Below are 136386 nucleotides of genomic sequence, written 5' to 3'. Positions count from 1 at the left end.
CAATGTTGTTTTCCAGTTATTTTGAATTTTATTAGTATTTTTGTTTTGATATATTTTTTAATTAAATACGCGGCATGTTACATGTTTAGAAGCTCGATACCTGTTATTAATTTATTAATTTATTAAACTAAAGTTACATATTAAAAACATGGAGCGCCCTTCTGTGGTGGGAGATAATAAAAGAGTGTTTTAGTGACCCCTGTTGGCCGATGGATGAATTACATCCACGTCACGCCGCAGCCTGACGTATGTTCCTGTGACGCGCAGAAATTTTAAACTATCGTCCTTCTCAGTGATGGCGGCTTCGTTTCGTTCTCTCCCTGCAAGCTGTAACAACAAATGGTACTACACCCGACAACAGATCGACAACAGCCCATCCAGGAGAGCTGGACTAGACCCGGACAAAGAGCTGTCCTACAGACAACAGGCGGCGAACCTGCTGCAGGACATGGGACAGCGGCTCAATGTGTATCTTTGTCGAGGCCCATGTTAACGTGCTAGCTGGTTCGGGTTAGCTTCTTGTGGAGCCGGTTCGCTCCAGAGGGCGACTAGTGTCTGTTTTTGTGTTCAGTAGGAAGCTATTCTGTCTTCATTTATACTCTCAGTAGGTTTTTAAGCGGCTGTGTGCGATTTAATTTAGTATAAAGAGCGAGCTAACGCTACTTCCACGGCTAACCCTTGAAGGCCTGTGTGGTCGGCGGGCCTTCAGGACGTTAGCATTAGCATCAACTGTTATTAAAACTGTCTTCATACCACAGTTTAACGCATAAACATCCCTTAAAATCACATATAAATGGTGTTTCTAATTAAGTCTCATAATAATATGATCTTTAGAGCACACAAATCATTTGTGTTAGTTTGATAAACAACAGCTCCAGGCTAACCTCTGGCTGGTGTGTGAAGCTAACTTCTTTAGTGCTTTGTTTTTCTGCCTCTCCTGTAAAGTAAAGCTGATGTTATGTTCAGTTTTATGAGTCTAAATCAATTTTGAACACCTTCTTAGCACGTTAGGTGATATTTTGGCCCTTAAATTCAAGAAACACTGCTTTGTTTTGATGTGTTGTGCCTGTTTGCTGCATTACACTCCTTAACTTCCTTGTATCAGGTCCCAACTTACTATTAATACAGCCATTGTGTACATGCACCGGTTCTACATGGTCCAGTCCTTCACCAAATTTCACAGAAATGTAAGCATAAAACAACATCACTTTTCCCTCCATCTCTTTGATTCTGGTATATCAGTGATCTTATAAATACATTGTACCCTCTCAGGTTATATCTCCCGCTGCACTCTTCCTGGCTGCAAAGGTGGAGGAGCAGCCCAGGAAGCTGGAACATGTGATCAAAGTGGCACACGCATGTCTGAATCCTCAGGATCCTCCACCAGATGTACGCAGCGATGTAAGTGACAAATCCGACAATGTTTCTCCTTTAAATGTTTTGAGAAGCCATGCTCTTCTTAACATAAAAGTGAAATTTGTGTGGCATCACTGGTTGGCCAATATCTTTAGTCTTGGTTTATACTTCTGCATTGACCCTGTCAGCTTAGTGGTTGATTCAGTTGCAGCATGACATTCTTGTGCGTTGACTCGTCTGCTCTGTGGACATTGTGGTCTCTGTGCTAGTCAGAGCAGCTGTTTCCTGACCCGCTGCATTTGCTGGTTGCCTTTTCACATTACGCGCAAACTGTGGGAAATGTTGTCGTTGGTAATGAAGCAATTATTACAAAGACTAATAGAGAGGAGGTGTCAGAGGAGCTGTTTGGGTTTGCAGTCAGACCTTGTTGGTCTGTTTATCAATTCTCAGAGTCAGATTTCAGATCAAAAACACAACCTCATGTGTAGGCCTGTCACGATAATCAATAAATCAATTAACCAAACGATAAATAAAAACGTCCTCGGTAAGTTTGCCAGCCTCGATAAACTGACACGTGCATGCATGTTTGCTTTCTTCCCATCTTTCGACCAAAGAGGCTGAATGAGAAGATGGCTCACTACGTCTATCTTTCCAAACATCGGGGTGCATAGGTTTTATAGCGGATTTAGCAGATTTATAGCAGAGTGAGCATCTGTCAAAAAAGCGATCTTTGGGGTGAAGACGGGGCTGCTCGCACGTACACACGGAGAGAGCTGAAGCGAGCGTCCTGAGGGGTAAGGAGGAAACACACGCTAATATGAGTGATGGCACGAAAGACGGTTCTTAAGCCGCCTGCCACAGTCCCAGTGTGGGAATATTTTGTTTTTTTATCAGAATGAACAAAGTGTGAGCTCATGAACACCAACGACCTAATATGTCGCATTTGTTTGAAAATAGTGGCGACGAAGAAGAAGAAGGGGAGGTGCAGCGGAGCCTTGTTCTTTGACAATCTGCTCTTACTGAGGCTTTTGGTCTGCAAAGTAAATAGAAATAAAGGCGCCAAATGGTGGGCGCTCAAAGACAGCTACATTGCCAAAGAAATGCAGCCCTTCAATACGGTTGAAAACCAGAAATATTAAAAATGTTTGACAGACAGTACGGATTGACTGGGAAAAAGTACATGTTACAAACAATTCAGGAACTGTATAAACTCCCTTTTATTTAGGCTATAGTTTTTATTGTTGGGTTTTTTGGAGTTTCGTTTTTTCTTTAGAGACAGGGTCCATGTTTTATCGTTTTTGATTAGTTTTAATTATTTTCATTGACATGTATTTTTTCTAAAAGAGAGTCCATTTCATTTTCATTGTATTTTTTCTCTCTCTTGTTTGTTAAATTTATTATACTTTTTGTTTAATTTATTTTATTTACAAGATCCTGACCTTGTAATTACAGTTAAATACTCTTAAGAAATTAAAGTTTCTTGCTTTTGATATGGTGTACTCACTTTATTATCCCATTTATCATAATTACATCAATGAAAAAATGGAAAAAAATCAAAATTATTTTGACAATAATATTGTTTATAGGCAATAATGTTTTGGAAAATTATCGTCTAGCTAAATTTGTTATCGTGACAGGCCTAACCTCATGTCTCATAATTTCATCCAAACACTCGTGAAGATGACCTTGTATCATGGCAACAGTAGAGGTGGATTCCAAAGTGTCTTAAAGAGACAGTAGCTGTAGTGAAGTGTTTCAGAGAGAAGCTGAAATGAGCTTGAGATCAGTAATATTTCTTTGTAAATTGTAGTAAACTGATTCAAAGCTATCAGAAAGATTATTCATAGTCTGAAGAGGGAGCATAATATTCGCCTTCAATGGATTGGATCTTTTGATAGCATGGACTATGAAGATTTCAAGTGTTTGTTGATTGAAATAAGGCGTCTTGGATTGTTCAGACTCTACAAGGTCGTATAGTCTGGCTGATAAAGCTCATGTTTTTCCGTCACAGTGTGATTTTTCTAGGCGGAAACATTTCTTGCAGCAGCAAGTGCTGGCTGTGGGCTCACTGCAGCAGTTTGATGACGTCTGCTCGTAGTCATAGCTGACCTTTGTGCCAATTCAGGGGTCAAATGAGCAAAAGATAAAGGTTATTTAACGTTAGATGAAGTTTTCAGCCATCAAGGTTATGTGATGTTTTGTGGTTGCTGTGCACAAGTATTCACCTTCTTTGAAACTTTTCATGTGCGTCATTTCACAACTGCAAACTCAAGTTTTATAGTCTGGACCATCTTGAAATGATCATGTACGAGTAAAAAAGGGTTGAATACTTATGCATTTCACTGTAGCTTCATTTATCTTATCTGTGAGGCTTCGTGAGCTCCTCGTAAACGGCAGCTGTAACATGTTTGACAAAGGAAGGAGGCCTCGCAGTGAGTAACGTGCCTATCCTTTCAACCTCAGGCTTACCTGCAACAAGCCCAAGACCTGGTTATTCTTGAGAGCATAATACTGCAGACTTTGGGTAAGTTGGGAAAGAATGACTGGGTCTGATTATAAAGATCGTTCTGCTCTGTTTAACTTAAAGAAATCACATCATGCACTCTCTGATTTGGGGCACAGAAAAAGGGATGGGTACCTTAATATTTGGAACGATATGGTACCAGTATCCGGTTCCTGGCAGTCAATATAGGTACTAAATGGTACCAATTTTTGGTACTTTTATTTAGGGCTGAACAATTAATCGAATTTAAACCGACATCACAATGTAATAGGATGCAACTTTCAAATCACAAAGGCTGCAATTTAAAAAACAAAACAAAAAAAATTAAAGTGCATTTACTCTAGTTTGTGTTTTGTTACTGATGAGAGATCAGTATGATTTCTATGCAATTAATATTTAAATTTATGTTCACACAGTGTTTCTTTTTCATTTTATGAAAAAAGTGCACTCCACATGTTGACATATTTCAGTGGTTGAACCAGAGATTTGGTCTTGTTTACATTTCTGCATTTTATTTTATGTGAGATCCATAGATGAGAGGATTCATATTTATTTTTTAATTTTATTGTTCATAATAGGCCTGTTGTTCTGCAGTACTTTGTTCCTTTTTCTGATTTTGTTTAAGGTAATTAATGATAATTTTATTACAGGTCTGCAAGACCTGAAGTTAAATCAATCAGTCAATATTCTACTGTGATTGTAATAGTTAAATAAAGGTATATGTTATTTGTAAACATGACGTGTAGGTCTGGCAAACAGGAAAAGAATGTTTGTATGTTACACTATCCTTTGTTGTGTTGGTCACACTATAGAACGGTTTATTACTTGTGTTAAGTGAATAATGTAGAAGATAAATATAACCCCCCCCCCCCCCCCCCCCCAAAAAAAAAAAAAAAAAAAAAAAATTGCATGCTAAATCACAATATTAGTAAAAAAAAAAAATCGCAGTCAGATTATTTTCCAAATCGTTCAGCCCTACTTTTGTTTGTTAAAGTGGCAACAAATCTTAATTTGTTAAATGATAAAATCTTAAAACTTTTCAGTCTATTTCTCCATATATAAACATGCTACGTTGTGTTCATGACCAGCATGGAGAACTGCCTACTCTTCTACTCCCTCACAGTCATGCATGCATTCTGGTCCCTTAAAGTGATACTCTGGGATGGAACAAGTTGGGTCCTATTACAAGATTTAGGGCAGAAATTACCCCTACAGCAGTGTTTCTGTGCAGCAGAAGCCCAGAGCGCTCACACCAAACACCCCCTCCCTGCTCCTCTGCTGGTTTCCTCTGCACTCAGACGGGGCCATATTTTACTTGACCAAAAACACAAATAAACGGACTCCCACCAAAAAACTCTGATATGGGTCTGCATTCATGCTTTATTTAGAGAATTTTCAGCTCGTTACTTTCACACAAAAACACGGCTAAATAAGGCTCTAGTTCTCATTGTGGCGTAAAACGACGCTACCTCCGCTGCAGAGCCACAGCTGGCTACGCTTGCCGCTTAGTGTATCAGTCCGCGCGCGGCGTGCCAGATATAAACAAACGCAGGTAGACTGCCAGGACGAAGAGACAGCATGAGAACTAGAGCCTTATTTAGCGGTGTTTTTGTGCCTAAATGCATCCTTGTGACTGTGATGGAGTGGAAGAGTAGGAGATTTTCCATGCTGGACATGAACACGGCATTGAAAGGTTATATATTGAAGAATGAATATGCTAAATTGAAAAAAAAAAAGTATTTTATTCTTCAATAAATTGATATTTTTTTACCACTTTAACACAGAAAGTACCGAAAATTGGTACTGATTGACAGGTGCCAGGTATAGGTACCATATCGTTTCAAATGTGAGAGGTATCCATCCTTATCTGCGCTTCATCCTTTGATCTTTTTCTCACGGTTGCGCCGCTCTTTCTCTCTGAACTACCTTGTCACAAAACCTTAGATTGTTTTTGTTTTGTTTTGTTTTTACCAATATTGATATCGGTAAATGTCAGTTATCGACCATTACAGCAACGGATATTGGTATCGGGCAAAATTGCCATTTTGGCTAAAAAGTACCTAATTCAGTACCCATCCCTACACAGGAACTATAAACATTTCTGTTTTTCAGGGAGTTTTTCTGACGTTTCTTTACAGATTTTGTTGATTTTCCTCCAAAAATCTGAATCAGTGAAATCTAATCGACCCTCATCTGTCTCTTCTTTAAAACAGCTTTTGAGATCACCATCGATCATCCACACACTCATGTTGTCAAGTGCACTCAGCTGGTCAGAGGTGAGCATCGACTCTTTGAATCAGATGAAAGTCTGTGTTGGTAGTTTTGGCGTATTTGTAAGTTTTCTCGTTAGGTGATCCACTTTCAGGTTTTAAGTATGTTTTTTTGCTCTGTTGTTGTTCCAGCGAGTAAGGATTTGGCTCAAACATCATACTTTATGGCCACTAACAGGTATATCTACCGTTCACAGAAAAATCAGCCTCTGTTCCTGATAGAGAAGTTCATCAAGCTCTATATACTGAATGTCTGCTCTCTCTTCCCCTATTCCTGATTTTTCTTTTCCTTCCTGGACGTATCCTGCCACGTAGTCTGCACTTGACCACGTTCTGCCTGCAGTACAGTCCACCCGTCGTGGCCTGCGTGTGCATCCACCTCGCTTGCAAATGGTCGAACTGGAAGATCCCCGTGTCGGCGGACAACAAACACTGGTGGGAGTATGTGGATCCCACTGTGACACTCGAGCTGCTCGACGGTACGTGTTGTCCGTGTGTTTCCTCGCACTCCATTTGGTCAAGACGAGATGTTTCAAAAGAGCTTGGTTTCATTTTGTTTCAGAGCTCACACATGAGTTCCTGCAGATTCTGGAGAAAACACCCAGTAGGTTGAAACGGATCCGCAACTGGAAGGTACGACAGAGAAGACCCCTGGTTTAAGATCTAATTTACATGAAGCGAATGCTCGTGTAACCGTTGTTTCCTTGTTCCCAGGCCGGAGGTCAGACGCCGAAAGCCAAGCCCAAAGTCCAAGAAGAGGGGGACCAGAGAGACACCATGATGAACATGATCTCCATGGCCTCGTCAGAAAGCACCGTAGCGGGCCTCATGAGCCTCTCAGCTCCTCCCTCCGCCTCCTCCTCTTCAGCTGCCGGTGAGAAGGAGCGAGGAGCGTCCGGCAGCGCCCAGACGTGGAGCGGGAAAGGACAGCAAGCTGCACCCGAGTCCCAGCTGCCCAACAACGAGGTCCACGCTCCTGCCAAGGTGTCGCTGAGCGAGTACCGTGCCAAGAACGCAGATGTCCTCGCCGCCCAGAAGAGGAAGCTGGAGAACATGGAGGCCAGCGTGAAGAGGGACTACGCCAACGCTGCTCAGGCTCTCATTGGTCAGCAGCAGAGGAAGGACAAGCAGCAGCATCATCACCAGCAGTCGGGCTCCTCCTCTGCCGACGCCTCCAACCCCTCACCCATCATCCTGAAGATCCCGCTGGAGAAGGAGAGGCACGACAGGAGCTCTCTGAAAATGCGCCTCCCCCTCGGTGGCGGAGGAGGCGGCGGGCACGGCGCCAGCTCCAGGGGTCAGGACCAGGACATCAAGGTGAGGATACGAGTGCCTGAGAAGCAGAGAGGAGGCTCAGGAGAGGAGGGGAAGAGCAGGGACAAGCACAGAGAACGCTCCAACCATCATCACCACCATCATCATCACCACCACTCCTCCTCCTCCTCCTCCAGCAGTGCCTCCCTCTCCTCCTCACACAAACACTCATCCAGCTCCAGCGGGGCCACAGGGAGCAGCAAAAAGGTGGCGAGCGACTCCTCCAGAACTGGCTCGTCGTCCTCATCCGCCTCCCGAAAGAGGACGCACTCCCAGGACCCCACGGCGGGCTCCCACCCCGCTGCTAAAGTCAGCAAGTCCTCGAGGAACCCCTACCAGCTCCCGTCCCTGTCTTCCTCCTCGGGGCAGACTCTGGGGCACGGGGGCGACATCCTCCCTGCACTGAGCCTGCAGCACCACCAGGGGAGCTACTCACACTCCAAAAGCGACAAGACGGACACGAACGGGCACGGTGCGGCGGCGGGGGCTCAGTCGAACGAGTACCAGGATACTTTTGAAATGTTGAACTCGCTTCTGAGCGCGCAGGGGGTCCAACCGGCGCAGCCGTCCATGTTTGACTACAGATCCCAGTACGGGGACTACAGGTACTCTGGAGGCTCCAGAGGGGGGAACTCCAGACCTCCTCCCTTGCCTTCAGAACCGCCTCCTCCTCTGCCGCCGTTACCCAAATGATTTCCTGCGCAGGAGAAGAATTCTGTACATTGTACTTGACATCCATCGTGTTACATTAAGTATTGTATCATTTCTCACCCAGCGTTTTTTACAGCAGAGAAATGTACCCATGAGTTTCTCCCTGTCCCTGGGGCAATAATAAGCGGCTTTAAAAGCTCAAAAATGTGATTTTAAAAAAGAGAAGTGTAGATACTATTTTTTTCTTTCTGTTTAATGAAACCAGATGATGGGACCTGTGTTTTTTTTCCAACCAACGCTGTTTTAAAGGAAGTCATCCCCTCAAAATCATGAGAGAACTAAAGATTAAGGTCACAATCCTGTCGGCTCTTCTTAAGATTGTCTTTTTATAATGTTTTTATAGCATGTTATTTATTAATTGAATGCTTTTAACAAAAACATAGTCTCATTTTCTACCTTTTTAAGGTTCCCCCTTTGTTATTTTCAGACAGAGGGATATTTCTTCATCAGAACTGTACAGGCTAGTTTGAGAGTGCATGTCTCCAAAGCCATCTTTCTAATATTTTCTCCTTGTTTTTATACTTTCTTTTGTTTTTTTTTAACACCATAATCTCAAAAAAAGAGGTGACTGCCCTGGCCCTGGAGAGTAAAATATTTTATTTTATGCATTCTTGGGTGAAATTGTAAACAGATTGTAAGATGTTTAAAAACAAACATGAGATATTTTTTACATTTTGTTATGGGAAATTGCAAAAAAAAAGAAAGAGACAGAGATGTAAATTAAGGAAGTTTGTTCTATTTTTTTTTTTTTTTTTTAGATTTTGAGTGTTGCAGTCATTGTTTTAAATGGTTGTAAAATATTCATACTCAGCTATCTAATCAGTACACTAACAGTTAAAGTTCATACCAAGGATAAAAGGACCACGGTTTATCAAAGAGCTCAAACATATCCACTCAGTGTGGTCACAGTGAAGGAGGAGACGGGAAGGCAAAAGCAACAAGAGGAGAGTTAAATCCTCTATTTTAGCTTAATGAAGGAAGGTTTTTGGTGATAACTAAATTTAAAGATGAAACAGATTATTAAACACACCCTATACGACTGAAAATGGACGTCAAAGTGATGTTGCTATGAAAACTGCTCCCTCTGGTGGTTGGCTGCAGTATAGGCCAAAAATCCATCTCCCCGGTTATTCCAGATGGGCTGTGGTCAAACTTTAAAAAAATACACCTGGTAGAAATGTTTCTCATGTCCAATTGTTGTGGTGATGTAAAGATATCATTTGGCGGTGTTGTATTCAAGTCCTCTTTTTTTCTGAAAAGTTTAATTTTCATTAGTTAAAAGGGGTTAAAAACAAGGTTTTACGTCACGTTTAACGATGATTGACAGCTGACGTTGTTGTGGTTTTTTTTCAGGGATTGTAAAATATGTCAGGAGGTAGAGTCAGGAAGTGATTAGACTCTCGAAAGAAAAAAAAATATTATCTTGGTCTATGGTAGGGATACACCAATCCAACTTTTCTGGTTCTGGTATTGATACCGATACCTGGGCTTTGGGTATCAACCAATACTGATCCGATACCAGTGTTAAATCATAACCTGCACGCCTTATTGTGGGATAAGACTGGTAATGGTTTGGGTAAACGGCAAAAAATGAGTATTTGGAATTACCGAAGTCAATATTTATTCAAACTATAGAATATTTAAATGTTTATAAGAAAAATGAAGCGTCTGTTCAGTTGTTAACTTTTATACCCTGTAGACTGGTAATGCAGCAAAAAACAAAATGAGAGCATCAGAGGAAACATTTCAAATCAATTAATCAATTCCAGGATCGGTATCGGTGCATCCCTAGCATATAGCTCGAGCAGCAACATGCTAATATTTCTTTGTACCCTTTAGCATGTAGTCCCACCTTTGGCAGGTCTAACAGGCTGAGCACAAACCTGTAACCCCCACCTTCAAGGTAGACAAAATACACCCTGATTCATCCTAACCTGACATGCTTCTGCAGTTTCTAACCACCTTCTGTGGGTTTGCATGTTCCAACAATGCAAACACAGCTCCCTCCTCCTCTGACTTGCATCCATATTTTGTGTTTTTCATCAAGTTTTGTGCAAGTTTAGGAATTCTGCAACAAACTGTCCCTCTTCTTTTGTCTCCTTTCGTTTAATGGAAGTGCAAAGGGCTAAGCTGATCACAATAATAGCATTTACAGATAAATCACTGTCACCATGACTACCTGTTAGATTTTATTTCACATGTTGTTGGGTGTCAGTTTTCGTAGCGGCGTTCCCTGACTTTTTGCGTCGAGGAATCAGAAATATCACCTTGAAATTCTGCGTTTTCTGCTGGTTTTCCCTCTGCTGTGACCACACTGAGTAAAAATATACAGCTAAGTATTCAAAACACACAATATCAAAGAATAATGAAACATCTGTTGTATTTATGGCTGTCTTTCATTTGTGCATTTCCTTTTTTTGGGGGGTGTCTTAAATGTGTTGACCTCTGTGTACATCGTCTGTTCATACTGGTCTGCGATTTAATCATGTTTAAAGCTGTATTTTGAATCCATAACCTTTAATCTACATTGTGAGTTATTCAGCTTCAGATTAATTGTTTATAATCCATCAACAAGCCATCGAAAGTGTTTGTATGTGTTCTTTTGTTGTGTAAAAACACATGCAGCAAGCAGGCTTCTGACATACCTCCAGGACAAGGTTAATAGCATGGAGTACAGTACTGTCTGATAGTCCAGATCAGTTATAGATTTGTATTTGAGCAAGAGAATCAGGCCTCATCTGTACATTTAACACATCCTGATCTTTATATGGGTTTGATTGTATAGTATTACTGTTTTATCTCTGCTTTCTTTACGTTTGTAATCCAAAACTGGGGTATGAGGCAGTTCACAGTAATGCAGTACAACATACCAGCCACACAATTGTAAAATATTTGCTCCCTTGATTTTATGGACGATAAAAAGAGTACATCTCTTTGCTCAGGCAGCAGAGGTTTTATTAGTTATTCAACTATATGTTGTGACAGGGAATCAGTAAATGCACTGAATATTTATCTCAGTAGCTTCGCCTACGATGCAATTGACAAAGTGTTACATGTATAATGGTTAGGATATTAGAATAGATGTCCGATATATCATTATATTTTGGAAAATTGTTTTATATGATTTGGAAAAACAAAATCCAGTTTAAAGTATTAACTCGATGCTGTGAGAAACAAAAAGGATACATTTCAAAACAAACCCTTAAGTGAGAAAAAAAAAGGAAGACACTCATGCAACCTTACAATGCAAAATCACACACACACACATACCTACAATAAGTTTTCATGTCTTGGTGTTTTTAGTGACACTCAGGTCTGGAAATCAAATGTTTGGGGGTTTATTGTTTCTGTTTAAAGGTTATATGTGAACACTGTTCTTTTTGATATAATGTGGTTGCTTTATTCTCAATAAAAGTCAATAAATATTTTAAGAAAACGGTCTACTTTGAGTGATCTAACTGCTGCAATATTGTGCCCATAAGTTACATACCAAGCAGAATGTTTGTAGAGGTTTGATTAGCAGCTGGATTGACCAATGAAATGCCTGTACTTTCAACCAATCAGAGCTCTGAGTAGGCGGGTTCCGTTAGTCTCTGCATTGACTGTGGCAGCTAGGAATTCGACGCTGCGTTCCCTGGAAGCTAGAGTGAGCTGGACGGTTGAGCAGAAGGTAAGCTGTTCCGGGTGAAATATTAAGATATGCCAACTTTTTGGCAGCCCAGCTAATCGGTGATATTAAGAAAGAGAAAAAAAGACTCTTTTTGATAAGCTAATGTTGATTCACAGCCGTTAATCGTTAGATTTAGCGGTTAGCCACTGTTAGCATCTGCTAACAAAGATGGCGTCGCGGTGTACAGAGGAGTGACGCAGTAGGAGAGGCGGGATGAAGCACTGTGTGGCGCCCGGTTAGACTTCCAAAGAAGACGTTAATGCACTTCTGCTTGATTTAAATCATCAAATTAACCTTAACATGCAACACTTTTATCGCTCTAGCATTATAAATTGTTTAAAGAGCATGAAATTTGAAATGTAGGAAACTAATTTAGCTCATGGATTGATTCTGACAAGCCACCTGACATGCCAACGCCTGTCTAACCGCTGTTTGTTATGAAGGGTAGCATCAATTTTCACTCATATTTAATTAAAAACGACTGTTATAAACATGTATTCGCACAAATTAACATTAATTCGACGTAGAAATAAAAACACGTTTAATGTTTGAACTTTGAACCAAGTTGTAAATTATTTAAAAGGTCTAACGTCACGTTAAATAAGCCACGCGGTTCCCGAGTGTGTCCACAGATTGATATCTTCGATTTGGTAGTTTTATTCAGACCACAATTTAATACTTTAATTACCATTAACGTATCATTTCGACAGAAAAAAATCCTTTCAAATCAGACTAAGTATTTCTGATTAACTTTGTTTGCAGTGCATAGCCCTAGTAAAACCCAATTTGAAATTGTAGAGGTAAAATCTTGAGAGTATTTGCTGAAAAATGTACGTTTTTTTTTTAAATATGCAGAAATTTCTGTTTAAATAGTATCTCACATGAATTCTAGTAGTTTCTGCTGATTCAGGCTCAATATTTTTTTGTCATAATATATATGTTTGTTTGGTTAGAAAAGAAAAAAAGAGTATCTTGATCTATGACAAACTTAGTTTTTTAAAGCAGGGGTGTCAATTTGCAATTTTCTGCAGTGTTACATGCTGTGTTAACGTCAGATAACTTCTCTATCTCAAGGAAAACAATCTCCATTAGGGGGCGATGTGGGGAAAACATGACAGGATATTTTAATTTTAGGATCTGGATTTTATCACTATTGTTTTTCATGATGCTTTTGAGATTTTTTTGACCTGCAGGCAAAAATTTTAACCCCAAATATCTTCATACAGATTGACCAAAGGGAACAATACTGACTTTCTTCTCATGAACCACAATTTTACCATCCTAATATTGAAACTTTGTTCTCATAAATGTAAAACTTCACTCCTGCAAGTTGATATATTTTTCACTTTTAGGTCTGATTGAAGTCTGTGGCCTTATATTGGGTTGTGTAAAATGAGTTGATGAGACTCTTTTTATTTTGCAGACAGAGAATGAACAGGATAAGAATCCACGTTTTGCCTTCAAGTCGGAGCCGGGTGGCCCAGACACCTCGTCCCCAGGAGCCCCAGCTGTGCTCCTTCACGCAGCGGCCGTGCTCTCATCCTCGTCTGGAAGGCTTCGAGTTCTGCATCAAACACATCCTAGAGGACAAGAACGCCCCGTACAAGCAGTGCAGCTACGTCTCTGCCAAGAACGGCAAACGCTGCCCAAATGCTTCACCTAAGGTTGAGAGGAAAGATGGGTGGGTCAAAGTTTCTACCAAGTATTTCATGTTTAATCCTAAACATTTAACATTTATTTACACATTAAAGCTACTTTCCATTACTTGTCCTCACATGACTCTTGTCTCTGTTTTAGAGTGACGTTCTGTGCAGAGCATGCTCGCAGAAACGCCATGGCCCTCAGAGCTCAGATGAGAAAGTCGTCCTCCAATCCATCCCCTGAGGTACTTCTGTCCCAGCTAAGTGGTTACAACCGTGCAGAGACAAACAGCGCAGACGGAAGCCGCTCTGAAGCTAGCCGTATCCTCGGTAGGTTGTCAGACTGTGGATGGCTCATTTCCTCTGCTGAACTGAAGGAGGGGAATTGATTTGTTTTATTTTTATACTCCCTTTGTGCAGAAGATGAGAGTCTGAGTGAGGAGGAGCAGAGTCCGTTGGTACTAGACCAGACGTGGAGAGGAGACCCAGACAGTGATGGAGACAGTGTGGACAGTGATCACGAAGATCCTCTGAAGTAAGATGGATAATCTCATTTCTCTGCTACACTGTCGGCCCAAACTCATGCTTTAGTTTTACTGGATTACGACTGCAGGTTTATGTCTAGACCTTGATTTCTGTTCAATATAACTTAATGTAATAATTTAACTGAATTATAAACGGTTTGTGACAGGTTTTGAGGTTTTCTCAGTGATGGTTTCTCAGTAAAAGAGAAAAAATTGAGAACATTTTGAACATGTCAAATTAGTTACTCGACCAGTTTAGTCAATCATAGATGAGCTAACACAAGCTTGGTTTGTTTTAAAGAGGAGAGTTGCATATAGTTCTTCTCTTTGTGATTTTGCCTGGTAGTGTTGTTGTTTATTCATGATTTATTGTGAATTGCAGACATGCGGGAGTTTACACGGCAGAGGAGGTGGCGCTCATCACTCGAGAAAAGCTCATCAGGCTCCAGTCTCTCTACATCGACCAGTTCAAACGTCTGCAGCACCTGCTCAAAGAGAAGAAGCGTAGATACTTGCACAGCCGCAAAGTGGAGCACGAAACTCTGGGTAAACACACAACCAAATATCTGCAACATGTAAAAGAGAATCTAACTCAGGGATCTGCAACCTGCGGCTCTGACTCCTTTCCTGTGGCTCCCTGTAGATTTGAAAAAAAAAATAATGAATAAAAAAATTTTATTTATAATTTTATTATTAAGAAATTATTTTTCTCAATAATTATTTATTTTTTTAACTTTTTGCAATTTTTTAAAATTGTTTTTTCGTAAACATTTTCCAAGATTAGGAATAAAAATTCAAATTTTTTAAAGATTTGGCAAATTTTTAGATTTCCTTTTTTTTTTCATTTCTGCATTTTTCCCCAAAATTTTTTGAAATAATTAAAAATGGAGCAAGTTTGTGAAAAGACAGTTTTTTTATATGTTTTTGCAAATTTATGAAATTTTAAAACAGTTTTAAAATTTAAAATGTTTTGCATTTTCAGCCATTTTTTTGTATTTATTTTTTTGAAAAAATCACAAACTTACTGAAATATCTTATAATCTTTTTATGAACTTGATATTACATAGTTTTCTAAATTTTTAATATTTGCAAATTTATTGAAATTAAAAAACCGAGACAGAACATGTACAATTTTATAAACACAAAATCTTCTCGTTCAGCTAATTATTCACTAGATTTTTAATATGTTTCAAATTTATACACTTTTTGTCTTTATTGTGAAGATAAAGTAGATTTTGTGGCTCCTGAATAACTTTAATCCAGGTGAGCTAAGGAAAAATGGCTCCTATAAAGGTAATGGTTGCAGACCCCTGATCTAACTACTGCTGTGTTAACGTTGTTTTTGTTGATTTTAGGGAGCAGTCTGCTGACAGGGCCGGAAAGTTTGTCTGTGAAGGAACGTGAGAACCTGAAGAAGCTGAAAGCTCTGCGCCGGTACCGTCGGCGGTACGGCGTGGAAGCCCTGCTGCATCGACAGCTCAGGGAGAGGAGGCAAGCCGTGACAGAAGGAGCTCCACAGGTAGGATCCCGTCACAGGAAGTAGTTTCTCTAGACTGGAACAATCTTAGTCGAAGAAATGCTGTTTGTTTTGTTTTGTGTTTTGATTTTTCTAAACGCTCCTCTCTTCTCTTGCAGCCTCACACGAGAACAGTGTATGAAAAGTGTATCTCCTTTGTGGAGGGAACTCGTTGCACCAATCCCTGCCTGCCTATGACCCGACACTGCCTCACACGTATCCTCAACAAAGTTTTTAACACAAGTTTGATATTTTAACCTCACAAGCTGGTGCTGTGCATCGTCACTTTCTTTGTTTCCACTGGAAGAGCATTTTTAAAATGTTCTGTGCTGTGTTTTTCTCCTCCTCCAAACTCATCCACCTTCCTTCCTTTTCTGTTGGACTGCGGCCCCGATCAAGACCAGCAGCTTGCAGTAGCTGCTGGTTTCAAAGGGAGCCTACATGAACTCCTTCCTGTGGTCTGTTGATTTTTCCCAGAGTTACAAAGGGGCTAATCGGTTCAGTTGGAAGGTACATCACCTTTCTCATCCTTCCTTCCCTTCATTCTTTTAGTGAATCTCATCTCTGTCATTTTTCCATTCTAAAGGAAAAACAGCGTTTTATTAGTGTCCGCCGGTGAAAACATTTTTATTGCAAGTGCTGGACTTTATGTCCCTTTGAATGTTAAGATAAAATCAGTTTTCAGCTCATTGTTCTGAGAAAATTCATTGAAATGTCTGACAAAACCTCTCAGACACATCAGTAGCAAAATCCAGCTCCAAGATAAGTGCCGTCTCGAAGAACACTCAAACAATCACAGGAATGACTGTGGTGCTTGCAATAACACTGGTGTGAGTCAAACTTTCCCACTAACCTCTGCTCAGAGTTGGTTTCACTCAGTCGTCTTGTTTTCTGTGACCATCCTTGACAGCTTCACCATCAGATATCTACCAAGACAGCAATCAGGTACTTTTCAAAATGTGCCCAGGCCTTAAAGACGTCCCCTGTGACCGCACCGTGCACATGGGTCAGTCTGACGACCCTCGCTGCCCGCTCCACCTCACCCTGCCTCCGCCCATGTACCAGCCCGAGCAGGAGCCTCCTCCACAGGAGCCCGTCCCCACAGTCAGTGGAGACATGTATCTGAGTGCAGCAGAGCTCCAGCCCACAGAGAGTCTTCCTCTAGAGTTCAGCGACGTACGTACGAGTAATCGATTGTTTGAAAGCTTTCTGACTTACCGTATTGACCAGAATATAGGATTCCTCCTCTTTTTGAGACCAAGCTTCCATATTTTTTGACAACTGTTAAACGTCTCTGCTGCATCAACCATCCTTAGCTTAACATTAGCATCAGAGCTCTGCCTCAGTTGACTGCCTCCTTTTTTCACATCATCTTCGACTCAAAAAAAAGACCTTGTCTTATATTCGAGTCATTACGGTACTTCATGAAATTCAATAACTGCTAGATACTCATACATCTGGATTCTTCCAGATATCTATGAGGTGGTGAAATTTTTTTGCAAAATAAGGCCATCTCCACATGAAGCCGGTTATTTTCAAAAAAGAGTACCTCCCCCCCTTGTTCTTTTTAAAAAATACTTTCGTCCACACGCAGTGTTTTCCTGACGTAAATCCCATGCCAGCCAATCAGAATGAGCCCCCGTCACTCAGCTGTGATGTTTGAGAAATGAAAACTCCTTTTACTGGCTTCCTCACGAAACCATGAAACCGGAGTTTTCAGAAACATCGTTTTTCGTGACTTAGAGCTGCGGTTTCGTGTGGACGACAGGCGCAAACGTATAAATATATGTGGTTTCCCAAATACCCTTGACTCGTTTTCTGGCGATTTTTTCTTTTATTCATAACTTTTCTTGAACACATAGGGAACAACACCCCAATATGTACAAGCAACATCTTTGCACAAATACATGACTTAAAGTGATACTCCGGGATGGAACAAGTTGGGTCCTGTCACAAGGTTTAGGGCAGAAATTACCCCTACAGCAGTGGTTTTGTGCAGCAGAAGCCCAGGGCGCACACACCAAACACCCCCTCCCTGCTCGTCTGCAGGTTTCCTCTGCACTCAGACGGGGCCATATTTTACTTGACCAAAAACACAAATAAACGGACTCCCACCAAAAAAATCTGATATCAGTCTGCATTCACGCTTTATTTAGAGAATTTTCAGCACTTTACTTTCACACAAAAACACCGCTAAATAAGGCTCTAGTTCTCATCATGTCTCTTCGTCCTGGCAGACTACCTGTGTTTGTTAATATGTGGCACGCTGCGCGCGCGGACCGATACACTAAGCGGCGAGCGCCTCGTAGCCAGCTGTGACTCTGCAGCTGAGGTAGCGCTGTTTTACGACACAATGAGAACTAGAGCCTTATTTATTTTTGAAAATTCTCTAAACAAAGCGTGAATGCAGACTGATATCAGATTGTTTTGGTAGGAGTCCATTTATTTGTGTTTTTGGTCAAGTAAAATATGGCCCCGTCTGAGTGCAGAGGAAACCTGCAGAGGAGCAGGGAGGGGGTGTTTGGTGCGAGCGCTCTGGGCTTCTGCTGCACAAAATCACTGCTGTAGGGGTAATTTCTGCTCTAAACCTTGTGACAGGACCCAACTTGTTCCATCCCGGAGTATCACTTTAAAGTAAATTTGGTACAATAGTAGCCAAAAAAAAAAAATTATACTTATAAAAAAAGTAGCATACAATTGCACTTTCAAAGATTTTAAATAGACATTGCTCCAGGTATAAACTACTGTGTTAACAAGCTGTATTACAAGAAAACCTTAACTGCCTACGCTGACAGCAATCTGATTAATCAGAAGGTTAACGGTACATGGTGTTGAAATGAGATATAAAGCGTTGACATTTAAGAAAAAAGACAGTCCTGGAGCCCCTGATTGTATATTTTGTTTTCTCTAGTTGAAGAAAAAACATGGCCTCTCTTAGCCAAAAAAAAAGACAGACTCTTAGGAGAAGCAGTTTGGTTTATCGGGCTATCAGAGATGTAAATGCAGTTATCTGTTTCTGCTTAGCAGACAAAACATTTGAAAGTATTTCAGCGAGGACACAGACGATGTCTTCATGAGAACATGGTTTTAAATGAGGCTGCAGCGATGTTTAATTTGCAGATTATGTCGGCTAATTTAGGATCCCTTTCCCACATAAACAAGCTGCTCTGTTTGTTACTGTAGACCACTCCCTCTGAGCGGTCATGGCGTTTGGTTTACTTCACACATGAATCAAACAAAGGCAGAAAAACAAAACAGATTCTGAAATTAAAACAATGAATGAAGGAAGATTTTTCCAAACATTGCTAAGAAGGGTGATCTACAGGAGTGGTGATTACACATCAGCAGACTTGTTTTTGAGTTTGCTTGCAAGAAAAAGGTTGGAGGAAAACTTAATTTGGTTTGTTTGGATGAGATGAACCAGGCTACAGGTTAAAGGGACTTTGAAAATATCACAATGTTACATTTTGCAAGGTATTGCACTAATGCTTGTGCAGCTAAATCTTCAGATTATCTGTTTTCATATGAACTGTTGCAGCTCAACATTTCATCATGCCTTATTCTCTGAGACACACCTGAACACACCTGGGCATGGCTTCTTCTCTCACAGTGACACATTTCTATTTTTTTTTTTAGATTTTCTGTTATTGAAGTGTGTACAGAAAAGGAAAAGACATGATGCACAAAACGGAAAAATTTCGTAACAAACCATATTCATTCACGCTACAAGAATAAAAATGACAGGACTACACACTCAATCGACACGGGGTAGTGCAGAAATGAAGAGAAAAGGAAAGACAAGGGAACATGAAAGGAAGAGAGGAAAGGATAAATACACCTACATATATAATAATAATATTCAAATAATGAAAATAATTAAATAATAACTGTTCAGCTTCAGGTTTGGGTCTCATACATGTCCCCTCCACACAGGACCTGGACGTGGAAGGAGATGGCATGCAAGGTCCCCCGTCCCCCCTCCAGTTCGACACAGCGCTGGCCCTGGAGGACCAGACCATCAGAGCCATCGCAGAGGCCCCGATGGACATCCTGACCGGGGAGGACCCAGACCAGGTGGACCTGGACACCTCAGGACAGGAGCTCTCAGAGCGAGATGTGGATTCCATCATGGATGACCAGGTTAACTCTTGATAAGAGGCTTTGGCATCATGAGCATCTCCAACACTGGCGCCCATACAACAACAAACCAACACTTTGTTTGTACGTTAACCTGCAAGAGGGGTTTAATAAAATCTTGGTCTCAATCTGTGTCGGGGCTAAATGCATTTCAAATTGTTCCACGATGATAATTTATCCAACAACACTACAGCACAAATATGAAAACAGAGAAATGTCATTTTTTCTGGAGTGATTCTTTTAGCTAAACCAGGCGTTTACGTAGCTTTTCCTGACAATTTTTCCTTGTGAAATATTTATTTTTATTTAAAAACCTTGACTGGAGCTTGAAGAGTTAATAGATGCTGAGGTGGGTAAAAGGGATGTTCTTATTCCTCTAACTCAGGGGTCTGCAACCTGTGGCTCTGGAGCCTCATGTGGCTTTTTAACTTTTTTTGCAGTGGCTCCTTGTAGCTCTAAAAAATATTAAAATATAGAATATTTATTTTCCTTAACTGTCAACAGGCGGGCTTAATAAACATGCTTGATAGTTTGCAAGACATGAGTAAACCACTTAATGAGGTGTGTAATATCTACAAGTTATGAAATTCATTATTTCTTAAAAAAAAGGAATTATTGCAATATATATTTTTTTGTTTTAATTTTATTTTTCTATTTAGGTTTTGTTATTTTTTTTTTATTTTTTTTTTGGGGGGGGGGGGGGTGGAATTGTTTCAATTTCATTTTTGTTTTATTTGAATTTTTTTTGTCAGAATTCAAATTTCTTTTGTTGGCAATTTTTTTTAAATTAAAAAAAAAAAATAAGATTCTTAAACTAAGTGGCTTAATTCTTGGAAATTTTTTAAATTTCTTTTTTTTTTACTTTTGGCAATTTTTTGGAAATTCCAAATTTTGGGGAAAATTTTTGCAAGTTATTAAATACTAAAAAGTTTTTTTTTCTCAAATTTATTACATTTCCAATTTGAAAAAAAACTTAAAAATTCAAAAACTTGAACTTTTTACAAATTTTTAAACATTTGTTAATTTGTGCAAAATTTTGAAACTTCAAAATTTCTTGACATTTTTGCAAATTTATTTAAAAGAAAAAAAGAAATTACTTGTACAATTTCACTTATTAGAAAAAATCTTTTTGGGTAATTATTTACTTATTTTTAACTCTGTTTAGAATTTTATAGACTTTATAGTCATTGTACTTGAGATAAATTAGATTTTGTGGCTCGTGAATGACGTAAATCCAGGTGAGCTGAGGCAAAATGGCTCCTATGAAAATAAAGGTTGCAGACCCCTGCTCGAACTGTTACAGTAAGGTGTGCACTTTGACACCTCCTCATCTGTTTCTACCAATGAGGAAACTTTTGTTTCCTTTATAAGGGATGAAGAGTGTGAAAAACAGGATTAGATACCCCAGAGGTGATTTTTTGTTTGAGTTTACTCCTGAAATTGACATTTAATTAATTAACTACTCAACTGAACCCTTAATGAAGCTCCAGATAAACTTTTTTAATCTCCAACAAGGAATGTGGTGTGTTTTTGTTTTTTTTTATCTGAAGCATGTCAGGAAAGAATCCTGTGTCCTAAATTAAGAGGAAAATTAAAGCTAAGGCCTTCCCTGTGTTTATAAGGCTCATGAAAGCTGATGTAAGACGGACTGGGACCTTCACCTTCCTAAGATAATTCCCTCTGCTTGCATTAACTTCTGCAGCATCCTTAAGAGATGAGATGTTCTTACTCCTGTCACAGTCGTCAAACGATTTGCAAAATATTTTTAGCCCATTAAGTATTTTCAAAAACGGCATAAACAAAAGCTGAAAGCCCAAATCAGTCTTTACAGCTGCCAGTGAAATCAGAGTGATAAATGTGTTATTTAAAGAGCGGCCTCACTAAACTCCTCCAGAGGGGAATAAGGATTTCTCTTTAACGAGATAAACAAGTTAATAAACCTGCTGGAACATCGAGCATTGAATTAAATCAATAACAGAGGCAGCTAGGTCGACTCCTGGCTGTGTCGTCCTCACATTTCCTGTTTCTCTTCAGCTGTCCGATCAAATAAAGGTGAAAATGCACAGAAATATAACTGAAAAGAAAGTATTTTCTGGAGAATTTGTGTCCTTGGGTGAGTTTCACCTCTTTGCATCAGGATAAAACTTGTCTGGATGCACTGCTTTAGTTGAAAATGCTTCTTTTTGCTTCATACGGCTATTAGATATTTGCCTTTATTAGATAAGACAGCAGAAGAGTAAAGAAACATGGAGGGAGAGTCTGGGAGCTGCGTCTGTCATTGTCTTTGTCAGAAAATCCTAAATACTCATTCCAGCATCCATGAAGGATGACACAGGATCTCAGTCTGAGAGTTAAATACTTAACTCTTCATCCTCTGCTCTCATGCAGGTGGTGTCAGAGGTCATAGGAGCGGAAGACGACGCCAGCTCCCTCCAAGATGTCAACGCAGCTTCAACTGATGCTCCAAGATAAAAGTTGTGTTTCCACCAGAGGAAACCAAGAACTCTTGGTACCAGATGGTTCTTTTCATGGGACTCTACAGCTTGATGTCGTCTGTGTTTTTAACAAAGTTTACAAACTTGGATATTTGGTATTTACGGTTTCTATAGGGTGGAAATCTTTCTGTTTAATACTGGTTTATGTTTGTTTTATACACACAATGTAAATAAAAAATGTTTACAGCTGCTTTTCTTCTTTCTGGAACAGTGTTTAAAAGTAAGTGTCACTTTTTTAAGGTTTTAAAAATGCATTAGAAGTCAATAAATCAAAATGTGAAGTGACGGAATAAAAGAGGAGACATTTATCATGGGTCGTAATTTCTAGTCTAGATCAAAAGTTCCCAGTCAAACTTTTTTTTTTTCATTAATAAATTTGCAAAGAAGTAAAAAAAATTAAGTGTCAGACTGTGACTCTCGAAGTTACCTTTTTTTTTTAAAAAAACTTGATTTTATCTTATGAACGTGTTTAGAAGTAAAAAATAAATAATTGTAAGACTTTATGTCTCTAAAATACCTGTTTTTTAAAAGGCAGGACTCTGTCACAAAATATTTCTTATCTAGATCCTAATGCTTGCAGTTAAAGCTCGCCAATTTCCCTAAAAGGTTCATGGTCAAACTTTGTTCTTTTTCTGTGTTATGAATGTGTGAAGAAGTTAAATATATACACACATGTATATATATATATATATATATATATATATATATATATATACACACATGTATATATATATATATATATATATATATATATATATACACACACACATGTGTGTATATATATACATATGTGTGTATATATATATTACTTTCCTTTAAAAGTTCCTGGTCTTTGGGAAAGTTCCTGCTGTACAAAAATACTTTTACATAGCCATTAATTTATTGTGTATATAATTTATAATATTTTTGGCAGGTTTTTTAGAACTGTGTAACAGAATATTTTTTAAAAGGTTTATTTTTCTTATCTAGATCTTGATGCTTGCAGTTGAAACTCACCAATTTCCTTCCAAAGTTCCTGGTCAAACCTTCTTCCTTTTATCTAATGAATGGGTTTAGAAGTTAAAAAAATAATAATATTTATAATAAAAAGAAACATTAAGTGTGGGACTACAAGTCGCCAAAACCCTGATTTTAAGAAAGAAGGGACTTTTGGACAGTATTTTTATTTACCATCGGATACCTTCAAAAGTTCCTGGTCTTTGGGAAAACTACTGCAGTAAAAACATACTTTGACACAGCCATTAACTTGTGTACAAAATCTATAACATTTTTCGAAGGTTATTTAGAACTCTGTGACAGAATATTTTTTCAAAGGTTTACATTACATTTCTTATCCAGTTCCGGATGCTTGCAGTTGAAACTCACCAGTTTCCTTTCAAAGTTCCTGGTCAAGCTTTCTTCTTTTTTCATCTTATGATCTGTTAAGAAGTTTTTTGAAATTATATATTTATATATATATATATATATATATATATATATATATATATATATATATATATATATATATATATATATATATATATATATATATATAAAGATTTTGAGTGTGACACAACAAGTCTCCAAAAAACCTGATTTTATGAAAAAAGGAAGTTTTGACAGAATTTCTTTTTTCATTAGTTTCCTTCAAAAGTTCCTGGTCTATGGGAAAGTTTCTGCAGTAAAAATATACCTTTATACAGCCATTAACTTATTGTGTATATAATTTAAAATATTTTGGTGGGTTATTTAGAACTCGGAATATTTTTTTAAAGGTTTACATTTCTTATCTAGATCCAGACGCTTGCAGTTGAAACTCACCAGTTTTCTTCAAAAGTTCCTGGTCAAACATTCTTTTTTTTCCATCTTATGAATGTGTTCGGAAGTTTTGAAATGTTTATATATATCTAAAAAAAAAAAAAAAAAAAAAAAAAAAAAAAAACCTCACGTATGAGACTACAAATCTCCAATAACCTGATTTTAAGAAAAAAATATCTTTTGGACAGAATATTTTTTCCTCCTTAGTTTCCTTTCAAAGTTCCTGGTCTTTGGGAAAGTTCCTGTAGTAAAATCATTCTTTTACAAAGCCATAAACTTATTGTGTATGTAATTTATATTTTGGTAGGTTATTTAGAACTCTGTGACAGAGTATTTTTTAAGGTTTACCTTTCCTATCCAGAGATCCTGATGCTTGTAGTTGGAACTCACTAATTTCCTTCCAAAGTTCCTGGTCTTTTGGAAAATTCCTGCAGTAAAAACATACATTTACATAGCCATTAACTTATTGTGTATATAATTTATAATATTTTTGGTGGGTTATTATAATATTTCCTATTTGGTTTCACTCTCCTCCCAGAGTGAACAGTTTTTTTCATACTTTTGTTGAACTCTTTCATAATGATACTCGGATTTAGACCAGATTTACGATGGCTGCAGTATTTCAGGAACAGTGAGACCACTGTGCTATAGACTGTATGGAGGCAGCTTTTTTAAGTACATGGTAAAGTTATGTTTGGCAGCATGGGGACAGCCTCTGTTAGAAAAAAAAATGGGGCGGGTAATGCAATTTCATGCAATGACATCACTTTTCCTCAACCCAAAACAGTAAAAACGCCGAGGCAGAGGAAGAAAGCGGCTGCAGGCAGGGAGAGGACGACACCGCCGCAACAATGAGCACAAACCTTCATGTTTCACATCCTGTCGCTTTTCTTTTTTAACTATGCTACACCGACAGTTTCCAACCAAATGAGGTGAGTCTTTAAAACATGTAGTTTGAAGGCAGCTTGGAGGAGATTTGTGCTGGAAACATACCGACACTGAGGCTTTCTTTAGGCTCGGGTTTCATTGATTTAACATCCCCGGCGAAGTGCTCACGGAGCGGGTGGGAAGCTAAAGATGTAGCTAACATGTTTTAGCCTTTTATCAACGGTTAACGGTTCCAGGTTGTCCGTGTTTGAGGGTATGGGCGTAACAGCTCCAGCCGAGCCGGAGGGGACACATTTGGGTTTTTTAAGGGCCTGTCCCGAGATATAAATGACACTCATTTGAAGCCGCAGTGCGTTTTTATTTCAACGTTTTCCTGGTTGTTAACATGTCGCAGATTAAACCTGGTGTTAAGGATTGAAACACAGAGAAAGAGCTGTCATCCTACCAGGGGCGTGTCCAGGTTTTCTGACCGGGGTGGCCCACCTGGGGGACGAACTTCTGCAGGGGTGGGGGCTTATTATACACTCACACACACTTCCTGTTCCCACTAACTGTCATAGCCGACATGTTTTCTTAAAAAAAAAAAAGAGCTTAAAAAAAAGATTGTGGTCAAAAAGTTTAAAGTGTCGGTGGCTGCCATATTGGAAATGCTGACTCAACCTAACTTGCAGTCAACCTAGCATGGGCGGGCCTTTAGCTTTTCTTAGCTAAGTTAGCTAGACCCTTAATTAAGCAAAACTCTTTAAAAATAATGTGTTTTAATTGAATTCACTGTCATGAAACGTGTGCTAACGTAAAGAAAGGCTATTCATACCAAAACTTTTTACTTCGTTTTTAATTTAGTTATTTAATTTAGTTAAGGCAACTTAAACTAACTGTATTAGTAAATTTTACAAAGAATAATATGATACTAGTAAAATAAATAAACTAAAACATATATTAAAAAGACTAGCTTTTCATTAAAATGTGCTTCTATGGACAGCCTCAAGTGGACATTTGAGGAATTGCAGTTTTTGGCACTTCTGGATTACCTTCTTATGTTAAAACCACAGATTACTGCTTGTTTATTGAACAATACACAATATGGAATTTAGGGTCCAGGATAGCAAAAGTGGCATGATACAGGGATAATTAATAATTGCAAAAAATAGTTAAACATTACATCAGAGTATGCTAACCCTAACCCAACTTTCAAAACTACAAAAAGCCCCTAAAAAAGAAAAGTTCAGCGTTGATTATATTTTTACCACTTACATCTTAAAGAGTAAGTCACATCTCTAAATTGAATTTTAAGAATTGTAAAAACTTAAAGAATAGTAGGGATGTGTTCCTTTCACTTTTGAAATGATACGGTACAGATGCCCGGTGCCAGCTAATAGGTATCTGCACTCCATGGTACTAATTTTTGGTACTTTTTTGTGTTTATGTGGTAATAAATATTATTTTTTTCAAAATAGATTCCAAAAATTTTTCAATTAAACATATTTATTCTTCAATTTATGAACTTCTAATGCAGGGGTCACCAGTCTTTCTGAGACCGAGGGCTACCTCACGGGAAATGAGTGGCATGAAGGGCCACTTGTCTGAAACAGACGTCCTGAACAACATTACACAGATCACTTTTCAATAACACTAATCATAGTAGAAGTGGTAATACTATGTAAAGAGACTGCTCACAGGTCAACTATTTATTTCACAATTATTATTAATGAAATACACAGCAACGATGGTAGAAGTGCTCCATTCTGACCAGCGCTACTATTTGGAACATGTCTTGGGTATCTGATGTAGTTCTTGGGGGCGCCCAGGTGCCCACGGGCACTGCGTTGGTGACCCCTGTTCTAATGCTTTGTTCATGATGTGTTCAGGTACCGAAACACGGTACCGTTTGATTTTCCATGAATTGTTACTTTGTACGACAGTTTTTGGTTGGTATTTATAAAAGTACGTAATTTAGTGCCATTTCCTGAAGATTAGAGGGTTTATGTGATTTTAATAGCTCCTGCTTTCTGGAGGTTAGAAACTACCTTTCAGGTACACTCGAGCCACAGAGTAAGAGTTGTACTATATTACATGAATAATATGATTCAATGATGGAAAATAATTTTCTATTAGTAAAATAAATTCACTGTTGGGTTGTTCAAAAATGTTTCTTAACCCTAGTTTTTGCTCATATTAGAGGCAAATCTTCAATTGAAACTCTAAAGTAAACAGAGCATCACATTCACTAATGGATGGGGATGGGTATTGAATTAGGTACTTTTGTAGGTATCTGCTGAATTCTGGCAAAAGTACCGGGTACCGATTTACGTTGAATCAAAAGGTACCATGTTTAGGTACCTAAATGCATCCTTGTGACTGTGAGAAGGTGATTTTCTAGCTGGATGTGAAGACAACACATAACAAAGTTTTATACTGAAGAATAAATGTGTTAATTGAAAATAATTTACATTTATTATTAAACAAATTGATATTTTTCACCACATAAACACACAAAAGTACCAAAAATTGGTACCACTTAGTACCGGTACTGATTGCCAGGTACTGGGAATTGGTACCGTATTGTTTCAAACATGAAATGTACCTATCCCTACTAATGAAAGGATCAAGAAATCTGTTAAGCAACTTCTTTTCTATCCATCACCTTTTCTGATTTATAGCAGTAAGCTAGGTTAGCCCGTCGAACGCAGAGCTGCTCAGCTAAAGGTTAGCGCTGTCTTCTCTTTAGTTCTTTTGTCAGAAATATTCAAAACACTCCCTTCACAGGCTGTAACGTACAGTAGTTTGGTTTTGTATGAGAAGGAAATTTCTAAATTTGGATGAATGATTGCAATTATCTTACTGTCGTCAGTTCAACCATAAATTTCACGATTGATGGACTTTAAGACCAGATTTCTGCTTGTTTTCAGACTATTTTAAAATTCAACAGCCGTCATAACAGTTTCTGGATGTTTCTGTCAGTCTGTTCATCTCTTCATAGTTTCTGTTTTAAAGTGTATCTGCTGACTTGAGCTGTAAAGAAACTCGGAGCAGTGTTGGCAGATCGTCTGTTTTATTGGATCAAACTTAAACAATGCTGCTTTTTATTAGATGAGATACCCGCCACATTTTCTGAATGGCGTTCTGGTCACGAGGAGCGGATTGTTCCTTGTTTGTTTCCACATTGTGAAGGATTTTATAGGCAATAAAACGTGTGCCAGTATTCTAAGTTAGTTGTTTGTCTGTTTGGAGATGAAACAGGATCTGAAAGTTTAAAGACACGGCCGTGGAGTCGTTACAGAGTCGTTTTGTTGGGGAAAAACATCCAGCTTAATGATCTGTGTCTGTTGGTTTAAGGCCAGATCCACGCTCATGCTGCTTTCATTGTCTCATCGCGCTCTGAACAAAGACCAAACTCCGGGTCAGAGGAAACGAGGATGGAAGGATTGTTTGAAGCCTTTCTGGATTGTTGGCTCCCAGAGATGGCGACCGTTCAGGCTGTAAAATATTTAAGTTTCGCTGACGATGGTCTGTGAAGTGCTCGATGAATCTTTTAGTGTTTGCAGGCTGCTTTCTCCTGGTTCTGCTGTGGAGAAGAAATGACGTATCCCTCGCTTCACGTCCAAGTTGTCTGTTGAGGTAATGTTGCACCTCGTTGTTTTTGGCAGTTGTGGACAAATAGAGAGTATCATGTCAGACTTCGGAGACTTTACGGCTTAAAGACACCCACGGCTTCAGTGACCTCATGATGAGACAAAGCATAGTTTCAGACGAGGCGATCGTGAAGTCATTCAGATAAACTCTTGATTCATGAATCACGCCATAAATCACACGCAACGGCTTCACAACATCTCAAAACCGATGCAGCAGAATCAGGATTAAACTGCTGCCTACGTTACCCATAATGCAACATAAATGTACTAGTTATGGAGCAGGAGCATTCCTCTGAGGTCTTGAGAAGTCTCTGCTTCCTCCTCTTCATCCTCAGGTTTGGTCTGCAGACCCAGCTGACGTTAGTTACATCAACTCGCTGCAGTCTCTCCTGAAGCAAACGCTGGTGTTAGAAAACTAAAACTAATTCAGAAACAGAGAAAAACTACAATCCGCTTTCCTGCATATTACTTAAAACCATCTGTATGAGTGACCCAATGACTCATGGGAAAAATCCTGAATCCTGGCTCAGATTTGTAGATTGTAATAAATCCAGTCTCCTTCTGTAGCTGTGTGTTGATTAAGGATCTTGATGTTTGTGAAACATTTTGTTCAGCAGAGATTTGTCTATTTTAACATGCAATTGTAAACAACAAACATTATTTTGTAGAGGTAGAGGAAAAAATCAGACATTTTTTAAGAAATTAAGAAATTAAAGTCAGAATTTTGTGATTGAAAAGTGAACTCAGATTTTTTTCACTTGAACTCTGAGATTTATGTCAGGTTTCTGAGATGGAAGCAAGAAGATTGAGGGAAATAAAAACAGAGAATTATATAAATTTATGGCAGAATTCTAAGAAATAAAAATCTAAAATTTCAGAACAAAATCAAGAAAAAAGAAAAAAAGTTAAAATTCAGACAATAAAGTGCAATTCTGCAAATAAGTGAAATCTCTTCAAGAAACAAAAAACAAAAAGTAAAAAATAAAACATCAGTACTCTTAAAGTGGAATTATGAGAAAATAATATAAAAAACAAAAGTAAACAAAAAAAACCCTAAAAATCTAAAATATCAGTACACAAAAAAATGCAATTATCCAAAATAAATAAATAAATAAAATTAAATAAAATAAAATCAAAAAGCTTAAAAAGAGAAAACATAAAAAAAGAAAAAATCATAGTACACTAAAAATAGAGTTATGAGAAAATAATTAAAAATAATAATGAAATAAAATAAAAAAGAAAACATAAAAAATTATGAAATATCAGTACACTACAAATATAATTGTCAGAAAATAATAATAATAAAAAAATCAAAAATAAACAAAAAAGAAAACATAAAAAAATAAAAATATCAGTACACCAATATAATTTTTTTTGAGAAAATAATTAAAATAAATGAATAAATAAACAAACAAAAAAGAAAAAAAAAAAAACAGAATTCTGATTAAAAACGGAATTATAAGACAAAAGTTGAAACTGTGAAAAAGGAAAAATTCTCAGACAAAGTAAGAATCTTTTGGTTAAAAGTTTAAAAAAAATGTTGTCAATTAAAAAAAAAACAGAATTCTCCAAAAAAAAAACATTAGATTTATGAAAAAGTTGGATTCCAATAAGAAATACGGAAACATAAAGTTGTAATTCTTAGAAAGAAGTAGGAATTAAAAAAAAACAACTTTTTTAGGTAAAAAGTGAAATTCTGGGAAAAAAATCCATAATCAGAAAAAAAAGTTCCCAGAATTTTAACTTTTATTTTAACTCAAAGCTTCCAGGTTCCTCTTTAAATCTGTTTTTACTTTCCTTCAGAGTTAGTGAGATGTTCCGAATCGTCCCATATGTTTAACCTTTAAACTGAGATTCAGGATGAAGATGATAAAAACCTTTATCCATCAGCTGATTCTTCTAAAAACAGACTTTTACTGTCAGACTGTCATGTTTTTAACGTGTAGCAGAGAACACGCTGACCGTCTGCTGTGGGGAACTCTTCATCCTGAGGAACGAGCTCAGGTGGTTCCACTCTGCGCTCTCTGGATCACGTTTACTCCTGTTTTCTGCTGTTTGAGCTGAAGTTTTGTGAGCGCTGCTGAAACTCCTCAGATTCCTGCAGGCTGTGCAGCATTACATCATGAAAATCAGAGCCAGTGACTTGAATTGGAGTGTAATGGGCAGTATAAGTGCTCAGCCGCTCTGTTCGCCTCTTAATTGTTCACAGATGTTCTGCACGCCTTTGTCCCACAGCTTGTTTGAGCCGGCTCGCACAGACGCCACAGACGCTGTTCAGACTTTATTACAGAGAGGAAACGTGGCACGGAGTAAGTGTTTAATTTGGCTCCTGGTTCTGTTAACTGGTTTCGGTTATTGAACTATTTACTAGGCGCTGGGGTCCACCGCCATGTTTAAAACAGCTTCAAGGAAAGTCAGTCGCTTCGTTCATTGACAGAAAAGTTTCTGGGTCGATCGATCAAAGCGAAAATGTGCCGAGCAGTTTGATGACAAACACGCAGAGTCAGAGAGGAAATGAAAACAGGAAGCACCATCACAGACAGATTCCTCCTGAGCTCTGTCAGTTCAGGAAACAGATTCAGTCGACCACATGCAGGATGAGACATGATGACCAGAGAGTTGACAAACATCTGGGATCATTCGCTGCTTTTGAAGCTGCAGTTTTGGCGCCAAAATTAAAAAATGGATGGCGTATTTCCTCCATCAGGGCCTTTCTTTATTCACATGACTGATTACGACTTCAAAGGAGTTTAGTATATAACTCCTCTCCTGTATTTCCAACAACCATCTTGAGAAATGTTTGATTCCACTTTTTTTCAGACTGATACCAGTACGAGCACAAAACACAAACAACTTAAACAATAGGCGCTGTAATGGTAGCGTAGCCCTACGTTAACTTTAACCTGGCTCATGCATACCACTAATCCATTTTTTTTTTCACCGTTGGCACAAAGGGTCTGTTTTCCCTGTTAATGGCTTGTTATGCATACAGGCCCAAAGGCACAAAAAGGGACCACACTGGAGAAAAAACTTACATCTTATCATTTTATTTTGTCTTATTTTCAGCAAAAAATGTTTTTTTTTAACTTAACACGAGTCACATTCACCTGACCAGTCAAGCAAAATGTCTTATTTCAAGTTATTGAAAGACAAAAATGAGGTCTGGATTGCTTGTAACAAGTAAAAACAAATCTTCCAATGGAGCAAGACCATTGGCTACCCAAGTAGCTGCCTGTTGCAGCAGCTCTCTCGTCTTTGTCCGTTTCTTGTAATTTCTTCGTCTCTTTTTTGTAATCTTTGTATTTGGAGTGGATCATCACTTTGTATGGTTCATTGTCGGTCACGGACACCAAACTTTTTGTGGCTGCGGCGGTATTTTTTACTACTTTTCTCCTGTGTTTGTCTGGAGATCCTACATGTAACCATGGCTGCATTGTTTACATATGAAATTAGCTGTTAGCAGCCTGTAGCATGTCAATGCAAACTAGTGTAGGGCTTGATGATTTCCCTCGAGCTGAGGAGGAGGAGGTGAGGACGACGTGCTGGTTCTCGGATGTGAGCTGGGAGGTGACGACGTGGACCTGTCCTTCCATCCATCGTTGTTGGGAACGTGGGATCTAGCTCCGGGGGGTGGATGAGCTAGCTGTGCTAACCCAGCGGCATCGTGCTGTTCACGGATGTGGCTGACGGAGCTGACATCGGACGCCGCGACACATCGGAGGAGCTTCACCTGCTGTGAGCAGACAGGATCCAGGAGACAGAGACTGAACAGACTGCTGGGGAGGCTCAGTCCTGGACCCTGTGGAGGTGGAGACTGGCTGGGCTGGAGAGTGGTGGACGAGTGGTGGACGGGATGTCGTCATCTAATTTCTTATGGACCTTTTTGCACTTTCTATACTCTTTCTTACTTTTGTTTTCTTAAATGCTGCGGTGACTCCTGAATTTCCCCTCGGGGATAAATAAAGTATTTTCTATTCTATTCTATTCTATTCTATTCTATTCTATAGTTACTTGTATTAAGACATAATTCTAGCTTTAAACAAATTTTCGAGCTATTTTTTTAAATTTGTTGCAAGCAATTCAGGCCTCATTTTTGTCTTTAAACAACTTCAAACAAGACCTTTTTCTGGACTGGTCAGGTGAATGTGGCTCATAGGAAGTATACAAAACAGTTTTTACTGAAAAACTCTAAAAACACTTAATAAGATTTCAGTTTTTTGCAGTGCACAGCGTCTGTGGGTAAACAATATTGCACATTTGGCTAAGTGTGGCTAGAACTAGCAGAGCTAGCACCTCCAGCCTTTACGCCTCATTGCAGGTACATGCCCTCATGCTTCAAGTGAATATGTTTGGTGTATGCAATGTTTCTTTCATTTTCTAGATCAAAATACTTAAAAACTGCTGTGCTTGTTTACATCCTGGTAGTAGAGCATTTTAGCACAACAGCAGTAGCCGTTAACCAGAGCTACAGCACCAGCTAGTGCTGCGCTACAGCTTAGATGCCCAACATTTCAGGGCTTAGGTCATGAAAATATCAATCATTTGTTTATTTTAAGAGAGAATTGGCAACGTTTATTTCTTTTAGACGAGTCAAGGGACAAACAAGCCAAAAAAGGAAATCAGTAGTTGATGTTTTCTGATTTTGATTGTCGAGCTGACAGCACATATGAAACTTCAGGTAGTTTTTAGTGACACAACCAGATATCTTCATGTAACAGAGGCTGAAAACAGCCTTTCTCCCCCCTACACTCCCTGATACTGTCCAGATTTCAGCCTAGAAATAAATACTTAACAACTAAAGATCATATTAAAACTGAAAACTTTCACCCAGAGATGCTTGGACTTGGGAGAGTTCAGCATTTCTTCCTCCGTCTCAAACACAGCTGACACAATCGTCTGATTATCTCGCCGAGCATATTGTGACTCTGACTCAGGCATCTCAAGGCACGATGTGAGTTTTACGGAGCTGAAAGACCTTGCAGACTCTCAAGGTCAGCCTGTCTGAGAAAAATCACTCAGTCCACCAGTTTTACAGCCAGGAAAGAGCGACGGGGCGATAATTCAGTCAGTTTGAAGTCCTGTCGGGGGGAGTGTAGACGGGTCAGCGCCTCCTGCAGCCGCTCTATCTCTCCACCACCCCCTGTTCCTTCTGCATAAATGACGAAGCTTTGAAGATAAACTGGGCCAAGGCTGGGACCTGTGCTTATCAGCTATCAGGCCACTATCACCCGCTGCTCCGCCCCCTGCCTGATGCACACAGGTACTGAAGCTATCACAGCGCCGTTAGACTCTGCAGCCGGCATTAACATCCCAAAATATTCATCAGTTCCCCGCTGAGAGGGATCCACGGCACAGCTCCCAGCAGGGGGCCGAGCCCACTGATCATCATCACCACTGTTTACACACACACAATGCAGATATTCAGATCAAAGGAGTTACCCAGCGTGCCTGCATTGTCTCTCTGGGGCTGTGCCGCCTCCGCTCGAGCTGTCTGTGGGAATCTTACATTTAAATCATCTGCAGAAAGAGTCGCAACGAGGAGCTGAAACGCTCTGAGAGAGGAAAACGTTACAGTTAACGATACAAAATCACCCCCAAGATTTTTATGATTAATTTATTCAATGATATTTGTGAAATGATGAGTAGTAGCATGTCAACCAGTTAGCATCCGTGTCCCTAAATGGGATTTTGAATACAGAAAACTTAACAAGAGACAATAAAAAACAGAGTTAATATAAACATATATTTGTAAAACTTGTCAGCCTCCATAGTTTTAGTCCTCCTTGTGCAGGAATAAAGAAAAACTTTCCAAAATGCTAAAACTAGTACTTAATACATCATAGCAGCTTGTTGGAAAATCGGCCTCCCACTCCAGAAAATGATTGTTTAATTGTTGATGAATGTGCTGATTAATTTCCTTGATAATTGCTCATTTCATTTGGAAACCAGAAGAGGGAGTGAAACTTTATAGAGTGTTGAAGTCATGGATGTAGCATCTGTGACCTGACTGGTTGGTTTCTGCTGTGTGAGGCCGATTGGTGGTGGTGGTGGTCAGCGTATTGAAAATGTTACCTCAACCTAACTCTTGGTCGACCTTATGACAGACAGCAGGGTGTAGCTGCCTGCCTGTCAGTCAAGTCAGCTGTGCCTCTAATTAAGATAAGATAGGATAAATACCTTATTAAGCCTCCAGGGGCTTGACAAGAAAAATGATTAGGGATGTCCCGATATTACTTTTTCACTTCCGATACGATACCGATCAGCATTAAACATACATACTTTTATTACTTATTTTGTTGTATGTCTGTCATGTTAGAAAAGGCTTGATTAAGTGATATTATTCAAACAAAGAACAGTAGTCAGCAACAGTAGGTATGAGGAAAAAACGGACCCATTTATCAATAACCAATGGGTAACAGAAATTTTAACATTAAACATAAAAAATACTAGTAATTGAATAAAATAAAGAATAAATTAGAAGACCCAGAAAATAACCTGAATAAATCAAATAAAAACAGCAGGAGCGGAGTCTGGGATGGACAGCTTATATCGGAGATTTTAGATGCATTCCGATACGATACCGATATTTGTTTTTTGCTGATATCGGACCGATATCCAATATCAATATCGGACTGGGACACCTCTAAAAATGATAAAAACAAAGTGTAGAAAATTTAAATCCTAATAAAATGAACTAAATCTTACAAAATAAAAATTTTATAAAATGAAATTAATTCAACAAAATTTGAGATATAAATATTTTCAACACTAACAAGTAAAAAAAAAAAAAGTTGGCTGTAGATGTTTATTTTTGCTGTAAAGCTAGGCTAATTTGAATGGGTGTGTATGTGCTTTGTGGTACTTCTAGAGCCAGCCCCAAGTGGACACTGAAGGAACTGCAGTTGTTAGAACTTCTGCATTGGCTTAGTATTTTAGGACGGGCTGTTATTGCTTGCACTCGATAAGATATGCATTACAGATTGAGTGGTCCACAAGTAGGATGATATAATGATATCGGGATTAGAGGTAGACCGATATATCGGGCCGATATTTGGACATTTGTCTCTATCGGCCATCGGCCGTATTTTCTTTTAAAAAGCCGATTTTTGATCCGTTGTATAAAATGACGCAATTTTTGATCAGGCACAAAAAAGATGAGCACCTCAAACTTGTGGAACCACTTGGATACATTACATACTTTTGTTCAAATTATATTAATAAGTTTAAATTTCTTTTTTGACATTTTAAGAAGAGTGTGAATGTTTACGACTGCTTGTTACATTGTGTGTTTACTCAGACAAAATATTTCATTGTTTTGAAAGCTGAATAAATGTTCAGAGGACTGGACACGACTTGTTGTAATAGATTTCTTTTAGTTGCTCAGAAATTGCTGCGTTTCACAAAAATGTGATAAATATATATTTATTTAACAATCGGCCTGAATATCAAATTGGAAAAATCGGCTATGCATATCGGCATCGGCTGCCCAAATTTGGAAATCATCGGCATCGGCCCCCAAAAAACCCATATCGGTCGACCTCTAATAGGGATATTCAAACTTTTGCGAAACATTCCAGTAGTGATAAATCGTGATATCTAAGTAACAACATAAATACAAAATGCTTGGCTCTCTGCAGTTTACCAAGCCTGTACAAGTGTCTTTACAGGTTTTGTTGACAAAATAAAAATATCAAACTAGAAAAGCACTCAGAGAGCGCAGATCTCTACCAAGCATACTGTGATTGTCACCAACGCTTTAGTCCTACTTTAATGTTATACTTCCTTTCAGCAGACTGTCTGCCACAATTTGGTGTTAGTTGCAGGTTTGTACAATCACTATGATGACCCAGTACATATTTCATATTCCAGATCTTAGTATCCAGAATATTGCCAGGATCTGGATCGTACTTTTACATCTGTCAGAAATTATGGTGACCTTGTCTTGTGTTGTCATGCAAAGCAATCCGACCATTTATGGTGGAGTTATATACACAAATGGTTAAAACGGCCCTGATCACCGCCACAATTTAATCACAGCTTCCTTATCCCATTATAAACATTTCCTGAACATTTTTATCAAGATCTATTTATTACTTTTGGAGTTTGAGTTCACAGACAAACAGACAAACTCTCCCAAAAACATATCCTTCTTGGTGGCGGTAAAGAAAAATTTAGTTGCAGCAGCCAGGGTCTACCTTTAGAGGGCAGTCATCTCGCACATTTTTATCACATCTTGATGCCTAAAATTCTCAAACTTTCAAGATCAGTGCTTTAGAAAATGTCTTGAAATTTAAATCAGCACAAATATCCACAGTTAGGAACTTGAATCTGAAAAATTTGATGTATTCAATAAAAATTAGACATCCGATTAATCACTCAGAGCAGTTTTTATGTTTTTTAGGTCAGTGATACTTCAGCTCTGTCCTCTCTTTTGAACAGTTCAAGCTTTCTTCTTTGAGAAAACTTCTTCACATCCTCACGTCCACTGTGTCGGCGCCTGCTGGGTCGAACATGTCTTCTGAAATATGTATGATAGAGCACGCTTGGCGAATCCTAACAGCACGTTAGCGAGAGGGGGAGAGCGCTCATGCAGCGAGTGTAGGGGACTCATTCAAAGTCCACCCTACAGAGGAATCTGTGCTCATACAAACATTGAAGTTGGCAAAACACTGCTTTAGCTGCTGCAGCTGTAACAAACATTCAATTCATCAGCGCGGCCAAAGAAAATATGGCGTGGAATGCAGCTTTAATCAATTCAAGCAAACTGGGTCCCCAGCACGTCCTGTTTGGCCCGAAGAAGGATTACAGCACGATGTATAGGCCGCCTGAGTTCTGAGCCCCGATAACTGGGATTAAGACGTGTAGATCAGGAAAACAGGGACAGTGGGAGGTTTTGTCTTCTTTCACGCTGTCCTGCATCAACAGTCCTCCTTTGTGCTCCGTGAAGTTTGTTTTCATTTGTCTTAAAATAAAGATGTTACTGAGGCGCCTCACACACCCTCCCCCCAGCCGCTCAGTCCCTGAACCCCCTCCCACAAGGTGCTTAGTGACTTTCAGGAGCTTCAGTGTTTCTCATGAGCTTCCTGTTTCCAAAGCGACCTTTAGGCCTCTAAAACAACACCGCCCCTGCGAGGTGGTGTTTGTCAGCGTGTGATGGAGAGCAGATTGTTTGGCGGCTCAAACGCGGATCTCCATATATAAACCTCCACATATTATCTTTATTTCTGACCCAGAAATAGGTCTTCCTCTTGGCCCGGCCTTGGGAAGAGGATGTGGATGATGAGTCTGAGTCCTGGTTGAGTTGAAGCCGCGGCGGCTGGTGGCCAGATGTGGAGACGATGCCCGACAACGAGTCTCCCACTCTTCTCTGATACCTTCTTTTGTCTGGTGTCATTGTTCTCCGAGCGTCTTCAGCCTGTCAGGGACACGGCTTCATGACGACAAACACTTCCCAGATCTGGGTCTTCTTCCCATGTTTGGTGTTCATTTATCTCCTCTGCTGGGATGAAAAATGAATCAAGACGTCCGTTTTTAAACATCACAGAGCTCCGTCTGCCTTTGACTTCACACGTTTGAAGTCGTCACGTCTGTGAAGTCTTCAGATTAAAGGTGGATTAATCAGCTGTACAGACACAGCAGGTGAAGAAATCTGCAGATTTAAACGCACCGTCACTGTTTCCCACATGGTCATGACAACTGGGTGACATCACAGTTAACCGCTCTATGACGCCATCTTAACAACCCCTGAGAAAACTCTTAAGGGGGGGGGGGCAGGAAAAAAAGGAACAGAATCTGATATTTTCTTTCTTTTTTCAGCAATTCTGGAATGAAATTCAGAATTTTAGGGGGAAAAAACAGAAGTCTAGAATTTTACATTCATCTCAAGATTCTAGAATTCTGAGGGAACCAGAAAGCTGACTTTAATTTTAAGATTCTAGACTTTGGGGAGAAAGTTAGAGCTCTTACTTCAATCTCAGAAATTTACATAATCAGAGAATACAGGATTCTTACTTTAATCTCAGGCTTCCAGAATTCTTTAAACTCTGAGTCCCAGAATTCTTAAGGAAAAGGTTAGAAATGTATCCCCTATCCTGTAACTCCATAATTCTAATGGTAGAGATTCAAATTTTGGCTTTAATCTCAGAATATTTGAATGCTGAGGAAAATCTAGAGCTGTAACGTTGATCTCTTAATTCTAGAGCTCTCAGGGAAACCAGAAGTCGGACTTTAATCTAATAATTTTAGAACTTTAAAGAAAAGTAAGAATTGTTAATTGAATCTCAGAATTCTAAAATTATATAAAAGAAGTCTGACTTTAATTTTAGGATTTTAGAGTGGGAAAAGAAAGAATTCTACGCCTGATTTACACAACGTTTCATCTGAAAACGCTAAAACGCAGTGAAAAAAATCTGTGTTTACACGGAAACTCAGAGGGACTGAAAACGCTGTAGTAAGCATGCCAAGCCTGTAGGTGGCACTATAACTGTCTTGTCCAGAAGCAGCTTTTGGTAGATCTCCACTGAAATAGAGTTGAGCTGATCATCTGGTGAATTGCTGAATGCTAAGAGCAGAAGTGGAGCAACAGATGCTTATTTTGTTAAAGACAGTCAGCAGATTGAGCAGCACAAGCACAACATGGTAGATCACGATGATCGTATCAACGGTACTGTTGGACTGTTGTATGTGCAAAAGGCAGCGCAAAGCGCAGCGCAAAGTCAGCGTTTCCATGCCACGCCAGCGCACTGTTTACACAGTGTCGGCAGCGTTTCAGAAAAATTCAACTCTGGGGGCCGTTTTCAAAAGTTTGCTTTTCAGGTCGGTTAAAACGGCGTTTCCTTGAAAACACGAGGCAAACGGCCAACAGAACTTTTGCATTTTATCCTAAATCTGTTTTCGTGTAAACAGCCCCTTAATTAAACCTTAGGACTCAAGAATTCTCGGGTAAACCAGTAGTCAGGCTTCATTCTTGGAATTCTAGGGCTCTGAGGATCCAGAATCCAGACTTCAGTCAGGGTTCTAGAATTATGAGGGAAACCAGAATTCTGACTTTAATCCAGAATTCAAGTTTTCTTACAGAATTCAGACTTCTAGAATTCTAGACAGGGTTCTAGAATTCTGAGTGAAAGTTAGAATTTTGAATTTGTCTCAGTTCCCTAGAAGTCTGAGGTCTGACGTTTCTCTTAAAATTCTAGAATTCTGCAGGAAACCTGGATTTAGACTTTGATCCCTAAATCTAGAATTTGGAAGGACTTAAAATTTCGGACATTAATCATGTGCACACTAAAACATTTCCTGTATTGTTCTGTAAATTTTTTTAGAAAATTTCAGGCGTTTTGTCCCAAAAATTTTCCATATTTCATAATTCCCACCAGTTGTTCACAGTTTGACGTTAGTTTGCTTCTTTTTTTTTAGTCATTTATTTAAGTATCAAGAATCATTTTGTATTCCTGTTTTGTTAATTTCATCAGTTAAAAAAGAAACGACTTGTGTAAATATGAGCCTAACACGAGCTCACGTCTTTAACAATGTTTGTCTGAGGTTTAAAGAAAGGTTCAGAGATTGCTTAAATGGATTCAGTTCATCCAAAGAGGAACATTAATGTCTAAACCAAATTTGAAGTCTATCCACAGTCTGAGAGAAATTTCACCAAAAAGTCAAACATGCCAGCCTTACGGTGGCCCTTAAGGTCTTGTCTTGTTTGTGTCCAAAGCCCAAAGTTTGCGCGGCCCCCCCCTAATTTGTCTTGGTGGTGTCTTTTGTTTGATGCTTTGCTGGCGCTCCTGCAGCAGCTCTATAGACCGGACATAATCGCTGCGTATGACCTGGATTCACTCGTCTGGCCTCTCCAGCTCGTCTTGTTCAGCCTCCGCATATTTTCCAGGCATGTCAGGGTTCAGCAGTTTGGTGCGAATATGACTCACTGAGGATCAGGTATTACAGACGTTTGCTGACACACGTGGAAATGCGGGACGAATAGCGGGCCGTCTGGATGCGGGGCTGGTCGTCTGGTTGGCGGGGACGCCACCTCTCTCTGTGTCTCTCTGAGGTATGAAACCTGCTTTTACAGCAGCCGCGACAAATGGTTTTCATTACTGAGCTTTTATGATTGCAGGAATGGACTGAGCAGCATACTCTGAGTCCTTGTTCATGTGAGGAATTTAATAAGATGACTGTGGCTCTGGAATGAGAATAAGATGAAAGAAAAGTCACCTCTGAGGTTTTCTTCAGATCAAACCATGAATTGTTTGTCGTCGTAAATGTTCCCAGGATCAAACCTTCATGTAAATGAAGACGAGAGGCCGTTCAAAGCTCTCCTGAACATCTCCTCAGGCTCTGCGGTGTCACATTTCTAGAAGGTGGATCAGCTCCTCATCCTCACACGGAGCTGTGCACATTACTGCCCATTAAACTGTCCGCCCCTCAATGGGAGGTTTGTGCCCCCAGAGTCTGATTTACTACTTTCATTCAGACCTTCTCTGATGGTTCCCTCGCTTTGGCCGCCATCTGACCAAAAAACGGTCATGTTAGACCATCTGCTGACAGACCCCTGCTTTTTGAATCTTTACTGCCGCTGCTTGAGACTGCTGATTGTTCTAGGGATCAGTTACTGCTTTCAACAAAGCATTAAGTCAGGAAAATGTATAAAAATAGAAAAATTGAGGGAGGCGCTGTTGCGCGGAAGCGATGTAGACGCGTTTTGTGCAAGCTCCGTGAGGTGATTTCTTCATTTCAACAAAAACAGACTTTTTTCCCCTTTTTTCGACTCTCTGCTCTACCAAGCTTTTATCTAGATAGTTGATCTATCTCTGACCGAGTTTGAGAGCAAACGATGCAGCGACAGACTTTAAAATCCGGCAGCACCAAGTCATCTCGTGGTGCTAATGCTAATGCTGGTGCTAGCGCGAGTCCGTTCTTCGACAGGACGGTCTCAAGTGGTGAAACGTTAACAGCTAGTATGTTCACCACGGCCCTGGATTCTCTGAAAAGCAACATTTGTTCCAAAATAGAGGGAGCTGTGAGTGGACTGCAAGCTGATATTGCTGCTGTTACGGATGAGTTAACCTCGTCTTTAGCAACCATGCAAAGGTCAATTGACGATCAAGAGGACCGCTTGAAGGAGGTGGAGAAATCGGCGACCGCCACAAGTGACTCTGTGACAGCTCTGGAGACCCTGGTCAACAAGCTCAAGTCTGAAGTTAGTGACCTGCAAACGAAGTGTGAAGATCTCGAAAATAGGTCCCGCAGGAACAACATCAGACTGGTGGGCGTCCCCGAAGGACTTGAAGGAACATCACCCACGGAATTTATCTCCAAACTCCTGCAGAAACTTCTCCACTTGGATGATGTGCCATTACTAGACAGAGCCCACAGATCCTTACAAGCAAAACCGAGACCTAATCAACCTCCCCGAGCCTTCGTTATCAGAGTTCACTACTTCCACATCCGTGAGCTCATACTCCGCCAGGCACGACAGATGAGGTCCCTCACCGTTGACGGACGTCCAGTCCACGTTTTTCCCGACTTGTCCAGCACTGAGGCAAAGCGCCGAGCGGCATTTGGAGATGTGAGGAAACGGCTCCGGGCCATTCAAGGAGCCCGCTTCGGATTCCGCTACCCCGCGAAGCTTCGCATTACTCTGCCTGGAGAGGCTGAGCGCTCGTTCACCGATCATCAACTTGCCATGGACTATGTGCTCTCTAAGACAGCTAACAGCACCAGTGGAACATCATCTGCTGCCGAAGAGACTGTATAAAGAGGCTAAGCATCCTATCCCGTAGGTAAAGCTAACACGGCTCTATTTTGTAGGTTACTGTCTGTTTAGCGTACCTGCTATGCTCCATATTGTTTACAGTTTGGACACGCCTTGGTGTCAGCTGCCTTCATGTTCGCCTGTCGGCATATAGAGACATTTGCTGTTTCAGCCATGGAAGTCTACTCTCACGTTCAGTTTCGTTAATTTAACCAGTAGATCTTATCCATTGGGTTCAAATCGCTACATCACATTGTGTGTTATTTTGTTGTTATTTGCTATTTAGCAGCTACTCTTTAGCTTCATGTTTATATAAGTTGATTAATCAGTAATGTGTCTGTTTACCACACACCACTTTTGTTCAAAATCACCCCAGCTTGCATTCAGGCTTTATTTTGTTTTCTCTTTGATAGATTTAGTCTACATATTTTTGGTTACTGAGGGTTTATCACTGCACCATGTTCTGGGAGGTGTTCAGTTGGGGGGAGGGGGATAAGGGAAAATTTATTTACTCGTTTTTTTTTGTGTGTGTTTCTGTTTGTTGGTTTTTGAAGGAAAACACTGTGGTCTGTCCGTTGCAGTTGACACCAATCTTAGTTGTTTGTCTAAATAAGTATGGTTTTGGGTAATGGTGGTCTGACTTTGGGGGCTGCAGGCACCCCTGTCACATTTGCCAGCTGGAATGTTAGAGGTTTGGGTAAGCCCACAAAAATTAATAGAGTTCTCTCCCATCTAGACACCCTAGGAGTAAAAGTTGCATTTATTCAAGAAACTCATCTGACTCTATCTGGACATAAAAAAGTGAACAGAGGTTGGGTTTCACAATCTTTTCATTCACTATTTAACAGTAAGGCACGAGGGGTTGCCATCCTCATACATCGCTCTATACCATTCATATCTTCAAACATAATTGCAGATCAAAATGGGCGTTATGTTATTGTGACTGGGTCTTTGTTCAATACTCCTTTAGTTCTAGCCAACATTTATGCCCCAAATATTAATGATCCACAATTTTTTGTAAATTTCTTTTCCACTTTGCCATCTGTCAACTCACATCATTTAGTTATAGGAGGAGATCTGAATTGCTGTCTACACAATTTAGACACTACCTCAAATAGAACATCTGCTAACTATAAGGTTGCAGAAGTAATTAATACCTTTTTAAGGGATTATGGCATTTCAGATATCTGGCGAACTCTTAATCCCAATGCCCGTGGTTACTCTTTTTTCTCTCCAGTACATTACACTTTCTCGCGAATAGATTATTTTCTTATTGATAGCAAGCTTTTACCAACCATTCAAAGTTGTACCTACCACGCAAGAGTTATATCTGATCACTCGCCCCTTTTACTAACAATAATGTTTGAAAACTCGCTCTCACGTTCTCCTTGGAGAATGAACACTCGTCTTCTATCAGATGTCAACCACACTGAGTTTATATCCAACCAAATAGATTTTTTCATTGAAACAAATGCCACATCCGATATAAGTTACAGTGTTCTATGGGAGACTTTCAAGGCCTACATGAGAGGGCAATTAATCTCGCGAGTATCATTTGAAAAACGACAGCGTAACTCTAAACTCACTGATCTTAGCAATCGCATTCTACAGATGGAACATGAATATGCTTGCTCTCAATCTCCTAGTCTGTACAAAGAGATGTTACTCCTTAAATCTGATTTTGATAGTCTTTCTATATCTGATGCAGAAGAGATGTTGATAAGGTCCAGGCACACCTTCTATGAATACGGTGAAAAACCAACCAGACTCTTGGCCCACCAGCTCAGACAGATGTCTGCTTCTCAGCTCATTTCTGAAATTAATACTAGCAGTGGTCTTAGTCGTGATCCCTCTGAAATTAATAATGCTTTTCGGAATTTCTACTCATCTTTGTATACCTCAGAACAAAACCCCACTCTTGAAGAGTTGGACCAATTTTTTGACTCTTTTCCCATTCCTACTGTAGATCATAGTACAGCTAAGGCCCTGGAGAGCCCAATCACTGAGAAAGAAGTGAATGATGCTATTACAGCCATGCAAAGTGGAAAGAGTCCTGGGCCTGATGGTTTTCCAGTGGAATTTTTTAAGAGATTCTCAGTCAAACTCCTACCCCTTCTCCTTAAAATGTATAATGAATCACTCCACTCAAGTCTTTTGCCCTGCACATTACGTCAGGCTCAAATTTCTCTCCTTCTAAAAAAGAATAAAGACCCTCGTTGCTGCAGTTCATACCGCCCAATTTCTTTGCTGAATGTAGACGTAAAAATTCTCGCCAAAATCCTCGCCCGACGCCTTGAAAAAGTGCTACCCAAAATTGTATCTGCTGACCAGACAGGCTTTATAAAAAACAGGTTTTCTTTTTTTAATATGCGACGATTATTTAATATCATCTATAATGTACCAGACCTTGATACTCCTGAGTTGCTAGTTTCCCTGGATGCCGAAAAGGCTTTTGACAGGGTCGAGTGGAAATTTTTATTTTATACCCTTGAACGATTTGGTTTTGGTAAAACATTTATTTCTTGGATTAGGTTATTATACACTTCTCCGTCTGCTTCCATACGTACAAATAACAACTTTTCAAAGTACTTTAATATAGGTAGAGGCACCAGACAGGGTTGCCCCTTGTCTCCCCTACTTTTTGCTTTGGCCATTGAGCCCTTATCTCTTGCACTCCGACACAACACACAAATTGCTGGAATAATCAGAGATGGCCAGGAACAGAAAGTTTCGCTTTATGCAGATGACCTGCTTTTATATATCTCTGACCCAGACAATTCATTACCACATGTGTTTCGTATCCTTGACCAATTTCATGACCTTTCTGGTTATAAACTTAATTTAGAAAAAAGTGAACTTTTCCCCATTAATAAATCAGCCCGTCAGCTTCCATTTGCTTCTCTTCCTTTTAAAGTGACAAATACATTTGTCTACCTTGGAATCCGTGTCACTGATAAGTTTTCTAAGCTATTTTCAAATAATTTTCTCCCCTTAATCTCTCAGACAGAGCTCAACCTCAAACGCTGGACTTCTTTGCCTCTCTCTGCTGCTGGTCGTATTAATTCAGTTCAAATGAATATCCTCCCTAAATTTACATATTTATTTCAAAACATTCCTGTATTCATTCCCAAATCATTTTTTCATAGACTGGATGGTATGATTTCCTCATTTATTTGGGGTGGTAAGCCTCCACGCATTCCAAAAAACATTTTGCAACGCCCAAAATGTCTTGGAGGCTTAGCTGCACCGAACTTTTTAGCTTATTATTGGGCATCCAACATACGCATTGTTGTACATTGGCTTTATGAAGATCCTGGCGCTGATGCACCTTCATGGTACATCTTAGAATCCCTATCCTGTCAACCTTCCTCTCTACCAGTCCTAGTGTATTCTTCTATCTCTGCATCCCTGACTGAATTCACCAAAAACAAAGTGGTGAAATCAACTCTGAGAATTTGGACACAAATACGCCGTCATTTTGGTTGGCTGTCTTTTTCTTTAAACTCACCAATTAATTTCAATCCAGCTTTTAAGCCTTCTCTTTTAGACAAAACTTTTGCACACTGGCATAATCTTGGCATCAAAAGTTTCTATCATCTGTTTTCAGATAACATTCTTTGCTCATTTGAACAGTTATGTCTTAAATTCAACCTGCCTAAAAGTCATTTGTTCCGCTATCTACAGGTACGAGACTTTTTGTGTAAAATTTTGCCCCAGTTTCCCTCGCTCCCTCCAGCCAATTCATGTGATGCTTTACTCATGCGCCCACTATCTTTTAAAGGGATGATATCTGCACTATATAAAGAAATTTTGCACATACAGAGGTCCTCTTCTCTCTCTGTTAAAAGAGACTGGGAACTCGACTTAGGCGAAACTATACCTGATGACCTTTGGCAATCTATTTTAAAAAGGGCTCATACATCTTCCATCTGTGCTCGGCATAGTTTTATGCAGTGTAAAATAATACATCGCACCCATTGGACAAAAGTAAAAATTTCAAAATTCTTTCCCGATGTAAGCCCATCCTGCAATCGTTGTAAAATGATCCCTGCCACTCACGCCCACATGTTCTGGACTTGTGCTGCTCTTGAGGAATTCTGGTCACTCATTTTTAAAACTATTTCTGATTGTTTGAACAAAAAAGTTGCTCCATGCCCATTTATAGCACTTTTTGGCACTTCCCGGGTCACTCTTACTTTGTCAAAATCTGAGGCAGATTGTATTGCTTTTGTCACTTTGCTTGCAAGGCGTCTAATATTACTGAGATGGAAGGGTGCAAGCCCTCCCACATTCACGCACTGGATTTCTGATGTTCTTTATTTCTTGAAATTAGAAAAACTAAAGCACTCACTTAGAGGATCTTCAAAGAATTTTTATAAAATTTGGAGTCCCTTTCTGAATTATATTAAGGAAAAGGTTCAGTTGCCTGCTGTCCCTTAGTCAGTGTCAAACAAATTTTTTTCTTACATTCTTGTCTGTCTATCCACCATACTCTTTATTTTATGAGCTCTTATGCATCGGAAGACCCTGTTTGTATTTACCATTATAACAGTGATACTATTATTATTATTATTATTATTATTATTTTTTTTATTATTTTCATTTTATGTGGTTTGCTCCTTGTTTTTGTTTCCTATGTTTTTGAAGCTTATTTGTTGTATATTTAGGTTTTCTTTTGTTTTGTCTTGTGTTGTTATTATTCTTATAATTATTCCATCCTTTTTACTGACTTATGTTATATAACTTATCGTACAGATCTGTTCTTTTCTTGTTATTGGAAAAAACTCTAATAAACAAAGTTATAAAAAAAAAAAATAGAAAAATTGAGCAAATTTCAGAGAATATTTTGGACCTACAGTTTTTTTAAAATAAAACCCAGCTGTGAACAGACACTTGAAGATTAGCTCTGAGACCACCGCCCTGTAATCAGTCCATAGTTCACGGTGATGTGGAGCAACACGTTGATAAGTGAGGCGGAAGGTGAACGTTAAGACCCACTTTCTCAAAATGAATCCGCTCTAAGAGTACAGCAAATATCAAACATTTATACCAATCACACATTGAAATAATGCTTTGCCTGTTTCCTTAGACCAGAGGTGGCAATCGTTACTTTTTAAGAGCCATTTTTCCTGCACTCATGTGGATTAAAGTCTTTCAGGAGCCACAAAATCTATTTTATCTTCACGATAAAGATAAAAAAAAGTGAACAAAATTCTAAACATGGGAAAAAGCTTGTGAATAATTAACTGAATATGATGTTTTTGTATTTATAAAATTGTACATGTGATGTCTTAGCTTTTTTTAAAATAAATTTGCAAATATTTAAAAAAACTTAAAAATAGGTAATTAGCAAAATTTATGAAATTTCAATAAGTTGCAATTGTTGGAAAAAAGTAATTTAAAAATTGTGCCAAAATTAACAAAAATTCCCAAAATGTTAACATTTCCAAACTTCGCCAAAATTTTATAAATTTTCAAAAATTAAAAAAGTAATAAAAATTAAATTTAAATATTTATAAAAATTTGCAGAAATTTAAAAAGTTTTGAAATTTTCCATAAATTTAAAATTTTCCCCAAATTTCATGAATTTGCCAAAATTTGTAAAAAAATTGGGAAAATTTTTACAATTTGCCAAAATTGTGATTTCAATTTTTTTCTATTTTTTTTATTGAAATGAAATTTAAATTATTTGCAAAATTTGCAGAAATTCCATAAGTTTTGAAGTTTTCCATAAATTTTAAACTTTCCCAAAATGTCATAAATTTGCCAACATTTGTACAATTTTTTACAATTTGCCAAAATTTTTTTAAATTTGCAAAAAAATGTGATTTCAAATTTTTACACAATTTTATTAATGAAAATGGAAATCAGATTATTACCAAAATTTGCAGAAATTAAAAAAAAAATCTTAAATTTGCGAAATTAAAAAAAAATGCAAAACTGGAAAAAAAGATTGTTTTTTTAGTTTTCAAAAATGCAAAACAATTTGCAAAAAGTATATAAGAAATGTAAAAATGTCAAAAAATTTCGAAGCAAAAGCAAGTCGTGATGCATCTTAAAGTTTGACTGTTAACGCATGATTTTATTTAGTGTCAGTTCAATCATCAAAACCCTCTGTAAGAAAAATATATATATTTTTAATAGTATATTTTTTTAAAGCTACAAGCAGCCACTGCAAAGGAGTCAAAAGCTGCATGAGGCTTCAGAGCTGCAGGTTGCAGATCCTTGCTTTATACAATTCCATGTTTCATCAACCAGTCATGAACCAAAATCTCAGTCAATCGTGCGTCAGAAAGCTTCTTTTTGTGTTGGTTTTGGGAGGAAAAAAGGAGCCAAAGTAGAAACAAAAAACAGCAGTTAGCTGAGACACATGTTGGATGTGAAATGAGTAAAGGAGGAGCCTTTAGCTGTAATGTGATTGCTGATCAGCTGATTGGTTTATTCAGTAGCTGTTGATCGTTGAGCCTCTGGATGATCCTGCTCTTTGTTTAGCGGGTGTTGTTGGAGCACTTCCTGTCACCTTATGTAATCAGGAGCTGTGTGTAAATTGCTTGTTTGTCAAAGAGGTGTCAGCTGCTGGTGTGACCTGTGCTGCTTTACATGATGTTTGCATTGAATTCAAAACGCAGTCATGTGACCCGGCGTGGTCCGCCTGTGGGGGGACTCTTCAGGCGAGTTTCCCTCCATTAGCTTTTATTGCTCCTCATCATGGTTGGTGCGGCTCCTTTCATGCCCACATTACTCTGAGTTTTCGGAGCAGTTAGAGGAGATCGCCTCTTCAGGGGGAGAGAGGATGTCAGAGAGGCCGACAATAGGTCTTTTATACGCACAGAGTCCTCCTCATTCCCTTGTGTTCCCTTCAGGGGACCATGTGACCGGCTCTCATTCAGGTCATGTTGGCCTGTTCAGCCTTTGACCCTCTTAGAGGGCAAACCAGTCCCTCAATGTCCCATTCATCCCTGCAGAGGTCTGTGTGCTGTGACGTCCTCTGACAAGCTTTCATTCATCCTTCAGCTGATACGACGAGTTCACCGCTCTGCTGAGTGACATCAGCTCAGGTAGCAACAAGACTGAGTCCTCAGAGTCTCAAATAACAAGTCTGTCATACACAATAAGACGTAAATATGTCCCATTTCTTTTTCTTCAACCATTAGAGGGGAACAAATTCATCTCTGTGTTTCTTAGAGCTGTTTCAGATCATCAAACTGAATCAAAATGGTACAAAAGTGTCACAGATATAAAGGCCTCCTTCTAATAAAAGGTACAGTAACAAATGAGACTCAGCTTCTTTACATAAAATATTTTCTTTATGGTCATACATTCTGTCTGTTTCCTTCAGTTTATGTCAGTAATACTATTTTCAGTCCCAGATTTTCAGAGTTTGGATACAAAAGCCCAGTTTGTGGACACTGTGCTGAAGGGTATCAACCAATCAGATCCATTCCTACATTTTTGCCACAGTGTCAACAGGCAGAATGAAAATATCCATAACGGTTTAGAGAAGAACTGACTTAGAAGTTGGAATTCAGAGATTACATATAAATTTTGATTTCTGTGTTGAGGTTCAGATTTTTTTTCTCAAAATTTTGAATCAAACATAAAAAAAATGGGATTTTTTTCAAACGGCAGTCAAGGATATAAATAAAAACAAAAACAAAAGTGTGAGACTAGGAAATATAAGTAAAAAAAGATTCAGAATTCCAAAATCTGATTTAAATTTAATTTTTAATTGATTTTCACAAATTATGTTAGAATTTTTTAAATTTACTTTTTCCTTTTTATTTCTTATATATTTTTATTAATTCATTATTTTTTTTTAAGAATTTTTAGTTTTAGATTTTATTTTTCTTCCTCAGATTTCCCAAATTTTACCAGTGAATGAGGATTTCATTTTCTTACGTCTCCAAATTTATGTCAGAATTTTAATTTTGAGTTTGAATTAAAATTTTCCCCCAGAATTAAAAAAATTAAAGCAAAATTTTTATTTTTCTTCTAGAGTTCTAGAATTTAAGTAAGATTATTACTTTTCCCTCAGGATTCTAAATGTTATTTCAGCTTTTGGAATTCTGGAATTCCAGTTAGTTTAATCTTTTTGTCAAATCAAAATTCTAGAATTTAATTCATTTAATTTTTTTCTCAATATTCCAAATTTCAAGGTAGAATTTCCTTTTTAGTATGCCCAATTGAAGTGAAGTTTTTAATTTTTAATTACTTTATTTATTGTTTAATTTAATACTTTAGATTATTTTTTTAAATTATGTGATTATTTGAATTTTTTCTTAGATCTTAGAATTGTTTTGTCTTGAATTTCCTAAATTTTAGTCAGAATTAATTTTATTTCTTTCTGGAATTTTGAATTTAGTCGTCAGATTTTTAAACCAGTTGGGAAACGGTCCTGTCCTCCCATTGAAAACGTTTTCAGAGGCTCTGATCCCCTGAAGTAAAAGTCAGTTTCAGCCAGAGTTTGATAACTTGAAGCTACATCTTTATATTTCTGGATGAATCAAACAGATTGATGAATATTCTCAAACAGCTGATGGTGTCATTGAATCACTGATGTTTCAGACGTGATTCAGTGTTTTCAGCCACTAGGCGGACTCGGATTAGAGGTCTGGCGCTGTGGACAGACTGGGCACGGCGGCCATATGTGTTGAGTAATAAGAGGATAAACTCTGAGTGGACTCTTTGATCCGTGTGATTTTTGATGTGGAGCTCAGCGTCTCCGTCCTGCGTGTTTCTCCCTCTTTGTTGTGGTTTATTTCTGCTGACCTGTGCGGTTTTTCTTCCAGCTCAGTCGATTTTCGGGGTTCCCCCTGATTTTCCACATTGAATTTTTCTCTTTGTTTGTTTTTCTCATTGATCTTTTCCTCTCAGACTCTGGGACATTTGTAGACCGGCCCAACTGGCTCGACTGTTTCTGGTCAGCTCTGAATGACAGTAGCTTCAAACCACTGACATTCATGCGAGCGCCCGGGGCGTTTCATTTTGACTATAGGAAGTGTGCTGTGGAGGTCGATCGAGGTCAGGTCTCTTGTCGACTCGATTGGGGTCAAATTGATGAAGAAATCAGCTGAGCGCATATATAGATCTGCGTGAGTTAGAAATGTCTGCAGAGGGATGTTTTCCTCCTCCTGTTGTTGCTTTGTTGTGTCACTCTCCCACGTTCGAGCCATGAAACCGGTGTTTTCCTCCTCCTGTTGTTGTTGCCTTGGCACTCGCTCAGTTTGTCATCAGACTCAGTTTATGCGTCTGGTATGTCTGGGGGCGATGAGGATGATGTGGCTTCATTAACAAGGAGAGCAGATGAGTCACACGGGGTGAAAACCTGCAGAGATGAGCCGCACAGAGACGCCGAGCCAAGACTCAAAAACATAAACAGCGCTGACCGGTTCAGACACGACGTGGAGACGTGGAAACAGGCTGTAACACTCATTCAGGGAAAACCCTCCACTATCTATGAGCGAGTAAATATTTAGATTCTCCCGACCGACAAATATCAGATAATCTCTGGTTCAGCTTCACAGAGAGGAAGATTGGATCCAGCTCTTTGTTTTGTTGGAGCGTAAACTGGACATGTTTGGTTTCTGAGCTGCTGATCGCACAAACAAGACGTCTGGATAAGTCATGATAGGCTTTTATTTCAGGGCACGAAAAGTTTGATCATAAACTTTTAACCTTTTTATGATCAGGTTTCCAGTTTCTACAGTTTACCACAGGCGTTCGCAGCCCCAACAACTCATCGATGTATTGATAAAATAATTAACAGATCACTCCAGGGCTCGGCTAATGATCTCTGTGTGATTGATTTGACATCTAACTGTCAAATTATGTAAGATAACAGCTGTAGTTTCCCACAGAGATCATACTGTGAGATACTTTTTACTCCTAACTTTTCATTTAAGAGAGGCAGATTACTTCTTCTAGCTGCAAAATATCCACTGCTTTCATTTTCCTCTCTGTTTATCTCACACTGCTTCATCTCAGCGTGCGATTGTCTCCTCTGAGTTCTCATTTCGTTTCAGTCGTATGCATTTTTCTTTCTCAAAAACAGTAACTGATGGAAAACGAAATGATGAGTAAGACCTGAATTAACTCTCTTTCTTCAGGTTATTTCTCAGGTTAGGGATTTTAATCACTTTATTTATTAAATCAGACAGAAGATTGAGTTAGTAACTGGTAAATTATTGTTAAACTGAGTATTTACTATTACTACTAAAGTTGACAAAACTTTGTTGCTCCCTACACAGACAGTTGTATCGAGCACAGTCAAAGTTACAGGGATATGAAGCGTTCAGATTCTAGAATTGTTGGTGAAGCTACGGTGGCCTTAGAGGACAAAAAGCTCCCATACATGATAAATATAATCCTCCATTTCTGAGGTTTTTTACCATCAAATATGTCTTTGTCTTCCAACAGGCGCATTTCACATCCTCTAAAAATAGAAAAACACGTACGTTACAAGTTTGTTAATGCTTCAGAAACATGTTATTTTTAGTGAAAACCAGATTTATTATAAGCCACATTCATTTTTTATCATTGAACTCTTCAGGAATAAAAATAAAAGTTAACAAAAAGGTCCTTAAAAACTCAAATTTATTGGTTAATGTTCCTTAAACTGCCCTTCCTTAAATAAACTTGATTTAAAGTTAAAATGATTTTGTTGTTGTTGTACATCTACTCAAGTCATCTACTTAAATCCATTTGAATTCAAAAATGTTGCCTCTCATTGGGGATGCATGATGTATCTGTATCAATATCAGTATCGGCCAATATCTACTCATTGACTGACAGCTATTTTCAGATCATCTTGAACGATCTTTCAAGACCCAAATAATCTTGTTTTCTCTGACGATGTAAACAACAGAACTACCTAAGAAGAGCGGTTTCTCTTCTTTTATGTCTCTCTTCCTGTTTTTGATCCAAAAATCAGACAAAACGTACTTTTTGATTGCGTTCATCTTGGGCGCTCCATCCTTTGATCCTCTCCATGGTCGACTTTTCTCATGATTGCGCCGCTCTTTCTCTCTGAACTACCTCGACACATCATCCCAGATTGTTTTTTTTTTAACCCATATTGATATCAGTAAATATCGTTTACCAGGCATAACAACAATTTTAATAGCAGATATCGGTATCAGCCAAAATTTTCATATCAGTGCATCCCAAATGTTGATATGCGATTAAAATGTGATTAATTGGAATTAATTAATTTCAATGATTAATTCGATCATTTTGAGCAGAGCCCCACCACTAATTTTGACACAAGAAACTAAACCAGTAAGTTTTACTTCCTCACTGGCAGATTTTTTTTCACTCTTTACAATCAATTGAGGAGGGACGGGTACAGAGCTAGATACTTTTGTAGGTGCTGACCAGATTCTGTCTGTAGTACCGAGTACTGATTCATGTAAAATTAAATGGTACCATGTTTAGGCACCTCTACGCAACCTTGTGACTCTGAGGGAGTGGAAGAGTAGGAGATTTTCCATACTGGACATGAACACAGCATTACAAGGTAACATACTGAGAAATAAATATGTCAAATCCTAAAACAGTAAGATTTTATTATTAAAAAAATAATATTTATTACCACATTAACGCATAAAAGTACTGACAATTGGTACCATTGAATACTGATACTGATTGCAAGGTACTGGACATCTGTACCGTATCATTTGAAGTGTGAACGGTACCCATCCAGACAATTAAGAGTCATTTTTGTTTTTTAATATCTCAAAATAAGACATTTTCAGGACTTGTTGGGTGAATTAGCCTCATGTTTAGTCTAATAAGAACAATTTGACTGAAAATGACATAAACACTTGTTTTCAGTGTGTCTTGCTGTGGAAATTTGCCTGGTAAGATGGACGAGGACCCTCTCCTCTGGGGTCATAAACGTCTCATTCTAGGTTAATAAAAACACAGTTACTTTTAAAAACAGGTGATTTAACATTGATTTTAACTAGGGCTGGGCAACGATTAAAACTTTTTATTGTAATTAATCGCATGATTTCCCTGATTAATCATAATTAATCGCATTGTGAAAGTGCCATAACATCTGTCATGCAAACACTAAATCAGTACTTGTTATACAGTAATAGTTAAATCACATATTTGGTGCAAATCAAATTTACAAAATGTAAATATAAAATTAAATCTTATTGCCACTGTCAGGGCTTTAAAGTGATCCTCCGGGATGGAACAAGTTGGGTCCTATCACAAGGTTTAGGGCAGAAATTACCCCTACAGCAGTGTTTTTGTGCAGCAGAAGCCCAGAGCGCTCGCACCAAACACCCCCTCCCTGCTCCTCTGCAGGTTTCCTCTGCACTCAGACGGGGACATATTTTACTTGACCAAAAACACAAATAAACGGACTCCCACTGAAGAAATCTGATATGGGTCTGCATTCATGCTTTATTTAGAGAATTTTCAGCGCGTTACTTTCACACAAAAACACCGCTAAATAAGGCTCTAGTTCTCATCGTGTCTCTTCGTCCTGGCAGACTACCTGCGTTTGTGTATATCTGGCACGCCATGTGCGTGGACTGATACACTAAGAGGCGAGCGCCTTTAAGTTCCGTGGCGTTGCCCCTCTTCTCCATGCTTGTTTTGGTTACTCATCGTGTTTTCCTGCCAATTTTAATAGATTGACGGGTTAACGCGAAAATAATGCGTTAACTTGCCCAGCACTAAGTTAAACATACTTATAGATTTAATATTCAGTTTCTTACAAGATTGTTGTGATAAATGTTGCTAAATTTAGCGTACTGCTCCTTTAAAGCTCGCTGAAGTAAGTTTCCACATGTAAGGGGTTTGTCTGCATTTTAGAGCAAAACTAACGAACATGCAAAGATTGAAAGAGTGGATCTGTGTTTTAATGCAGCATCTGTAAAAAGAGATAAGAGAGGAAAGCTAACTTCAGCTGAATCAGGGTCTGAATCAGTGCAGCCAACTTTCTCTCCGTCCTCTAAACTGATGATTCAGAGCAGCTATAAGAGAAACGATGGTCTCCTCTGAATGAAATCTGCTCTCCAGTCACTTTTCTTTCCCCTCAGCGTGCTCCCACAGGCCTCAGTCCAACACTTATTACCGCTGTGATTGAGAAAGACAATCCTCTTAGCACCAGAGCCTGTTTTATTTCTAGGCCACAGCCTGAACGTCTGTGAGCAGAGCCGGGCTGTCGGATATCCTCCTCCTGTCTCTGTTACCTTCCTTTGTCCGCTGCATGGTGGGCTCTTTCTCTCTCTGAAACACAACCCCCTCCTCCCCTCTCCCCACCTCTTTACGGCCTGAGCCGGCAGCTGCGGGGTTAATGTTTAGCAGCAGCGGCGGCGGCAGGAGCAGTGGCAGCAGAGAGGCAGGAGTAGTAGCAGGAGGAGGGGAGTGGGAGAAGGAGAGCGGCAGGGAGGTGGGGGCTGGTCCACAGCTGTTGTAGTAGGCAGGGTCTATCGGGGTAGGAAGCCTCACAAGCCCTGGAACAATGGGAGACATGGCAGCCTCTGCAGACAGCACAGACACACACACACAATGCACATGCCCAAGGACGGGCCTCCTTCTCTAGCCGCACTCAGAGGAAACCGGCTCGGCGGCGGCGGCTGCGCTTTGAACGGGGAGGGAATAATCTCCTCTGCAGCCGGGAAACAGAGATGTAAGGTTGTGGCCTTTCTGTGGCCGTGTCTCCTCGTTTCTCCTCTCCCCTTTGGTGCCTTGTGCTCCGCTCTGCTGCGAGCAGATCTCAGAGGAGCTGAATGACTGAGAGCGCTGCGGGATCAAGGTGAGCTGACCTGAAATGTGAATGAGGGGTGTGGATTTGTTTGATTCAAACAGCTGACATGCTGCTTTCAGGCTTTCTTTTTGCAGTGTTTGCTCGGTGTGGCTGTGATTGTGAAGCAGTTTTTAACTTATTCAAGCTAAAAGTGACGATAAAACAACAGGAAATGACAAATTGACTTCATTAGACCTGAAATTGTGAGTCAGAAGGAGCTGGATTGATCGATCTGCAAACACTGATTGATTTACACAGCTTACACGGTGATATCTCTGGAGATTTCTCTCTGTGTTTGCTTGTTACGGGAGCCAGAAATGCAAAAACTGATGTGTTTTGTGGGATTTATTGTGACAAAACGGACTGTAGAGACCCTTAAATGTGAGTGTTTCACCATTTAATATCACATATTGTGATTTCTCAGGCTGACATGGCGTTATTTGCACTTTTGGCTTGTTGGGATGTTCATTTTGTCTCTGAACCATCAGATTTTCACTGATTTGTGTTTAAACTTTGAGGTCTATTGTGAGTCTAATGATGAAAATCTATGAATCCTGATTGAATTAAACCCATAAATTGGTGTATTTTATACATATTCTGTTTATTCTCTTGATGCGATGTTGGATTAATGCCAAAAAAGGCAGATTTTTACTCAGGTTGTGGTTGTAAATGTGTCTTGTGACGTCTGTTGTGGCACGTTAGGATCGTAGACCCCACAGTGTGAGACAATAGAGGCCAGATCTATACATTTCTGTATCTTTTTACTATAAAAACTACTTTAAACAGTGTATTTTTGACACTTTACCGTATTTATTTGTAGTGAAGCGTCTTAATTCTGCGTCATAAATCGATCAAAAATGCTTATTTGAAATTTTCATGATATAAAAGTCAGAAAAAATAGTTTTTTTGTGCTTTAATTTTGACATGAATGTGAGAAAAAGGGCCTGGATTTAAAAATTTGGACAGTAGGATATTATAGGACATGATTTTATATAATAGGATACTATACAATAAAAAAGAGGGACTATAGAGGCCCCTTAAATGTAAGTCAACGGCTCAATATGCAAATCCTGAACAGCTGACGTGTTTCTGAGCGTGTTGTGACGTCCTCTGTGTTTCTACTTGTTTGGGAGTTTAATAATAAATAAGTAAAGAGAAACAGGTTTAGTGGGGTCTGAAGAACTCACTGTGAGTGATATAAGGGCTGGTTATGTCTTTTTTTCCGTAGGGTACGGCACATCAAGATACAGTTACAATGTGTGATGGTATAAAATGACCAGACAGTAGACGACAACGATATGATCTGATACGACAGGTAGGGAACAATGGGAAATGATCTTATTGGAGATAACGTGATACTACAGGATATAATATTATTGGGATGTCCCGATCAGATTTCCTTGCCCCGAGTCCGAGTCATTTGATTTTGAGCGTCTGCCGATACTGCCATGTTCTGCTTTACAGTGTTCAACCAATAGTGTCTCTGCAGCAAAGTGATGTCATGCCCTGTGTTGTTTCTGTGTAGACTTGAGTTGATTTGACTAGGGATGGGTACCATTCACATCTGAAACGATACGGTACAGATGCCTGGTACCTGGCAATCGGTATTGGTACTCCATTGTACCAATTTTCGGTACTTTTGAGTAAATTCGTGGTAATGGATACAAATTTTTTTTATTATAAAATCTTGAAGTTTTCAATTTAACATCTTTATTTCTCAGTATATAACCTTGCAATGTTGTGTTCATGACCATCATGGAAAATCGCCTATTCTTTCACTCCCTCACAGTCACAAGGATGCTTTTCATTCATTTAGGTTCCAAAACATGGTAATGAAATTTGACCAATGGAATTCGGTCGGTACCATAGACTGTATAAAACATGGACATAGTCTCGCTGACGTCACCCGTCTGTTTTTGAAATGGAAAATGAAGCAGATTGGCTATCGCAGCCATATTGGTAGTGGCAAGGGCTTCCGGTACAGCTATAGGTCATGTGACCCTGAGCCGTTCCTCTGATTGAGCAAGCTTGTGTTCTTAATATCCTCTGAACAGCTGAGTTAGAAAAAAATTCACCCCCCCATACATTTTTTGAACCAGGCTAATTTCTGCTTTAAAAACAGCTTTTTTTAGCTTGGTGTGTATGTGACTTCTGGTACTTCTGAAGCCAGCCTTAAGTGGACACTCGAGAAACAGCAGATTTTAGCACTTCAGCATTGTCTCATATTCTCAGACCAGAGGTTGCCTATTGGCACCTTTAAAAGTATCTAACTCTGTACCCATCCCTAGGTCTGACTCTGTACCACCCCATAACGAAATATTATAGATCTGATGAAAAATGATGAGTATGATTATTTACTGATTCCAATCTGGTCTGTAACCATGTGGTCAGCCCTGATTTCCAATTACTTGATTAGATCCGGGAAAACCCCTAATATAATAGGGTACAACAAGACACAATACCATACAGCACGGTACAACAGGGATACAACATGACAACACGATAGACACAAACAGTCTAAATGCAGCTAAATCAGTTTGACAATCAATCAGTATTTCCTTTTAATGTAGATTAAAAAAACCACACAACAAAAACAGGTTACAAAAACAATCTGACACGACACGATATGACACAATACGGTACATTACAATTGGAAACGATCCAACATGACACATTATTGAATGGTACGACACACTTCACGATTCAATAGGGATACAAACTGATTTGATATGCGTTGTGTGTGTCTGCTCCATCTGTGTGTAACATGTTGTGTCTTCTCTTTTTGATGTTATTTGAATTTTATTGTATTTCAAAAAAATTTTTTAGGTTGCCTATTGACAACTGGCCGGGGACTGCAGCTGGAAATTAGCCGCCAAGGCTAAAGCTGCTTCTTTTACTTTGTATAGTACATTAAATAGGACTGTCCATGAAATAAAAAACAAATATAAATACAAACAAAAACTAAAGGACGCAATACGACGCAATACATTACGAGTCATAAGGACACGGTACATCACAGCACGGTACAACCAACTCAATATTGTAGGGTACAATATTCAATGATATGACACGATGTGACCTGACATGGTATGTTGATACAACAGGACATGATACTAGAGGATATGACGATACAACGATATGGCATGATACAGCATGATACGGTACAATACAACATGGCATATTACAACACGATACAACACTATGACAGGAGACCATACAACAAGACATGATGAGACATGACACTGCAACACAATACCACTTGATACTGTACGAGGTGACACAATTGATGTGCCGTGACACTACAAAATGCAGTATTCATTCATGTTATGGTACAATACGGCACGACACTATGATTAAAGATGCAATACATTGTGAGATACTACGTTATGGGTTATGATTTGATATGTAAAAAGAACAGTATATTATGAAAAAGTATGAAACAATACATTTAAATATCCAAAACCGCCATGCTTTTACTTGAATGCAGTTTAGATGTCAAGATGTGTCGTGCCATTTTTGTGGCACAGTCGTATTAGAGACAGCACAATGTGAGTTGTTTAGATTTAGATGCAGTTTTTAGTTAGTGCTGTGGTTAATTTTCACCCATGTAAGCTTCATTTAAATTTAAAGAAAGGGGGACAGGATTTATGAGGTTTAGTTGTTTGAGTTTTTGAAGTATTTTTCCTGCAGTTTCGTTCATGGGGGGCAGGTTTGAGTCTGAATGTAGCTGGTATTTTAATGATCTGAGATTTAATTGGGTAATAAAACGGGGTCCCATGTGGTGTGTGGGTTTATTGTGACATTAATGGACTGTGGACACCCAAGAATGTGACTCAGTGGGGTTTTATTCACTAATGTAGATGCGTACAGCTGACAGGGTGTTTCCTGGACTTTTTTCTACCCACTGTTTCCTTGTTTTAATGGTGACTTTGCGTCTAAATGAAGCTGTGTTACGTGTTTAGATGTGAACAAAAATGGAGTTTAGGGATCGTGGTGTGTGGTATACAGACTGCTCTCTCAGCTTTTGTGTTGTTTTTGGGGTTGTTGTTGTGTTTTCTTGCTTCTGTTTGATGTGTGAGAGGTGACGTTTGTTGAGGTTTTGCTGTGACATGACTGGACTGTGCTGACAGTTAAAGCCGGTGTGATTAGCTCCCTGTGTTTAGGTTTGTTTTTAGCAGAGCGTTTCTGTGTTTGTCCTCTTTACGGTTTTATTTCCTCACAGATCGACGGCGGCTTGTTTTGGTTGCAGCAAACAATGTGTCATAAATCTGCCAAGTGTGCACGCGGCTGCGGGAGGCGGTGGATGGTGCAGCCTAAATGTTTGCTGTTGAACGTGTGGTGGAACAAAAACACGGTTAGCATCGTATCAGAGGCGGAGGAGCCGTGATGCGTCTCCTCCGGGTGTGGAGGTTGCCTGGCACAGATTTGAAGAAGCATCGCCGCGTTTACTTTGATTGCTCTCAGACATACGTGGCGCACATCCAACCTTTCAGGCCCTTTTTTGGGAGAAGGGAGCTCCCCTCCTCCTCCTCCTTCTCCCCTTCCTCCTCCATCCCCTCCCCCACCTCCTCTCCCAAATATTGCTTGTGAACGATTCGTCTCGGTGTGTACAGCCAAACATCAGACAGGAAGCAGCACCGAGGGAGCCCGGCAGCCTGATTCTGTCTCCCCCACGTCTCCCCCTCTTTGATATCTATCTGCATCTTTATTAATGAAGCAGACAATCAGGCTCGAACAGTGCGTCTGCAGAAAGAGCAGACTTTCTGGCCTACATTTCCCTCTTTTAGAGGAAAATTCACTCTTCCTCAATCTGCTTTAATTCCAGCATGTCCGGATTGAGGTTTTTGTCACATTGTTTACATCTCCCGCCCCCTCGCTCTGCCTACACAGCGAGAACTTCAATCTGCGTCTAACCAGATTGGCAGATGGAAAGGGTGGTGTTTGACATATCCTGAGAGGGCCTTGGCTGTGCCAAATCCCCAAGAGTGCGACTGACATGATTTAAGAAGCTTTTGTGCATTTCTCCTTCGGCTGAGTCGCCTTTTGATTTATTTTTTTTGAGTGTGCCCTCATTCCATGAATCTCATCTTCTCCTCATCTGCACCAAAACCTGCTCCTCTCAATGCATCAGCGCCTCCTCAGCATCCCAATCAAACCCATCCTCCCTGGTTGTTCTATTCCCCTGTCACGTGATCTTACGGTGGCGTATTGCATACACCACCACCCCCAAAAAAACTCCTGTTTTTTACAACATAACTATCTCATAAAAGCAGAATTTTTCATTTATTTTTTAGTTTTCCTGTTTTTGGGAGATACTGTCTCATTAAAAAAAAAAGGTTGTTATTTTCTGGTTTTAGAATTTACTGTTTTTATGAGAAACTACCTCGTAAAAAAAACACAACTCAAAAAAATGAAAGAAATTCCTGAAAATCTTTAATCATCATTTCGATGAAACATGTAACTGTAACATGTTCCTGTTTTCACGACATAACTATCTCATGTAAACAAAAAAAAATATCTTAAAATTTCCTGTTTTATGAGAAACTGTCTCTAAAAACAGGCAATATTTATTTTTGATTTTCTTGATTTTACATGATTTTCCTGTTTTATGCAAAAACAGTTATTTATTTAAGAATTTTCTGTATTTAGGAGTGACAATCTCCCAAAAAAGAATTATATTTTTATTTTAAAAATTATCTGGTTTTATAAGAAACTATTTTGAAAAAAAGAGACAATATTTAGTTTTGATTTAAATGTTTCTTTTTGTAAATTTCCTGTTTTTCTGGGATACAATCTCTTAAAAACAGGATTTTTTTTCCTTTTTAGAATTTTTTGTTCTTATAAGATAATATCTTGTAAAAATAAATATTATCTATTTCTGATTTTAATTAATTTTTCTTTTTAATTTCCTGTTTTTCTGAGATACTTTCTCATAAAAACAGTAATTAATTTATTTTATAATTTTGTGTTTCTATGAGATAATACCTTGTAAAAAAATGAGTAATATTTATTACGATTTTCCTGTTTTTACAAGATTTTACTGTTTACTAAAAAGAAGTAAATTATTTGTTTTAGTAATTAATTTATTTAGGAATTACTTTCATCTGAAAAAGGAATATATTTATTTTTAGAATTTTGTGGTTTGATAAGATACTATTTAAAAAAAAAAAAACAATATATTTTTTTATTTTAGTTAATTCGTTTTTTTAATTTTCTGTTTTTTTCTTGAGACATTGTCTCCTAAAAACAGGATTTTATTTACAAAAGAATATCCTTTTTTGTGAGATACTAATTTGTGAAAATAAATAATACTTATTTTTGATTTATTTTCTTGTTCTTTATGAGATACTATCTTGTTAAAAAACAGGAATTTATTAGTCTTTGATTTTCCAGTTTCAATGAGAAACTATTTTGTCTTTTCTCTGAAAATTAAAGAAATTTTTTAAATCTTTAATTGCATTTTGATGAAGAAAGATGAAACATGCAACTGTTAATTAAAACACATTAAAAAGCCTACCTTACCTGTATTGACTCTCACCTCTGATTAGCTGCAAAAACAGGACAATCAAAAATAAATAAGTTCCTGATTTTATGAGGTAGTTGTGTCATTAAAACAGGAGTTTTTCTTTATTTTTTAAGTGAAATCAGTACCCCACGGTGTGATCTGTCGTGTCACTGATCTTTGCCTCTCTACACGACTCACAGATCACGGTCTGCTCCTTCAGGTGCAGCGAGGTGGACTCAGTCAGACCAGATCACCTGCTCCCGCTCTATTAAAAAGCAGATTGAACGGACAGATGCTCAACACCTCTAATCCCATTTCAGTTTGACAAGATCTAAAAGGATCAGGCCGTGTTCCCGTGCAGACCCACGCTTGGGAGAAAGCTGCAGCTTAAGATATCTGAGACAGAAACTGCAGACGCTTCATCACGCTCCGCTTTTTAATGAAACCTCTGCAGAACGTGAATAAAATTAACAGGAACACCCACATCAGAGCCAGAACTTCCATGTGTGAGAGTCAAGTCCTGCGTTATCAGAAAGACATAAAAGAGGACTTCTTAAACGCTGTGTCTGCTGAATTATTCATCCATCTTTCTTTCATTACACTTTACAATGACTCAGAGATGAAAGGGAAGACGAGAGGAGCGCACACAGATAGAGGAGTGGGGGCTTGTGGTCTTGGCATGGCTGGCGTCTGCCGAGCGCTGGTATCTCCCGAGGGCAATGCAGCGCCTTCCTCCCCTCCCGGTTTCTCCTCCGCTCTCACATCGGAGCGAAAGCTGCAGCCCTCCTCGCCCGCCGCAGCAGAACATCACAGAGGTGACATTGGTCTAAAAACCACCCAAAACCAAGCGGCTCCCAAACCTCCTCCCGTCCAAACGTTTAAAGATTTCATCCCACACAGCCAAATCTCCTTTTCTGTCCTATGATTCAAGACACAAATAGGATTGGCAGAGATGTGAGGAGGGAGCTCCTCTGCCAGCGAGCAGCGTGGAGAAAGGAGGAGGCTGCAGCACTTTATTTATTGAGATGTGTCCTGTGCTTTCTCCTCCTCAGCTCCTTGGTGTTGTTGTTGGGAGACAGAGGTGCCTGACAGGAGACGGACTCCTCTTCAAGGATCATAAGAGAGCTGGAATCACAGGTGAGTGCTTTCATGATGATGATGATGATGATGATGATGATGACGGCGTGGCTGGAGAGGAAGATGGTTTGATGCTTGAAGGGAGAGTTTCTGCTAATCTGCAGCTCTCAGTTTGATGGTGGAGCTCTTGATTAGACAGATTAAGGAGCACTTCATTAATCAGTGAGGGGAAATTTGGTTGTAATTTCAGTTTATGATGCATAACCGGCTCTGGAAGGACAAAAGGAAACCAGGACACTGAGACATACGTGATTGAAATCTCCTGTGATGACGTTTAGTTAAATGAGCTCGATGAAGTTTGATGGTAATAAACTCCGTGCTCAGGCTACGGACTCGCTCCTTTAAGTAGCCGTGTCCCGGGTTACACATACTGGATTTAACCAAGTCAGCAAGCTCCGTACTAGTCCAGTATTTGTTTTTGTGAAACACATGACACTGCACTCTTTACATCCTCTCTGGACCAACGCTTCCAGCTCATCCATCTTGTTAACTGAGGAACACAGGTTCACTGTAATGACCGCCAAGACACAGGTGCTGTTTTTTTTAAGTTACTTTTAGAGCTTATTTTTATCATTTGCTTTCTGTACGGAGTTAGAAAATGATCTTGAAAAAGTCTTCCTTCTAGATACATGTCTGATCGTATGCTACTTCTTCGCTTCTCAGTAGCTTCCCGATCGGGTTGAGCAGGACTGGATGACGAAGTTTAGTAGTGAGTAGAGAGGTTTGTGTTTTTCTCTGCTGAAAACGATGTCTGTGATTAATTTTAGACAGAAAAAGGACAGAAGAGCAGAAGAAAGATAAACAGGAGAGAGATAGAGCACGAGCTACAGGCTAAAAGGGCTAATCTGTTTGTGCTAATGTTGACTCCAACCCACAGTCAGCAGTAATTCTGCAGTGGTCTGTTCAAACTTGAGAGTCTATCAATAAAATGAAGAGTGAGGTTACGTTAGCTCTGATTGGTAGATGACTGGAAGGACATAGCTAACCAGAATTTACTAACGTTACACGTTACAGACATGTCTTAGAGCACTGGGCTGTCAGCGCTACGTATGGAAAGCTACTAATCTACTGTTTGAACTGACAGTTAGCTTGTTGACACCAAGGGGTAACATCCGGTTATTAAAAATGAAGTCTATGCGGAAGTGTTAAAAGTTGCTGTTCATCAAGAATCTGCTTGAGGCTGAGCTGCAGAAAGACTGGAAATCACGTACACACCCAGCCAAAAACGGACCTTAACGGCATTAAAATGCATATTTATAGCCTGGTTTAAACTCTGCAGTTTAGAAGTTATTAGGATTATTCGATTGTCTAATCACAGACACAGCTCAGGTCACGTGACTGACGGGCGCTCTGTAGCTGTTTGAAAGGAAACTCATAAGAAATGTGGCTGCGTCCGTGGATTGGCTTCATTTCATGGTATCAGTAACAGACAGGTGACGTCATGGAGGCTACATCCATGTTTTATACAAACTATGATTTAACACGTTTGCCTAGGGATATGTCGTAGCACCGGGCTGCTAGTTGCGCTACATTAAGCCGGCAACTGACGTGTGGTACAAACTCAAAACGTTTGTTTGTTGTCACGTTTCAAAAAACAGCGCCACGCAACTGTTCTGATAAATACCAAACCTAAAGTTGACTTAAAATAAGAAAATTTGTTCCAAAACAAACACGCCTGGTTAAAAGTCACATCTTTATGACAGTGTGTATGAGACTCCTGGCCAGAAGGTGGCGATGGCAGTCACATAAAAACAGCATCTTTAATTTCTGCCGTGAAAACTACTTTTTAGCTTGATGTGTATGTAGCCTCTGGTACTTCCGGAGCCAGCCTCAAGTGGACACTCGAGAAACAGCAGATTTTATCACTTCAGCATTGCCTCATATTTTTAGACCAGAGGTTGCTGCTTGGTAGTGATATGTTCTCGTAAAGGCCCATATATCCTCCTTTTATATGCGAAAATGCATCCGTCTGTTTCAAACATCACTGCATATTTTTGTACGTCCTTTATGTTGGCACTGCAGTTAACCAATACATCCACCAGGGGGGGTTACCCAGAGTCAAAAGTTTATGACCACGAAATTGAAAAACAAGCATGGTGACTATGGAGGAGTCATTAATAATGTTCCACTTGCATAAAGGACAAAAACGGAGGCAGCGTTGTAGCTAGTGGTGGTCGGTGTGGCTGTTGAATACATCGCAGAAGTTCCACCTTTGTTAATTCTTCTTCGTGTCTCACTAAAGCTACGTATCAGGTAGTAACAGCGACACAGCCCCAAAGGCAGAGTACGGACAGAGGCTCCAGTGAAGTGATTGGATGATGGACCAGCCAATCAACTGGCAGTGTTTTCTTTTTGAACATTCCGGAATCCCCTTTGTATTTAAATTCTCCTTGATTCCGGAATCTTCTTTGTCTTGGAAGGAATTTGAATTAACGGCTAAAAGTTGGAAAACAAACAGATAAATATATTTTATATAAATATTGTATTTTGGGGAACTTTGTTATAACTTTACTCAGAGACAAAGCAGCTGCTTGATTTCTAAATTAATTAAATACATAAACTGAACACATTAATTTAGCATTTGAGCGATATTTTAATGTTAGGGGTTAAAGCTTACTGTAATCAAGGGAGAAAGTGTGTACAAAAAGTTTACGCCACCCTCTCTTTCAGGGTTTCAGGCCGTATAGATTTAGGAGGGTAGAAGCAACAGTCACTATCCCACGGCGGAGAAGGGAGCGATAAAGACTCCTCTTCAAACTGTTCGCCTTATCTTGTCCTTGACACAAAATCACGCAGCCTGAAACCGTGTTTTTGGTTTAGTTTGTGAAGTTATAAAAGAACACGTCGTTCTTTAACCCATCTCTCTGAAGTCCTTGCTGTCGCTGTGTTCCTCTCTGTGAATCATTTCTGAGCTCAGGGGACTGAGGGATCAGTCAGGGACATGAAAAGGTAAAACATGGCGTTCAACACTTTGCTGTTTGTTCCTGAGCTCCCTGCCTCTGAAGAGTTAAACTGACCTTTCCAGAAGTGGCTGCTGGGTAATTTGTTTAAAGGACACCATGACTGTGTGTTTACAGTAGATGACACGTTGAGTTTCCTCTGGTGTCCCGTTGCACTTTATTTGTTTGTGATGAATGCTCGGCAGTGTCCCCACGGCTCGCGTTCTTCTCGTCCAGGTATCCATCCGAGTCGTTTCACCCTGAACAAAAGCTCCACATGCTCTCTTGGCTGCGAGGCGAACACATGATCCTCTGTGTTTTGTTCTCTGATTGCAGCGCGGGGCCTCGCTGCACTTTGTTTACACTTGGCAGTGTCGCGTTTGGTGGCTGAGGAGGCTGGATTTACAAAACAAAACAAGAAATCTGCAACAACTCTGACCTTCACTCTGATCTGTTTGTCTTCTGTCTGTCTTCTCCCAGTGCTCTCTTTATTTTATTTTTAGTTACAGCTTCCTTTATCACTGCAGATGTGCTGCAGAGGAACATGATAAATTACTAACTCTGCTCAAAAGCTGAAGGCAGAGATTACAACATCACACCTTTCCTGTAATCTCTGGATTGGTGCTGCTGGTCAGTTAACAGACGTCTTTAAACTTTAACCAAGTGTATAACCATAGGCGCACTCACAAACTGCAAAAAACTGAAATCTTATCAAGTGTTTTTGTCTTATTATTAGTAGAAAATGTCTTTTTAGACTTAACATGAGCCACATTCACCTGACCAGTCCAGAAAAATGTCTTGTTTCAAGTTGTCTTAAGACTAAAATGAGGTCTGAATTGCTTGCCACAAGTAAAAAATAATCTACCAATACAACAAGAAAAACGATACTTGCATCAAGACATTATTCTAGTTTCAAGCAAATTTTACAGCAATTTTTTTTGTGTCCTTTGGCAATTTTCTTTTACTTGTTACAAGCAAATCAGACCCATTTTTTGTCTTCAAAAAACTTGAAACGAGACATTTTTCTGGACTGATCAGTTGAATTTGGCTCATACCAAGTGTAATAAGACAATTTTTATTTTAAATAAGACAAAAACACTTGATAAGATTTCAGTTTTTGCAGTACATAAAGAAAGTTAAAACTTTTTTTGGATGGGTACCTTTCACATTTCAAACCATCCGGTATCGATGCCCGGTACCTGGCAACCAGTATTGGTACTCAAGGGTTTCAATTTTTGGTACTTTTATGTGTTAATGTGGTAATAAATATTTGTTTGTTCAATAATAAAATGTCAAAGTTTTTTAATTCAACTTATTCATTTTCAGTATATAAACTTGTAATGCTGTGTTCATATCCAGTATGGAAAATTGCCTACTCTTCCACTCCCTCACAGTCACAAGGATGTGTTTAAGTACCTAAACATGGTACCTTTTGATTTTACTTGAATCGGTACATGGTACTACTGATGGAATTTGGTCAGTATCTATGACCCCGTTAACACAACAACATTTCATCCGAAAACACTAAAATGCAGTGAGAAAAATCTGCGTTACACGGAAATGCGCTTGTACACGCTTGCGCAAAGTGGAGTCTGACGTCAGCAGTTCTACTGAAAACTCTGGCTTACTGTTACCCAGCAGAAAAAATCCACTCTGGAGGCTATTTTCAAAAGTTTGCGTTTTAAGTCGGCTAAAACGCCGTTTCTGTGTTTGTGCGAGACCGAAATGCAACAATACTGTTGCGTTTCACCCTAATACCGTTGTTGTGTAAACGTCTCCCGACCCATCCCTAGCTGCAGGCGGACACTTTTTGAACAACTTTTCCTCTTTATCAGATAATCACACATTTAGAGTAAAGTGTGGCGATTTAACAACTTAGCTTGAGGCAAAGAGGCAGGTTTTTAGCCTCCTTTTAGACAACAAATAGAAAAGTGATGGTATAAAACACAGAATTAACATTCGTACAAGAGAAAAGTGGAACAAAAAAACACTCAGGGCTGCTGAGTGTATGTAATTTATGAACTCGATTCAGATCTTTTCTAAAATATTTCTAATGCAGTTAGAGTGTTAGTAAGAGTCTCAAAACATAATTCAAAATGCTGCGACAACTAGTTAGTATGTTGTAGCAGCTGGTTAGCCTCAAGCTCCGTCTAGTCATTATTATTGATTAATGTGCCGATTCATTTCCTGGATAACACATGGATTTAGTCGTAGTGCTTCAGAAAATCAGTCAGTTACATTCTGGTTTTGATTATTGGTGGATTGGAAATGATGACTCAGCGTAACTTTGGTCGACCTAGCTACGGGGAAGTTGAGCTGGGTCTCTAGCATCCTTGCAAATGGCTACAGTTTGCCCCATCAGTGAGGTCAGCTTTACTCTTCATTCAGCTAAACTTGCGTGTTTCTTCAAAATGAACAAATTACGAAAAGTTTGGGCAGGTAGGGAATTAGCTATTCAGACTGTAAACATGTTTATTGTTGCCGTAAAGATCAACTTTTTGAATGGGTGTGTATGTGGTTCCTGGTACTTCTGGAGCTTGCCTCAAGTGGACACACAAAAAACTGCAGTTTGTAACACTTCTGCACTAGTGTCAATTGAGTGGACACGTGGTACCTCAGATATAAATGTTATCGTATGCTGACATACTAGTATCTAGCAGGACACAAACTCCACACGGTGAAAACAGAAGCTAAAGCAAAGAGCTACACATCTGCACAGAAACTCCACATGACTTTTCCAGCCTCAGATTCACTCTGGAGCTTCTATTCTGACATTAATGACTTCAGATTGGTCTCCCATGCATGACTTTTTACTTGAAACAGAGTATTTTTAGCGTGTGGTGGTGGTGAACTTTAAGCTAAGTAAAGAGCAGTCCCTCCACCCCTCAGCAGCTCTCAGAGCAGCTCTCAGAGCAGCAGCAGCAGCCGTCCTCTCTGTGTGTCCCCGGTGGTTTCTCTCCGACGCTCCGGCAGCTGAAAGTCTGCCAGCCGAGCTCTGTGGAAGGAGCGTCCTGGCACTGCCGCTCCTCGGAGACACACTGACCCTGTCCTCTGCCCCGTCAATGAACCTCTGTGTGCTCCGCTAAAGGCCGATCGCAGGCTTCAGAGCAGCATGGAGACAATGATGCAGTTACAAAGGAGCCAGCAGCCCCCTGTGTGTGTGTGTCTGTGTGTGTCTGTGTGTGTCTGTGTGTGTCTGTGTGTGTGTGTGTGTGTGTGTGTTCCCCTCTCAGGACTCTGACTTTTAGAGGAGTTTGTTCACGTTGCTGCTCACTCTGAGAGCTAACAGGCATTAATACTTCATATACAAGTGTTAGCTGGGAAGGTTAATCAGCCTCAGAAAATGACAAACAGCGTCAAGCTCGACTTCTCAGATGTGTTTCTTCTTTTTGCTGTGTGTGTGAGATGTTGGATTTAGTTTGTGTGTTGGGCTGAGATGATTTAAAGATTAACCAAAAGCAATCAATTTTACATTTCAGGCTGTTACTATCAGTCACCTTTAATTCTTTTCGGTTTGTTTTGTTGTTTTCTTGAGTATCACGTCTGTGAAATATCAGAAAAGCTGTGGTCCTCACATGCCTTGTTGTGTTCAAACAGTCAAATATATTTACTGTTACAGGAAAAAGCAAAAAGCCTCAAAAATATTCACATCTCATAAAATGTAGTCTGGGAAATGTGACTTGTATTCTTTAAAAATGCTGTAGAAGTTCGCCAAAAAGTTGGAAATTCACTGTACTCACCAAAATATTGATTATTAAAAAAATGAAACTAATAAGCTCAGTTTTTGTGAATCACCAGAAACTTTTAGTCCCAGGAGCTACTCTTCAGGACACTTAAGGGTTCCTGAAGTCTGTTGTTGTTTGCGTTTTCTTTGAGGCCTGATGTCCTGTGAAGATAATGAAAATCATACTACTGACGTACAGAGAAAAAAAAAGTAACTGCAGTTTACCTCCAGACCAGTAGAGGGCAGTAAGGCCATACAACAAAAGATGACACCATAGAAAGCAACAGTCATGTTAGCTAGAGACAAAGAGGATTCGTTGGGTATTGATAAGATTTTTTTGATACCAATGCCCTTATTGAGTCCATACGTAACTTTTCTTTCATTGACTTGTTTGTATTTTGACATTTAGAGTTTTCAGTATTAGAGTTCGACCGATACAGGTTTTTTGGGGGCCGATGCCGATGAAATCTATTACAAAAAGTCGTGTCCAGTCCTCTGAACATTTATTCAGCTTTCAAAACAATGAAATATTTTGTCTGAGTAAACACACAATGTAACAAGCAGCAGTAAACATTCAACTGAATCAAAGTTTATTTGGGGAAAGTGTTATCTCTGCTAAGCTAAGATAGTTGGGTGAAAAGTTAACAGCAACTCCAGCATAATGTAAAGAATTGATAAGGGAATCGTTAAGCATAAAGACTATTGGTATCAATGGATTGAACCATTTCAATTCTTCTTCTGGGTTTGAACAGCTGTTGTAAACTGGATCTCCACTGACACGTTCAGCTGAAGGTCTCCAGTTTACAGGGTCACTTTTTAAACTGGAACACCAGGAGCTGACAGAGGAGCAGACCTCACCCTGATGATTTGAGATCTTTTTACCTTCAAGGTGAAACAAAGGACAAACAAAATGATAATCAATAAATCTTTAAATGCATTTTTAGGCAAATCCCCCAAACTCCCTCCATCAGAGCTTCTATGGTCAGAGGGTTATTGATTGTAAAGAAAAATGTCATATGGAGCCACAGTCTGTGGTAGAAATTAACTGATAGAGTCAGGTTTTTGACGTCACACCTTGTTTAACTTCCCAAAAAAACAATAAAGTCTCATCAGGTCGGTGCGGCTCAGGATGTATTGTGACTCTGAACATCTGAGTGCTTCATTCGCCAGCATCAGTCTCTAAAAATCAATCCTCTGACACACAGGAAGCCAGCGCAGAGATCTGAGACGTTCGGTGTGGAGTGATTAATAATGACTGAACCTCTCTGCTCTCTGATCCGCTCTCTGATCGGACGTCACATCAGCTCTTGTTTTGAGCGTAAAGTCCAGGATGACTGTCTCCTTTTCCTCAGCTGGCATTTCCAGAGAGCAGCTTGTGACATTAACTCTGCACATCAAAAGAAACCACAGAAGCAGCAGCAGCAGAAGCGGCGGCAGAACCGCATCTCGTGTTATATTTAGCCTCACTTTTGTTGTCTTTTAGTCCACGCTGTAATTTCCTTACGAATGCAAACGCAGCACGGCGTGTGCCTGCTCCTCTGCGCTGCTGCCCGGAGCTCTAATGTGCATTAGAGGAGAGAGGAGCTGGTATTTATAACCACTCCTGTATCCAAGGTCAAACTGATGGCTAATATCTACTTCCTGCATTGATCAGGCCTCCATTAAACGCGTAGATCTGTGTGTGCTGTGTGTGTGTCCCTCTGCATTTAGGAGGGTGCTGCGCAGGTTGGCTGAGCGTCTAACTAAAGGCGGACTGTGTTCGATAATCTTCCTGTAAATGTTCTGCAAACAGCTCCGGTTACACAAAGAGGGTCAGCGCTCTGTTCGAGGCCTTCAAACACTTCCCTGTTAAGAGTTTTACTGTGACGCTTTGCTGTGTAGATTGTTTTTATCGATCGCTGTGTTTCTGTATCGATGCCACTCAGGATACAACCGTTGAGGGATTAATCTTGAATATAAATTATCGCCTTTAATCCATGAAATATGTGGAAAAAACACTAAAACTAGGGATGGGAATCGAAAACCAGTTTCTGCTGAGAATCAATTAGAAATGTTTCAATCCATCGATAATGTTAGCCTTTGTGTTTAACGATTCCCTTATCAATTCTTTACATTGTGCTAGAGCCGCCAGCCTCATGGGTGACTTCTTAACTACGGAAAGGTTCCAAACAACTTAAACCATTGCTATAACCACTTTGAGACACTAGATGGCCTACTTGAATTATTAATATAATACAACACAGTAAATCAACGTCACATCCTGTGCAATTTTTACCTGTTTCTGTTTAATTATGCCCAGAAATATCCAGACTTAGGGATCAATTACATTTTATTCACTTACAGAATAAACTCAATTAAATGTTGTTGACACAGAAAACCTGTAAAGCTACTTTTTGTACCAAGAAAATTCACAACAGCAATCGATAAGGGCATCGGTATTGACAAAATCTTATCAATTCCCATCCCCAACTAAAACACAGAGTGATGTCTGAAACTTGTAGTTTGTAGGTTTTGTCTGCTGTCAAAAACATTGCTAACTATACTTTAAAGCTCTTTTAAGGAACTTCTTTGTTGAGGCATCTTTGGCGCCCCCTCAGGATAAAGTGAGAAATTCATTTCTACTTATTTCTTGCTGCTGTTTTTCTACCTGAAAACAGCTCCTCTACTCCTTTTCTCTATTTTATTATTTGGTTTAAGAACAGTGTTCTGTTTTCTGCTTAAATCATCCAACAAAAAAACAAAACAAAACACAGGGTCAGTGGGTTCATGAACTTTCCAGCTTCTTATCCTGAGATAGACCACTTATTCACCTCGAGGACAGGCACCTTTGAAGCAGCAGTGTGATCAATATTTATACACCAACAGTGGATCACACGGCTGCTGGCGTGTGAAAGGGTCACGCAGAGCGGTGAACCCACAGTGGATTATCACCTGACGCCTGAGGAGCGTGAAGCAGCCAGGCTGAAGCACGGTTAACAAATGTGTTGAGTTGGACGGAGAAGAAATGGTACACAAGGCTATAAGGGCCAGTGAAAGAATATTTTGTGTTCAAAAATTGGTTTTCTTGTTTGTTTGTTTTTTGGTAATCGAACTACAAACCCAGAATTCTCAGATTGAGTCGGACTCTGACTTCTTTCTGACTCTGGTTGACCCTGTCTGTGTCAGTTAGAAGCTGAGCCTTGGTAACAGTTATCCACCGCTTTCTAGAGTTCAAGCTGGCCTGGATTCCTAGTGGCTAATACATTTATTATTGATAAGCACCTCATACAACCCCACCGCTAAAATCATGAACTATCCCTTTAACCCTAAAGAGCCCAGCATTAAGCTTGGACTAGCAGTAGATTCAAAACCAGATAAGATAGACCAGTCTCCTTTCACTAATGTGTTTGCAGAAATCCAGTTTAAAGAGTTAACAACAAAACATGACAATCTAAACTGCGGTTGTTCATGTCATGAGATTTTTTATGTTTCGTTTTTGTGGAAAACAGCCAAGACTTTTTTTGGTATTTATAGAAATTTGTGTGAAATGTTCACGTTTTTATGGTTTATTGCACTTTTTAGCTGTTTATTTAGCTAGTCTGGACACAAGTCTGTACATTTAATTAAAGTTTGGGGTGAAGGAGAACTTAACGCTGCAGTTTCCTGAGTGTCCACTTGGGGCTGGCTGTAAAGGCACAGAAAACCATATACACACTCATTCTTAAAGCCAATTCCACCACCAAAAATAAACATGTTTACTTCAGTCTTGGTGTGTTAATTATCAAACAACACACAAGTCTCTTGCAAGGTTGAGTAAAGTTAGGTTGAGTTTAGCATTTCCAATGTGGCAATCGCCAACAATAGGTTTCAAAACTCTGTGTAAAAAGCAAATGGTTGAGGTCATAGAGACTATGTTCATGTATTTAGTTAGCTGCCAGCCATTTCCAGAGCATCTTAAACGATCTTTCAAGACCTAAATAATCTTGTTTTCTCTGACTATGTAAACACCAAAGCTACCGAGGAAGAGTGGACCCTCTTCTTCTCAGTCTCTCTTCCTGTTTTTGGTCCAAAAAACAGACAAAACGTACTTTTTTTGGATTGCGTTCATCTCTGGTGCTCCATCCTTTGTTCCTCACCTTGATCTCCGTTGTCTTTTCTCAAAATGACGCTGCCCTTTCTCTCTGAACTACCACAACATATCCTCAGTTGGAGCGTGAGCTGCCTGAACTTTTCTGACTTGCAGCGTCTCGCTTTGTCTCTGTCATCTCACATCTTCTCCTCATATCCACGCTGAGCTCTCGCCCAAAGAGCACGCCGCTCTTACCCACAGTAGTTTACGCGCAGGATTTTGATTGACATCAGACCCCACCTCCCCTGCTGAAAAACATAATTTACTACTATAGACGCAGTAAACGGTTGTAATCAAATTGAATGAGTGTCTCTAGTTGTGACACGTTGCCAAGGTAACCAGCTTTGTCCACAAAACCTGCTGCTGGGTTGGCCAAATCAGTGGAGGGGAGTTAGATGATGGCTTAACGTTACATTATGTGACACAAAATATAATTTCAGAGAGCAGGTACACCTCTTACTGCTTATGTGTGTACAGAGGATGATGGGAAATTTTGTTTCAAAGAACAAAAGTCCACAGATAGTTTCCTAAATTGTCTTTGTAGCAAAAAATATTACCCACCATTCACTCTGATTGTTAAATAAAAAGTGGAATAACTGATTAATGTATGTGTATGGATGTAATGCTCTGAGATTCTGTTGCCATGGTTACCAACTCGCTCGTGCATTTGAACAATAATATTCCGGAATTTTTTAACAGACACCCTGCAGCCAATCAGAATCGAGTATTCAACCAGACCATGATATGATGATATGTTGATATGTTGATATGTTGTCCTATTTTTGGAGCAATTCTGTGCGTAATTTTTTCATTTTTCCTAAATTTTACCTCTCAGATTGCTTCTTGTGTTTTCTGTTTACAAACTGAGCCTCTTCTCGTCATCCTTCAGTCACCTGAGCATGTCACTAAGCCAGTTGTTGATGCTCTAAACCCACATTTACTCAGCCGCTTTGTCCCCTGAGACTGTTTGTTTGTTTGTTGTTGTTTGTGTGCGTCACCTGTTCTTGTCAGGACACCTGTAAACCGTGCCAGTCCCTGATTGGCCTCCAGCCGCACAATCAGCCTTGTCTCATCCGCTCTAATGAGTCCTTAAGATGTGACAGTTGGATCTGGGTCCAGTTGACACACCTACTTCCTCACACACACACACACACATATAAACACACCTGGAGCAGTGCCTACGAGACTGTTTGTGGGCCATATGTCTCCCAGGGTGGCGTGCTCACAGACGCGGGCAGCCTGTGCGCTCAGCGTGGTGCTGCTGTTTGATCTGTGGACTCATCGGAGCTGAACCCAAGCGAATATGGACACAAAGGCTTATCAGCGGACTCGGTATCTGAAACAATGCAGGATCAACGGGTTCATGTGTTTCCTCCATAATCCTCCATATACAGTAGGTGATGTGTGAAAGGGAGCAAACAAACTCTGTGTGTGTGTGTGAAATAATGGAGGGAATCTGATGTAAAGCAGACCTCTGATCCATTTTTGATTCAGTCTTTCTTTGAAACCAGGCGGGTGGAGTTTAGAGGAAGAGACGGACGATAACTGTGAAGCAGTTTGAGCGTTGATTTGTCAGATTTGTATCCTTTTTATGTCACATAAGTCAATTTCAATCCTCAAAACTTCATAATTTAGGATATTTAAGGTACAAGAACAAGATTTCTAAAAATGAAAATCCAGATTTTTGATTATTCAACATATTTTTGGCTTTTAATCCATCCAAGAAATTGACTTAGACTTGCTTTCTTGTGGTTATTTGAACCAAACCGTGGATAAACATACAAGTTAATCCCAAAGATTAGCTTTTAATTTCATTTTGAGTCCCTTTAAGTGTTGTTTTTTTAAGTCTTATGAGCAAAATAATGTGGATATAATTAGATTAATGAGAGCAGATTGTAACAACAGAGTGAGTTATATTCAGAAATAATAAATACCAGACAAACACAGAGTTGTGTTGTGTAACTTCTGTTCCCTTACTGTTCATGACTTCCTCTACATAGCAGCGGCTCTGAGGTAATTAAAACACTGATCCATTTACCTGAGTCGCTTTCAGGTGTTACTGTCTGCTCAGAGTAAAGAGCTTTACCAGACGTGGAGTTTCTGTGCCCAGAGTTTCACCTCGCAGGCTTCACAGACCCCGCACAGCGTCGTCGATCGTATGGAAAACACAATGACCCATTTTATTCTGGGATCCTTAATCTGAGGCTGTGTAAATATACAGAAGGAAGAACGTGTGCTGTGACTTTAAGAAACGCAGGAAGTTTTCTCAGCCTGTTGGTCTTTATGTTTCTAATAATTGGTTTTGCTCTTATAATAAATCAGCTCTATGTGTGTAAGAGCTGACTCTTTTCTCTGTGTCTGTTCAGCAGCTGCTACTTTCACTTCCCTTAAACTCATCTAGTGCCTGGCGAAAACATGCACAAAGTTATCTGGATACAAAGTTGAGCATTTAGGAAGCAGCGAGTGAGAAGGATGCTTCTTCAGGAGCTGGCTGAGACGAAAAATTTAAGTTTATATCAGATCTAAATATATGATTTTTCGGTCACATGACCAGCGTGAAAGCCTAGAGGGAGAAGGAGGGGAGTGAAATGAATCACGTGCTTGTTGGTGGTCTATCTCTTTAGAATGAAGCGTATTTATATCACAACCACAGAGAAACAGAGACAGGAAGTGAAACTTGAAGCTATGGGGACTTGTGACCCTCAAACAGCTTCTGCTTCACGGTTTCAGTCACTTAAAACAGCCTGACCAGATCTTCATTTATACAATATACAGCTAAGATACAGGACTCTTCCTGGGTCCCATCGGCTGATGCCACCAGCTCCTTAACCTACCTAAGCCTTCTTCATCACCAGAAAGTCAGGATAAAAGTTTCTGGATTGTGAAAACAGAGACGTTATCACTAAGCTGTCGTTAGCTTGTTTGCTATCAGTGTCAACAAGTTACCATTGGAGCTGTTTACATCCATCCATGAACACAGACTGCCTCAGTATGAAGACTACAGTGAATAAACATTCACTCATTTAGAATTCTCAGTGTTTGCGGCTCGTTAAACGTTTGCTTGAATTCTTGAGCTGAAATTCTTTGAAAGCACAACCTGGGCTTGTTTCTTCTTTGTTAGCACGTTCAGTTGAACATATGAACCTGGCATTTAATTTTCAAGTTTTAAATCAGTAGTTGGAAGCAGAGGGCGATGGTTCCTTCATAGTGTGTATCAGTGGTGTGCACAGACTTTTTTAAGGGCAGGGGCAAAGTAAATCGAGGCACATACAGCTCATGTTTATGCCAGCCACTAGAGCAGTCTATCATGTTTAAACCAGCCAAAGGGACAGTTTAGGAGATTCACCAACCAGAAGGACACTCTACTGTATTTTGGATTTCAAGAGGGCACTGAAGCAGGCCTTTAAGTACCAAGAAGGGCACTTTAACCACGTTTTGGCTCCAACAAGGGCACTTTAGCACACATTTGTCTGCTCTTCGGTTCCCGATAGGGCACTCTGCCACATTTTGGATCCCAAAAGGGCACTAGAGCAGGCCTTTTAGCTCCAAGGAAGACACTTTAGCACATGTTTAGCTCTGAGAAGGGCACTCTGGCACATGTTTTGGCTCCACAGGGGGAGCACTAACCACTTTTTGACTTGAACAAGGTCACTTAATCACACATTTTGGCTGTAATGACCCAATTTTAGCACTCATTTTGGCTCTTAAGTTGGCACTTGAGCACACATTTTGGCTCCAAAAAGGCCATTTTAACCTGGTCTTCGGTTCCCAAGAGGGCACTCTGGTACATTTTAGCCGCAAAAAGACCACTGATGCAATCCTTTTAGCTACAAGAAGGCACTTTAGCACATGTTTTAGCTCCAAAGGGGGCGCTTTAGCTACGTTTTGGCTCAAACAAGGGTACTTTAGTGCACATTTTGGCTCTCAAGTTGGCACTTAGCACTCGTTTTGGCTCCAAAAAGGCCACTTTCACCTGCTCTTTGGTTTTGGAGAGGGCACTTTGGTGCATTTTGGATCCCAAAAGGGCACTGAAGCAGGCCTTTTAGCTCCATGTAGGGCACTTTAGCACATGTTTTAGCCTTAAACAGGGCACTGTAACCACGTTTTGGGTGAACTAAGGGCACTTTAGCACACATTTTGGCTCAGACTCTGGGATTTTACCACACATCTCGTCTGCCAAGTTGGTACTTAAGCACACATTTTAGCTCTAAACAACAGCACTTTAGCACATGTCTTGGCTCCCAACGAGGGCACTCTGGCACGTTTTGGCTACCAGGAGGTTACTTTAACACACATTTTGGCACCAAGGACCCCCTAGCAGATGTTTTGGCGCACATTTTGGCTTCAAAGAGGTCACTCTTGCACACGTTTTGGTTCCCAACGAGGGCACTTCAGAGCTAATTTTTAAAAAGTCAAATCCTCCTCTGTGCACACCACCATTGTAGAGCAGCAGGAAGCTTTTTCTTGCCCGCAAAGGGGGTGGTTCCATTAGTTTGTGGTGTCAGGTGGACAAAAATGTAGCCAATGGGTGAACAGTAATGTCACTATATGTCTACTGGATGTTACAGATAATGCTTTGTTAAAAAAGTCTCACTGCTGGGTACTTTTTTTGTTGTTCAAATGCTGAATAAGAATTACTTTGCTAAGACATTGAGGAGCTTTATCTTGAAGCCATCCATCCAGAGTGACTCATGCTTAGAGTATTCTTTGCTGGGGTGACGTTTACAGATGCAGTATCTCCTCCTGTGTTTCAGATGAGAACAATGTCTGATGAGACAGAACAGAGAATGTGTGAGGAGGACTTTGGGACCGACGAGGAGGGCGAGGAAGCTGACGTGGAGTCGTACCTGGAGGACAACAGCAGTGAGCTCATGGACCGACTGAGGGAGCTGGAGGTGAGGGGACAAAGGAAACACTCACTCAGGGAGAAATATGCAGTGTTACCTTGTTTTACAGGACACATAATCCTGTTATGATAATCAGAAATCCCCCAGCATGTCATAACATGCTCAAAATGTAGAAAGTAAACTCTAAAAATGTAAACGTGGGGAAACAAGAACTAAATCCCTGCAAAAGTGCACTAAAAGTTTGCTTTATTTTCATCCTGCAAACCTGATTTCTTCTTCTGGTTGCCTCATTTCTTTTAGTTTTAATTTCACTCCTGTCTAAAAATCTGTGTTTATGCACTCTTAATACCATGTTTATCTGCATGACATTAATACCTAAGTTGTTATTTACCTCGCAGGCAGAAAACTCTGCTCTGATGTTGGCAAATGAGAGTCAGAGAGAAGCGTATGAGAGATGTTTGGATGAGGTGAGTTCATGTTGCAGAATATCAATTAACTTAGATTAATTTCTGCTCCGTCCTCTTGTGTAATATTTAATCTTTTCTGGTGTTCATAGGTGGCCAACCACGTGGTCCAGGCTCTGCTGAATCAGAAGGTGACATGTAGCTACACGCCTGCAGCACTGTTTGGATTATTTTGATGAGGTTTGTCAGGTGTCTCACGGCTTAATGTGTCACTAAAACAGGATCTGAGAGAGGAGTGCATCAAGCTGAAGATGCTGGTGTTTGACCTGGAGAGACAGAACCGAGCGCTTTGTGAGCTCTTTCAGCAGAAACTGCCCAACCATCCCACCGCTCACTACCAGGTAAATCAACTCAAGCTGCCCGTCATGATTAAAGAGTACACTCTGAGCTCCTACTTGTGTTTGCAGAAGCTTTATTTCAAAAACACTCAACCTTGCAAATATTTAAAACATACAGTTGAACAAACCTTTTAGCTGCTTCTAGTGCCTAAATTTGGAGCTCTGTGTCCGTTTTGACAAGAGCGTCAATGTACTTTCAGTTCCTTTAAAACAAAACTAGTTTATTCTTGTGGCCCATTTGTTGTTTACGTTTCAAACATAGGAGCTAAAGACCTGATTAGAATATGTAAAACAGGAAAAAGCAGGGAGGAGAAAACATACAGGTAACTGAAAACCCCTATTAGACCAGTAGGGGGCAGTGAGATAACAACGAATGCCTTTCAGTTAAAATAACACCACAGAGTGAGACTGTAGCGCTGCAGTTAGCCTGTTAGCTTCAACGAAACTCAGCCTATGCTGGTTTTAATGGTGCTTTTTCGCACCCATGATGGATTTTTTAACACTTAAGAGGAGACAAGCGCTGGTGGCAAAGCCTTTGTCGGTCAAAGCCGTTTCTTAAAGGCCTCAAAGAGCTTCGACTAGCCAAATACCGCTCTCCTGTCTGTCAACCGGTGTTCCGGTTAATACAACGACTCCGTTGATTGAGGACTCCAACCGTTACTTCCGCTTACCTAGGAAAGACCGTTATGCTTATTTTTTTCTGTTCAGGAATACTTTATGTGCTTAGTGTGTCTTTTTTCAACTACAATTTGACAAGAAACTGTAAGAAAAAAAAAAAAAAAAAAAGTGACAGAAATATCGAAAATACGAGCGTACGTTGATGGTTGATAATTTCTCGTCTGTACGGAGGTCCGCCATTGTTGTTGAGAAAGTTGATACCAGACGTCACGCCCTCTTGATTCTGATTGGTCGTTTATCAAGAAGAGGCGGGAGAAGTGTAAAGATGAGCGGTTGACTGAAGGCTGTGGAGCTAGCTGTGCTATCGTTAGCTGCACCCAGCTAACAGCTTGTCAATCAGTCACATTTGCATAAAACAACGAAGGGATTTGAGGCCTCAGATTATTTTGAGGACTAAAAAACGATATTTGCCCTCAAGAGGAATGAAATACTCCAGTAAAATAAAAGGGACTTCAGCAGGCTCTGATTCACGCCAGCCTCATTCTTTCAAACTCTGGTGAGTCACTAAAGAGTCCCAGTCTCTCACTTCTGCTCGTATTATTTTCAGCAGATGCCAGAACAATGTGCCTTCAGTCATCGTGTGTGTGAGTGTGTGTGTGTGTTATAGCCTGTAATGTGTACAGGATCCCTTTAATTGCCTCATGACTCTCCTGTTACAGGTCCAGGCGGGACCCCTCCCAGACTACAATGCACAGCTGCACAATGACTCTGCCAAACAGGTGGAGTCTGCACAGACTGAAGCACAAGCCAAGGTGAGAGTCAGAGAGCTCACAGCAGAGATTAAAACACTGAAGGTGAAGACGGGGGATTAAATCAGAGCTGATGAATGAGGATACAGTCTTTCTTCTTCAAAACTGAGGAAGTTATACAAAGTTATTTATTGGCAAAATCTTTCCTTAACTCAAAGATTATACATGTTAATGTAACTCTAATTATATTCGAACTATAAATGGACAGATAAACTGATGGAGTACTGTATTAATCCTGAAGGATTAATGGATGTAGCTATATGTAGCTTGTAAACACTTTTACTCCCATACTGCTTCACGGCTGCAAAACGCTTACCTGTTATATACAAAGACGTTAATTCTGAAGTGACTTCTTACTTCTTCTTCTTACAGGAAAATTTGTAATTTTCACGACTTAAAAGTACAGTTTACTGGCACATAAGGTAAACTTTTTGTGACTTTATGAACTTTTAAGTAATGGAAAACACATTTTCCTGTATGGAGAAGTACATTTCAGGATTTATGTCTTGATATCTTCAACTTTTAAAGAAAGAAATCTCGTATTTACTTCTACAAAATAAAAAATATGTGGATAGATTAATTTTCTGTCCCTAAAGGGAACAGTAAACTTTTCTTTGCAGCAAAATAAATAAAGTCAAACACTACGGAAGAGGATTTAAGGATGAAAAGTTAAGCCAGTAAGTTTTTTTAAATCTCTTGAAATAATATTAAAAAAAATCTTTGATCTCAGAGTCAGACATCTTTTTTAAAAAAGGCTGGCTTTCACTTTTGTTTTAACCTCCAAAAATCATTTCTAGTGTCTCTCATCCTCGTCCTTACGTGCACACAAACTGAGGGACAAAAACCATGGTAAAAGTCATAAATGATGATAATTTAAGGTGACAACAAGACACTCGAGTCAGTATGAAGAAGTCATGAAATCGTCATTAGTCACCAGGAGTAAATTATACATGAATAATCATCAGGATCAATAGGAATATTCAATATTTCTGATATTTATTTACAACGCAACTTCAAAAAAAGTTGGGACGTTTTAAAAGTGTTAATTAAAACAGAGTATAATGATTTGCAAATGTCATGAACTCATGTCTTACAACATATCAGATGATCTCAAAAAGTTGGGCCAGGCCACAAGAGGCTGAAAAAGAAAGAAGTCGTCTGAGTTTGAAAAGGTTAGAGCATTAAATCCTTCAGTTAAATTGAGAATCAGATTATTGTTTGGGCTAAAATAATCTCTGGATGTTAAGATTTGGATCCTCTGGGGATTAGGAGGTTTATAAAATCAGATCCATCAGGTGATGTGTTGTGTTTTTAGCTCTCTCTTTATGGCGCTCTGACATTTCCTCACTTTAATCTTTGTGCTTTAAAAAGCTAATCTGCTCTGCACTCACTTCCTGCACGCACTCGCTCCAAAGGTCTTCATGAAGCGATTGTTTGGCTCTGAGAATGATTGTGATCTATTTCTGTCTGAAGGGAAACGGCTACCGCACACAGCACGCCTCCCCGGGCCCCCGAGGCCCCGCCGCCTCCATGGAGGCCCTGTCCCCCTTCTTCAAGAAGAAAGCACACATCCTGGAGGTCCTCCGCAAGATGGAGGAGACGGATCCTCTCAAGTTCCACCCGTCCACCACCAGCCTGTCTTTCTGCGACTACAGCCAGGTGCTCATGTCCACAGAGGCTGTTCTGGCTGCTGCTGAGCCCCTCCCTCTGCAGCCCCACCACACACACTGCCACTGCTCGCGCTCGGACGCTGACACACACCAGCATGTCAACGGCGACGGGGCGGTGAAGTGTGAGGGGGGGAACACCTGCTGTTTACACTGCAAGAGGAGCCCAGAGGGTCCTCCCAAGCCATGCAACCACGTCTGTAGTTCCTCTAAAGCAAACTCCTCCACCCAGAGCCACGCCGCACACGCCGGCCCCGCAGCTGCTACGGGCGAATGTCACAGTAAGGCTGCCTCCAAACAATGCACCAAGAATGAAGCCCACCAGCAGCCAGCAGGCGCCGCCCGCCCCTCCGGCTCAGCTGATCCGAGCGTGGAGGAGCAGGAGGGCTCCGAGGGTTTCCTCAACGACAGTGCCTCTGAGGAGCTCACTGGCTTCAGCGCTGTGAAGGACAAACAGATCCCCCACTGTGACACGGAGGCGAGTGAAGGCGTTCAAAACGGTGTCGCCTCCATCATCGACCCCGCCGCCATCCCTGAGAAAGACGTCTCCGATCAGGAAGCTTCGTCCGTGAGAGCCGGAGCGTCCGTCAGCCCGAGCCCGTCCTGCCTCAGCGACGTCAAAGCCGCCGCCATCAACTCTCCGTCCAAGCTGCTCAAGTTCCTGAAGATCCCGTCGATAGGAGAGAAGTCTCAGGCTTCAGCGTCCGCCGTGCGTCTGAGCCCGCAGCTCACCCGCAGCTCCAGGATCCCCTGCCGCACCAACAACTACGAGGTCTACCACTCGCCTGTCCCCACACGCAGAGCCACCACCACAGAGCGGTGCAGGCAGCCCCCTCCTCCACCCTGCAGGTCTGAGTCCTACCCCGCCACACATTCAGCGCCGACGTCCCCCCCTCAGCCTGAGGACGTCTGCGCGGCGCCCGTTAAAGACATAAGCTACAGCAGCCTCTCTGCTCCCAAAGGAGGCTCCAAGATAGCGGCTCCCTCGTCCACGTCCTCCTCCTCCCCTAAGGTTTCTCAGAGGATCCCTCATTACGAGAACGTCTGTAACATGTCCCGAGACGAGGAGCCGCCCCAGAACCTCGAGAAGAGAACCACTCTCCCCTCCCAGACGAAGGCGAACGGCGCCGAGAGGAAGCTGGTGAAGTCTCTGCCTGAAAGCGTCCTCAACCCCCAACCTCAGCGGAAGCAGTCGTCCTCGTCCACATCAGAGTCCACGTCAGACGACGAAGAGGACTCAGACAGTCCGGTGTGGGTGAACCACCACAGCCTGCCCAGCGCCTCGGGGCTCGCCAAAGCTCAGGGCCGAGCCAGCTACGCCCAACCCAGAGAGAAACACGAGGCCGACGCCACTGTGCCGAGCTCAGAGGTCACCCAGCAGCCGCCTCCTCCAGTCAGGAGGGGCGACTCCTCGTCTATCCCCAAGAGACCTGTGTCTGGGGCGGGGAGATCCCAGGCGGACTCCAGTCACCACGCCTTCAAAGACAGACTGGCGGCGCTGAGCAAGCTGAGGAGCTCTGAGGACTTACAGGTCGGTCTGAGGCCGGTGGAGGCCGCGAACGAGGGGACGTACGGAGAGGAGAGGAGTAAGACGGCAGAGAGGCCCATGGAGCTCCACAAAGAGGAGCAGAGACACTCCAAGTTCTCAGACTCTCTGGACAGTAAACCCAAGGGTGTCGGGTTGAAGTACCCGGGCTCGTCTCAGATGTACGAGCAGGCGGTGAAGTCGCAGCAGAAACAGGAACTGTGCGTGACAAAAGAAGCATCGAAGAGTAAAATTGGTTTACCGTCACCAAACGCGGACGCTCCACAGGTTCTACGCAACAACATCAAGTGTCCCGGCTCGCTCAACCTGGCGTATAACCTCAAACAAGCTCCTCATAGCAGCAACAGCCCCAACAAAATCCCGCCAAAGTCTCCGTCCAAACCGTGCCAGCCCCCGTCAGTCCACAGAGCGGCCAAACCCACAGAGACGCCGCGCTACTCGTCCAAATCTGAGGAGAGGACGAAGATCACTGGAAAAGGAAAGAAGAACCCGATGTACGGAGACAGCCTGCCGCCGCCTCCGCCCAGACCCCCGACAGCTGAGGCGGAGAAGCAGCCGCTGCAGCCGGCTCCGAGCCCGCAGTCAGCCATCGAGCAGAAGGTCATGAAGGGCATCGAGGAGAACGTGATGAAGCTGCAGGAGCAGGACCGAGGAGGCCAGAGCGGCGAGGTGAAGCAGAAAGCGTCCAACGGCATCGCCAGCTGGTTCGGACTGAAGAAGAGCAAACTCCCCGCGCTGAGCCGCAAGACCGACGGCACCAAGGCGAAGGACGAGAAGAAGGAGTGGAAGATCAACATCCCGTCCGTGGGCAGGGACTCGGTGAAGATGGCCACCCGCTGCAAAGAAGGCGTGGAGGGTCTGAACATCTCCACGCTGATGGAGAAGGCCGAGGGGCTGAGGAGGGCGCTGGAGGAGGAGCGGGCGTACGTGGAGAGGTCGGGCAGGGGTCACTCCTGTGAGGTGGTGATGGACCAGGCTCAGGGACAGCTGGCCGTGATGTACCGAGGAGCGCGCTCAGATAACTTCATGCAGCAGCTGCTCAACAGGTGAGAGCATGTAAACACAAAGACCTCTGGGAAATTTCTTTTCCTTTCTGGCTCCATCAAAATATTAAGTTCGCTCTCTCTGTCAGTGTTATCTGTCGCCTCCTCGAATCTCTCTGAACTTCAGCGCTCCAAACCACAGACTATTAATCAACGTGACCACAGATTAGCTCGCCACATGAAGCTTAAGATAAAAACTTTGCAAGTCATCCTTTCACTTCTCTCATTTTAAGGTCCTTTTGGTGATTGTCTTCTTCTTTTAAAGACTCTTGAAGTGATGATAATCTGATAATTAACCCAAACTCAACTTGTGTGCACTGAATGTGCAGAGTCGACGGGAAGGAGATGATCAGCGTGCCGCAGCGCCGCCTCTCGTTCGACTGTAAGACGTCCAAACCGGTGTTCAGTCAGCAAAGCGACATCATCAGCCACGCCACCAGCCGTGACGACATCGAGAAGGTACGTCAGATTAGTCCTCCTAAGACTGTAAACATCAGGAAACTCTGCTTCTGACCATTAGGGGGCGATATGGGGAAAATATATCAGGATGTTTTTATGTCAGGATCAGTATCTAAATTCTATTCTAAAAGACTATTTTTACCTCAGGCAACATTTTTATCTCCAAATGTTTATTTTCCTGCTCCAATTCATCACTTTAATTTCGGTTCTATTGTTTTACTCTGTTTTCTTTCTCCTTCTTATTCCTTCTGTTCTTTAAACCCCAATATGACCCCCCTAATTGTGCTTATAAACTGAAATAATTGGCACACACCTCACATTCTGCAAAAAATTTGATATAATGCCTAAATTGACCCCCACATGCCAAAATCTGCACTCTAGCGCCACCTAGGCACACTAAAACAGCTCTAAATGGCAGTAGGAATGTCATAGAGAGATCAAACTAACGTCAATTGTTAATCTTATTAAGATCCACAAATCATACAATGACACCCCTGACCTATCTCAAACAGGAAGCTGGCAATTTGCCTTTCAAAATAAAATTTGGCCACATTTGGCCCTTTTTCTAAAGTTATCTTCTTCTAGGCCATAAATGGTATCAGCTTGAAATTCGCTCAAATGACAGAGTAGACCCTGCTTTACAAAATTTATTCGTGAATTTGTTTTTTCTTGAACGGTTTCTGAATGACAAGCCCGCAAAGTTGGTGAACCGCAAAGAAGCCCTCTCGGCTCCCCCTATTAGAATGAATGGAAAAGGAGCATCCAGCTTCACACAAGCTGCAGCATTGGGCGTCTAGACCAAAAAGTAAAAGTCATACAGCTTTACAAATGACATGGATGGATTCCTTGCAAAATTTACAACAAAAATAGTATATTTTTGCAAAGGTTTGGTGAAAATTGTGGCATATGAAGGGCTAATTCTAGAACTTCTGTCAATTTCACTCCTCACATACCAGTTGGTGATGATGTCACACACTGATTAGGAGTTCCTTGCAGCAGTTCTGTGATGATGTCACAAGCTGATTGGGAGTTCCGTGCAGCTGGTCATGTGACTCACTGAAGGCGGGAAAATGCTAATGTGTATTTTGAGCTCTTACATTTTCACATCATGATAAAAACATTTATTTAAAGACGTCAGCTGTTAGAGTTGTTGAGTTTCTGAAGAAAGTCCAGAGCTTTAGTTTCATACAAGCAGCCTAAGCACAAATGTCGCTCAGTGAGACGTTACTGGATGAAAGCTGGAGGCAGAGGAGGAAAGCTATTCTCCTGTTTCTTAATTTTCCTTCTTTACCTTTCCGTCTTTCGGCTCTTAATTTGTTAGCTGCTTCCCTGCGTGTTGAATCCGAGACGCTCATCTTGCTCACCTCTTCCATCTGCTGCTTTGTTGTCGTCTCACGCAGGGATCAGACAGAATCGGCAAGATCACATCGGATGAGAACCTGGCAGATTCGGTTCACTCCCAGCACTTTGCAGGTAAGACGAGCGTGCCAGGATGAAAATATCTCTGCTGCTTCCTTTAAAGGTTTGGGAGCACAACGACCTTGTGGAGGATCAAACCAGACTCCTGTGGAAGTGAAGAAGTCTTGGAATAGAGGAATTAATTTATGTATGAAGTGTTGCACAGTGTGAGACGTTACAGGGGAAAACACTGGAGGATGAAAACGCAAAGAATTAACGATGCAAACGACAGATTTTCTCTCACAGGGTGTTGAATATCTTAAACTTTCAGTCCGTCAGGGTTTGGCAGAAACATGTGATTAGCATATGTGTGTAAAAACACCTGTATTAGCATATCAAAGGTAAATAATGAGGGCACGCCCCAGAGGAGGATCTGTGCAGAGGCTTCATTCAGAGAAGAAATGAAGAGAGTAGAATTCATCAGTTTACACCTCTTTCTTCGTTTCTAACATCTGTTTTTTAATTTGCTAATTAATTACGTGAACATCTTTCTTCAGGCTCCGGCGCTTCCACGTACACCCTGGACAGCGGCATCGGTACGTTCCCCCTCCCAGACTGCAGCAGCGGCGCAGCAGGACGCGGCCTCTCCAAGACGAGGGTCGGGGCGGACCACCACTCGTCGAGTTCCCCCGGGAGAGCCGGGCGTCGGGCTCGCACTCTGGAGCGGGATCTGACGTCACAGGAGGAGTGCTACGCCCCGCACAAACAGCTGATTCCCACGATTCAGTACGGCTCCGTGATGGAGGGGAGGGGCTCTGCTGGCGTCATCCGAGAAGGTGAATTTACAACGCTTGAAACACAGAAGAAGTCCTCAGGATACTTCCTTGTTTTGGTTTAATGAGATGATCTAAAGCTGAAAGTCTCCAGTTAATAAGGTCGCGATTTAAACGGGAACACCGGTGGAGCTCTGAGATTTTTAAAAACCTTAAAATGAAGTTTTTCAGAAGTTTTGGATTCTCTTTGTCTCCAAGAAACCAGCCTTTTCATGGCTTTCTATGATGTCATCTTTGCCGTATGACTTCCATCTTTTGCTTACTGCCCTCTACTGGTGTGGAGGTGTACTGCAGCTACTTTTACTGCTTCTTCTATCCTGGTTTCCACGATTGTCACAGGACTTTAGGCCTTTGCTGAGCCATAGGGATCATTCACATCCAGCTCATGCTCCCTAAAGCTTCTTTAGATGTGTTTTTTGCTGATGTTGGCGCCCCCTGTGGTCAAAATAATACCTCCGATCTTGTCCTCTATATTGAAAGTCGTATTTACCAACATATGGCCTTGTTTTTGTGTCACTCTGTATAAATGGATTGTTTCTGCAGCGTGCTGTAACTCTTCATCCAACACCCACTCGGCATCATCCACCACCTAAAAATAATCAGTCCTGTAGCTGATGCTCTCTTTGCTTTCGTGGGTTAAAAAAAGAATTAGGATCATTTTTATTCTGTTTTATAATCAGGTTTAAACTCCTCACAGCAGTTTTGATGAAGCCTCAAACTTTAAGAGTATTTTAATCTATTCATAAGCCTCAAAAGCAACAACTTAAAAAATCTGTTTCTTTATCACATTAAATCTTAAAGTGAAATATTTTCCTCCTAAATTCACTCCTGTCGTTCCCAGTCTTCTTTACTGTAAAAGGTGAAATAAAAATATTACTTCCTGCCCTGAAATGATTCAAATGTGACTGTTTTTCTCGATCTGCAGACAGAGAAGCTCATGGAGCAAACATGTTCTCCCCGCGCTCAAAGACCTGGACCTTCCCCAACCTGAAGACTCCAGCGGGTCCTGCAGAGGTTTACCTGGCGGTGGAGGAAGAAGAGGAGGAACCTGTGTCCTTTGGGTCGCCATTCAGAGGGGTGAGGATACAAAAAAAGGATTGTGGAAAAAAGTTTGTGAAATGGCAGCAAGTGGGCAGATATTGGGTGGACAGACGCTTTTTGGTGGAGAAATCAGGCGTGTACCCAGAGAGGAGTTTAAACACACAACTGTCACTCGATGCTCATGACTGCATTACCTGTGGACACTCACCAGACTGTGACAGACCAGGACGTAAACATGTGTCAATAAATCAGAAACCCTCCCAGACCAAAAAGAGCACACAGACTGCTGAGTCTGAGACCCGGTTCATAATAAAAGAACCAGAAATCTACGTCAAGAGTTAATTATTCACCCTCAGATGTCGCCGGTGTTTCAGAGTAAAGTGTGACCCTGTTAACTGGTGACTCTCTGTCGTTAATGACTGATACTGTCCACAGACTGAATATAGAGTGGACAGCGTGGCTCCGCCATTTATCATAGTACGGTTTTGAAGCCAAAATACCGCCGTCTTCGGCGCCACCATTGTAGCAGTTTGGAGTCTGTGCAGTTGAGACGATGAGGGATTCTGGGAGAATCTGAGTGGAGCTGGGTGATGAAAATAATATTTTTTTTTTCTTTCAAGAGTCTAATCATTTCCTGACTCCACCTCCCGACATATTTTACAATCCCCCCCAAAAAATACACGAGAACGGCAGCTGTCAATCATCGTTAAACGTTACGTAAAGCCTCGTTTTTAACCTCGTATCACTAATGAAAACGAAACTTTTCAGAAAAAAAGAGGAACTTGAATACAAGACAGCCAAATGATATCTTCAAATCACCACAACATTTCTACGAGATGTAATAATTTTTTAAGTTTGACCACAGCCCATCTGGAATGACTGGAAAGACAGATTTTTAAACCTATACTGCAGCCAGCCACCAGGGGGAGCAGTTTTTGTGGAGACCTCACTTCGAGTCGAGCAAACGGACATCCATTTTTTTTTTTTTTTACAGTCTATGATACTGTCAGCTGAGGGTCACTAGTTAGCATGGTTGCTAATAACTTCAAAACACCGGTTGCTCTGTGACGGTCCAAACTTGATAGACGTTTCCTCTGTTGTATAGTATCGTTTCTAAAAAGTGACCACAGAACAACCGTACATTTTTATACTGATAACAGGTTGAACTTAGAGTTTAAAAATCGCTAACTAGTCTGAATGAATGGAGCTAAACGCTGCTTCTGCATCTTTATGATGACGTAGACTGATAATCCCTCTGGGGCTCCTCTTGGAGCCCCCCACACTCTACAGGATTTCTAGTCCCAAGTTTAAAATTGATATTTTAGTTTGAGAAAATATTTCCTGTTTTTCCTGTTTAAAAAATGTGTTTTTTATTGACAGAAAGGCCATAAAGACATAATACATATAAAAAAATATATATTATAAATTTATATCTATGGATAGCTCTGATGTTGCTGAAAAGATCTGATGCAGTGAAAGTTAAAAAATTGTGGATTTATTATTTTCTCATGAATTTATAGTGAGGGTGGCCATCAGACAACCAGGCCTTTGCTGGTTTTGATCGTAAGAAGATCCGGACAAAAATCAGCCCCGTTATTCTGTAGCCTTAACCGTTTTTCCAGACTTCTTATTTTCCTTCTCTGTACCGCCACGATGTCCAAAGTTTCAGCTACCAAAAAAGCTGAATAAAGTTTTATTTTCATTATCAGATTTTCTGTTTTTAATCGAAACCTCACCCTGATGGCACCAAGTTTGAGGGAGATTTTTACCCCAAATCTGTCTCTAACAAGACGTTTGTTTCTGTCTTTAAATGGATTCAAATGGTGATCTTTAATCTTATCTTAAAATAATCTTTTTCCTTGTAGGACAAACAAAATGCTTGAAGTGTCTGAAGAAAGGTTAAAAAAGTCAGCATCGTTTGTCGAGAGCATATTATCACATATTTGCCTCCAGGATCCACAATCTGTACAGTTTGCTGCACCATCTGCTCTGAGACGAAGCAGGACACGCTCGTTTAGAGACGACGAAACAAGTGAAAAGCGTTTTTAATCGTTTTTCTAACCTGGACTTGGCGTCTTACCTGTTCTTGGGGGAAAGCTCTGAGGCTGCAGCCTGAGCCGGAGCGATCTGGGTCAGTGAGAATCCTCTGCAGCAGAAAAGCTGAGATCCATTTTTAAAGCTCAGGTCTTACATAATGAAGAACACAGAAACACATTCTGCCCTCACTAATTATTCATCAGCTGCAGAGTAAAGATTCACATTTCTGCTTTCACCTGAAGGCGTTACATAAGATGATCACATGACCTCCTTCTGCTTCCTCGCAGGGCGTGAAGGCCGGCGTCCCCTCCTCCAGCCGGGTGGTGGACCCCGGCAGCCTGCCCGTCCCCGCCCAGTCCGGGATGAGCCGCCGGGGGAAGACTCGCACTCCCAGCGTCCCCGAGATGAGCCGCGAGGCCGGGCTGGAGCTGCTCAGGGAGCGTCCGGAAGAAGCCATCTCCCCGAGCCGGCCTCAGGTCCTGGAGACCCCCGAGTCCCTCAGCGACTCTCTGTACGACAGTCTGTCGTCCTGCGGCAGCCAAGGATGAGCCGGCCAAGCGTGGGGGGGAGGGGGGGACGGCGAGGACGAGAGCCAGCTCTGAACTGCTCTCCTGGTCGTTCTCTGATGCTGCTGACTGAAAAAACAAACCGTGCCCTCTTTGACGGAATAACGTGGCGTGACGCCGTTTCTCAGTTGCAACTGGAAGGATGGACGGATAGACTTCTCCTCAGGATTTTCCAATAAACATGAAGCCAAAAGCCACCAAAACAAACTAGGTTGTTCACTTTTTCACCATCAGACTGACTGTGGACTCTCTTTGTGTACAGGACTAGAAAAACGCATGGCTACGCTCAAGTTAGCACAAAAAAAGTCACTCCTGATCGCCGCCTTCTGGAGGCGCCGATCAGATCTACAGCTGACGTTCTGTACTGTATGAAAACATCATCATCATCATCATTTCACCACATAATGTATTTAAAAAACAAAACATGAAGCTCCTTAAAAAATGAATGTTCATGTCTGTGATTCTTTGTTGCTGAACATCACGGTTTTAAATGTACAAACGATTTTATCGATCATGTTGATTTGTCGACCGATGAAGGTTGTCAGAAAATGTCTGTTTTTAAATCATAATACATTTAAAGGTAATATATACCAGCAATAATAACATAGATAAGAGAAATGGCTACATTATTCAATGAATATGTATTTCTATTATTTATTTATTTTGATGTTCATCATTTGCAGTCATCTTTTCTTTTTTTATTTGTAATCTTTCTGTGAAAATTGAACGTGTCCTCGCTTAGTAGATTTTGTTCATATCTTGTACTTCAACATCTCTGTTGCTGTTCGTTCCCTAGCCGATAGAGGTCCTATGTACCTACTGCCGTTTTTTCAACTTTCTAATTAAAATGTTTTCATTTAGCGCTTTGTGAGGAGGCGTCATTTGCACGTGTGGAGGAAGCAGCTTTGATTTTTTTCAGGTGTTTTATGTTTTTCATTAGAGAGGAGAGCGGATAGAGAAGGGAACAAGGTGAGAGCGGGGATGACATTTGGAAACAGACTTTGTCCTTGTAAACATGTAGCCAGGTATTTTCAAAAACTTATGCACCCCCCTCATTCTTTTTTAAAAATACTTTTGTCCACACACGACAGGGAAAATCTGCCGATAAGTGCAGCTTGAGGCATTTCAAACCCATATTTGTCAGTGTTTTTCAGCAGCCAATTAGAATGAGCCCCCTTCAATTAGCTGTGACGCTTAAAAGCCAAAAACTCTGTTTCCCTGCGTCTACTCCAAACCATGAAACCAGAGTTTTCCAAAATCTTCACTTTGGCTGAAGTTTTCAGAAAACATCATTTTTAGCTGCGTTTTCCCAGATACGCAGCTACGTCTTAACCTGACACGCCAGACGGACAGTTTCATATATCCGCCACGGAAATATTTCACAAGTCCATCTGGGTAACAGCTCTTCTGGTTTGTTTTCAGAGGCGGGACTTAAGAAAAAATCTGCAGCTGGTGATTGGACGACCGTTCTGATTAACACACTCACCACGGACCAATCCACATCAAGCCATGGTATGTCGTAGCTTATGTGAGCCGATGCTTCTAAGAAACAATAGATGAACAACTACTGAATCACGAGAAACAGCTGTGAAAAACGTGTAAGACAGCTTCCGTTTTTATAAATTTAACTCAAGAATCAAAGGAACGCTGACAAGTACCAAAGTCTGCTGACGTCACGTCTGCTCCCACAGCTCCCGCCTCTCTTCCCTGATTGGGCCGGTCAGAATTTAGCCGAGTGAATTTGTTGGTCATTGGAGCCTGGCAAGATGGACCTGCAGGAGTTCAGAAACTGAATCAGGCAGGTCCATCTGCTTTGCAAGGTTAGCTTCGTGTAGCCATGGCCCTAGATTGCTGGACCACCTGCAGCCTGGGCACATGCTTCTTCAGGCTTTAAAACCCAGTGGAGCACTGGCACTCCCACTTAAACGCCTCAATTACACCAGAAACATCTGCAGTCCGACTCTTGTTTCTTTGCATCTTGACTGCGTTTGTCAGCTGGAGTCAAATAGAAACTGATTTTGTTTTATTTTGAAAGTCACTGGGTTTTTTTTAAGTAGTTTCCTGTCACAACTTCCTGTCCCGCAGAATGCGTTCGGCGTTGACACATTGACTTGAATGGAAACCTATCTGATCCGTTTGCTGTGACAGAACGGAAACTCACTGCAGACGCATCTGGTGTGTTTGAGCCTTAAAAAGTGCTCTTTAAATTACCGTAAGTACTCAAACATTTGGGCTGACAAAAAAATTCAAATAAGCTCCTCAAAAAAGCAAAGACGAGCCTTGTGGTGAGGTTTATGGTATTACAGCATTGCATAGAAATCTGCAGGGAATAATTCACAACAATAACAAACTAACTGATGCAAGCTGTTCTCATTACCGTAATTGTTCAACTATTTGGGCAAGAGAAAATGCTCAAACTGAAAATAGAAAAGAAAAGGAAGTCAAAGTGGCCTGTGTGATCTAAGGGTGACAGGAGGAGGTGATCTGCTTTTCCATACATGATCTTCACGAGATCCGCCCCCAAGTGGCTGACCAATCAGAGGGAAGGGGGTTAGCCTTATAGAGACAGCAGCTCTAAGCTATATGAAGCCCAAACCAAAGCTTTGTACCCCCTCTTTAAGAGTTTTCCACTGCTTTAGTGTCAGCATGATCTGAAAAAGGAGCAAAACTTGGTGCAGAAAGTTTCTCAGGAGGCAGAAAATGACTAATGGATGCTGTGCTGCAGGTGAGAGTCTAAACTGGGAACGGTGTGGAGCTAAATATCAATCAGGGAGTGGTGTGTGCGGCCTGAGGAGAGAGCAGGAGCAGATGCTCTGCATTGGAAATAAGTTTCTGTGAACTAGTTCAGGTGGTTTTTCTTGTGCAACTTCGCACAATTCCACAACTAATGTGAGGGGATGATGCACCATTCATGAGGCGAACTAACATTTGTTTTCAGGAGTTTTCTAAAGAGCAAGTTGAGTTCCTTCCTTATATTTTTGGAGCATTTCAAGCAATTCTGTCGATGAAACGTCAACAAAACCGATCAAAAATACGTCAACATCTCAGAAATCCACATCCCCTGATATCGCTCGATTTGTCGGGCGAAAGTTTGCATCATGACAACAAAATGATGTTTTACGAAGCTGAAATCTGATTAGTTTTTTAAATTTCAGGTTAAAGACAGAATCATTTGAAAACAATAAAAAAAAGTCACTTCGATACGTTCAACACATTTATTTGAGCAAATGTATCAAATTATTAGTTTCAATTTTACATCAATAAAATAAATTCTTCACAGTTTACATCTAGAAATCATAAGAGAAGTAAATCATAAGGTTTACATCAAATGGTTTGGCAAACTAGTCTCTAGACAACAGATACTGAGAGAAATTTACACAAAGGGTCAGAGCGCGTCTCCGTTCACGTCAGGAGGAAACCACGATCAGCTCCGACTCGCGCTCTCCGGACTAAAGATGGAGTTAGTGTTTGTCACGCTGCGACAGGCCTCTGACTGGGTCGCAGAGCTGATTGGGTGGGACAAACTGATACAGGGATTTCTTTCAGTGGGGACGGGGGAGAGGGGGATCTGTTGTCGATATCATGGGACAGAAGATCTCGTGACACTGCGCTAAAGAGGAAACTATAAATAAGCTGAAATAACCTCAAATTAACCTTGGATCCTTCTGTGAAGCTCGCACTCAAAAGGAGCTGAAGCGTCGTTTGTTAATTTATGGCACTAAATGACAGGAAATATGAAAACCTTCAGGAGGAGCTGCTCAGCTTCAGGGAGGCGTCGTGAGGCAACACTCCCCTCTACAGGCCAAACGCGTTCACTGCAGCGTGGATCTATCCCTTCACAGCCATTTGTGGGACTAGCGTTAGTAAAACAAGAAACTTACATTCAACCTCTTCGTTGTAAGTTTGGAAAAAAAAGCAGAAAAAGAGTTTCTTTGATAAGATAAGACCACAGAGGAAGTTAATTCAATAAATGAAGACAGAAAGTGAAAAGCACCAAGTGCGTTGCAGGTTGAACCTCTACCTCACAGATTTTTTATTTTCCTCAAACTCTCTTTATTTCTTCTCTTTCTTCTTGTCCTGAAAGAGAGAAAATCAACGACTTTAGACACAAACGTACAGACACAATTAAAGCAAGAGGCTGAGAAAACAAATGATAACCTGGTGTTTCTATCTGAAGTGGAACTGAGACACGCACAAAGCCTTCACTTCATCATCAGACGTCACTGTGTCATCGCTAACAACAACGTGCAGCCTCAGTCCTACATTTAGAAGCATCTATGGTTAAGCTCTCAGGCTCCAAATTCAAGACATTTAAGCTGACTAACGCTCGCTGTGTTTAAGTTTAACACTTTGACATGAAATACTGTCCGTGTTTTGTCTCTCTGGGATAATTTCTTGGTCATTCTCGCTCTTAGTCTCTTCCCTGAATATCTAACCAGTCTGAAACATGACAGAAATGAAATGCAGAGACCTCCTCATCACTTTGGACCTCTGGGAAAACCCTGATTATTTTGCAGCTGCTGATTTGTGGCGTTACAGGAACAGAAAAGGGAACGTACCCGATCGTTCATGGCGAGGATTACCATCAGTTTCCTGAAGATGGTGACGAAGTCCAGGAACAAGTCCACACAGTGCCTGAAAACACAACACGAGCAGTTTGTGTCAGAATCTTTAAATAAAGTGTTTGACAGAAAATCAGGGCTCAACAGTAAATCGAACTGAAACCCACATCACAATGTAACAGAACATAATGATCAAATCTCAAAGGCGTCATTGGAAATAAAGGTAAAATAAATAAATCTGAGCCAGTAAAGCAAACTAATCAACATATGTTGTCAAATTTAAGTATGCCTTAAGAAACTTTGTATTTTTTTGCATAATTTGGAAGGTTTTATTTTATATTCAAAAACTGTTGACATTTTTACATTTAATCATTTTTTTTAAAAGATTTTTTGCAATATTGTTAAATTTCAATTTTTTTAATTTTGCTAAATGTTTAATATTCAACACATTTTCCAAAAGTATTAAATATCAATTTTTTTGTAAATTTTGTAAATTTAAAAAATGTGCAGATTTCTAAAATTTCAAACATTTTCAAAATTTTTTCCTTTTTTATTCATTCTTTTTATTTGCAAATTTATGAAAAATAAAAAACTAAAACATCACAAATCTAGTTTAATAAATTCAAAAAACTTCTTGTTTAGTTTATCATTCACTAGATTTTATCTATGCACATATTTTTTGCATTTAATTTTCTTCATTGTGAAGATAAAGTAGATTTGTGGCTTTGCAAGTTTATCAAATTTTTTTTTAATTTTTTTTTTTGCAAATGTTTAGATTTCACAATTTTTTCATTTTGCGAAACTTTTGCAAATTTATTAAATTACACGTTTTTTTTATTTTTGAAATTAAAAAATGGTTAAATCTTTTGCAATTATCTGAAATATTTTTTTTTTCTAAATTTTCCCTTTTTTAATTCATTTTTTTTATATTTGCAAATTTATTTGAAATTAACATGTCTAATTTAATAAATTCAAAAAACTTCTTGATTAGATAATCATTCTCTAGAATTAAACTATGTACATTGTATTTTTGCATTAGGTTTGTATTGTGTGGAGAAAGTGGATTTTGTGGCTCTGTAGTGACTTTCATCCAGGTGATCTGAGGCAGAATGGCTCCTTTGAAAGTAAAGGTTGCAGACCCCTGCTACAGATTGATTTATTGCTGGTGTTTTGTGAATAATGCAAAAGATAAATGTCAAAAAAATCCCAGACTAAATCACAATACTGGTCCAAAAGTCTAGCAATTAGATTCTTTTCAGAAATTGTTCTGCCCTACAATAAATGTTTGTTTTTCATGCTTCCAGAGCAATGTGGAAATGTAAAAGTGATCTGAACAACTCCCATCGTCTAAAAAGGATCTTTCAGTCAGACACTGTAACGTGTTTAAACTCCAAACTTCCTGTGACCTTCCTGAACTTCCTGGGCTGTTGTCAACAACTGGGGGTGTGGTCATCTTGTCGCTTCAGCAGTACGACCAAACATCTATAAATCATCTGCCGAACGAGTCACAACAATGTCACATGACTCCTCTGAGGATGTTTGTAGTTAAAACATGTGACGGTAAAAGATAAACACACCAGGGACTGGGGAGTTAGAGGAACTGACGCCATGCTTACTCTTTAGTTTGATTAGTTTAGATCTTATCTTCACATAAATGAAAACACGTTCCCTTAAATCCACTGCTACTCATTTAAAACTCTCTGTTAGTTATCTCGTTAATTCCTGTTCCTGATCTACGTGTCAGGCTCCTCACCAGACGTAATCCTTGTCTCCGTTTTCTGCTTTCTCGATGATGAGCTGAGTGTCGAACAGGACGAAGCCGCACATGATGAGCAGCCCCAGGTACATGTGAGCCTGCACAGACAAACAGACGTGATGTAAACAACACGTTACATTGGCGTTAGAGCTGATGAGGCTGAGAGCGCGAGGCGTCGGCTCAGGTACCTTAAACAGCATCACGGAGCCGAAGAATATGTTCATCAGGGACATGAGGAAGAGGAGGGAGAGACCAGACATCAGGGTGCCTGAGAACGAAGAGGAATCAGAGTGAGGAGTCAGGATTTTAGAGTTCAGCAAACGTCATGAAACCAGGAAACGTGAGCGTCTCTCACCTCCCAGGAACAGGTAGCTCCTGCGTTTGGCGTAGAGGGCGCTGAGAGTGAAGCAGATGAAGATCACAGAGGTTCCCATGAAGGCTGTCACGATGATGCTGAGGAAGAGGAGGAGACCAGAACGTCAGGCACCAGTTAATATTTCTGATCATGTGAATTATTTTAAGTTGAGCTTTTCTTCTGTTCACCATGTGCTGTGGTTAGACACTAACAAACAGTGACCTTTCACACACACACACACACCTTGGATTGACGGCGATGACAAAGTCCAGTGTGGGCCCGAGGCCGACGCCTGGAGGAGGAGAGAAAGATTCAGTGTTTGTATTCCTGTGTTTCTTTCATGTCCAGTTTTATTTCCTGACGATGTCGAAGACCTCACCTGTGAAGAAGGCGAACCCAGCCAGGATGGCCAGTCTCTTCTTCTCCGTCTCTGAGTTGTGAGGCGTCATGGCGAGCCAAAACATCATGCCCAGCGAGGCGAGCACAGACAGCACGCCGCCCTGAGGAGGAGAGGGGACATGAGGATCATGATGAGGTGGACGGAGAAGTTTCTCCACGGTTAAACATCAGATTTACCTGAGAGTGACTCTGAGTGAATCTGTACTTTGACCTGTGGAGCTAACGATGTCTCTAATGTGTCTGCACTGTCCAGGCTCATACACACGAGAGAAGCTTCTGGCTCAAAGATAAAACCTGTTTCTGATTATTCTGAATTCATCATCATCTGTTCCCCATTCAGCCTCTTTTAAAGTCCAAAGAAACTTTAAGCATTAACATGTTTAAAAAAGGCTGAGCCAGAGCCTGAGTCTTCAACCTGCCGCTCTTTGGCTCCTGTGCAGTGACTCTTTGTAGCTTTTAAAAAATATTATTGAATTTTTTTGATATATTTTTTTTACAGAGGGTATTGGTTTGAGACACTGACACTAAATAAAATCATGCCATAACATTTTGTTAAACTAAATATTAATCACATCTTTTAATAAAACCAACAAGTTTGACAGCCCTGCTAGGATAACTAAATATACAAGAGGACAAATCTGGAAGAAAAGCAAATTATCAATATATGTTATCAAATTAGAGTCTTCTTTCAAAAAATTTGAATTTTTTTACATTTTTTAAAATATTTTGCATTTAAGAAAAAGCATTTTTTTAATATTCAATTAATTTTTTTTATTTTTTTGCTTTTTTTTTCAAATTTCAAAGTTTTTGATTTTCTTTAACAGCCTTGGTAAGATATCTAAATGTCTTACCAAGGCAGATCTGGAAGGAAATACAGATTTTAATTCTGTTTGGATGGATTAATTTAATTGACAACATGCTGAAATTATATACATGCTTGATAGGTGGCAAGACATTAGCAAAAAAAAAAAATGTTAAGTGATAATTAATATATGTTATCAAATAAAAGGGTTCTATCAAAATTTTTGAATTTTTTGCAAGTTTTTGAATCTTTTGCATATAGGAAAAATCAATTTTTGCAATTTTTTTATTATTCAAAGTTTTTTAAAAATATTTCTTTTTTTTTTTTTCAATTTATTTTATTTTTTACAGCCTTGGTAAGAAAACTAAATCTACAAAAAGACAAATCTGGAGACATACAGATTTTAATTCTGTGTAGATAGAATTATTTAACTGACGTGTCAGCTTAATATACGTGCTTGATTTGTGGCAAGACATTAGCAAAAAAATGAATGTTGAGTTAAGTGGTATAATCAACAAATGTTATCAAATTAATGTCTTCTATTAAAAATTTTGAAATTTTTGCAAATTTTTGAATTTTTTGCATTTAAAAAAAATTGCACATTTTTTAATATCTAAAATTTTGAAAACCTTTTTTAATGTGTATTTGCTTTTTTTAAATTAAAAAAAACTAACATCTCATATTCAGTTTAATAAATTAAAAAAACTTCTTGTTTAGATAGTCCTTCACTAGATTTTAACTATGTACAGATTTTTTTTACATGCTATCATCTTTCTTGTGACTATATAGTAGATTTTGTGGCTCCTGAATGACTTTAATCCAGGTGATCTGAGGCAGAATGTCTCCTTTTAAAGAAAAGGCTGCAGACCCCTGATGATGTCACACTTCCTGTTTGTTTCCCTGTTTTTGAAACATTTCAGCTTCTGTCACATGAACCACGACTGGAGGTGAACCAGCAACCTGGTATGTACTCAGTGGGTGAGAGATGACAATGAACACAGGATGGAGATGCATCACATCATGTGATGATACACCAACCACAGCTGAACAAACTCTGGATGAAGCTCTCACAGTGCAGCGTGTTATTTCTGACTAATCTTTACGTTTCTTTAATCTGAAATGAGGCAGATTATGTATTCTTGTCTACACTTTGGGAAGAATCCACCTGAAGACTCTCGTAGCTGACGTTACCTGGAAGAGACGTGTGACCACATGGACGTAGGAGCCGGCTGCAGCCACGAACATACACACCGCCAGGCAGGAGTAGACGTTCTTCAAGTGCACCTGGGTCGAGTGAGATCTGCAGACACAGATTACAACGAGAGCACAGGGCGAGGTCACGGAAACTTCAGACTGAAGAGATAAAATCTGACTCTGACAGAGCGACCGCATGGCTTACGTACATCTGGGAGAACTTGAAGAGCGCATCAAAGTTGATGTTGCGGTCAAACACGTTCATGATGGAACCACGGATTGGGACCCGAAGGCAGTCTTCAGTGAGTAGTCTCCTCTACAGAGAGACAGATGAAGCAGGTCAGACTGAAACTGTTAAATATTCTAATGAGTAAAATGTTGACATGCAGCATTCACAGACAGGAACTGCTCCTTCCTGAGCTGATAACTAGAGTAAACATTTTCAACACAGAGTTCAGGAGCTTTACCTCAACTTTCAGATTTGGTTTAAGCAAACAAAACATGCTTATGTCATAAAAATAACACAATTCAAACTGTAATGTACCACGAAACCCCCCAAACTCTTCTCATAGCATATTCAAACTGCGACATATCTTTTCTTTTTTTCCTTTTGGTTTCATTTTCTCCCCTTTTTTATGTCTGATTTTTTATTTTTTTGCATCTGTCTTTACACTCTCACAATGTTTTATTCCCGCTGTTTTGTGTTGTCTGGCACTTGAATTTTGTCATGCTTTGCCTAAGTCAGTCTCACATGGCGTTGCAGCAGTAAGGTTTTATGCTCCCAGTTGTAGGTTTAGGTTAAAGGCTGGCTCTTTTGAACCTACTAAACACCTCCAGAAAATCTTCCCTGACACTTCCAGTCTCTGTTATAAATGTAATGTACATAAAGGTGCGTCTATCCACTTGTTTTGGTCATGTGACCCCATTCAAACTTTCTGGAAGGGGGTTCATGCTGTAATCCAGGAGGTCACTGGCAAACAGTTTTTGCTGACTCCCTATTTCCGTCTATTTAACCATGCTCCAGACAATTTCTGGGACTCAGACACTACATCTCGGTTAATAATTTTTTAGTTTCTGGCTAAAAAAAAGTATTTTGCTGTGGTCGTCTAGTCCCCAGGCTTCTTAAGTCCACATGTATCTGAATCTGGAAGATGGGGACTGCTTGTCTTTTTATTTATCTTCTATATGTGTTTGTTTATCTGTCTCTTATCATCTTTTCATTTTCATTTACTCATTTTGTATCTATGTGTTTTGTTTGATTTTCTTCTTAAGTTTGTGTTTATGAAATTGGAAAAGCAATAAAAAAAAGTACACATATATATATATTTAAAGAGACTCACTCATTTTAATGTATATTTTTCATTGCAGAATTTGGAATGAGACTTTTAATGTGATGATAAGCGTTTAAACCGTCTGTTTATGTGTGTATTATTATTTGCTTGAATTTATTATTATTTGCTTGAATTTATTTGGCTTGTTTCAAACACTTAAAACACATTCATTTAAGCCACTTGTGAAGCTGTCTCTCTGTTGTGTCGACCTTTGAAATGCCTGTTTGTCCTGTGTGAAGCACTTTGAACCGCCTGACGGAAAAGTATAGTGTTAATAAACGAGCCTTGTCTTGTGCAATAAAATAAATTAAATTAACTCAATTATTTCACTACAAAACAGATTTAAAAGCACAACAATGTAGTGCCAATAAATATGACCTATTTATCTAAAAATGCAAAGCTGAGGGAGTCAAACTTAACGTATTCTGCTAATTTATAACCGCTGACGTCTTTTTTTCAAACAGTAACGTTTCTGTTACAGTATTAAGGAGCATTTTAACACTTTTAATCCACGATGACCACTTCTTCCACTCCTTATAACTCTTAAGTCTCTCCGGCTAAAAGTGCGTAGTTTGGTTAGATAAGAGTTTACATCACTAACTTACCCAGCAGGGCTAGCGTTAAAAGTCAGGAGTTGAGAGTCACAACTACCGACAGAAATCACGATTAGCTGGCTAACAGCTCCACAAAATGTACGTTTAAGCGGTATGGTAGCTTTCAGTTGACAATAAAGTTAACAAAAACCTGTAAATTATTAACAAACTGTCGTATATTACAGCGAAACCAACCAACGGTCAGTAATGTTTGACGCATGAGTATCATATTAACGGCTAATGTTGCTAACCTGTAGCCGTTAGCTCCACAACGAGCAACAAGCTAACATTAACTCGTCTTAAAACACAGCTCGACATCTCGTTTTATTCCCTACTAACGTTAAATAACGTTGTTAAATTAACTACGTATGTCAACACGACATATAAATAGGTTAACATAATGTACCCACCTCTTCGCTCTCCTCTGCTCCGAGCTTTCTGTTTGCCTGCCTTTCTTCTTCCTGCTCAAGAGGATGTTCTGTTCGTGAACGATCCGGCTCTTAGAGCCGATTCTTTTAAAAGACCAACGAGAGCCGACGGCTGTTTCCAAACTACCTTCTACTTACAACATATTAAAGTGGTATGAAATGTGAACTGCATACTACCAACTGAATGAATTGATATAATGTGGTTTTTTTTTACACTTTTTACATTCAGCTGATTTCTGAGTCAATCTTGTATTTTATCATTTTTAAAACTCAGTAAGTTTGTTGATTTATTCAAGTTTTTTTTCATCTCTTTTGAATCTGTTTTTTTTACGCTTTTACTCCTAATATTTTGAATGCTTTTGTATCCATTATTGTTCAAAAGTATCCGATAATCACTGTTGTAACACCACAAAATTTCCCAGTTTTGGATCAATGAAGTAATTATATTCTATTCTATTCAATTCTAAATCCTCTATTGGCGTATACAATATAGTTATACCTATAACTCACCATTTTAGAAGATAAAGATAACAATTTTGCCCAATCAGAGGCACAGCTCATCTGACCAACAGGTCTTGCACCCTGTAGTATATCCAGTATGCCCTCCACCCATGTGAATTTCATTACTCCGCTTTAAAGCAGGTAAATGACATCACAGTGACAATGTTCAAATGTTATACAGTCTATGATAAAACAATTTACAAAATAGATATTCAATTTAGTTCTTGGGATTTTATTTTAGCAGTTCCTTTACAAACTATTTTACAGTATTTAAATTATATATGAATTATATATTAATATAAATCGATTTAAGCAACAAGAAAAAAAGAATTGAGGAGCCACTTGAGATCCGAAAGAATCGACTGTTTACTAAACTGAGCCAAAAGAACCCACTCACTAAATAAGAGTCTAAAATCCCATCATTACTGCTTCATACTTTTTTCCACTACAAACAGTACGTGTCCGTCAGCTCACATGATGTCACCATGGGAACGCCCAGAAATTTGTAGTCCCTTATCGTCAGCGTAAAATCTAAAACGGAGCAATTTGTTCAAAATCGAACAAAGGAAAATAAAGTTATCCTTTTAAATTGATGGGACCATAACACTTTTTAATCTTCACAAAAAGCAGTCGCTGAAGTATTTTATATGATAACCACTTCCGAGTGTCACCAAGTAATGTCCTCGGTACACCTAAAATGGCCGACTCATACACATAGCTACACCACAGTGAACGGTTGGAAGCAAAACATCGAGAATTTGACAGTTGGAGACGAAACAACTATTTTTTTGTTTGTTATGTCATGATGTTAAAAATTAAAACACTTTATCTATGCTTAAAAACAACCAAAATAGCTAACTGACTCCAGGAAAGAAGAGTGTTTAAGTGTGGAGATTGTGACACATAGTGCAACTGCGTACAACAAACTTGTTAACGGACGACCATATTTTCTTTTTCTGTACTGTATATAAAATCTATTTCAGTATAAAAATAAATAAATAAAAAAAACAACGATTTTGATGGAGAAATATGTTTAATTTAACCACTGTACCTTTTTTATTCCTAACTTCTTTATAGTATGTTTCTTTTAATAATTATATTTTTTTTTAATCATTTTTTTTGGTTCACTTGCGCAAGCTTTTCTGTTCCTTTGAATGAAAATTAATAATTAAAAAAATCAGTAAAAAAGAAATATACATTTTAATAAAGTGAGAATGTTACCCTTACATGGCATAAAATGTTTAATTTTTGTACTGAAAAATACTTCAGAAAAATTATAAAACGAATATAATAACTATTTTTAAAAATAATTTTATTTATTTTTTATTTAAAAAATGAAAAAGAAAAATTCACAAGTTGAAAGATGTTAATGTTGGCCAAATTTTGTACTATTATTATGAAAATTAAAATTAAAAAAAAAAAAAAAAAAAAAATTTCGGGGAATAGTTTTTATTTTTTATGTTATGAGTTCTCGTAAGTCTTACTTTATGTTCTTTGAAATTTTACCTCATTGTATTCCACCAAGGTAGACTCTAAATTAGTAATATAAATAATACTCAAGTATATGTACACTGTTTATTTATACTTCTGTTTGTCAAATATAAAATATGCTGACCACATCTAGAGTGCTGAGTTTTGAAAAGTCTTGCATAGGTCAAGTATATTTTATGTAAATGTAAAGCTCTACATGGATTAAACTTTATTAGCGTGAGAAATATTTTAGAAAAAAAGTATAAAATGCACACAACAAAGGTTTTTTAAAACTTTCAAATTTATGCCACCACCAGGACAAAGATGACACAACAAAACGGTTTATCATAACCAATTTTTATTATAAAATAAAAACTGGTAGCACCTTGTCTTTTAGAGTTTTGGTCAGCTCAGGTAGACAAAATGGATTTGTTTGGATACACAAAGACAAATTGTGACTGTCAACAAATACTTTTGGTCATCACAACTGGTACATTTCATCGTCATATTTTACTCGTTAACATGCAGGCAGACATGAAACATCATAGAAAAAACACGTAACCCAGACATAAACCCCAACAAAATATCCAAAGTACTGAATTTAAAAGAAAAATAACAACTTGCACGATTGAATTTTGGATTTACATGTTTGTGATTTAACTGCTGACATTTTTTTCTTTTGGATTATCCATGAGCTTCGACAGCAAATTGAGGCACAGATAAAACAGTTAAACACAAGGCCAGCCTCAAAGTAGGCGAATGGATTACAATACAAAATGTTAAGCAGTAAGAAGTATCGGACAATCCATGTTTTTGGCCAATAAATACAGATAAAAACGCTCACACATGCTTAAAAAAATCAAATTTGATATTTTTCAAGTGTTGCACTGCAAGTACCACAGCCACATGGCATTACACTTGCTCTTGACAGTGTTTACTCACGCTCAGCATGACACATCAGACTGTGTAGGCCTACAAATCTCTTTTCCGGCAGAACACCATTCTCTGTCCGAATTTCAAAAGGCACAGTTTTTTTTTTTTTACTTTCAGCACTGTCAGTATAAAACAAGTGCAAGCTTTTATTTTTGTCATATAGAAACAAGAAAAACAAAATGAACTATTATTAGAAAAAAACTGAAAACTGTGGCAGTTATGTTTCTCCTATGTGCCGACATAATCCAGTGTGTCTGCTTTCGACGGAGCATCAAAGACAAGATTTCACCCTGTTTACTTACAACATATCCAACCTGACCACTAAAAACCTTTATTTGTTGTCTAGAAATCATTTTTTATAGTACAAATATGTAAAATACACTTTGTTTTGCTGCTCACGTACAGGTAAATAAGGCGACACAGTAATGTTTACATGGGCTGAATGCAGTTATTGACTGGCTACTCAGGAGGTACTGTCCATGGGTTGCATAGAGGAACCACGTTTAAAAATAGATTTCCTTATAAAACAACCTATAAAAAGAAATCAATAAATGTATAAAATCTTGTGGAATTTAAAAAAAGAGCTGATGTTTTTTTCTTGTTGTTCCTAAAAGGCACAATAATAAAAAAAACTGTGTCCAAAAGTCAAGTCAGGGCAGGCAGGCTTCTGCTTTGGCAAGTGAACCACGTTAACGTTGACCGGAGTGATTGTGGTGGGACTGCTTTGGTTGCTGCTTCCCGCCCGTTCTCGTAGTGCTCTCAGATAGTGGTTGTCAATAACGTCAGCACTGAGGTGCAGAGGAAAGGCCTCAGATTGCAATCTACACGTTCAGTTTAGCCAAACACATTGTGTTTTACAGCCGTGGAATTTCCTTAACCCCGAGATAATACGATTTACTAAACAGAGGGTTTGTGCAGAGGCTTGGAGGACAGCGTCTGGAAACTCGTCGTATCTAGTCTAGATATAAAAAAAAAAGGATCTGCTGTGGAGGAAGAAGGTTCAAGCTGAAGCTCTGACGGGAACCGAGAGCTTCACTACTGTCCACGGAGCTGGTCCAGCCGCTCGTAAACATTATCAGCTTGACTTAGTTCTTCAAACACAGGCAGAAGGTTGAGCAGCTCAGCGTCTTCCACGTCGTCGAACCATGACACCACGGGAACCTGAGGTGAAAGGAAAACACCGTTACTGACAAACTCACCAGCCCTTAATGTTTTTTAAATGTAAAAATAAAATCTAAAACTACAAATCTGCATTTATGATAACAGATTAGTTATGCTGGATCCAAACAACTGACTATTTTTGGATTAAAACGTCTAAAGTTATGAATAAACTTAATGTTTTTGAGTTTTGACGCAGTTTGTCAAACAATATATGAATGTATCCAGCCAACTTGAGCCATTAGAAAACAAAGGATAAACTAGGAATGCTGATTTCAAATTTACATAAGAGGGAAAAATCTCATAAGTTTCACCCTCAACAAGGAAAAATAAAGACGACTACCGAGCGCTAATTAAATCTGGGCGTCCATTGACACATCCTTCTTATCGAGCTCAAACCTAGGAGAAAACCTTTGGAGAAACTTAAAGGTAAAAAGCTCCAGACGTCAGAGAGAGAAAGTGATTTTTCCATCAGACTCACAGCATTATTGGGGTGGAAGATGTAGGAGGCAGGAGAGTTGTCCAGGATGAGGGTTTTGTTGAGGTCTCTGCCCAGACGGCTCAAGTCTTTCACATAGCAGCCCTGGTGGAAAACACAAGACTCCCGGAACAACCGGGTCCGGAATACTCCACACTGGTCCAGCAGGTCTGTTACTGGGTCTGCGTACTGAAGGAGGAGGAGGAGGAGGAGGGAGGGAGCAGGGAGGTGTAAGGTTGGACTAAAGAAGCATTTTCTACGCACTTTTACAACGACAAAGAAGAAAAGCAAATGAAAAAGTGCTGATCTGGACTGGGTTACCCAACATTTAACTTGAAACATGTTTCCATATTTGAGGAAAGTGTCTTTATTTGAGATATTCTAAGACTAAAATGAGGCCTGAGTTGCTTGTAAAGAGTAAAAAAAGCCGACAGCGTAAAAAAAAAAGTTCTTGTATAGTTCCTTGTATTAAGACATGTGTCTTTTGTCTGGAAACCTGACAAAAACTCCTCACCCAGCAAACCAGGACCAGGTCTTTTGCTCTGCTGCACCTCCTTAAAGGCGTTTAACTAACACTAGTGATTTAAAAAAAAAAAAAAAAAAAAAAAACTTTTTAACATCTTCAAGAAATGAAAAGGTGCATTAAAAATAGAATTTATTATTATTTAAAACACTTTTTACTCCATAAAAAGATTTTTAAACTCTTTAAAAGCAAACAGGCCTCATTTATTTCTTCTAATATGTTGAAATACGTCATTTTTCTGGCTCGTTTTAATTCTTAAAAGACTATTTTTACCAAAAACTAAACATAAACACTTGATTAGATTTCAGTTTTAGCAGTGTAGCATCAAAAGTTTGACATAACTATGAATAAACTAGCTTCACAGGATTTTTTTTTGTTAAGTTTCTGAATGTCAGATGATTTTCCACTGTGAGAACATGGAAATTCATGCGAGCTAAAAAATAAAAGATCATTTTAAATAGTTATAAAAATTAAATAAATTATAAATAAAGAAATTATAATTAAATTAAAAATTGAAAATATTATTAATATCAAATTAAATCATAAATAAATAAATTATAAATAGTACTTCATTTTATCATCTTAAAAACAAAAATGTGATTTTTGATTCATACTTTTATAACCAGCCCTATAAGTAACTCCACCCTTCTTTAAGAATCATTATTAAAGCTCTACATGGCCTCACTCCATCATGGAATGTTCCGGCTCATCACTGAGGTTCCGGAATGTTTCTACTTTAAGTGTTCCATTTGCTCTTTGATGTCTCTGCTTTGATGTTCCCACATTCCGGAACTCTCTGCCTCTGGACGTCACAATGACCAGCTCTCTGGTGTCTTTTAACCTTAATATATTGTTTTAATACATCTTTGCTTATTTTTTCCTGTTTTATTTTGACGTGTTTCACATCCCCATCCTCTATCTTGGTATAATTTTACCTTTTCCTGTCATTTCATGTCTCTGTCCTGATGTGAGGCACTTTGCGCCGACTGCTTTAAAGTCTGAAAGGTGCTCTATGAATAAAGATGAGCTGAGCTGATTATGCTAACTCCAGCTTCAGCGCTGTTTAGTCACTTAGGTTGATGCTATTAGCCTCACATTAACCACATTCATAAAATGTGTTAATCTGAGGTTGTTAGTGTTATTTTCAGGGTCTCCCGGGTCGGAGAGCATGTTTATGAATTCTTCTTCCATTATGCTAATGTTTGTTGTGTCCTGGGATGATGTACATTAATCAACATCAGCTTTAAATGCTAATTTTCTCATTTTAAACTCTGTGACTCTGTCTTTACATCAGAGATAATGCTCTGTCAAATAAAAACAGAAGAAGAGCTTCCAAGAACCAAGAGCTTCAAAGCAACAGAAACAAGCTAGGATACCTTTTTCCGTTCAGTGTAACCTGAAAACTGGTACTCAAGGATACTAATTTTCGGTACTTTTTTGTTTTTATGTGGTAAAAAATATCAATTAATTTAATAATAAAACATATATTTTTTCAATTTAACATATTTTTTCTTTAGTATATAACCTTGCGATGCTGTGTTTATGTCCAGCATGGAAAATCTCCTACTCTTCCACTCCCTCACAGTCACAAGGATGCGTTTAGGTACCTAAACATGGTACCTTTTGATTCTACATGAATCAGTACCTGGTACTTTTGACAGACTTCAGTCGGCACCAATAAAAGTACCTAATTCGGTACCCATCCCTAACTGCACTGTTAGTTATGTGGCTGTTACATCTCAACAGCTGGCACATGTCAATATTTGTTTTAAACTGTCGTTTATGTGGCACAAATATTTGAATTAGGTAAAAAGATGATGTCCTTCCTGTTCAGTGGGTCAGCTACAGAAAAAGTCATTTTATTTTGATGGTTTTTAGAATCAAAAATGTATCTAGGTGCTTATTCCAGCTTCATAAAAGTGACAATTGCTGCTTTTATTTGTCTTATTGGATACTAAATGGCCCATCTACAGATTTTATTGGTTAGAGGAGCACTCTGAGGAAGTCTCTTTGGGGCATTTTTAAGAATATAATCTTTGAAAAATATCTTGCAGATTATTCAAAAGCATTATTTAATACCAGTGAATGACTTTGTATTTACTCCTTCCTTTCTTTTCCATGTTCAAACGTTGTTTCTATGTTTAGTTTTTCACTTTGTAAACAGGAAGTTTGTACACTACCCATTGCAGCCTTGTTTGTCTTGACTTTATTGTTTGTTTACCGTTTTGTTCTCTATTGTCTGGTCTGGAGGAATGACCTGACCCTCACCTGTTTCGTTCCCCTTGTATGTAGATAAATGAAACTAAAGTTGACCTGTAAATCAAAGTTTGCCTCCCGCTTGTGTAACCCACTCCAGATGAGCACAGAGACCGGCTTTAAACGTAGGCAGGGTGTCGACTAACAGCGTGTGAAGCAGCTACTCTCACAGTAAAAGGGAGAACTAACAGACGAGAGGAAGCAGAACAACATCTGATGGATCAGACGTCAGATCAGAGATCAAATCAAAGACGATAGTTGCTGCTGAATAAAATATGATGAGCTATTTTTAGGACCTTTCTGATGTAAAGTACCTTTGCGAGACTGGCTGTAAACAGCACACACTCAAACAACTCTCCCATCCTCTGCAGGAACTCGTCCACGTACGGCCTCTTCAGCACGTAGACCTGCGAACAAACACAGCGTCAGGAAACGTCGTACACGGGCATCGTGAAGTTAACTTCTTTGACTTCTTCTCTTCATGCGTTTGCTGCGAGTGGCCCGTTCCTGAAACAAGTAATCAAGAATAGGCCGTGCCAGTGTTAACCAGCCTATCCTGGATTACTTGAACCGGGCAGAGGCCTGCGGGGATCCAGCACACGGGGTCCAGGGAATCACATTTCTGCTTAATTACATTTCCACATGTCCACAGAGGAGACGCTCTGCAGCACAGAGGGGTCCACAGCGCCGAGCCACTCAGGGCTTCTTCTTCTTCTTCTTCTTTTTCTTTTTCTCAGAGTGGGTTTAACACTTATTGGTGACATTTCAGACAAACTGAGCAGAAATGACTCATTTTCTTTCTTCAGAGTCTCTGTTCAACATCTGGTCAGTAGAGGGCTCTGTGGTCCCGTCACTGCGAAAACCAGGCTGATCAGTTACAAGACCCATCCCTTTTTTAGCTCAGCAACCGCTGCAAACACATCAACATACATACACAAACCCCTCCTCCACAGCAAACACACACACACACACACACACACACACACACACACGCAGAGCAGTTTTTACCTGGTGTGTGGTCCCCTCTATCTCCACAGGCACGATGAAGTCTGCATTGCTAATGGGCTGGATGGAGGGAGAACACAGAGGGAGACGGTTGGCATGCTCGTCCACATGAAGCGCGCTGTGTACATTCACATGGCATTACATAACAAGCCGACGCCGCGCACGGCTGCTGTAAATCACAGCACGCAGCCTACACAAACACAGCGTAACCCTCTGAGTGTGAGGAGAGGTTGTGAGGAGGAAAAGTGGCGTTAACAGGCGAAGGATTCATCCATCAGGTTCATCCTGACAGCTTCCAAAGTCAGAGTGTTTAAAGCTTTTGTTTCTCAACATCTCTGAGGTGAGGCGCTTTGTGTCATCTTGTTGGGAATCTGTTAATGTTTTCTCACATGTTTTACAATTTAAAAGAGAAAACTGAAAGATTTAACGAAGGTTAAAGTTAGGGATGCACCAATATGAAAATTTGGCTGAATCTGAGAGGTAGTTCAGAGAGGAAAAGAATGAGTAAATATCTGCAGATACCAATATTGATACTGATATATAATGCATCTCTAGTTAAAGAAGCGATCTTTGGTTTGTGGAAAAAATACAAGCCACAAAACATACACCAAAGCAAATAACTTAAAAAAAAACATAAATGAGAAATCTGAGGAATCTACTTTGTACTTTTTGTGAATAAATAATCATGCATCTCTCAGATTGATCACAGAAAAGCTTTTTTTGGAGGTTTTTTGCAACCATGATGAGATAAGGGATAGAAGAACTAGCTTTGCTAACACTTACACACTTTAAAAACTGATCAAACTAAAGTCCAGTTTGCTACACGACAACTTTCATGAGCTTACACTGATTAATGCTAAAGAAATCAAATACATCACAACAGAAATGCTTGGAAAAATGGCTTAAAAATAAAGCACATACGCAGACAACATGCTTAAAAAACTACCTGAAATTGTAGCATTAAGCAAAAAAAAAAAAAAAAAAAAAAAAAAATGCCAAATTTTAGCATTAACCAAAAATAATAAACTATGAGCTGAGCAAAAAGCAAAAAAAGGTAAATCTTAGCATAAAGCAAGAAAAAAATAAACAAAAAATCTATGTAAAGTTATAGCAAAAATCAAAACCATGTGAAATTGAAGCATAAAGCAAAATAAAAAAAAGTTGTTTAAGTGTAGCATAAAGCAACAAAAGTGAATTTTAAGAAAAAAGCAAAAAAAAAAAACAACACCAACAATAAAAGCTATTTGAAATTGTAGAAAAAGCAAAAAAATGTGTCTTTTTAGCATAAAGCAAAAATTTTTTTAAAATTGTAGCATGAAACAAAAAAGGCTGACAACATGCTAAAAAAAACTGTGAAATTGTAGCAAAAAGCAAAAACAAACAAAAAAACGTGTGAAATTGTAGCAAAAAGCAAAAAAAAATGGTAATTTTAGCATAAAGCAAAAAAAAAAAAACTTTGTAAAATTGTAGCAAAAGCAAAAAAAATCAATAAATAAAAAAAAATTAAATTAAAAAATAAAAAAATAGAAAAAAATAAAAAAAAACTATGTAAAATTGTAGCAAAAAGCAAAAAAAGTGTAATTTTAGCAAAAAGCAAAAAAAAAGGATGTGTAATTGTTGCAAAAATTTAAAACAAACACAAAAACCTTTGTGAAAATGTAGCAAAAGCAAAAAAATAAACATAAAAAAACAAATAATACAGCATTTTTTTAAAATAATAATAAAAAGAACAAACTATGGAAAATTGTAGCAAAAAGCAAAAAGCAAAAAAATAAAAAATAAATAAAAAAAGCAAACAAAAAAAAAAACCTAACTGAATTAGTAGCATACAGCAAAAAAAAAAAAAGCAGACAACATGCTGAGTACCTTGAAGGAGCTGTGCACCAGCGTCTCATCCAGGTCTATGACCACGCAGATCTTCCCCTGGTCCTGGTCCTCCACCTCAGGCAGGAGGCTGGGCTCATCTGGCTGAGGAGACACATGACGGCTTTAACGGCGCACAAACACACGCGTGTCTCATTTATCTGGCTTGTGGGGTAATGAACGTGATTAATCCTGATACTTCAGCGGCTGTTTGGTTTCACCTGTGGGAAATTAAAGCGGCGTGCACGCGTGCAGCTTCTGTGTTCAGGAGGATCTCATTCTTCAAACCCTGTGTTTTAATTTGCTTCAGTCTCTTTATGAGAAAACTGTTGGTTTTTATGAATCTGTTACATAACACGAACAGATTATCCAACGAGGGAGCAAAACAAGACGCAGGAGGAGGATGTTCAGTCGTAATCCAGAGCGAAAAAGTGACCCAGTGAATGCAAATTTGGATTAATGAAGGTGCTTCTAGCGCTGAGTTCACTCCTCAACGTTTCTGCAGCTCATTGAAATGCTCCTTACACGCTTTCTGGAGCTGATGAGCCGAGTGTGCAGCAGACGCTTTAAGGCTTTATTTTCTCCACCTCAGCAATTACTGCTCAACAATACGCCACCCTCTCTGTGATAGTCGCGCTGTCGTATCTTCCTTAGAGGATCAAGTGTGAACATCAAAGTGATTCCATATCCGCAGACAGTTGCGGTTAGCTTTCAACGTGTTCAGAGCAGGTGCAGTCTCAGGTTTTTAGTGCACTGTCGTTAAAAAAAAAAAAAAAGAAGAAGAACCGACGCTTGAGGAAGATGATAAGTGCACTTTTTACGAGGCCGTGTTTATTCCTACAGATGGCCAAACTATCCAAACACCTCCTCCTATACGCTCAGAGAGAGGAGGCGAGTGTGGGCGCGACGACGACGAGGAAGTTAAACCTTAAATCAACAGAAATAGAGGCAGGCACGGAGACGAGCTGAGGTTTTCAAATTGTTTTCAGTGGTGTGAAATTTTTTTGCTGGAATGGTGTTACCTTGACAACTGTTCCATTTTCCTGCGACTCCAGCAAGGCCTGCTGGGAAGGTGGCGGCAGTGGTGGCGGTGGTTTGGGGCCATCCTGAGCTTGGAGGCAACAGAAGAGCGCTTTGAAGATGTTACAACTCCGAGGCTGTTTCAGGGCAGAGCGGCTCACCTGGCCTGTCCGTCACCAGGAGGGAGGAGGAGAGAGGAGAGGGAGAGGGGGAGTCATTCAGGGGGTGTGCACAACAGTGAAGCCAAAACTACACGTCAGATTAACGCTCACCTAGCTTAAAAACAAACAAATGTGCAAAAATAATCACAAAATTGAAGCTGTGACAACCTTTAGGAGACAAAATGTGTTGGTTTCTTTCTTTTATGTACCTACACGTTCGAAAATCATGAAATGCTTTTGCAAATTTTTTGCATACACTGGAAAAAACTGAGATCTTGTAGAGTGTTTTTGTCATATTTTCAGTAGAAAATATATTTTTAGACTTACTATTAGGGTTGCAAGGTATATCAGTATCAATATCGGTATCAGCTGATGTTGGTCACTTTTTAACATATCAGTATCGGCAGATACTGATACCGATATATCTTGCATCCACAATATATAACATGAACAAATGTGTAAAAAAGTAACAAAATTAAAACTGTAACAACGCCTAACTATGTTTGAACAACCTTTTTGAGACAAAATGTGTTGGTTTCTTTCTTTTTTTGTACCTCCTTGCTTGAATAAAAGGCAAGTTTGTTGGCATATACTGGAAAAAACTGGGATCTAATCAAGTGTTTTTGTCTTATTTTGTGTAGAAAATATCTTTTTAGACTTAATATTAGGGATACACCATATATCGGTATCAATATTAATATTAATATCGGTATCAATATCGGTTTCAGCTGGTGATGGTCATTTTTTATCATATTGGTAATGGCCCACTTTTACATATCCAACGATACCAATACGTTAAAAAATGGTCAACATCAGCCAATACCGATACTGATACCGATATATCGTCTTTCCAGGATATATAACATCAACAAAGGGGTGAAAAAATATCACAAAATTAAAGCTGTAACAACCTTTAAGAGACATAATGTGTAGGGTTTTTTCCTTTTTTGCCTTTATGCTTGAAAAAGATAAAATGCAAGTTTTTTTTAGCATATTCTGTAAAAAACTGAATCTTTTCAAGTGTTTTTGTCTTGTTTTAAGTAAAAAATATATTTTTAGACTCACTATTATGGATGCACGATATATCGGTATCAATATCAGTATCTGCTGATGTCTGTCATTTTTAACATATCAGTATCAGGCGATACAGATAACATATTGGCCTAAACTGATATTGATACCAATATATTGTGCCTCCATGTGTAAAAAAATCACAAAATCAAAGCTGTAACAACCTTTAAGAGACAAAATGTGTTGTTTTTTTTCTTTTTTGTACCTTCATCCTTGAAAAAAATGAAATGTCTTTTGCAAATTTTCTATATACATTGGTAAAAACTAAGATCTTCTAGAGTGTTTTTGTCTTATTTCTGGTAGAAAATATCTTTTTAAACCTAATATTGGGGAGGCATGATTCATCGGTATCGATATCAGTATCAACCGGTGTTGGTAATTTTTTAAGATATCTGTATCAGCTGATACCGATATGTTAAAAAATGACCAACATCAGCTGATACAGATATTGATACCAATATGTCATGCATCCACCATATAAAACATCAACAAACATGTAAAAAAAACATAATCTAAGCTGTAACAACTCTTTTTAACCACTTTTATGAGACAAAATGTGTGGGTTTCTTTCTTTTTTTGTACCAACACGTTTGAAAAGTATGAAATGCTTTTGCAGAGTTTTTTTCATACACCGGAAAAAAATGGAGCTCTTATCGAGTGTTTTTGTCTTATTTTAAGTAGAAAATATCTTTTTAGACTTAATATTGGGATTCATAAAACATCGGTATTATTATTGGTATCGGCCAATATGTTATCAGTATCATGAAAAAGAAAGAAACCAGGGGATGCACGATATATTGTTATCAATAATGGTATCAGCTGATGTTGGTCATTTTTTTACGTATGGGTATAGGCTGATACTGATACGTTAAAAAATGACTAACATCAGCCGATACCAATATTCATACCTAGATATCGTGTATTCATGATATATAACATGAACAAACATGTAAAACAATCACAGAATTAAAGCTAGAACAATGCTTATATAAGTTGAAACAACCTTTATGAGACAAAATGTGTTAGTTTCTCTCTTTTTTTTGTACCTACAGGCTTGTAAAACTTGATCTATTATTTTTTTCTAATTTTGTCTGATTTTAAGTAGAAAATATCTTTTCAGACTCAATATCAGGGATGCACGATATATCGGTATCAATACTGGTATCGGCTGATAACATTGATATCAGCCGATATTTACTCATTATCTGCTGTCCATTTTCAGAGCGTCTTGAACGATCTTTAAAGACCCAAATAATCTTGTTTTCTCTGACTATGTAAACACCAAAACTACCTAAGAAGAGTGGACTCTCTTCTTTTATGCCTCTCTTCCTGTTTTTGATCCAAAAAACAGACAAAACGTACTTTTTTAATCACAATTATCCTGGGCGCTACATCCTTTGATCCTTTCTATGGTTGGTTTGTGCGCCGCTCTTTCTCTCTGATATCGATATCGGTAAATATCAGTATCAGCCAGAATTTTCATATCAGTGCATCCCCACTTTATATGAGCCACATTCACCTGACCAGCCCAGAAAAATGTCTTGTTTTAAGTTATTTAAATAAAAAATGAGGAAATCTGCCAATGGAACAAGAGAAAAGTTACTTGTATTAAGATGTTATTCTAGTTTAAAGCAAATTTTGCATCACATTTCACTAAATAACTTAAAACTAGAGGTCGACCGATATGGGTTTTTTGGGGGCCGATGCCGATGCCGATGCTTTCCAAATTTGGGCAGCCGATGCCGATATGCATAGTCGATTTTTCCAATTTGATATTTAGGCCGATTGTTAAATAAATATAAATTTATCACATTTTTATGAAACGCAGCAATTTCTGAGCAACTAAAAGAAATCTATTACAACAAGTCGTGTCCAGTCCTCTGAACATTTATTCAGCTTTCAAAACAATGTAATATTTTGTCTGAGTAAACACACAATGTAACAAGCAGTAGTAAACATTCACACTCTTCTTAAAATGTCAGAAAAGAAATTTAAACTTATTAATATAATTTGAACAAAAGTATGTAATGTATCCAAGTGGTTCCACAAGTTTGAGGTGCTCATCTTTTTTGTGCCTGATCAAAAATTGCGTCATTTTATACAACAGATCAAAAATCGTCTTTTTAAAAGAAAATACGGCCGATGGCCGATAGAGACAAATGTCCAAATATCGGCCCGATATATCGGCCGGCCGATATATTGGTCTACCTCTACTTAAAACAAGACATTTTTCTGGACTGACCAGTTGAATGTGGCTCATATCAAGAATAAAAAGAGAATTTTTACTTTAAATAAGACAAAAACACTTGATAAGAATTCTGATGAAGTCAACTTAAAGCAGCCTGTTAGGAAGCCCTCTTTAAAACTCTGACGTTCTCCTTTCACACATGTATGAGCTGCTTTCCAAGATGTGGGAAGATGTCTGGGAAAAACACTCTTTCCCACAATCCCTTGTTAGGAAATTCCTCCTAATCAGCCTTGATTGAAAAACACAGCCCCCCTCTTTAAATCTCTGCACAGGAGATGGCTAGCCCGCACATGAAACCTGTTTTTAATGCGCCTGCCTCTGCTGCTGCTGCTGCTGCTGCTGGAAATGGCTGGTACATGTTATATAATCACAGAGGGCGGGAAAACCCACACTTTTCAGCCGAACCTTCAACAGAAAACACAGACAGAAAACATTCCAACCACGTTAAAGAGCGAGACGCTGCAGAAAGCCAGACGGAGCACGGAGCACGGAGGATGGACCGGGCAGTCAGTCACACCTCGGTGACCTGTGCAGGTCTTTGATCAGACTCTGAGGAGACGTGTTGGGGAAGGAGGGAGAAAGCATTCCTGCCTCTGGTGTGTTTCGTGTGAGGACTTGCAAGCAGATGCAGAATTTAAACCCATCGATACATCATGAAACTGTAAACACACACACACACAGCTCTTACTCGAAAGAGGAACTGTTGATAAACACCCAGAAGTGTGCCAGCCAACTGATTTATTCTCTAATCTACAGCGTCCAGCGTGCTGACCCTCAGGCCTCCTCGGGATTACACAACAACAGCATGTTTAAGACAAAGACGTCCTGGAAGAAAAATCAAACCACATGATTGATACTCCATGGATGCTGCCAGCTTTATTGATTTCCCTCAGGAAGACAGCGCGGATCACTGGCATGTATGACATAACACATGCATCTGAAAGGACAGAGAGCAGATTAATCCTGCAGACAAATCCAGCATGCAAAACATGCAAACACACACACACAGGAGGCTGTTAGTTATTCCCCAAGCCTGAAGTGTGACATGAAGCAGGGAGAAATACCTGCAGCCGCGCTTTGTGCACGGTGTTAACCCTTTAAGGAAGGAGTCAATGAGCAGAGCCTGTTTGAAGCCTTCAAACAACGAGATCTTTGAAACGGCGCTACAATGGGCGTGTGCAGAGGGGTGTGTTTGTGCATTCCGCTGTCACACCGCGGCACCTGGTATTTCTACACAGCCCTGCTCTTAATACACACACCAGCACATTAAAATGTTTGATTCATCAGGAGGAGGGATGTGTCTGATTAAATATTAAGCAAATGTGAGGACAGTGCAGCAGCAGCAGCAGCAGCAGCGCGCAGATCTGAGACCCACCCCCCTGCACAAACCCATCCACCAAACACACACCACTCACTATATATAGTTTATAGCAGCTTGTTTTCCTCTGTACTACAGATCTGCTGCTGCTGCTGCTGCTTGTGGTGACAGACGAGCTCCCCGCGCTCTACCTGGTTGTAGTAGGAGGATATGGGATGGTGCCAAACAAGCTGGAACCTGATCCACATAAATACATACACGGCAAGGCTCTGCTTTTTTTGGAGAGCCTCTGATCACAACAACACATGTGAAGATAAGAAGCCTCACAATTTAAAAAAAAAACTGCAAAAACACAACAACTGTGCGCGTAATGGACTCAAACGTGGAGAAAACCTCAGGTCCTTCAGTTTCATTTTGACGCTTTTTGCGTTTTTTGGAATGTGCGCGTAATCAAGGAAGAAAACGGCGGTTTTCTCACAAAAGCACACATTTTGGTGGTTTTCTGATAAGAATTGGGAGATGTAAATAATATAAGAGGTTGGTTGTGTAAAAATATGGAAGGGGAGGGGAGAGGAGGGGGGCAATGCGCCTCAAATCGCGCTCGACGTGCGTCCGCATCGCTCAACTGTCAAACAGGCGCACTACAACCTCCTCCAAACACATTAATCTGCGTTTATTAAACCATAAACACGTCATTTGTGAAATATTCACCCCACTGAGCCCGTTTCTCACCTGTTTTCGGTGACACTTGCACGTCTTCTTTCTGCACTTGGGTGATAACAGAACTTTCCATCTGACAATCACGGAGCCCTCAAAATCCTCAAATCCTGTCCCCGAGCACTGATGGGCATCCCTCATTGGCTTCTATTGACAAGTGGACTCAATTATTCACCGAGGTAACTTGTCATCCGCCTCAGTTACAATCCTCGATGAGAGTGGGATTTATCTTGTTCCTGGCTTCCTTTATTCCCCCGCTTCTTCTTCTTCTTCTTCTTCTTCTTTTCTCGGTTGCTCCGCTCAGAGAGGAGGCAAGGCACTTGAATGTGTTTACAAAAGCTGTTTTAGAGCCTCTCCGCTCCGTAGTGTTGGGTTTACAGCTGGCTATAAGTGGAAATATCACCGAGCAGCCCCCCTCTCCCGTCGCTGCGAAGTCTTCACTCTTGCACCAACAACATGGAGAATCCAGGCGAGAGAAGGAAAACAACCGAGGAAATGGGGCAAGGGAGGCCGGTTTCAAGCCCCCCCTTACTACAGATAAACAACATCGCCAGTTGGGCCTCAAACGGCGACGGAAACCACCCGGAATAACTCCCTGGAGTCGTTTTTGACGAAACAAAAAAGAATCCCGTGTAATTACAGACGTTAAATGCGAGTTTTGTTGTTATCAGATGCTTTGTTTTTCTACGGTTGGGACTCCGCGGGCGCCTTGAAACCGTTGCCGCTCTCGGATTGGGCGCCCGCGAGGAGAGGGGGCGTGGCTAGGCATTCCTCCCCGTCCTGCACGCTCCGCAGCGAACACATTTCAACGCTGCTGCTCGTACAAATGAACTCGCATTGTTTGTTAATTATTTAAAAATATAAACATTAATTTTCACCATTATTTCCAGTCAAACAACGACGAGTCTTCTGTAATTTTATATACAGGTTAACGGTCGTAAAGGATTTAATTTTCAACTCTTTTTTAGGTTACAAATATTTATTTTTTCATTAATTATTTTTATTTTTATTTGTATTTTTTTTTGCAAAACAATATAGGAATTCAAGCCTTCTGTAATTTAACAAACAAGTAATCAGACGTAAAGGATTTAATTTTCAACTCTCTATTAGTTAATATTATTTTAAAAAATAAATTTAAAAAAAGATAATATATATTTTATAAATATATATTTTATTTCTTATTATTTATTATTTTTATTTTTTTTGCAAAACATAGGAATTCACAGTCAGAAAGCCTTATGTAATTTTACATACAGGTTAACAGTCGTAAAGTATTTAATTTTCTTCCCCTTATAGTTAATATTATATTTAAAAATATTTTTTAAAAAGATCCAAAAAAATATATATTAATTTTTATTTTTTATTTTATTTTATTTTTTATTTTTTTGGCAAAACACTTTAGGAATTCACAGTTATGCAGTTATTATATATATTTCCAAGATACCTTCCTCCAACCTCCAACCCATAGTATCATTAAGGGAATATACCTTCATATTAAAAAGATAATTAAGATTAAAATGGGATTATAGATATAAATTATTTGAATAATACTTCTAAAAATTAAAAATTAAAAATAGCACAAAAAGTTGTCAAGGTTTGTCATTGTATATAAAGCAAAGTGGAATCTATCCAGATATTACCGCTACAGACTTTATTAGTTTTAATGCTTTATTTATGTGTGATAACTGTTGTGTAACTTCACCGAGAAACCATGAAACTTTACATTTCTTCCACTTAAGAGAAGTTTTTCTAGATTTTTATTATTTATTATTTATGCTAAGCTCCATTAGTCACCTGTTAAATGTTTCCTCATGCTTAACAGAACAAAACTATGAGTTATATCTTTGCAGCACGACCTCTAATTAACACAGGAAGTATGGAAACCTTGTTCAAAGTAGGTGATTTAACTGATTTTTTTTTGTCAAACTCCTCTTTTTTTATGGCTATCCTATGGAAAAACAAGTTTTCAGTATACCTGCAGTCCTCATGCAGATGTTTCCCCTCCTCCATGGCTCCCAGTCTCCGTGTCAGATGAATTTTGTTGCTTCATGCAGGAATAAACCCAAACTGTCCCTCAGTGTTTTACGAGGGTAACAGAGGGCAGAGTGAAACCAGTGACCCAGGCTCCTTTCAGTTTCTCCCTCCTTCCTTTGCTTCCCTTTCTCCACTCAGTAAACAGTAAAATGAAACTAACTTGTTTTGCCTGCAAACTGCAGAGGGGCTTCACTATGGATGAACAGGTCTGCTGTGTTAACGTGAGGCTGCTGCTTGTAAACATTACATGACGGTTGCATCATGTGCAAACATCAGACTCTGATCAGGCTTTAAGATGTTGTTCTTTAGGTCTGGAGTCAGTGTTTAATGAGGAGAAAAACACACAATTAGCTTCTGATTTTAATGATTCAAATTAAGACGAGTTGTTTACGGCTGAAGTGAAGCTCTGAGTATTTTATAATAATTTTTTCAGCACACTGAGTAGAGTCGTTTTCTTTCAGCCAGAACTAAAACTCATTTGTTGTACCTTGTTTAAATAAATAGAGGCTGGTTTGACATCATGTTAGGCAGTGTGGTCAACCAGTGGGTCTCCAGATATTTATATTTACAGCACAGAGCCTCTGCAGCGCCTCCTCATCCACAGAGTCCAGAAACCTCTGAGTGAGCTGCTGTAACGTGGAGGTTAGTAACAGGACGTATGCAAAAAAAAAAAAAAAAAAACAGACTTCTAAGAACTCAGTGAGCTACAGAAAGCAGAAAGAAAACAATAAAATTAACCCCTCAATTTAGGAAAAAGTTGAAATAACTCAAGATGACCCGTTCCAACACACATGTGGGACCATTACGCCACAAGCTCAGCCAGTGCCCACAGCGGCCACAATGCAAGACATAAACAAGAACGGCCCGGCTGTTTGCATTCCTGGTGTCGGACATTTTAAGGCAGCACTGACAGATCCGTGTAAAAATATATACAGAATAAGAAGCATGGACCGCACAGCTGGAAAATGTCATGTGGTTTGCAGCTGATGCCTCTGTTTACTGAATCAAACTTTGAAATTCATTATCTCTGCCCTCTCGCGCGGCTGTTTGAGCATTCCTGCGAGAAGACGGGCTGAGGAGGAGGGAAATGAAGGGGCCAAGTGGTGCTGGGGGGCCCTGCAGCTGAGCGGGTCGGGGTCCTCCTGCTGAAAACATGACTTTAAAGCTCCAGACAATTGGACGAGTCCCTCCGATCCGAATCCTAAGTGAGTAGCAGGTCACTTGGTCCAAGTCTCAAGTTTTTCTGTTGTGGGCAAGTCAAGTCCACTTAGGTCACAAGGTTGTCAATTCAAGATGACTCAAGTCACAAGGTTGACAAGTCGAGATAGTGGTTTAATCTCAGGTTTATATCTTGGGGAGGGAAACCTTATCTTCCTAAAGTAAATGTCAAAAAATACCATGCAAGTCTCACGTTTTTCTGTTGTGGGCAAGTCAGGTCAAGCCATAAAGTTGACAAGTCGACTCAAGTCACAAGGCTGTCAATTCAAGTCTACTCTTGTCATAAGGTTGTCGAGTCGAGTCAATAGTTTTATCTTAGGTATACATTTTGAAGAGAGAAACCTTATCTTCCTTAAAGAAATGTCAAAAAGTACCAAGCAGGTCTCAAGTTTTTCTGTTGTGGGTAAGTCAAGTCAAGTCGAGTCACGAGGTTGTTGAGTCGAGTCAATGGTTATATCTCAAGTTTGTATCTTGAAGACAGAAACCTTATCTTCCTGTCTTCAATTAATCAATAAAGGTGTGAACCAGTTGTGTGGTGAACATGCTACGAGTCGTCGGACTCAGATTGTCTCAAGTAGAGTCCAGTCTCAAGTTTTTTTACCCTCAAGTCAAGTTGAGTTGAAAGTCGTCAAATTTAAGTAAATGTCATAAAGAAACCATTCAAGTCTCAAGTTTTTCTGTTGTGGTCAAGTCAAGTCATCACAAGGTTGTCGATCCAAGTCGTATCACATCACTTGGTTGTTGATTCAAGACGACTTGAGTCACAGTGTTGGCAAGTCAAGTTAACGGTTTAATCTCAGGTTTATATCTTGGGGAGGGAAACCTTATCTTTCTGAAGTAAATGTAAAAAAAAAAACATGCAGGTGTCACGTTTTTCTGTTGTGGGCAAGTCAGGTCAAGCCATAAAGTTGACAAGTCGACTCAAGTCACAAGGATGTCAATTCAAGTCTACGCAAGTCATAAGGTTGTCGAGTCTAGTCAATAGTTTTATCTTAGGTATACATTTTGAAGAGAGAAACCCTATCTTCCTTAAAGAAATGTCAAAGAGTACCAAGCAGGTCTCAAGTTTTTCTGTTGTGGGTAAGTCAAGTCAAGTCAAGTCATGAGGTTGTTGAGTCGAGTCAATGGTTATATCTCAAGTTTGTATCTTGAAGACAGAAACCTTATCTTCCCATCTTCAATGAATCAATAAAGGTGTGAACCAGTTGTGTGGTGAACATGCTACGAGTCGTCCGACTCAGCTTGTCTCAAGTCGAGTCGAGTTTCAAGTTTTTTACCCTCAAGTCGAGTTGAGTTGAAAGTCGTCAAATTTGAGTAAATGTCATAAAGAAACCATTTAAGTCTCAGGTTTTTCTGTTGTGGTCAAGTCAAGTCATCACAAGGTTGTCGATCCAAGTCGTATCACATCACTTAGTTGTCGATTCAAGAAGACTTGAGTCACAGTGTTGGCAAGTCAAGTTAACGGTTTAATCTCAGGTTTATATCTTGGGGAGGGAAACCTTATCTTCCTTAAGTAAATGTCAAAAAATACCATGCAAGTCTCCAATTTTTCTGTTGTGGGCGAGTCAGGTCAAGTCACAAGGCTGTCATTTCTCTTGTCATGAGATTGTCTCTTGTCTCTTGTCATGAGATTGTCAAGTCGAGTCAATGGTTTTATCTTTAAATTTTAAAGAGAGAGTAACCTTATCTTCTCTAAAGAAATGTTCCAAGCTGGTCTCAAGTTTTTCTACTGTGGGCAAGTCAAGTTAAGTCACAAGGTTTTCAAAACAAGTCACAAGGCTGTTGAGTCGAGTCAGTAGTTATATCACAAGTTTATATCTTGAAGACAGAAACCTTATCTTCCTATCTTCAATCAATCAATCAATAAAAGTGTGAACCTATAGTGTGGTGAACATGCTACGAGTCGTCCGACTCAGCTTGTCTCAAGTCGAGTCGAGTCTCAAGTTTTTTACCCTCAAGTCAAGTTAAGTTGCAAGTCGTCAAATTTGAGTTAATGTCAAAAAACACCATCTAAGTCTCGGGTTTTTCTGTTGTGGGCAAGTCAAGTCAAGTCGAGTCACAAAGGTTGTCAATTCAAGTCGACTCAAGTCACAACGTTGTCAATCCCAGTTGGCTTAGGTCACAAGGTTGTCAAACCAAGTGGACTCAAGTCACAAGATTTTCGATTCCAGTCGACTCGTCACAAGGTTGTCGATTCAAGTCGATTCAAGTAACAAGGTTGTCAATTCAAGTTGACTCAAGTCACAAGGTTGTCAATTCCAGTCAACTCAAGTCACAAGGTTGTCAAATCAAGTCGACTCAAGTCTTAAGCTTTTAATTCAAGGTGACTTTAGCCACAAGGTTGTCAAAGTTGAGTCAAGTCACAAATGTTTTCAAATCAAGTCGACTCAAGTCTCAAGGTTGTTAAGTCATGACAACTCTAGTCACAAAGGTTGCCAATTCAGGTTGAGTCAAGTCACAAGGTTGACAAATAAAGTAGACCCAAGTTGCAAAGGTAATCAGTTCCAATTGACTCAAGACGTCTTGAGTCGAGTCTCTATGGCCATGTCCACACCTAGCCAGGTATTTTTAAAAACGAGTATCCCCCTTGTTAGTTTTTAAAAATACTTTTGTCTACACTTAAGCGGACAAATCCGCCGATAAGTGGTTTCTAAACTTAAAACCTGTGCCAGCCAATCAGAATTCAGCTGTGATGTTTGAGAACCAAAAACTCTGTTTACCGGCGTCCACACGAAACCATGAAACCGTAGTTTCCCAAGAGCTTCACTTTGGCCAGAGTTTTCAGAAAACATAGTTTCTAGTGATGTAAAACTGCGGTTTTGTTTGGACGACAGGCGTAAACGCATAAAGATATATGCAGTTTCCCAAATACCCGGCTAGGTGTGGACATGGCCTATGACTTGAGTCCAGTTGTCTGGTTAATGCTCTGTGCGTCCTTCAACGGCGTGAAGAAGAAACACACGGGCTCTTAAAGCTGGGAGAGGTGAGAGGACAGGCTGTCAGAGAGAAAAAGGAAATCAGACTTTACAAATCAACATAAATCCATAATTAGGTTTATTGTTTTTTACTTTTTTAAAGCTCCTGGTGAAGATTTGAGCTTCGACTACTGGACTTTACAGAAGTACGTCAGCAGCTTGTAAAACATGAACATAAGTGACACATCTTTACATGCAAACATCAGAAATCACAGGTGATCAACAGCACCAAAACAATCTGATAAACAAGTTTAAGCACACACACACTCTCTGTCACACACACTCTGCATCCATCAGGTGTGTTTCAACTTCTACTTTTCACACCTGGGCGTCCACAGCGTCCACTTACAGCCTCACACACATCCAACCATGCTGGTGACAAACTAGCTGCTGAAATGTTCCTGCAGCATCTGAGCCTCATGCAGGGCTGTGGGACTGAAGGGGCTGAAGGGGCTACAGTCATGTGATTTGCTGGAAGAGCCCCCCCCCCCTCTACCCCCTCCCTCCCCGCCTCGCAGGCCTGCCCCTCAGTGGCCTCTGCTAGGCTGTGTTTCCAGGAAAGGGGCCTACTGGACAGGCTGTGAGGCCTAGGCAGGGAGACATTGGCTCATTGAGAAAAACAAAAACAGAGAGGGGCGGTGGGAAGACTCTCCCCTCTTACATAACTCTCCCTCCATGACAGGCAGGGAGGAGGAGGGGGAGAAAAAAAGTTCCCCGCCACAATGCAAAGAAAAACCTGTCCGTCCGCCTCTCCTCGCTCGGCTTTCAGACGCTGAAGCACTTCAGCGCTGGAATTTGAGCAACACTGAAACCAGCAGTGCTTTTTTGCTCCTGGTTACACAATAGTTGCAGCTCCTCACACACACACACACACACACACTCACACACACACACCTGGAGCTTCCTGCTGTTGGATCCTGTCTCTGCTGCTCGTTTATCCTCAGATAAAAACGCTCCTTTTATTCCTGTGCAGCAGTAATGACACATAAACATGATGTAACACAGCATGTCACTTAGTGTGATGTGTTGCTCAGCTCTGGTTTACTGTATCTGAGGAGGGATCTGATGTGGCCTGCGCTGCCCCCTCCTGGTCAGAGGAGGAACTACAGGCAGGGTTATGCAAAGAAAAAAAAAAGGCCTCAGCTTCCTCAAAGGGCCGCACAGGGAACATAAAGTCTTATTTACAGAGATTTAACAACATTTTATAAACTCTGGGCTTGTTTTTGGCGCTAACGTCCTCAGTGGACACTGAATTATTCCTGAAACTAGAGGAGGAGGGAATGAGTCGATTCAAGAAAAACATAAAGACTGATCACGGTCAGTTTACATCCATTTATTTAACATTAATAATACTGAAAATATTACATAATCTTACCAATTTATAAATACTCCAATGATTTTTACAACGTCAAACCAGGGGCGGCATCATGGGTGGGCCCAACAGCCCCAGACCCACCTCAAACTTTAATTAGAAAAAATATTTTTCTTTCTTGAAGTTTTAGAAACATTATTATTAAAGAAAGATATTATACAATTTTGTCACTTTACGCTCAGTTTGTTATTGTTTGATGCCCCTTCTTTATAAAATGAGCCAATTTTGGCGAATTTTAACCTGTTGGTAAAAAAGTTATGACTCATTCAGCTTCATGTTTTACAGGTAGGACTAGAGAAAGATTTTGGGAAAGTCTGGAAAGTAATACATGGAAAGTTTGAAGATAGTGTGTTACAGCGCCACTCTTTGGCTGATACTATTGAGAGTCATTGCACCAAGATTTTCCCAAATATTAAAGGATCAAAGCAACAAAATCTGCTTTAAAACACACATAGTAACAGTACCATATCTATACACTGCAAAAAACTGAAATCTTATCAAGCGTTTTTGCTTTATTTTAAGTAAAAACTGTTTTGTTACACTTGAAATGAGTCACATTCAACTTATCAGTTTAAAAAATGTCTTATTTCAAGTTATTTAAAGACTAAAATGAGGTCTGATTCGCTTATAACAAGTAAAAAAATCTGCCAATAAAACAAGAAAAGTTTGTTTAAAACTAGAATAATGTTTTAATACTAGTAACTTTGGTCTTCTTCCATTGGCAGATTTTTTTTTACTTGTCACAAGTAATTCAGACCTAATTTTTGTCTTTAAATAACTTGAAATAAGACATTTTTCTGGACTTGTCGGGTAAATGTGACTCATATTTGGTCAAAAAAGCATTTTCTGCTGAAAATAAGACAAAATAAATTAATACGATTTCAGTTTTTTTTTTCAGTGTATCGATAAAGTAACGTTACTAAAGGCCCACTCGGAATTGAAATCCTGGCTCCATCCCTGCATCAAACATCATGAACTTCATATAAAAATATAGTAAATTATTTTTTTGGTGATTCCATGAAGAAATATTTATTTTCATGCTTTTTAAACATTTTAAAATATTTTCACACATTTTAACTTTGTGTATTTTATAGTTTATAAGCTTTTTAACCCTCTGATACATGTCTGTAACTTTCTGAAAAAATCCAATATTTGTCTTTTTTTTGTGCCTTAAAAAGAATAAAAAAAACTTAAGGAAAAAAACTTGAACGATGGTTTGACAACCATATATGAGTATAAAAAACCTGCCAGTGGGGTAAGAGAAATCTACTTATATCAAGACATAATCTTGACAAGCACATTTTTTACTTGTTTCAGACTTGAATTCTGTCTTTGAATAACTTGAAATGAGACATTTTTCTGGACTGCTCAGGTGAATGTGGCTCATGTTAAGTCTAAAAAGACATTTTCTACTAAAATAAGACTAAAACACTTCATAGGATTTCATTTTTTGCAGTGTATTTTGTAGATTAAGCAGGAAACGGGGTGAGACTGGGCGGGACTTGAGGAAAGGGGCAGCAGGTTGGACTAGAACAGACGGACAGAGCTCTGTCTCTGCTTATGTATTTGTGACTTTTTGAATCTCACACTTCATTTTTTGCAGCTTCAGCTCAGAAAAAGAGCAAATCATCCACTTTACACAAGATTTAGTGGTTTGATCTCCTCTTACTCTTGTAAAAGTTCCTGTTCGTGCTCTCTGGAGCGTCTAATGTAGATTTTTAGTTGTTTTTTAAAGCCGATCAGGGGACGAGCTTTGCAAACGAGCCATAAATGCTGTAATAAGCAGGATCTTATGTTTGCTCCTGTAGATGAAACCATTAGATGAAGCTTTGAGTCAGGTCATACAAGAAAATCTGTGTTTCTATTTGGTGTGAAAAGTTAAAATCAACAATAAGAGTCTTTCTGATTGAGATGAATTAAATAAACGAGCTTCCTGAGGCGTCCTTGAACATCACACTCGGGTGTTGAGGTCTGAAGCTGAAATCAGATCAACACAAACCAGCTCCGTGACTCCTCTTGAAGGATGAAACCTTCACGTAAAGATCGGTACCTGTTCGACACGCTGCTCCTTCACAGAGTCCGTGTTTTTCAGTCTCTATTTAACACTGAGAGCAGCCGGAGCCACAGTCTGTCGTTTATGAGTCAAGCTGCTCAAAGCTGCATCTTCGGATCAAGCGTCCACTCGATCTCACGTCTGACGGTTCAGGAGTCGAACTCCGGCTCCTGCTGGATCAGGACCGACGTGTCGTTGCCTTTCCTGGCACTGGGATCCAACCAGGACACGCCCTGAGCGATCAGACACAGCCACACCTGCAGCAGACGGACACAAAGGTTAACCATGAAGAGTAATCTGCAGCTGAATGGGACGCAATCTAATTTCTAAACAATAAAATATCAGAGGATTTTAAATACATTGGGAAAAATAATAATTGAACGTGTCAACATTTATTTCCAAAGATGCAATTCAAACGAAATTTCTTCCAGACGTTGGTATTAACTCAAATAATCCACACATGGAAAGAAATCACAACGTTCAGGTCCATAAATAATGATTATGGTGAATTAAGTACGATAACACAGGAAAAAAGTATTGAACACACCATGGAAAGGCTGTATACTTTGGCAAGGAAATGCACCATACCACCTGAAATCTGTCAGTAATTATTACTTGAACTTCCAATTAGTGCAAACCAACATCAGCTGGGCTAGAGCAAATTGATGGTCCTATAAAAAAGGTCGTTTTTTCACCAAGCAGTTAAATACCACACACCTCATGATGGGTAAAGGCAAAGAGCTCTCTGAAGACATTCACAACCTGATTGTTGCTCAGCATCAGAATGGAACTGGTTACAGACTTATATCAAAGCACCTGAATATTCCAGTCAGCACCGTTGGGGCCATTATTTACAAGTGGAAGAAGCACCACCTTACCATCAACAGGCCACGCACAGGAGCTCCTTGAAGATTTCTGACCAGGGAGTCAGAAAGATAGTCAGAAGAGTACTCAACCAGCCAAGGACCACCCTGAAAGTGCTCCAGAAAGATTTGGAGGCAGCAGGTATAATTGTTACAGAGAAAACAATAGGCAATGCACTCCACCGCCATGGCCTCTATGGACGCTCAGCCCACAAGACTCCATTCCTGAAGAAAAGGCATGTTGAAGCTGGTTTAAAGTTTGCTAAACAGCATCTTGACAAGCCTGTAGAATACTGGGAGAATGTTGTCTGGTCAGATGAGACCAAAACTGAACTTTTGGGCTGTCATACTACAGACCATGTTTGGAGGAGAAATGACACTGCCCATCAGCCAAAAAACACTACACCAACAGTGAAGTTTGGAGGTGAAGCATCATGGCATGGGGTTGTTTCTCATCTCATGGTGTTGGCAAACTTCATATAACTGACGGAGCAATGAATGGAGCCATGTATGGGGAAATTCTTGATCTGAATCTGCTGCCATCCACCAGGATGATGAAGATGAGACATGGCTGGACCTTCCAGCAGGACAACGATCCAAAGCACACGGCAAAGTTGACTCTCAAATGGTTTCAAAAAAAGAAAATCAATCTGCACCAAAGAATATTCCAGATTTAAAGACAATCTGTGCAGAGGAATGGGCCAAAATCACACCTGAGCAGTGTGGGCCATTAGTTCAAACATACAAGAAGCTTCTGGAAGCTGTCATTGCAAACAAAGGCTTCTCCACTAAGTATAAGATGAGTCTCAGTTAGCGTGTTCAATACTTTTTTCTGTGTTATCGTACTTAATTCACCATAATCATTATTTAGGACCTGAACGTTGTGATTTCTTTTCATGTGTGGATTATTTGAGTTCATACCAATGTCTGGGAGAAATTTTGTTTGAATTGCATCTTTGGAAATAAATGTGATGAGAAAAAAGTTGACGCGTTCAATACTTATTTTCCCCACTGTACATGCACACAAGTCCAGCCGGAGCAGACTGGGCGCTAACAGAGAGCCGCTCCTGATGTCACCCACCAAATATCCCACAAATGTCAGGTATGCTATGGAGAGGAAGGCAGCCAGCACGTAGAGCCACACGCTGTTCAGAGCGGCCACGTAGACCACCACGAAGTACATGTTGATGCAGCACACCATCAGGATCACCAGGCCGCCGCCGATCTTAAACACTCTGCGGGTAAGACGAGAGGATCAGGTTTTTAAAGATGAATTTATGACTTCTTAAATCTGTTTCTCATTGTTCAGTTTGACTCACAGTCCGTTAGCAAACTCCTCCATGAGCGACGGGAGACTGGTGAAGGTGAGGATGGGGATCAGGGCGAACGGCAGCTGAAAGAAACAAGGAACCAGCGGAGAAACATTACTGAGGTCACACAAATCAGTTACACATTTCTGCCTTTGTTTAAAAGCATTTTCAACTTTTTACCCAGTGAACACAAGCTGGAAGTGATCCTCCATCTTTACCTTTTGTCCCTCAGAATAATGTCATACACCAGGTCATAAATCAGAAAATAATCAAGTTCATTTCTCGTATTAAGTGGGACCAAGGTTTCTTTCCTTCATTTCATTCCCATTCTCTTTCTCCAAGTAAAAAAGATAAAAAATAATAATAATAAAAAAGACAGCACAGTCACTCTGCCATTAAGTCCAATATAAAATACAAACAACCCTCTCAGAGTTTAGGATTTTTTTTTTTTTTGTAAGTTAAGAAAAGTTTAAAATACAATCAATGACACAGAGTTTTGGTTATTTTTTATCTCCTAGTGGTCAAAGTGCAGAAATAAAGGCATCACTCAGTGATCGCCGTGATAACCGAGTGGTAAATAATTCATGATGTGAAATTGTGGCCACTCTCGGCAGAGAAGAGAAATAGGTTAAAAGAACCAGGAAAAATCTCAGAGACAGATATGCTCTGGTAGACGTACGTTTGTGATACACTGCCCCCTGCTGTTTGGGAATGGACACCAGCGGACACTGCGCGGGGTGTTAAAAAGCATAAAAGCCTCACACGTCTCTCACTTCCCCTAAAATGTCCCTGAAAAAAGTGTGGATATGTTCTGCTGTGTGTAAATTTCATTGATAAAATCTGAGCTAGAATTCCTTCATCTTTAGTTCAGAATCAGCTCCTATCACAGGTAACTGGCTCCACCTCCTTCTCATTCATCCCCGCAGCGTCTCAGCGCTTTAACAAAGTCGGACGCTGAGCGTCTTCTGACTTCAGAGGGGAAGCGTAGAGTGGGTTGTTCCACTGTGGAAACTGGACGGTCATTGGATAAACGCTGGGCTTTGTCCCGCCCATCGGACGCTCAGCGTCTCTGGGGGTCTATGAGGCAGTGGGCTGGCCTGGACGCTTGGCTTCTGCATGATGATTGGATGATCTGTCTGAGGCTGAATCCCTTTTTGATTGACAGTGAAATGAGCCAGTCAGCGATCTTGAAGTATAACCCTCCACCAGAGCATCTTCTGAGTTGTTCTGGACTGATCTGGAGGCTTTACCGATCCTTAGCGAGTTTACCTTTCTTAAAAATAACGAGCATTGAGAGAACACTGGAAAAATCCCTGGAAAAAACACCTGGTTGGTACGACAGGGTCACAGATCATTTTCTTGAAAAGGACGGAGGGTAGAATTTACGTTTAATTAAATAAACAAATTTATGATATAGGCCGGGAAAAATGAGCTTCCCCTCCTCGACTGACCAGCAGCCGCCACTGGAACTGCCCAAATTCTGTCAAAAGTACCAGGTACCAATTCACATAAAATCAACTGGTACCATGTGTAGGTACCTAAATGCATCCTTGTGACTGTGAGGGAGTGGGAGAGTAGGAGATTTTCCATGTTGGACATGAACACAGCATTACAAGGTTATATATTGAAGAATAAATATGTTTAAAAAATATGTTTTATTATTTAAAAGATGATATTTTTTACCACATTAACACAAAAAGTACCAAAAATTGGTACCGTTGAGTACAGGTTGAGTGCCAAGTATTGGTACAGTATCATTTCAAATGTGAAAGGTACCTTCTCTTGCAGATATATGATGCTTATTTTATAATAACAATGGTCAACGCAGCAGAGACATTAAACAACTGTCAGCCAGACAAAAATATGGAGTTATGGAGGGCAACGTCCAAAGATGGCGAGCTGTCAAAGATCTTGGTGATTGAATTTAAAGCAGTCTCTAACTATTATTTCTATGATTTTCTCTGAATTTCATTAAAAAAATTTTTTTTTAACAAAGTTAATTTTGGCTATCAGAGTCTTTTTCTGGAGATTACTCTCCAAAAGAGGGGGTCGTGGTGAATTTTACCTCGTACAATATGTGTAGAACTGAATTTTTATAATATATTATGAGCAAAAAAAGTGCAGGCAGACACTTTGAGGCTCAGGTTTCAAAGGGTTAAATGAAACTTTTGAGGTCTAGCTCCTTCAGTCTGACCTGCAGACTCTGCAGCACGTTCAGGAAGTCGTTCATGCCCGTCAGGCGCTGCACGTCCTGGAAGATGGCTACCAGCAGGGTGGGAGTTATGGCGAGGGACCGTGTCAGCAACACCCGAGCAAAACGGGACCAACGCAGGTTCAAGAAACCCTGAAGAAGAAAAGAGAAGTCACTGAGCACTGGGTGTGTCAGTGAGAGTGTTTGACTGTCAGTGCACGTCACTGACCTCCATGACGAACTGTCCCGAGTACGTCCCCGTCATGGTGGAGCTCTGACCGGCTGCGAGGATCCCTACAGCCCAGATGTAGAGCGCTGCGGGGCCGAAGAAACAGCCGAGCACCACTCCCTGAGAGCGACACACAAACACGACAACAACAACACCGTTAAAACAGTGTTACACTCAGCAGAAAACAAGCACCTCGGCCTCTCAGACCCTGACTGAAGGAAGGAAAGAGGATCCTGAAGACAACTCTAAATCATGAAAAACTGTTGCTCTGTCCTCTGAAGATCTGCACGCTCACTTTGTGTGCTTCAGATCCAGGTTATTATTTCTTAAAGGTCTCATTTTGCACCACATTGCATCAGTGTTTCACCATTATTCATTCTTTATTCTGCATTTCAGTTTGGCCAGCAGAGGGCGCCATACACTCTTTCTAAACACCAGACAAACAAGATCATTCACTCACCAATTAACCTCATTCAACACTGTTTTCAGACTCACACTCAGCTTTGTGTTCATGTGTTTAAAGCTCAGACTCACTCCTCTGTAGATGTCCACGGTCAGGGTCTGGTTGTCCTGAGGGATCAGGTGTGAGTGCGGACTTCCCGTCTCGTTGCAGACGTCAAACTGGATTAAAGACACAAACACATCTGAAGCAGAGACAGAAACATCCAGAGTTTGAAAACGTCTCCTGAGCTTCAGCAGAGACACTCACCACCTCTTTGTTGGTGCGTCCGTAGAAAGCCTCAGCGAACACCGACACCACGAACACGTTGATGAGGAAAGAGATGAACAGCGCGATGGTGGACTCGATGAAGTAGTACTTGTTGGCCTCTCGGACTTCTTTCTTGTTGGTTCGGTCCACCTCTCGAGACTGAGGGAACATTTGGACGCTGGTCAGTTTGAAGCAGGTGACTTTAAAAGAGGAGTTAGCGGTGTGGACGCACCTTGACGAGAGCAGAGTGCAGGTAAATGTTGTGAGGCATGATGACGGCGCCCACGATGCCGACAGCCTGGCCCAGCTGAACGGGTCCACAGCCCTCGCAGTACGGTACAAACATCCCCTTCAGGACCTCGCCTTGATCCGGACTCACCGTCACATACTGGGAAAAGAAAGCAAACATCTGCAAACTCTGCTTCTGACCAGAGAACATGTTCTCCACTAGGGGGTGATAAGGGTAAAATGTGTCAGAATGTTTTTATGGCTGGATTAAAGACTATTTTGACCTGCAAATAACATTTTTAGCCCCAAAGATTTATTTTTCTGCACATTTTTTTTCTTTTGTTGAGTTTCTGCAGGATGTACAGAGCTTTAGCTTTAAACAAGGACTGTGAGCAGGATGGACACCGTCGTGAAGACGTGACTCTAAACAAAACGTGTTTATTTTGGGAATTTAAGAAAATCAGATCTTTTTAACTCTACTTTCCTTAGATCAAGAAAACTTTTTTAAATGTAAGGATAGTCCTCATTATGTCCTGCCAGTGCTCAGCTTCCTCTCTTTAGCCTGTGTTTTAGCATTTAGCTCATGTTTTGGCCTTTAACCTATGTTTTAGCCATTAGCTCGTATTCTAGCCCTTAGCTTGTGTTTTAGCCTTTATCTCATATTATCACCTTTAACCTGTGTTTTAGCATTTATCTCTTGCTTTTGCCCTTAGATCATATTTTTAACTTGAACACATGTTTTTGCCTTTTCCCTCCTGTTTTAGCCTTTAGCTCATGTTTTAGCTTTTATGCAGCGCTTAAGCCTTTACCTCTTCTTTAAGTCCTTAGCTTGTGTTTTGCTTTTAACCCATGCTTAAGCCTATTCCCATGTTTTGGCCTTTGGCTCGTACTTTTGCCTTTAACTCTAGTTTTTACTTTTAGTTTATGGTTTAGCTTTTAGCTTGTGTTTTAGCTTTTAGCTGTTGTTTTAGCCTTTAGTCAGTGTTTCAGCCTTTAGCTCGTGTTTTAGCCTTTA

At 39.9% G+C, this 136386-nt stretch overlaps 6 protein-coding genes and 1 non-coding gene across 12 annotated transcripts in view; 4 read left to right on the top strand and 3 right to left on the bottom strand.

Annotated features, from left to right (window-relative positions):
- The first annotated feature begins 262 nt into the window (after window positions 1-262).
- Window positions 263-9749, top strand: ccnt1 (cyclin T1). Of its 2 annotated transcripts, none has more exons than XM_074681975.1 (9): window positions 263-468; window positions 1106-1187; window positions 1273-1401; window positions 3820-3880; window positions 6073-6135; window positions 6253-6307; window positions 6445-6608; window positions 6692-6762; window positions 6844-9749. In XM_074681975.1, the coding sequence occupies exons 1-9, from the start codon at window positions 296-298 to the stop codon at window positions 8134-8136; spliced, it is 2091 nt and encodes a 696-aa protein (XP_074538076.1). In that variant the 5' UTR covers window positions 263-295; the 3' UTR covers window positions 8137-9749. The 2 variants fall into 2 exon arrangements, with proteins under 2 accessions (XP_074538076.1, XP_074538077.1); XM_074681976.1 differs by having other exon boundaries at window positions 264-468; window positions 6262-6307.
- Window positions 9750-11727: 1978 nt separating this feature from the next.
- kansl2 (KAT8 regulatory NSL complex subunit 2) lies at window positions 11728-22334 on the top strand. 3 transcript variants are annotated; one of them, XR_012599194.1, is made up of 10 exons: window positions 11728-11824; window positions 13248-13505; window positions 13622-13794; window positions 13885-13999; window positions 14371-14534; window positions 15344-15507; window positions 15624-15720; window positions 16427-16680; window positions 19438-19725; window positions 22030-22331. XR_012599194.1 is itself a non-coding variant. In XM_074680673.1 (10 exons), the coding sequence occupies exons 2-10, from the start codon at window positions 13255-13257 to the stop codon at window positions 22111-22113; spliced, it is 1506 nt and encodes a 501-aa protein (XP_074536774.1). In that variant the 5' UTR covers window positions 11728-11824; window positions 13248-13254; the 3' UTR covers window positions 22114-22334. The 3 variants fall into 3 exon arrangements, 2 of the variants coding, with proteins under 2 accessions (XP_074536774.1, XP_074536773.1); XM_074680673.1 differs by having other exon boundaries at window positions 13888-13999; window positions 19438-19644; window positions 22030-22334; XM_074680672.1 differs by having other exon boundaries at window positions 19438-19644; window positions 22030-22329.
- On the top strand, window positions 15889-16022 carry LOC141800088 (small nucleolar RNA SNORA2/SNORA34 family). Its single transcript, XR_012599293.1, has one exon. It is a non-coding gene; the product is annotated as a small nucleolar RNA SNORA2/SNORA34 family (small nucleolar RNA).
- Window positions 22335-24692: 2358 nt separating the features above from the next.
- Window positions 24693-92907, top strand: nckap5l (NCK-associated protein 5-like). Of its 3 annotated transcripts, none has more exons than XM_074681334.1 (13): window positions 24693-24865; window positions 63526-63610; window positions 79136-79276; window positions 79627-79695; window positions 79785-79823; window positions 79914-80033; window positions 81368-81460; window positions 82931-85716; window positions 86043-86172; window positions 87573-87645; window positions 88128-88406; window positions 89329-89480; window positions 91769-92907. In XM_074681334.1, exons 3-13 carry the CDS (start codon window positions 79136-79138, stop codon window positions 92027-92029), a joined length of 4143 nt encoding a protein of 1380 aa, XP_074537435.1. In that variant the 5' UTR covers window positions 24693-24865; window positions 63526-63610; the 3' UTR covers window positions 92030-92907. The 3 variants fall into 3 exon arrangements, with proteins under 3 accessions (XP_074537435.1, XP_074537437.1, XP_074537438.1); XM_074681336.1 differs by lacking the exon at window positions 24693-24865 and adding an exon at window positions 55648-55977; XM_074681337.1 differs by lacking the exons at window positions 24693-24865; window positions 63526-63610; window positions 79136-79276; ... (1 more) ...; window positions 79785-79823; window positions 79914-80033 and adding an exon at window positions 80971-81204.
- A 2382-nt stretch (window positions 92908-95289) lies between these two features.
- tegt (testis enhanced gene transcript (BAX inhibitor 1)) lies at window positions 95290-103561 on the bottom strand. Its single transcript, XM_074680536.1, has 10 exons — window positions 103450-103561; window positions 101325-101431; window positions 101113-101221; window positions 99100-99220; window positions 98964-99012; window positions 98721-98818; window positions 98554-98633; window positions 98363-98463; window positions 96607-96682; window positions 95290-96124 (listed from the first exon to the last, which is right to left on the bottom strand). The coding sequence occupies exons 2-10, from the start codon at window positions 101378-101380 to the stop codon at window positions 96101-96103; spliced, it is 714 nt and encodes a 237-aa protein (XP_074536637.1). The 5' UTR covers window positions 101381-101431; window positions 103450-103561; the 3' UTR covers window positions 95290-96100.
- A 2218-nt stretch (window positions 103562-105779) lies between these two features.
- On the bottom strand, window positions 105780-120887 carry ctdsp2 (CTD (carboxy-terminal domain, RNA polymerase II, polypeptide A) small phosphatase 2). Its single transcript, XM_074681629.1, has 7 exons — window positions 120205-120887; window positions 114677-114840; window positions 113658-113759; window positions 111795-111851; window positions 111101-111193; window positions 108011-108196; window positions 105780-107532 (listed from the first exon to the last, which is right to left on the bottom strand). The coding sequence occupies exons 1-7, from the start codon at window positions 120263-120265 to the stop codon at window positions 107407-107409; spliced, it is 789 nt and encodes a 262-aa protein (XP_074537730.1). The 5' UTR covers window positions 120266-120887; the 3' UTR covers window positions 105780-107406.
- Window positions 120888-128596: 7709 nt separating this feature from the next.
- Window positions 128597-136386, bottom strand: part of LOC141799163 (natural resistance-associated macrophage protein 2-like) — a 19064-nt gene continuing 11274 nt past the window's right edge. The window contains exons 9-16 of the mRNA XM_074681298.1: window positions 135376-135531; window positions 135144-135302; window positions 134969-135055; window positions 134435-134554; window positions 134209-134358; window positions 132024-132097; window positions 131786-131939; window positions 128597-130098 (exon numbers count right to left, since the gene is read on the bottom strand). Of these exons, the coding sequence (XP_074537399.1) occupies window positions 129991-130098; window positions 131786-131939; window positions 132024-132097; window positions 134209-134358; window positions 134435-134554; window positions 134969-135055; window positions 135144-135302; window positions 135376-135531 (1008 nt within the window). The 3' untranslated portion in view covers window positions 128597-129990. The remainder of the gene's footprint in view (window positions 130099-131785; window positions 131940-132023; window positions 132098-134208; window positions 134359-134434; window positions 134555-134968; window positions 135056-135143; window positions 135303-135375; window positions 135532-136386) is intronic.

The sequence above is a fragment of the Halichoeres trimaculatus genome, unplaced genomic scaffold, assembly GCF_033239565.1.
Source record: "Halichoeres trimaculatus isolate MK-OKI-2021-1 unplaced genomic scaffold, fHalTri1.1 fHalTri1_scaffold_11, whole genome shotgun sequence".
In the NCBI taxonomy this organism is placed as follows: Eukaryota; Metazoa; Chordata; class Actinopteri; order Labriformes; family Labridae; genus Halichoeres; species Halichoeres trimaculatus.
This window is presented reverse-complemented; position numbering and strand designations above follow the sequence as displayed.

What these genes read in the sequence shown, in the direction of transcription:
- ctdsp2 (XM_074681629.1), bottom strand. Translation starts at nt 120,265, where the DNA reads ATGGAAAGTTCTGTTATCACCCAAGTGCAGAAAGAAGACGTGCAAGTG. An exon ending in TAGAGGGGACCACACACCAG is followed by an intron (nt 111,194 to 111,794) that starts GTAAAAACTGCT and finishes GTTTGTTCGCAG; the next exon opens with GTCTACGTGCTGAAGAGGCC. An exon ending in TTACAGCCAGTCTCGCAAAG is followed by an intron (nt 108,197 to 111,100) that starts GTACTTTACATC and finishes CTCCTCCTTCAG; the next exon opens with TACGCAGACCCAGTAACAGA.
- kansl2 (XM_074680672.1), top strand. Translation starts at nt 13,255, where the DNA reads ATGAACAGGATAAGAATCCACGTTTTGCCTTCAAGTCGGAGCCGGGTG. An exon ending in GATCACGAAGATCCTCTGAA is followed by an intron (nt 14,000 to 14,370) that starts GTAAGATGGATA and finishes TGTGAATTGCAG; the next exon opens with ACATGCGGGAGTTTACACGG. An exon ending in GACCCGACACTGCCTCACAC is followed by an intron (nt 15,721 to 16,426) that starts GTATCCTCAACA and finishes CTTCACCATCAG; the next exon opens with ATATCTACCAAGACAGCAAT.
- tegt (XM_074680536.1), bottom strand. Translation starts at nt 101,380, where the DNA reads ATGAACGTGTTTGACCGCAACATCAACTTTGATGCGCTCTTCAAGTTC. An exon ending in GAGCTACCTGTTCCTGGGAG is followed by an intron (nt 98,634 to 98,720) that starts GTGAGAGACGCT and finishes CTTCGTTCTCAG; the next exon opens with GCACCCTGATGTCTGGTCTC. An exon ending in GGAGACAAGGATTACGTCTG is followed by an intron (nt 96,683 to 98,362) that starts GTGAGGAGCCTG and finishes TTGTGTTTTCAG; the next exon opens with GCACTGTGTGGACTTGTTCC.
- nckap5l (XM_074681334.1), top strand. Translation starts at nt 79,136, where the DNA reads ATGAGAACAATGTCTGATGAGACAGAACAGAGAATGTGTGAGGAGGAC. An exon ending in ATGCAGCAGCTGCTCAACAG is followed by an intron (nt 85,717 to 86,042) that starts GTGAGAGCATGT and finishes CTGAATGTGCAG; the next exon opens with AGTCGACGGGAAGGAGATGA. An exon ending in TGCTGGCGTCATCCGAGAAG is followed by an intron (nt 88,407 to 89,328) that starts GTGAATTTACAA and finishes CTCGATCTGCAG; the next exon opens with ACAGAGAAGCTCATGGAGCA.
- ccnt1 (XM_074681975.1), top strand. Translation starts at nt 296, where the DNA reads ATGGCGGCTTCGTTTCGTTCTCTCCCTGCAAGCTGTAACAACAAATGG. An exon ending in ATGGGACAGCGGCTCAATGT is followed by an intron (nt 469 to 1,105) that starts GTATCTTTGTCG and finishes TCCTTGTATCAG; the next exon opens with GTCCCAACTTACTATTAATA. An exon ending in TCACCAAATTTCACAGAAAT is followed by an intron (nt 1,188 to 1,272) that starts GTAAGCATAAAA and finishes GTACCCTCTCAG; the next exon opens with GTTATATCTCCCGCTGCACT.